At 43.7% G+C, this 101147-nt stretch overlaps 1 protein-coding gene and 1 long non-coding RNA gene across 4 annotated transcripts; one reads left to right on the forward strand and one right to left on the reverse strand.

Moving 5' to 3' along the window:
• The first annotated feature begins 10689 nt into the window (after positions 1–10689).
• On the forward strand, positions 10690–87259 carry MGLL (monoglyceride lipase). Of its 3 annotated transcripts, none has more exons than XM_067544281.1 (8): positions 10690–10786; positions 12868–13006; positions 34367–34473; positions 65974–66110; positions 68212–68322; positions 72293–72382; positions 80307–80522; positions 83053–87259. In XM_067544281.1, the coding sequence occupies exons 2-8, from the start codon at positions 12882–12884 to the stop codon at positions 83176–83178; spliced, it is 912 nt and encodes a 303-aa protein (XP_067400382.1). In that variant the 5' UTR covers positions 10690–10786; positions 12868–12881; the 3' UTR covers positions 83179–87259. The 3 variants fall into 3 exon arrangements, with proteins under 3 accessions (XP_067400382.1, XP_067400381.1, XP_067400380.1); XM_067544280.1 differs by lacking the exon at positions 10690–10786 and adding an exon at positions 10863–11407; XM_067544279.1 differs by lacking the exon at positions 10690–10786 and adding an exon at positions 11555–12317.
• LOC137150517 (uncharacterized) lies at positions 61737–63526 on the reverse strand. The gene is made up of 2 exons (XR_010918996.1): positions 62888–63526; positions 61737–61791 (listed from the first exon to the last, which is right to left on the reverse strand). It is a non-coding gene; the product is annotated as an uncharacterized lncRNA (long non-coding RNA).
• Positions 87260–101147: the final 13888 nt, after the last annotated feature.

The raw sequence follows: 101147 nt of genomic DNA on the forward strand, positions 1-101147 counted from the left end.
ACAGTGGCAGCAATATCTAGTTAATTCTGCTTAATCATTGTTGCTGAATGTTGATACTAGAACAGGGAGAAACTGAGGCAATGTACAATGTACAGCAGCCTGAAAATCTGGGGCAATGTAAAATATATTTAAATATGATCAAAATGAACAGTATAAGGAATACTACAATTAATTCATTATTCATGTTCATATTTAAAGTCAGTCAAACCATCTATTTATGAATTTACCTGAAGGTGCCACAGAATTTCCAGTTTTCTGCAGAAACCTTACTGCAGAAATTAGGTCCAGCTTGCCACAGAGTATACAGTGTCCTGTATAAAAGTGTATTATGATATTCATTATTTAAGTAAAGAATAACCAACCGAAGCAAATGAATTACTGACTTCAAAACCACAAAAATCCTGTTTTTATGCATATGCTCCTAGTAATAATAAAGAATTAACTCAGAATATATATGGTACACAGAATAGTTTCTAAATAAAAAGCTGATAAAATGCACTGCACTCCAGAATTGTACTGAGCACTTCATTCAGCCATTGTGTTATTGCTACTTTGAAGGATCAAAAGAGAAGGGCTTTGCAGTACATAAACTGGTGAAGTTCCAATACAAATATTTTTGCTCTTCAGCAGAAGTTGGTTTAAAAGAAGTTCTCTGTGAAAGATACAGGATGGCCCTCACGCATGTTGAGATGTGGCATACGGTCACAAAGTGTTCAACTCAAACCCTTGGAGAGGAAAAAATTCAGATGCAATTAAATAAACCAAAACAGGAAGATAGTGTTAAAACTTTGGGCTAATATCTGCACACGTGTGTCCTCATATGATACCAAGAAATGCTGGGCATCCTCAAAATATTTTCAAACGTCTTAAATCCTGCAAACACTGCCTGCTGGGCCTGGTGCTTACTACTAGGAGTATAGTGGTAGTAAATGTTTGCAGGATCTAGCTCATAAAGTATGCAGTGTCTACAGATCTTCAAGATATAGTGCCAGGTTTTTTTTTCTTAGAAAGTCTAATTTGCAGGTAGTATTAATTCGTAGACAGGGCCCCATGTTCACAGAGATCACAAAATTTTCCATGGAAGTTGGCATGTTACCAGACTGCCATGGAATTCCCTGTTTTGGCCATGGACTCTGCCATTTTGCTGAAGCCAGCTGCCCAACATTTTGCTCTTTCTGCCTGCCAGGAGCTGGCTGCAGCAGTTTTCAGTATCTCTGCTGCTTGCCTGGTAAGGGGGAGTGTATTACACAAGCAGCATATCCTCAGCGTTGGCAACCCCGAAAAAAAATCATGAGTCAAGCCCCCCAAAATCATGAGCCTGGCTAAAATTCATGAGATTTTTTTTTTTAATTAAGTTTTTATTTGCCTTCTGATTTCCAAGCCTTTAAGGTGCACTGGAGTGACCCTTTTCAAACTTTTCTCTTAAACCATAAGGGCTAGAAACTTTACTTTAAAAAAAAGGAAAAAGAAAACTGAGATTCTCTCCTAGTTAAATGATTCCAGGAGTTCAGACTTCAAGAAGAACACCAAATATCACAAGACTCGCACTGGTGAGAGTTAGATTCTCTTGCATTGTACTCTTCTGCCCTGTTGCCCATAATTGGGGGAGACAGACAGTAGGACAGCAGCTCTCTTGGCTCATCAGGACCACCCTTCCCTACCTTTGAAGGTGTATGCTGTGGCTGGGGGGAAACATGGCAGTCAGGGCTAAGTACATGAGTTGCAGGCCCCAGGCAGAAATCTCGCCCACCAGGATGCAAAGTGTGTGGCAGGCAGGGAGTTCTGAGCTGGGTTGTGGAAGGGGAGGGGGTGTTGACTCAGACACACCATCACTGCATCGGCTACACTCGAGTCACATCTCAAATGTTAGCCCCACAACCATTAAAGCTAGAAGTTTACTTTGTTTTTTAAATGAAAGCTTAGATTCTCATTTAATCACATGACTCTGGGAGCTGGGGCCCTAGCCATAGGTTTATGGTACCTATGGATTAATCAGGCCTGGAAAATGTGTGTGTTGCTAAGGACCCCTCATACACTTGCATCCTAGGGAGGACTGAGTTCTGCCCAGTGCCCCCAGCTCATCATCTCAGACCCCCATCTGCTGCAACACTCCTTCTGGTGCCCTGCTCAATCCCCTCAACCCTGCCAGCCTGGAAGGGATGGAGCTTTATTCAGCTGCCACGTACTCCTGCTGGCAGCGGGGGGCTGTCTCTACAGGAACCCTAAACATCCAGCCTGTAGGAAATAACCTTCCCCCTTATCCTAGGTTTCCATAAAAATGTTATTGCACCTCTAGAGTGGATTCAGCAAATCAACAAATGAAACTGATTCTCATTGCCATAGAATTGAAGGTTTCCTGCCCCAGAATTGATGAGTACCTATTGAATAATTTAGGTCCATTATGCCTTGGAGAGCAAAGGGCCCTATCCATGGGATTCCAGTATGAATCCACATGGATGTGTGCCACCCCTCTGGCAACTGCAGATACTCTGCCTTTGCTAGAAGAGTAATCAGAGATTATATTCAAGATCCGATATTAATTGCTGGCGTTCTTTGAGCTCACAGATACTGTAATACTAGATGTTGTTACTGGCAAACACCGCTAATTAACAAATCAGCTCGTTAAAGGAGGCAACAGAGGTCTAGAGAGGTTTAATATCTGTCTTATTTGAAAGCCCGTCTAAAAGGCATCATGATAAGATTTCTGGTAACACAACTGTGTATTGTTTTACAGCTGAGTACTGTCAGTCCAATATGGGAAATGTACTGTGCTTGTGAGAGGTGCTCCATCTTGTATTTGACTTCAACATTCCTTGGTTAAAATTCCCCTCTCTCAAAGGATATCTCCAGATTAATTATCACTTGTACTAAGGCAGTGTTGAAAGAATGTCAATGACTGCATTTCCCAGCACTAGAAACTATGCAGTAGATTGTAATGAACCCAGAACATTTTTGGCACTAAATAAATACGAATGAATAATTTGGGGCCATTACTGCAAACACTCACTATTGAGAGCAGTGCTTACTACCAAAAGTTGTTCCATTTAGATCCGTGGGACCAAGGTACAGTGCCTACCACAACGGGTCCCTGACCTAGTTGGCCTCTAGGCCCTACTGCAATATAAAATTATTAAATAATAATAATCTCACTAGAAAGCATGTATCTGGTAGTAAGTGTTGCTGGATCAGGCTCTAACACAGTATCCGACACCATCAAAGCAGCATATCTGAATGTTCCCTGGTTGTTCTGTACCATGATGCTTACTTTTCCTCTTACACCAGCATCACAATTCCTTTGTCTTCAGTAGCATCTCTCCTGATTCACAATGGTGTAAATACAAGGAGACTCAAGCCCCCGTTAAATCACTAATGCAGCTGTTTTGCTGAACCAGCTTCCTAGCTGGGAATGTATCCAGTCAGCTGTGGACAACAAAACCCAATAATAGAGATTTTAAAGATTTCAGACTTGTTTTAATGTTACAGAGTTACTTTTCCTACAAAATCTGTTATGCAGATGTTAGGAAGTAATTACTGCATATAAATCAAAAAAAATTCACATCTTACACTGCCACATATTGGCATGTGTAAGTGGATTAAGCAAAGAAACCAGATATGAATGTGAGAAAACCTAGAGAGATGTCTGATTATATTTCCACTGCTGGAATTCACACACATTTTTATAGGTAAGAAATAACACATGGCAAGTTATCCAGCTATACTAGATACTAGTGATCCATAAATATGTGGTGAGGACCAAAGCCATAAGTAAGTTTTCTTTTTAGACACACAAGAATGGCTGGTAATTGTACTCACAATTCTTTGCCTAAAAGAAAAGCTAAATTTAATTCTGACAAAAATGAGTGCAACTTCCATCCACCTCAAAGGGAGTTTCAATTAATGTGGTTGATAGTGACAAAAATTTGTATTATTAGAGCATGTATGTTTTTCATACTGAAGGATCTCAAAGCACATTAGAAACTAAATGGACTAAATCATTTACATATTTATGCATAAATGGAACTACTCACTGGAATGAAGTTCCACATGGTTGCCTGATTTGGCCCTGCTTACAAGAGTTTTTTCACTCTTACTATTATTATTACTGCTGAAATGCATCCACCCCTGGGATGGAAAGTAGCAGCTATGTAATAGCAGGCAGTAACAAAACCCAAAAGATCAGCACAGAAAATGAAACTCCAGGAAGAATTTTAGGCAGCTGTGGCAGGGTGCATTTTCCAGAGCACCCCCTCACGATATGGGGTGGCCCTATAGGCAACTCATCCTCAGTTCCTCATAAGTCCCACAGCCTGAAGCACTTAAAACAACACTCCCCTTCCTCAGGGGATGGGACAGGACATGGATGACTAATTTCCTGAGTCTTTACAATCAGTTGCTGTTGGCCCTCTGGGCCCAAACCCTCCCCTCTGGTCAAAGGGGGTCCCACAGTCCCCTTTCATAGGGCTACGTCTTGCTTCTTCCTGGCTAAGGGGTCCTTAAAGCCCTCCTCTGTGGGTCTGTAGCGTCCACACATCCCTCCTCCATGGGGTGGTGCTCTGCTTCTGGCCAGTTTCTTTAAATCACCCTCATCCAGTTCCACCTGAACTGGCAACAAACAGAACACAAAATAAAACCTTCCTAACAAAGCCCCTTCTGTCCAGGCATCTCTGCCGGGGCGCAATCTTCCCGTCTTCCACTATGGTTTGGAGGCCAAGTCTCACCACCTCAGTCTTTCTCCCTTGGATTTGGAGGGATTAGCAGCCTTTTCCCTTCTAGTGTCTTACTATTGTGAGAGAAGAGGGAAGGAAGCAGTTTATATGCTGCCCTCCTTTCCAGGGCTCTCCATGATTGGCTGAGAGAGAGGGGAGCTTTGCCCTATCCTTCACTACAAGGGTCCTGGTCCTGGACCTTCAAAGGAACAGTAGAGCGGGTTTTCCCCCAAACACTCATTATTTCTCTAGAAATGCTTCTTCTCTCCCAGTATCTGCCTCTGACATTTCTTAGTGCCTTGTGTACATCAGAACTCATACACAGGGCCATGCCTTGGAACAGGGATTAGCTGGCCCTTAGTCCCTGTTACCTTTAAAGGGACAGATCGCCCTGTTACATCACTCAAACTGTATTTTGACCAGGACACTGTAGCTATCATCTCTGTGCTTCTAACATCTCTACGCTTCCGAAGAGTGTTGTGACAGGGTCACAACATTCATTTTATGTATGATCCAAAAGATGGAGTCTCATTTTGTTGTGCATAACCACAGATAAAATGAGAATATGGGTGAAATTTATTCCGGTACATAGAATATTGTGATACGATGAAACAATCACTGGACTAGTAGCCTTGAGACTTGATTCTGTTCCCAGCTTGCTTCTGACATTAAGAAATTACCTCACTGCTCTGTGCCTCAGTTTCTGTTTTAAATAGAGATAATGACATATTTTCCTTTTTAAAGCACTTTGAGATCCACTTATAAGGGCTATATAAGAGCAAAGTGTTTGAAAAAGGCCATATACAACACTGAAGCCCACTAAATAAATTCCATATCAGCAATTATGATCCTATAAATGTTTATGGGCCTATAAAAGGCAGTACCACAGAATCAGCCTTTCAACACTTAAAAATTACACACCAGCAAGGATGCTTAACGTTTCATGTACAAATTACAGTATAAAACAACATGGGTGCCACTTTGAAAACTGCTATGAAAGCACCAGGGTTGGGTGCATTTTAAAAGCCACAGCAATATTTGTCCAAAAAAAGAAGAAAAAGAAGCAGAAGCTTTAACATTTGGGTTGCTAAGGCAGAAACAAACACCACAAGACACATTTTTGCCCTTACGGGGATTCATCAAGGTTGTGCTGTGCAGCTGTTGTCTTAGTAAAAGAAAGTATCGGCCCCTGACTGGAAGAAACCGAAACATAATTATGTTATGATGAGCTGGGAAACATGCAAAGAAAAATTGGAATGCAAAACATGATGGATGATGCTTTGTCAATTGGCAAAGCAGCAAGAGAATCAGGCTGCACAATAATACCTCTTCTTCAGTCAGTGCTTCCAATTTGGCTACCAAAATAAAGCACCACTCCATCCACCACAGAATTACCATGTCTTCTTGTTATATTATTTAGTTCTGATACAATTATGCCAGTTTTGGAAAGTGGATTATGTAGCCATCATCAGTAATAAAACTGAGAAAGGAATAGACAGGCACTTTTGAAATACAAGGCTATACAAAGAGATACAAGAGAATTTACCACGTTATCATATGCTTATTTTTATGCATTTTAAAGTTCAAAGATCAGAGAGTTTTCCTTTAAGGCATCTTTTGATAACATATTATATAGTGAAAAACTCCTGTTTCTTCTGTTTTGATTGACATCTTATCAACACTAATATGGCTATATGAAATCACATCAGAGAAACATAGGAAATACCATCCCAGAACAGATCTGTTAAGCTGTCTATCCCGATAATGGCGGGGATAAGGATTTCCCTCCAAGTGCTTTAGTAGTAACATTGCAATTCACTTTCACAATGTGAGTGAATCATGCAGGACAAACAGGCTAATTATATAACAGGAAGCTTCTGTTTAGAAACAAATATTGGTAGCAACGACAAAAAGGGAAATACTAAAAAAGCACATGACAAAGGAAGGTTGATAAAATATAGTCTTCAAAATGTCCACATGAGCCCTGGATAAACAGAAGCTATTACTGTGCCCTCTAGTGCACAAGGACTGCAGTATTTACCTCCTGCAACCTCTGAGCATAATCTCATGATGATACTTGTCTACATGGAGAAATTGACTGGCGTACCTATGGCAAAATAAAATATTCCACAATAGCTATTCTGGAATATCTCCCTGTGTTGACACTCAATTCCAGAATAAAAGTGACTATTGCAGGATAATTACTCCTCCTGCAATTCATTTTTATTCTAGGACAGAGTGTCCACATAGGGAAGTTATTCTGGAATAACTAAATTATATGGGAATAGTTATTCTGGAATAGCTGGTCAATATCTGTCACGTAGACAAGGCTTTGGGGCGGATTTTTAGCCTTTAGCTTTGTCTGTCTTTGAAGGGTGTGTGTTTCATGTTTTCTGTATGCACAACGCCTGTGTATCTCATTGTGAATATTCTTCTGTGGGTTTTAACATTTATTGCTTCTTTCGTTAAAAGAACCAGCTCTCAAATTAGAACAATATGTAGGAGGGGGGTCACCTTTTCAACATCAATGAAAAAGATTGAAACTTATACTCAAACAGTGTGTTTTTAAACATCAGATTTTTTAAAAGTAAGTGTAATTTAGGAGACTTCGGGCCAGATCCTGCTCACCTTACTGACACAAGTGGCCCTGTTTGAAGACAGAGGCTATGTCTACACTACAAGCACCACAACAGCAGCCCTGCAGCTATACTGCAGTAGTGCTTGTGGTGTAGGCATCGACAGACAGGGCTTTTCCATCGATATAGTTAAACCAACACTCAAAAAGGCAGCAGTTAGGTTGACAGAAGAATTCTTCCGTCAAGCTAGCTGCATCTCCACTATGGAGGTCAACCTAATAAGTGTAGACCAGGTCAGACTTTTGTTGCTGGCTTCAATGGGAGCAAGATCGGACCTCTGACAAACAGAATCTCTATTCTCCTCCAAATAAGTAGGGACTCTTCTGAACATTAATCAGGTTCTTTCACGTAATGAGGTTACTTTGCACTCATATCCAAGGGTCTTAAACTGATTTAAAGATTAAATATTATTATTCCCATTGGGATACAAATAGAGAAACAAAGTGACTTGCCTAAACTCGGGCAGTAAGTCAATGGAAGAACCTGGAAATAGGTTTTCAGATTCCCTGGTCTTTGCACTAAATCCTCCTTCTAAAATAACTTTCAATTGGTGCATGGGCCCAAAGGATAGCAGGCCAGTGCAGAGCTAGTCAGTCGTTTTTCTGCCATCTTTAAGCATGAATTTGATCAACAGGGAGATTATCATTTATTATTTTCTTCTTCAACCCAGTTTGCAGGGCACCAAGTCCTACTTTTTTCATGAATGTGGCAAGGAGTTAAAATAAATATTTTAGGGTCAAAGGAAAGCAACTCATCCCAACCCCCTTGCCTCTCTCTGTATGTCTTTCTTATCATCTAATACCAAAAGGCAAGCTAAAATAAAAACACAAAAGAAGTGAAGCCTGGTGACTTAACTCTGGATAGGGAAGAATAAAGAATTGGCCAAAGAAAGCAGCAAAACCAAAATAATTATTGCAAATTGATTGCAGTTTCTACTTTGTCTTCTTTGCTTTTCTCTTGCATTTTAATTTTTCTTCATGCTTCTTCTCTTCTTGTTCCCCATGTGCACTCTTAGCTTACTCTTTCTGTTGCTCTTCCATCTGCTATCTGTATATTGTAACCTATGGCATATCTCATCTTTATGGTTGATTCTTTCATATACAGATATTTCTTAGTTATGTTCTAATTCTGCTTCCTGAGATCCAATTTTCATCAATCATCATCAGTGAAGCTGGCTGTTTTATGATCCTATTCAGCAGAATTGCAAATGGTTTAGCAAAATCTCCATATAAATCCACTTCTCAAATCAAACTACTCTTGTGCAATTAACAAGGATGTTATAGTCAACTAGAACAGAAGGATCTTAAAAAAATCTCTTCACCCGCGCATCCGAACAGGAAATAATCCATTAAAAAGTCATTCTGCGACTGCAAGTCTAATGGGAGAGAGAATCTTATGTCCTTCTCTGATCCACCTTCACTCTCCTTGTCTTCCCTGTATTTCTTCCTCCATCCACCCTTCTCTCCCTCCTTCTCTTTCAGACCTTCCATCCCCTTCCCTCCATTATCCATTCCTCATCTATATGTGATGTTTTTGTCTTTCCAATGCTGGATTCTTTTTCTGCCCTTTGTCCTATTTTAGGCCAAATGCATCTCTGTATACTCATTTGTACAACTGGAGTCTATGGGGCTGCTTGCTTCCTGATAGACAGCAGGGTTTGGCCTTTAGTACACTAAACAACTTTTCTAGATGCACACCGTAAATCCGAGCTGTTATCAAGTTAGTGTAAAGGTGTTAGTGAGCCTAGTTCTCTTTTTATTAGAATTTTATTTTGCTTAAAATGTATTTCCAAATTACGCATCACTTCATAGACTAGAGAAAGCAAACGATGTCACCATCTGGCAATCACTTGCACTCTCACAGCTCCCTTTGTCTTCTCACTGGAGACTAGTCTGCAATAATTGCTGACCTGGACCCTTATATATTGTGTTGCTCTCAAACAGGTGGATCCCTCAGTCCCAATCCATGCAATTTTCCCAGGAATAATTTTCTTACTCAGGACTCAGAGGTAAAGAATAGTAAGATGCTGCTTATGAATTTATACAATTACGTTACAAGACAGGTGTTTCTACAAAAGGGAATTATCCCCAAATGCCCCCGGAGGGCCTGATCTTACATGCCTTGCACATCCAGAGTTCCCAGTGAGGTAGTGGGAACTTGGGGGCATGCAAGGAATGTAGGTTTGGGCCCATAGTGCTGTTGAACTGAATGTCAGCTGATTAGATTGCTTCACCTGCTACTGAAGTGGAATGCAATCGCTGCTTAACAACACACAGCAACACTAGTAGAGTAAGTGAGTTAGTAAATCACATGCAATTTGAACGTACTGTTTTCCAGGCTCTGGGAAGGCCCCGCCTCACCTGGAATACCGAATCCTGCTCATTATAAATGCCCATGGATGGATTTCCATACATCAGCGTTTCTGGAAATATATAATTTTGTTTTTGCAGTTTGTAACAAAAATCTCCATTAAGGGGTTTAATATAAATGACAATAAGATAAAAATGTGCTTTTGATTTCCTCTTTAATATGGATATTGTTTGGCTGAGGGGATTGTTGTATTAGTAGTTGTTGCTGATATTTTTCTTTGCTTCCCTCAGCCTTTGTTCCCAGTCTGGGATTTATCTGGGCATGTTGCCTGGTTTTTTAAAAAAATTATTCTTTATAGCTGCTTTTTCTTAAGATGCCAGGAGGCTCTTGGCCATAGATAAGCATCCAGAAATGAAAGATTAAATGATGAAGCATAAAATCCCTGAGTTTGCACTCTTGTGGTAGGCAATACATAAAGTATTCTATAAATACTAAGCAGAGAGTTTTGACAGCATTAGAACTGAAGAATCAAGCTCTTAAATTCAGTACCTGGACATTTGCCTTTAAACCTGGGAGGTGATTTGCACACAAGAGAAATTAGTTTTTGACGGTTTTCGTGAGCATTTGTTATATACCCTAAATCAGGTTATAATTACAGATGAGCTAAGGAGGCAGTGTTGGGATACTGATCTGGACTATGGGCAATATCCAGGCTCTTGAGTTTGGACTGAGTGGCTCCAAAAACGTTGAGAGCATTCAACCCAACATGGCAGAAGTCTCACAGGAAACCAACCCCCGCACATCTGAACCAGCCCAACAAACTGGGCCTCTTCTAGTTTGGGATCAGACTAGATCCAGAGCCACAGGGCTGGGATCCAAGCTGAGGCATTACAAAAGGGGGGTAGGAGGCATTCTCTCATTTCTCTTCGGCTTGCAGTGTCCAACCCATCGCATGTCTGTCTGCCTATCCAGGCCAGGCCCATAGCTCTGGGGTCAACGCACCCTGGAGCCTGCTTCTCAGCTAGTGTCATGGCTCCGAGACGCTGCCCCCTGGGCAGGCAGCACGAAGAGGCTGCGGTGACATTATTCTGAACTGGGGAGACCTTACAGCGGGGCTTGGATTTTAGTGCCAAGGTACCAGAGAGGGGATGGGGGGAGCCGGGGATACACGGTGTCCGGGAGCCGCCTCTGTCAGGGGATTTCCCAGGGATTGACTAGAGCCGCTGTTATTTATTATTTAGCGAAGGCAAGGCGGTAGGAGACGCGGGCTGCCCGGCCGCCTGGATACACGCCCCTGACTCAAGCGCTGCACCCAGGCAGGGATCCTGAGCCAAGCTCCTGCCCTGGGTCTCTCACGCCCACTGGGGCCTGGCTGCAGCTGCTGCCGCTGCGGGGGTATTTGATTGCCTGCGTGGCCCCCCGTGCACGGGGCAGAGCGACCTGCCCTGGGCCACGATCCGGCTCGTCTCCCTGCCCAGCAGGCAGCGGCTGCTGCTGCTCCTCCACCCTCCTCTCCGCGCCGGCCCCAGTGCGCCTGCCCTCCTGGGCCCCTGCCAGCCGGGATTTCCTCGGCGGAACCGCGCGGCTGTAGGATGATGAAGTGCTGAGCGGCCGCCGCACTCCCCGGAGCCGCCGCGGCTGTGCGCCTGGAGCGGGGCGGAGGCAGCGAGCGGCTCCCGGGGCCGCTGACTCCACGGGCCGCGCAGCCAGCAGCCGCCGCTACCGCCAGGAGCACGCTGCGCTTCCCAGCACCTGGTAACGTCCCTGTAGCAGCCCCCGACCCTCGCCGTCCACGTGCCGCGAGCCAGGGCTGGATGGCTCGCGCAGAGCCTCTCGCCTGCCCTGCCCTGCCCTGCCCTGCCCTAGCCTGCCAGCCAGGGGCGGCTGTTGCATTTGAAACCAGAGCTCCTTGTTGCATGTTAAACCCAGGGGGATCTTTTTTTTTTTTTTGCCCGTGAAACCCTGGCTCTCTTTGGCATTGGGAGCCTGGGACCCTTGGTTGCAGATTAAACGGCTCCGAGTTCTTCCTCGCCCCGGCCTCGCTAGGAGAGAGAGAGGCTGGCGAAGTTGGGTTTTTACAGGCGCTGACTTTGCAGCAGGAAGCTCAGTGGAGAGCCCCACGTCCCCCCCTTCCCTCCCCCGCGTGTCCTTTAACAGCAAGTGACAGGAAGGAAGTAAAGTTTGCGAGCAACCTGCAGCACCAGTAACTTTCTGTTCAAGTCTCCCACTGCCACAGCTGCGTGTGTTCAAGGTGCCTTTGATGTGTAGTGCAGCAGCTTCTGAAAAGTGGACTGCAGATTTCCCATCCACATCACCTCCCCTCCCACCGCCACCTCAGCCCACACACGCGATTTGTTTAAGAAAAGTGATGAAATGAACAAGAAGCGATGAATTACGGGCGAGTTTCCCTAAAGAGATTGGAAAAGAGGAGCGAGCTCGGGAGAGCTGATCGCAGCCGGCACAGAGCACAGACGCTTGCAAAGGGAAGAGATCTCTCTCATCCTTTTTGCAACAGAAAGGAATTAATCCTGGGCTGGGATGCTGAATGTTTGGCTGGGTGTTAATGTGTCTTAGCGGCGATATGCAAAAGGCTTTATCTGATTGTATTTGACTTGCAATGCCGGCTTCTCTCTGGGATGCAAACCCTTGCACAGGATGAAAACAGGTTTGCTGCGAATCCTCCTGTAGGTTTTCTTTTTCAGATGGCAGAAAGGATCATAACAACAACACTGTGCTGGGCACCTCATTATTGTGCTCCCTTCGCTGTTCTTTGGAGATGTTAAGAGAGATGAATATTTTATGCAGCTGTCTCCTTGTATCCATAGTGGTGCTTTACAATCTGCACTTGATTGCAGCTAAATATTCTTTTTAAGAGCCGTTTCCCAAACGATGTAAAATAAACACAGATGGGAGAAGGGGAAAAAAAGCTGTAATGAAGCAGTGTTGTTGGCCTGTTATTCCCACCCACCCCCCTTTAATAATGTGAACATTTTCTCAAAAAAGAAAAAAAAAAAGTGAGTCTTCTGTCTCAGAGCAGTTGCAAGAAGCAGATGAGATTGAGCTCAATTTCGTGGCTCTTTGGTGGGGTGGGAGAAACATTTCCATCAGTGACAGTTGCCTTATTGACTTTCTTGAATGTGTGTATTAAACCCCTCTGCCAGTATCTTTCCTGCTCCTCTTTAAAGTTATGTCCTATTTCTTCCAACATCTTATAGGTCATTCTTCTAGAATGCCCGAGGAAAGTTCCCCAAGACGGAGTCCTCAGAATATCCCTTATCAGGACCTTCCTCATATGGTCAATGCAGATGGACAATATCTTTTCTGCAGATATTGGAAACCAGCAGCACCTCCAAGGTGAGCACTTTCAAATGATGCATCTTTCCTCAATAAATAAGACTCCATTAATGTACCTTAATTATTATTTATAATTTATACAGCATCATAAGTGTGCGTGGTGCTTTACAGAACAAATAAAAAGGCATATCCCTGCCTCAGAGAGCTTCCATTGTATAGGTTAGGTCCTCCACCCTCTTACTCACCCAAGTAGGCCTTACTGTTTGCATGAATGAGGACTACTTACTTGAATAATGTTTTGCAAGATTTGGACTTACTTTAATTTCATGCTCAGTTGAACAGAGGGACATTTCAGTAGCCTTGGAAATATCATATGTATGATGCATTTAATCAATAGTAGATATTTTAAATAGATATTACCAACTTTCAGAGATGTGTGAAATACACAGGCTTTCCTTGCCAGTCTTTGTCATTATTTTTAGTATTAATAAATCAAACATTAGAGGTCTGATTCAGCTGTAACAGCAGTGCTATAAATCCCAATGCAATGGACAGGTTTTTACACACTATATGTAATTTACTTCTTACTACATTTATAGTTGGCAAATTACTTGGCTTGATCTTCCACTTGAAATTGGCTGTGGTTTCAAAGCTGAACTCAGTGATGGGATATGGACAAATAATCAGTTAAAGAAATTTAAGTAAACCCTTTCTTATTCATAATCTTTTACTGTAAAGGCTTCTGAGTTAGGTTATGTGCTTTTAAAATCATGAATATGGTGTTGTGGTAAAAAATTACTTGTGTATTTCTCTAATTATTTATGATCTCACTTCTACCTGCCAGTCACTGTTATAAGAGGCTGGCTTGACATGTATGGATGCTAGGGCTATATAGAGAGCTACATATGAAAATGCATCTGTTGTTCTATTGTTTGTCTTTCCTGCCAAGCAAACAGGATAAGCCCTGTTTATTTTTACATTACAGGGATAGAAATCATTGGTGGGAAATGGCTGCCCAGGGAACAGTGGGAAGTTAAACTTTTCTGCTCCAATTGTCCAACTCCTTTGTCACATTTCAGTTTCAGAATCAATCAGTGCGCCTTGCTGAGTAATAAAACCGTGGCTGGGATTACCTAGCCTTCTGCTTCAGTTCCCATAACCATTACCAAGCCACAGATGACACAAACACTCCTGAAGTGGGAAAACAGGGTTAGCTGTCCTCAAAGCAACATTCACTGTTATTCTGTCACCGAACAGGTGAACTTTTAGGGCCTGATCCAAAGCCCATTAAAGTAAATCGGATTGATGTCAAGAGGTTTAGGATCAGGCTCTAGCACAACAGTCTTGGCTTAAAATCACCTGGTCCAGACAGCAATTTAGGCAGTTCCTTCTAACCCCAGTGTCTTCCAAACACCAGGAGGAAACTTTTTGGCATTGGTTTATACACAGTTCTGGCATCAGCCTAAAGATTTCCTCTACAGAACAAATTCAGTAGCAAAACAAGCTTCTTCTGTGAAACCAGCCTGTCACATATTATAATGCTAATTACTCATTAACTGCCCACAGTGTTCTTCACTCCCTTGTGAAACTGCATTCTCTTTTCATGTTTAATTTCTTAGAAAATTAGTGGGGAGCAGATGAGTCTTTGATCAAGAAATGAAAGGATGATGAAGTGGAAGTTAAAACCTGGTGGTTAATTCCTTGCACTAGCTTATCTTTTCAGGGCGCTGTGCACCAAGCAGTTAATTGAAAGTGAGGGTGCCCTAGTTTTGTGACACAAAGTAAACAGGATCAGTGCTGCTCATTTACAAGTGCTTCTTCAGTGTGTGTGTGTGGCAGGGGTGTGTGCTTATTTTTAGCTTTTGCTGTATTGTGTGTGTATGAGAAAGAGTGTAAGTAACTGAATAACAATTTAGTGCCTGGATGCTACTGTTATGAATGCTCTTAAAATGTTTAGATAGAAAGAAAAATAGAAAATACATTTCTCTGTCTCTTCAAAAGTATCCCAGAGTTTCCTCTTTTATATGCAGAAGCTCAGTCACTTTCATCTAACTTTACACATTCAATGAAAATGAGCTAGGGAGACCTCAGGGAAGGTTTGTGGGCCTATTATGAATGGATTCTGTTTCAAATACTGATGAGTGCAATTATTGCAATTATTATTTTAGCAACTATAAATGTAGAGTTATTCAACTGCTGATTTACTCTGGGAATCATAATATTAATATGTGCTGCTGTAATGCTCAAACAACAGAATCTTTATTTGATCAAATCTCAGCTAAGGGCTTTAGAGAGCTGCAGATGTCCAAAGGTTACATTGACTTGGGTTCCATTGGTAGAAAATTTATTATCGTTGGTCCCCTCCAAGGGGAAAGAAAAAGGAAATTTGCCAAAGGTAAAATAAAAAAAAAAATCCATTAACCTGGGGCTATGCTCTAAATGATGGCTAGATACCTCTGAGAACAGGGCCAGGTGACAGCTACTACCCCTTCCTATGTGCCCATCTTTTACTCCTAGAAAGCAGCATGTTACGGTGGATAACAGCTGCAGTGGAATGAAGCGTTGCAGCTTTTTGTCAAATGATTTGTCAGGAAAATGGGACATTTATGGGACGTTTTGCTTAGTGTATAGAAATATGTAGGGCCTGGTCCTGTCTGGCACTGAGCACCCTCAGCTCCCATTGGCCCATACTGGTGCGCAGGGAATCTATGTAACAAATGAACATGAGGAATCTCAAAGGCCAAGGATATAGAGAATGACCCCACCTCCTCCCTCACTATGAGATCTCCAGTCAGGTCTGTTGTTTTGTTGAGAAGAGAGATTTAGGTAGTTACCTCATATGAAGCTGCCAGGCAAAGGCACTCTGATGTCACAGTAATGGGTATGGGATAGATAGATTTGATAATAATGAAGTGAGGGAAGGGAGATGGCAGCATTTTCCTCTCACTTTTTTAGGGTTGGGTGTATTTCAAATGGGAGAGCTCTGGAGTAGATGTTTTGTTATGCTTCTCTCTCTGTGTAAACAGCAGTGCAGGTGCATTCCAGTAACACCTGTAAGTTGTTCAACTTGTTGAACCTGTTTTGTTGTAAATGAAGCTGTAGCATTGAAAATGTGATTAAGAGGCCAAGTTAACGTGTATGGAAATGTGGGGAAATGGGCAGGGACATTATATTTAGAAATTCTGTAGAGTATTCTATTATATGAAAAGTATTTTTATCATTTAAAACATTGTCTCTTCTACAGTTTTGTTAATTCAGAGATTTGATTCAGGTAAACTCCATGGAGTTCAGGTCACACAGCGTGTCCACTTATTCTCCCAAGATAGTCATTGTGATATTTTACACACACCCCACCCCACCCCAATGTTAGTATTCCATTTGTGAGAATGCTCAACAGTATTTGCCAGTAATTTAGTTCCACATGAGTCTAGATAAGACTCTCCTTAAGGCTACAGGCTGGGGGGGAGGAAGTTGGGAGGGAATCTTTCTAGCAGACTGAATTTGCAGGGACATGCTAGTATGGTTTAAAAAAATGAGTCATTAGTCATAGCAAGACAATAAGCATATCTTGTGTAGCATGACAATGGTTAAACCTTTGGCATCAGGTGCTAACCAATGCATTGAAAGCTGTAACTCAGCTGCGGCAGAGCAAGTTCAAGACAGTTCAGCAGTGTTTGGCATATCAGCTAGTCATTAATACCAGAACAGATTCACTTCTGCCTACATTCAGCACATCATGCAACTAAGGGAATCTTAAAAAGTAGTCCTTACAGTAAAAAACCAACAACATAACATTGTTAAGTCCCTGACTGGCTGTTTTAGCAGAAATGAAGCCACGGGGTTAAGAAACCAATGTTCTGTTCCCAACATTCACAGATGTGTGACCTTGAGCAAAGCCCATAAGCTGTGACTTTCAAAAGCATCTCCAGGTTTTGGATACCATCGTGTTGTGCGCGCAAACATGAGACAACTTGGGCTTTCAAAAGTTCTGAGTACCAGTAGTTCCCATTGACTTCAGATGGAGATACGGGTGCTCAACACTTCTAAAAAAAATCAGCTCTTGTGCTTGTCAGGCCAGGCACCCAAAGCCTGAGACACCCTAAGTTAGAGGACACTTTTGAAAATGTGAATCTTGTACTTCTCAATGCCTCTGGCTGTCTCCCCATTTAAACTGCTGCAGCTGCACCACTGTAGTATTTCAGTGTAGACACTCACTGTGGGAGGAGTTCTCTCGGCTCTGTAGTTAATCCACCTTCCTGAGAGGCAGAAGCTAGATCAAAGGAAGATTTTTTTTCCGCCAACCTAGCGCTGTCTACACTAGGGGTTAGGTGAACCCTAACCCTAACGATGTCATTCAGGAGTGTGGATTTTTCACTCCCCTGAGTGATGTAGCTGGGTCCATTTAACTTTTTAGTGTAGACCTGGCCTCAGACTCCACATCAGTAAAATGGAAATATTAATCTGTCTAGCTATCTAGTTGCTTATGTGGCCCTTTGTGAAGTGCCTTCAGATCGACAGCTAAAAAAAGTTAAATTACTATTAAAATAATATTTAAAAAAACCCAGCAGAACTATTTTTGCATTTAATGTTTCTATCGCTTTTATCCTTTGTAAAATCCCTTTAATTCTTTCTAGCTCAACAGCACCAAAGGATCAACTCAATGATAAAATAAATCCCTTTCTCTCTTGGGCCTTGCTCCTGTGGTGTAGAAATCCAAGCAGGTTTTATTTTGAATGGAGCCTTAAATCATTACATATTGCTTGCTGATTTGGGCACTTCATTATCAGAATTTCTATAGCAGTTCCAGAGAAACAGCACAGCTCACAGCACGGCCAAATAATACAGTTTAATGAAACTTTCAGACACTTACAAAATGAATAAATAAGCAACAAACCAAAGGAAAAGAAATAAAAGGAACAATGTGACAGAGTGGATAGACCCCACACTGATGAGGAAGGTCCCAGAGAAGCTCTGTGCGTGGCGGTAGCCTTTCCTCTTCAGCCTTTTCAATCATGTATTGCTCATTTCCAAATTTGCATTGTGTTTGCCATGTCCTTTGGAGTGCACAGTTTTCCAGTGATGCCGTTTGAGCTGCATGGGGTGGCGGTGATCTTTCAGAGATTAATGGATCGGGTGCTTCTTTCATATGGGCGATACGCTGCAGCTTATTTGGATGATGTAGTCATATATAGCTCAGACTGGGACAGCTATCTCCACCATGTTACCATGGCACTTGCAGTTGATTGCCATCGCAGGCCTGATCACCAACCCAGTTAAGTGCAAATTTGGAAATAAAAAAAACATGTATATGGGATGTACAGTGGGAGGCGGACATCTATGCCCACTTGCAGACAAGGTGCAGGCTTTGACCAACTACTCAATACCCATGACCAAAAAGCAAGTTAGACAATTTTTAGGGGTGGCTGAATACTTCAGATGCTTTGTCCCTAATTTTACCACCATTGCAGCCCCGCTTATGTACATGACAAGAGACAAGAAACCACAGAAAGTGCTTCAGTCAGACAATTGTGAAATGACCTTTAAAGTGTTGAAAGAGACTGTGTGTCATGATCCGGTGCTCTTCAACCCAGACTTCTCTAAGGAATTGATACTTCAGACAGATGCATCGGACGGGGGACTTGGGACGGTGCTCTCCCAGTCCTTTGAGGGAGAGTAACTCCCCATACTGTATTTAAGTCAAAAGCTATTTCCACAGGAAAGGGCCTTCTCTGTAATAGAAAAGGAAGCTGGGGCCCTGAAGTGGGCCATAGATGCTTTAAACCAGCGGTTCTCAACCTTTTTTTCTCCAAGTTCCACATGGGGGGAACAATGCCCTCCGCAGAAACCCTGCCGCCGTTTGCCCCTTTTCAGGGGGGGGGATTCGCGGCGGCGGGGGGGGTTCGGTGGTTTTAAACTGTTACCTAGTAGGGAACCCCTTTTTGCTGAGTACATATTATGAACCCCGCCGATGGCTACACACGAGGTAGGACACTAATGTGAGACTCACGCATTGGAACCTCTACAACCGTACCCAATTCCAGGAGCTTCACTGGGCAGGCAACGCTCAGAGTAATGCCCGTTTCTCTTCTCAGAGCGCAGACGCTACAATGGGCAAGGAAGGCATGCCCACCAGAGAAGGCGACGTGCCTGTCGTTTGGAGGGGGAGCGTATCTGACTGTGTGTCACCACGCTAATGAGCAAGGCATCAGAAAGGCTGGGGAGGGAGCTAGCCCTGTCTCTCCCGCCCTGTCAGTCAGGTAGGATAGGGAAGAGGCCTTTAAAAAGGAGGAAATTGCAGACAGCTAAATGGAAAGATCACCCTGAGCAGGCAATGGGTGGAGCTATTCCTGAAGCCACAGGGGGAACTTGCATCCAAGAAAGAGATCTCCACCCCCACCCCACAGGGAATGCAGCAAACTCCCAGGGTTCACCTGATATAGTGAGCCCAATTCAGCTACCCAGCCAGAAGGGCTCCTAGAAAACCACTATGCAGACAGTCCTGATAGTAAGAAGGCACTGCTGACCTTTTCTCCCTTTGCATTGGCTCCAGGAAGAAGTTATTTTTGGGTGTGTTGGAACATTTATTTTCCTTTTGCTCCCCCATTGGAACAGACATAAGAAGGCCCTGCAAAGGGCAGGGTCCCCCTTGCAAGGACTGAGAAACTGAGGCCTGAATGTAGGCCACCCAGTATAGATACATGGGCATAGCCAGGGTCTCCTACATCTGGGAGAAAAACCGAAGGGGACTTTTTAAAAAACAGATTCCTCTTATTTACAATGGCAGAGTTTTCTGTTAGAAGTCAGGTAACAACCAGCTAAGTTAGAGCATTAAATACCTTTGTTTTGCCCTTTGCTTCTTAAAGGAGGTGGTAACTTGACTGCTAAAGACGTCCAAACAGGTCACCTGCCTAAAAAGCTACTTCTGGTCATTCACTTTGGAGAAGTGTTCTGTTTCTACAGACGGGGTGGGGAAAGAGAAACTCAACTAAGCAAAAATATGGCCAAATTCATCCCTGGTGGTATAAGCTGGTGGACGTCAGTGCAGTTACATTTGGGATGAACTCAATTCACCTTATCGTATGTCAGTGGTTTTCAACCTGTGGTCAGGGTCCGCAGACTATATCTAAGATTTCCAGAGAAGTCTGCACCTCCATTCAAAATTTTTATGGTCCTGCAAATGCAAAAAGGTTGAAAACCACTGTCATGCATCATATGCAGTACACAGAGGAAGGTGCATATTTTTGCTTAAAGATTAACACTTTCAAATCAACACTCAAGGCTTTATACACTGTAGCACTGTGTTGCCTATATTTCTAAATGCTTCCCTCTTCTATATGTCAACCATTTATGCTTCTCCTTAATGCTAATGCTTTCTTGCACCATGGTGAATGCCTTAGCTGGAAATGGGACATCCTTTTATGATTTTTCTTTTTTCATTTTCAAGGGAAAAAAAATAAACCAGCTTCAAATACGAGGGACCCTTTGACAGGCAGAAGGGCTGCTTCTATTCTTGCTGTAGATGTTTCCAACAGCCTTTATTAGTAGGATGATTTTTACCAGTTACCACAAGAATATTCCACATAAACAAATCTGTCTTTGTTTTGCAATGGGACCCAAGAAAAAAGGCAAACAAGCTGCTTCATGAATAGCAGCTGTTATTATCCTGCCTGTGTCTTTGGGATAACTGCACGAGTAGGGTCAGTTTCTGAGCCCAGGAATGCAACACTCTTGAATGCAAAATGAAAGCAGTGCACCATTGTGGATACCTGTATGAGAGCAGAAGCTGCTTTTAGGAGTGCCCCATGATGAATTTTGTAGAGATGGGATTCTAAACTGGCTCTTAGGTAACTGAAATGAAAGCAGAATTATTTTAGCTACCCAGGTGCCTCTAGACTGACAAATTCTTGGAATCTGGCTCCTCGGCCTTGTGAAGATTGATGGGGAGGAAGGACAAGAAGGGAAGAAGGATGATTATGTAGCTGAGTTGCAGGACATGGAATCAGGAGCCTTGAGTTCTGTTCCTGGTTCTGCCACTGATTTACAGCTAAATCTTTCTTCCCTCACTCATGCAAATAGTTCATTTCCTGCTAAAGGGATTACTAGTCCTGGAGTGGTGTTTGACTCTTAGAGTACGTCTACACTATCAAAAAAAAGTGTTCTTAACTCAGACTGAACTAGTAGTGGTGAAGACAAGATAACCGGAGTTATCAGCTTGAGTTCAAGATTATAGCAGCCTGGTTTGAATTCAGGCTGCAAAGCTAACTTGCTGTATCTTCACTGTTATTTTAACGTGGGTTAGCTAACCCGATTTAAGACTACATCTTTTTTTTTTTTGCAGTGTAGAAGATATCCTTAAGACTTACCTGTACACTAAAATTGCAGTGCTTCAACTATACCATATATAAGTGGCACAGTCCCCCCTACTGTGAACATGGTTATACCAGTATAAATGTGTTTATACCATTATAGCTTATTCCTGTACAGGAAGGGTAACAAGGCACCTTTATTCCAGTAAAACTTCATCCACATTAGGGCTTGTACTGATATAACTATATCAGTAAAAAATCACACACACCCCAACTGATAGTTATACTGGTATAGACCAGGCCTTACTGTGCAACCACCAAGTCACTTAGCACCTGATCCTGTAGTCCCTCACTGACGCAGGGAGTCCTGGTGAAAACAATGAAACTGTTGTTATTATTATTGTTAGAAATTGCTGATAGTGCTCATAAAAATAATATATTTGTTTTCTTAGGACCTTTATACATTGCGTGGTCCTATACTTCACAAGTACTCCATTACAATGAAAGAGACTCCTTACTTAATGTAAGTGTCAGAGAACCAGGCCCTTAGCTCTTTAAGCAGGGACTGTGTCTTCATACATGTTTGTATAACACCTCACGCAGTGATTGTGGTCTCTGGACACTACCATAAAAAAAAAAATGATGAAGGCACGAAAGCTCAGAGGCTGAAAAGACAAAACAATCAATATAAAATAACACAGTCAAAACAGTGATTAGCTGTATCTTAACACAATGTATGATACTGTAAGTTAGTTTTTTGCAAGGACCTTCCATGATCAATGGTTTACACGACTGGGCCTTTAATCGCTCCATGCCTTAGTTTCCTCATCTATGAAATGGGTGTAATAAGGCTTAACAGTGTTGTAAGGCTAAATTCATTGTAAAGTGAGCTGATGTCCTTAGATGGAAGGTGTTGGAGAAGAAGCAAAAAATATTACTTAGCCTTCCCTGAAGTTGTCTTGTTCCTGGTGTCCTGGGGAGAGTCTACCTTTCAGTGTGTGTACTCTACCTTTCAGCTAGGGACTTGTCTACACTTACAGCACTGCAGCTGTGCAGCTGCACCAGTGCACCGTGGCACCTAATGAAGATGCTATCTACGCCAATGGGAGAGCTTCTCCCATTGACATTGTTAATCCACCTCCCCAAGAGGCTGTAGCTATGTTGAGAAGGAGATGTCCTACTGTCAACATTGTGCTGCCTACACTGGGAGTTAGGTCAGTATAACTGCGTTGCTCAGGGATGTGGAAAATTCTAACCCTGAGCAATCTAGTTATACCAACATAAATTGGTAGTGTAGACCAAGCCTAGGAATAAATTCCCCGGTAGTGGTCAGACGAAGAAGAGAAAGAAGGTGAACAGAATTTTAAGGATGGTGAGATGGGCAAGAACCCATGCGTAATCTGGGGACTTCAAACACTCATAAGGAATAAATCAATATAGTAATTGTGTATAGATTGTACCAGCCAGATAGATAAAGAGAAGGCTCAGTAAACAAACGACACAGTTTACAAGGAAGAAAGATTAGCAATCTCTTTTCAGGAAACTCACTGACCTAAGTTGAACAAGAGGCTACTGTGTATTATCTTCCTCTTTCCTGTTCAGGCTTGAGTCTAAGTGGGTGAAAAAGACTGTCCTATCTGAGAATAAAAAGAAGATTTAATTTGATGTGTCTGTCAGCTCTTTAGCACGGCAGCTATACAGATGGGCTTTTTTTTTTTTTTTTTTTTTTTTAAGTTTCTACCTTTGTTATTCAATGCCACTTCAGTGAGGTTTCAAACTCACTTGTCAAACTGCAGATCTGTGGTGGCTTAATTTGCTGCACTAAAGGAGTGAGAAGTGATGAGGAAGCAGTAAGTAATTAAGCTCTTCTAGAGATAGCATCTAGCTGACTTAGTGGTGAAGCTGTCCTTTTTTAAATCTGACACGAAAGCTATTTTACAATATTTGGAATATTAACACTGTCTTATGAGCTTCATTTATAATCTCATTTCATTAAAAGGATATTCAGAAGGTCAGCATTTAAACCATCATTCAGGCCGACTATAAGGTATTTTAGCAAGGGAAACCCTAAACTTAAAAATACCTTCTATTGTAAACACGTACACTTCCCTTTCTATATTACTAATAACACCATAGATGATCCAAACAGAAAGAATTGTAAAAATCCAGTTTACCATTCATTGTGGCCCAGTGGACAAGGCATTGGACTGGAACTCCAGGGACCTAGGGTGAAATCCTGGTCCTACAGAAGCCAATAGCAAAACTCCCATTGACTTTAGCGGGGCCAAGATTTCACCTCTAGATTTTATTTCGAGCTCTGCCACTTGCCTACTGTGTGACCATGGGAAAGGCATTTCTCTTCTTGTGCTTCACTTTATCCAGCTGCAAAATGGGGATAACATACTTGTCTCTTTTGTAAAACGCTGTGAGTTCTGTGGATGAAAAGCACTATATGGGAGCTAGCTGTTATTATTATTTATGCTAGTTATTTACTAGTTGCATTTCTCCCAGATAGGGAAATAGAAATCAATGAAGAGTTTCATTTTTGTTTTTCCCCAGTTTCACTTTCAGGTTCTTGCTGCAGTGGTTAGGGAATGCTTATTTGCTTAAAAACTACAGTTTCTGCTGGATTTTTTCTTTTATTTATTTAATAGGAACATGTCTATCATTCTTAAGTTTTGTCATTTCTGGCATATCCCTTTATTTGGGTTTCCCACCTTTTGGAGTTTGCATCATCACTTAGGGATACAAATTCCCTGTTACATCAGGAAGGATAGTCATGTCACCCAGAGTGGTGAAGTCATATAAAACAGCCTCACATTATAATGCAACATTAAGACTTCATAACATTTTGCCAGCCCCAAATCATTTTCAGATTGAGAAAAGTGTCCTGCTTGCCAGACATGGATAGAACAATTCTGTAATGCTGGAGACAGATGGCAATCCTTTGGCCCTTCCACACCTGGTACGAGGCACACTCCCCGAGCGCTATCCCATATACTAGTTATGACATCTTGGCATGCGGGCAGTCCAAAGGAATGCTGCTTCCTTTCTCCACAGCACAGATGCTGGAGCAGAGAGCCCAGCAGCAATGGGGTTAACAATCGTAGTATTTTGATTGTTTGATTGCCATAGTTTTTAAAATGTGCAAAAAGCTGCAATATTTCTCAGTTTCTAATGAAAGAATGCACATAAAACACAGCATTCCCTCAGCAGAATAACAGCTTGCTGTTTAAATAAGTGTTGTTATTTCTGCTTTGCTGTAGGTGTGCATGTACTGTATGTTTTGGTTCAGTGATTGCCAGATACTGTAAATGAGTATTGATTTCCCTTTCTATTTAAAGCCATACTGCAGTAAATGCATCCCACATGCATTTAGCTTTGCTTGCATGTGCGCTAAGTAATTGCAACTTAGGGTTTGTCTGCACCGGGTTGCTTCCCCATCATTGCTATCACTAGCGTTAGTTCTACCAATGGAGATCGAATGTGGACAGGGCTCCATTCAGCTGCTGATGTTTTGAGCACTGTATCTAACCCTGGAGAAAGCGAATCTACAAGATCCGTGCTGAAAATGCCAGTGGCAACTGGTTCCTTGTCTGCCTTAGTGTTGCCATTGCGCCCACCGGTAGAGCTGAAGCGGTGTTAGCAATGGTGGAAATGTTTAAAGGGAACAAGTCTACTGTAGCTAGACTCTTAGCTAGCTAGCTAGATAGCTGTGACCAAGGAATAATGTGGAGCTAGATTTATGTAGCAGTAGAGAAAAGTATGTAAACTCTTGTTAACTGTAAATCAGCTGTAGCTGGACTTCTGTAATGTCTAGTGTGCCAGTAATACAAGCTCTTGTATATCCAAAGCATGGAAAATGACTCAGCTCTTAAAGCACATGTTCTAGTAATCACGGACTTAACAGGATTATCGGATGTCACATTTAACTGTTCGCACGCAACATTCTCCTCCTGCCTCTGGTTTGTGACAGACATAGAGTACTCAATTAATTGGAACATGCTCAGACCTTTGGCACATGCTTTGCTGATGACTTTACCAGTTCCCCAATGGAGTGGTTCTTAATATTGATTTTGACGTAGCTTGTAAAGTACCCTTTCTCTGCAAAGATTCTCTCTATAGATGGCCAGTGTTGACGTGCCATGCTGGGATAGGCTGAGAGAGAATTACTCATTTGAAAGGAATGTACTTAATCTCTAGGTGTTTTAAAACTACATAACTGCCTTATATTTAAGAAATAAATCAATCCTCCAAGTTCAGTCTCCAAAGCATATGGGGATTCCAAGACCATTCCCTACTGTCTCTTTGAAATCAGTCCAGGAGACACTGACTACGTGGGGATTTGTATTACCCTGGAAATCTCTAGTTTATAAAAAGTCAATTATCCGCCTTGCTTGAAGATAAGAGATGAAGATTTCTGTAGCCAGAGAGGACTGCAGACCAAGTTGGATTGGAAGGATAAATGTGAGGATGGATAATTGAGCCTATGCAGGAAATAATCTTTTTGCACATGATGATAGAAGTTGCCTAGTTACAAACTGTACTGTTTGGTCTAAGTATTATAGTGAAGTACATTTATATGTTCTACTTCAAACCATTGCCACTGGGTGGGAATTGTGTAATCCTGCTTTATGGAAAAAAATAGATACAGACACTATTGAAGTTCACAGGGGACAAAAACCCAAAGTTCTTACTTGCTCATTACTCATTCAGAACTCAGTGGGAAATCTTGCCTGAGTAAGAACTGCAGAAATGACCATAGCACATCCCCTTGTCCCACTCACTACGGTGACAATGAGCTGCCTCAGCCTCTTGCTGCACATGTGCATTTCAGGCTCATTGGCGCATGAGGCACATACCATTCTAGAAAGCTATACTTCCCTGTAATAGCTTTGTCAGTATTGCTTCACCAAAAGGTTGGTGGATGTCAGTCACTAGCTGAGATAAATGACAAGCAACTGGGATCATGTGCTTGGAGCCCCAGCTGTGCGCAAATTTTTTTTGAAGACTCTGTTGGTTTTGTAAAATGCTGTTTTCTTCAGTGGGCTACGTCTCGGAAACTCCTTGCTCGGGTGTCCCAAAGTTTGGGCCGCTAGCCCTACACAAGGCTCCCTGCAAGGCACAGAAAATTAAAAAAAAAATACAAGTGCATGTTAGAGCACTTAGAAAAGTCAACTTTTAAACAGAAACCACTGCTCAACCTTAACTGTAGCGGCGCAATAGCCCCTCTATACTTAAGCATTTGGCCCAGAATAAAAGCACGTCTTACCAAGCACTCCAGAATAATTCACCAAGCACATTACCAAGCATTTACAAATTACCAAGTGCTTGACAGAAATTAACCGTTGGAATGCCTTCCCGAGGGTTGTGGTGCGTTCTCCGTTGTTTGTAGTCTTTAAATTAAGATTGTATGTCTTTCTAAAACATATGTTTTAGCTCAATCAGAAGTTCTGGGTTTGATGCAGGAATTACTTGATATAATTATATGACCTGTCTTATAGGGGAGGTCAGACTGAATGATCAAAATGGTTCCTTCTCATCTTGAATATACGGTAGGACAGTGGCTCTCAATCTTTCCAGACCACTGTACCCCTTTCAGGAGTCGGATTTGTCTGGCATACCCCCAAGTTTCATCTCACTGAAAAACTACTTGTTCACAAAATCAGACATAAAAATAAAAGTGTCACAGCACACTAGTATTGAAAACTTGCTTACTTTCTCATTTTCATCATATCATTATCAAATAAATCAATTGAAATATAAATATTGCACTTACATTTTAGCATATGGTATATAGAGCAGTATAAACCAGTCATTGTCTGTATGAAATATTAGTTTGTACTGACTTTGCTAGTGCTTTTGATGTAGCCTGTTGTAAAACTAGGCAACTATCTAGATGAGTTGATGTGCCCCCTGGAAGACCTCTGCATGCCCCTGGGTGCCCCGCGTTGAGACCCACTGAAGTAAGACACAATCCTGCATTGGCTGGGGTTGGAAGTGAACAAGAGGAGCCCGTCTCCTAATCAACCTCTTTTGGTTCCTGCATGAGCAACTGTAGTGTCTAGTGCACTCACGCGTGGCTGTGTTGGTTTTGCAGAGCTATGGGCTAATGGGAGCAAAAAGGAGTAAAAACGTATTGAGGCAGAAGAGTCAGTAGATATGGCTCTGAATACCGCCAGGCAGCAGATTGGCTGAATAAGAAGGGGTCATTTTTACACAGTCACTTTTCAGAACAGACCCACACTTTTAAACAGCAAAGCTTTTTGTCTGGTTATTAAATCAACGGGTTTCAATACTGAATTTGATTGTCAAAAAACGAGAATAGCCTTAAATATTAGTGGTTTCTTGGAATAAGGCTCCTAGCCCTTTAATTGCAGCTTTCTCATGCCCTGAAAACTCAGCCTCTTTAATTGCACTATTCTTACTACTTCCTGGGCATCTGCTCAGCTGGCACCCAATGAATTTTGATTGTAAGAATGAACCACTCACAAAACTGACCTGCTGAACTGCAAGTTCTGTCCTTTCAGAAACCCTACAAAGCTGGGTACAGGCCTCTTAGAAGACGGAAGAAGGGTTGTGTCAGTAACCTTCTAGCAACTCTACTTCTTACGCATTGCATGGGACAGCTGTTAGCCAGCTCTCACATTAGTCCTGTTCCATGGCATTGTGGCCCTGCAGCTACCTTTCATCCATAGCAACCTTGCTTTAAGTGAAAATTAATGTGGTATCAATGTGATAGAAAGTTGCTTGTCATATTGCCTGTCAGTTGGACTTATGCTCCTAAATCCCGTAGGCACTTTTGAAAATTTCCCTCTGCATCTTAATACTAGTGAAGTTCAGATCTGGATTTTGTTAGAAATAACCAAACAGGTTGTCCCGGGGGTGGATTGGGGAGACAGAACCCTTTATTGCCTGCTCATTCCACCTTGACGCCACGAGTGAGCAACGAGGGGGTTACTTTACAATTCTTTTATTCATAACAGTATGTAAATGTATACATTTTCAGCAACTCCCCATAGATTCTTATTTGGTTACATTGACACCTATAAAATGAATATTAACAACTACATAATGAATATCATTATACCCGCCCTTGTTTGTTGTTTACAGGATTACCATACAGATGTCAGGCACATTACCTTGAAACCTATACATTTTACACTAACATTCTTTGAAGTAAAGGCATGCCAGAGGAGAAGGAAACTAGAATTCATACCAATTAGTAAAAACAAGGTTTGCCCATGCCTTGACCCCGTTCCCTGTAACTTAGGCCTGACCATTTGTCTGGCTTTTAGCTCTTTACTCTCCTACAGATTTTACGGGTTGGGCCTATCTTTTACACTTTGTACACATCTATAGCATTTTCCATCTGAGGCTCTCAGAGTGCTCCATAGATGTTAATGCATTGATCCTTATTGTACTGCTCGGAGATAGGCAAGTACATGACCCCCATTTTACACCCTGAAAGAGGGAGGCTTTGGCACACAGAGATGAATTGACCCGCTCAGGGTCACGCAAATCTGTAGCAGAGCAAAGAGTAAAACCCAGTACAAGACTGAATCCAGTCTTGTTTGTAAACAACCAGATCCTGATGGGGAGAGATGGTTTAGTCGTACTGGAACAGAGAGTTCATGTTAACCTACTTCCTCATCGTGTATGAGCTAGGCTTACATTTGTGCATTTAGAAATAGGATCCCTGATTCTCCTTTCAGTTATTCCAGTGGGTGAGACGAAGGACTAACCCCATTGCCGTCAGTAGAACAACAGCAACATAAAACTGGTGTGAGGAGACTCAAGCCCAAAGTCGTAAAATTCTGTCTAGCCTGTCTGCATTTCCCAAGTGACCATCAGTCTGCCAGATTTGGGGCAACAGACCCTGCAGTCAGTTCTTCTGGGGCAGATCCCACCACCTTGGTAGAGAAATGGTGGAAGGGGGAGTTGGGGAAGATTCTGTGATGGGATCTTTGTGACTCCTTGTTCGCGGTTTACCATGGGATGGGATAGAATGGGAAGGTTAGGCCCAGGAATATTACTTTACAACGCCATGTAATTCACCTCTGACTTTAGACCAGTGTCTCCTAGAAGGTAATATCCTTTCAACAAAACATCTGGTATTAAAATGTTACCTTGCCCAGAGCTGTGTGGAATCCCTCTACTCATTCAGCTACAGTGTCCAGAGAATCCTTCCACCAACCTGAAGCTTGCTTCAGTCCTTTGCATTTGTTAGCAGATCAGTTGCGAGCTATGCACATTGACGTTTCACATTTTCAAAAGGCCCGATAAATCAGACATTCCAAGCTGTTTCTCTGCCTTGCTTCATGCTGGCTCTAGATGGATTCCGGTGGTGCCTTTTGTATGGAAATCTATCTGTGCTGTGCAATTCTGTCTCAGCTCTATTGATTTATAATGACAACATTATCTGGTATCTCTGAGTACCAATGTTATTCTACTCTGGTGGTCATGTTTGCTATAAAATCTCATCCTAACACTATGTAGGTGAAGGTATTGTTGCAGTCTTGGGATCCAATAAGAGATTAGATCTGCAAACCCTTACTCATATACCTAGTCCTGTGGAAGACAGAGAAACTGCTCATATATGTATAACAGTTGTGGAATTGGGCCCGAAATTTCTATCATGCCAGGTACTATAAGTGATCGTAATACTATAACAGTAGATCAATAAAGAAAAATCTCAGTCTCTGTTTAATCTGTTTAGCTCTCTGCAGCCTGCAGATTTACATATGTCCAATTAACTATTCACTTGTTTGGTAGTCCAGGAAATGGCATTACTGTAAGGTTTCATATGGATGAGTTTTAACTGTCCTTTTTACTTCTAAGAGGCAGGCTGATGCCAACTCTGAGGGGGTTTATAAAACGGCTGAAGAAGTAAAACTAAATCTAATACTTTCTTTCAGTAATTTTCCAGAACACCAGATAACTCTCAGCTTTCTGCTAACTGATTTTTTATTTCTTTAGGGGATTTAATTTCAAAGTTTTCATACAGCAAATGTCAGCTAATCTGTTTTAAAGTCATTCTGGTTATAGTGACAACATATCTGATCTATATAAAAAAGATATATGTCCAGCATGGAATAACATGCCATAAGCTTAAGTCAGATGGGCCCTGATTCAGGAAAGCATTTATGCATATACTGCAGACCATCATTATTCAGGACTGAATTTAATTATGTGCTTAACTTTAATCATGTGCTTAATAAGTCCTAGGAACTTGAATGGGGCTTAGGCAGGTTGCTAAAGTTAAACATGTGGTTAAGTGCTGCCCTGAGTACAAATGCTTTCCTGAATTGGGGCCTTGGCTTTTGTTTTACTGTGATAATATAAACAGAGGGGTGAAATTTTTCTTCAGATCACTGATCCAGTTTCAGGGCTTAGAGACTTTTTCTGGTCCTAAAACAATGTGAGCAGGTCCCACTAAAGTGCCTCTAGCCCTGGCTGGTCACGAGATAACAGACCTTGCAATCACATCATTCTTCTTACAGTCTTGCTTCCCCCCGCCCAAACCTAGTTCATAATTGTAGTGGTCTCTATCTTGATAAATAAAATGCAAGAAAGTATATCTTGTGGCCCAGAATGACTTGAATCCCAATTTTCTAATGGTATGAAACATTTGTTTCTAGTCTTGATGGAGGGTGGCGATCACAAGACACCAGCCCTTAAAACAATGCCTTTCCTCTCAGTGTTTCCTTGGCACAGATCCAGTTCCCTGCCAGCTGCTCCTCTCTGGCCCAGGGATCATAGTGTCCTAGGCTTCCGACCAGTGTAAATTAAATCTCTGGCTACAAGTAGGAAATAACACATTACAGGATATATAGTTATAATGGTAAGTATACAAGTGTTCAAAGCGTTGAGAGCTGAGACCTACTTTTGCTGTGACGGCTCCAAAAATATGACAAACATTCATTTATATATTTTTAAAAATTCTTTACCATACATGCACTAGCTTTCTCTGAGTGATGGCATAATCTTACCATTACCACACCTAATGACCCTGATTCAACAAGGTACTTTGCACGTTTGTAGTTTCATTGATTTCATTGGGCCTATATCCATGCTTACAGTTAGGTACCAGCTTAGGTACCTTGCTGAACTAAGGCCAAAATGATGTTTTGTCACAAAGTTTAGCAACTATGGATCCTGCATCCAGAGTCATTTGAAGCATCCAGGGCTCCACAAACATTCCTCTGGATGAGCTCATGGAGTCTATGAAATTAACATGGTTCAGGCATAACTCAGTCTTCCCCAGAAAAGCATTTCAAGCTGTGAACACTGGCTTCTACCCGAACTGTGTCAGTTCCAAAAAGTCTTGCCAGCAGAATTACAACAATTGGAGATGAAGGAACATGCTAAGACCAATTTCCTATGAGGCCAACCCTACAATCATTGTTTGAGCTTGTCAGATCTGTGGACGCTGCAGTCCTAAAGCCTGCAGTGTATCTGTATTAACTTGAAATGACACCAAAAAAAAGAACATTAAGACACAAATTGAAAATAGTTTCCTATTTGCTTTACTATATTTCTTCCTTTTCATAAGCATTATGATAGGAGGGAGTGCACTATCATCCCAGAGCAAAGGCGGTTGTTAAAATGTTTACATACGGTCAAAAACTCCCATCAGTTGATCAGATCGTTTAGTTTTAATTCACACCAGCTCACGAGTAAGAATATGTGTACCACAGACTCATTCTACTGGCTGCATATATGGCGTAGCACTCATACACAAGCAAAGAAGCAGGATCTGAACATCTGCATTAGTACTCCCGAGTTTGCTTCAGAATTCTCCCCCGCCCCACACCGCTTGTTCTGAAGGCTTAAGATCTCTTAGCCTTTTCTAAGGAAAATGTTAGGTCAAGGCTTTACTACAGTACTACAGGTCATTTTGGAACCTCTATTGTGGCTTATTAAATGCTCTCTAACACTGTGGGCTAGGGATACTACATTTCCTGATCTTGTCATTACTGATTAGCAGTAATCAAATGTCAGAGTAACCTTCTGTAGCTGTTAGAGAATCTACTCTTTGCTTACTGAAGCATGTCTGGTTTGAATGGATGGTCCGTTAAGTTGCCTAGTATTAATAATTATTTTTCAGTCAGTGTTAATCAAAGAAATGGGGCAGTAATTACTACAGCATCTAGCATTTTCTCTCACTTTAAATATAACTAGGATGAAAGCATTTACTTTGTGTGAATACATCTTTTACAGGTGTATCAAAAACCCTCGTGAAAACAGGATTGACAATTTAACTAAATGTAAATTGTTGTTACCATGTATTATTAGTTCATCTTGGTATTTTTTTAAATATACTGAGTACCTTGAAGGAACAGCCTCTGGTCACTAGAGTGGTTACAGGTGTTCTGTCGACAGATTACACCTTTAAATGAACAAGGCAGATTAGGGACACTACAATTTAATGGGGGTGGGGAGGAAATAAGATCTGTTAAACAGAGCAAAACTTCTGGAGTTTCACTTGGCCATTAAAGGTCTAGAAAACATGACCTATGAGGCAAAACTGAAAGAACTGGGTTTGTTTAGCCTGGAGAAGAGAAGAGAGAGGGGACATGATAACCACTTTCAAGTACATAAAAGGTTGTTACAAGGAGGAGGGAGAAAAATTGTTCTTCTTGGCCTCTGAGGACAGGATAAGAAGCAATGGGCTTAAACTGCAGCAAGGGCGGTTTAGGTTGGACATTAGGAAAAACATCCTAACTGTCAGGGTGGTTAATCACTGGAATAAATTGCTTAAGGAGGTTGAGGAATTGCCATCATTGGAGATTTTTAAGAGCAGGTTAGACAAACACTTGTCAGGGATGGTCTAGACCAGTGGTTCTTAACCTTTCCAAACTAATGTACCCCTGAAGCCTGAGTCCCACCCCCACGGGGCTGAGGCATGTAACTTAGTTTCATGGCGCCCCTGTGGCTCCAGGCAATTGCCTTTCTTGCCACCCCCAATACCAGCTCTGCGACCCCTCTAAACCCCCAGGTTGAGAAACACTGGTCTAGACATTACTTAGTCTTGCCATGAGTGCAGGGGACTGGACTAGATGACCAATCGAGGTCCCTTCCAGCCCTACGATTCTATGATTGATTCAGTAATTATTTTTATAACAAAACCAACATTCTTCTTAAATGTTAAAGACACAGGGAAATTTAATTTAATTTGAACCATCGTTTTCATTATTTGATGACATTCTGCTGAAAGTGTAAGAAATTTTATATAATGTGAGTCCTTAGTGGATGAGCATTTGTATAGTGTCTTTCACATAGAAGGAGCCTAGAGTGGTTTGCACTCTGTGAGCCTAATGTTGCTGTAACTATTTAGGAATCACTGGACTCATCAATGTAATGCAGCTATTTCTGGGTTGAAATTGGAAATGGGTAAAAACATTGGAGTTGGAATCAAGTTCAGCATTCCCCAAACTTTGACTCAGGTCCTGGGTTCTAGTTTGCATCCATATTTTTGTTGAAATCTGGTAACCTTTGAACAGTGAGTGCAGCAATGTTAGACAACATTTTAAGTCAGAAAGAGAATAATAATAATATATAATAATAATTATAATATAATAATAATAATTAATAATAATATATCTGGGTGAAACTACAGGCAGAAGTCCTAACCTTCATATCATTGCAGTCCATGGCAACACTTCCATTGGTTACCACAGGAGCAAAATCCAGTCCAGAATGTAATTAGCCTGATAAAGGAGAGTTACACAGACCCACCTACAGTACTGACCTGTAGCTTCCCATTGTGGCAGCCTCATCTTGAGCCAGGTGGAAAAGCACAGTACATCCATCCAGTATGCAGGTGGCTCCCCTCTAGTCAAAGGCCTGCCACCATCAAGCCACGTGTTAGGAGTTTGTTTGAGGTTATTTTCCTTCTCATATGCTCCTACGTCTTTAGGGACAATCTGCTCCCTTCCTCAGCATGACACCATCAGTTAAACTCCACTCCAGCCCCTCATTTACTTGGCTTGAATGTGTTGACATCTGAGCTGCTTGTTGATGAAATGATGATGCTGTTTTTACCCACAGCTCTGGTGCCTTTGTCGGCTGATTTCCAAGTTAATGATTTATACCTTGATGCTCCATGTAGGGCCCTGCTGTTTATCGCTCATGGCGCTGGGGAACACTGCGGCCGCTATGATGACTTAGCCCAGATGCTGACAGGACTTAACTTGTTTGTATTTGCTCATGACCATGGTGAGTATTATAAAAGAAACAGCATGTGATGTATAGCGGATCAGGGCCTCAGCAAGGGGAATGGCGTTAAAACTGTTCAGCAGTGAGAAAAAAGAAAGTAAATTAATGATAGACCGGAATAAAGGGGAAAGGATGGATTAATGCATTGTGTAGTACTGTCTGTCTAATCTATCCTATCAAATGGCCACACAGGTTCCTTGGGTTTTCCTCAGCATTGTCGTTATGGAGCTCCCCTTTACACTATTTTTATCCACTCCTTATGGGATTGTCACTGTTGCATCTTAACCCTGGTTCTGGTGAGGACTTTTATCCCTCCTTCCTAGGGTCACCATAGCTGCTGTCCTGAATCACCCCAAAACTGAAATAGTAGTGTGCCTTTCACACTGTCACTGAACCTGAAGGCCTTGTCTCAGGACACAAACAGACAAAGGGGTGAAGAGTGACCTCTCTTAGCAATACCCAGGTCTCCGGAAAGGCCATGAATTGAGAGAGCCCAATAATATTTTGAATGATTTACTTCTTGGTTCTTCAGCAGTCCCTTCCTGCCTTTTCCTTCACTCACAGCTTGCCATTCTCCTGCCCCTTTAAGCGTTTGTTTTGTTTTTATTATTGTATATATCTGCTTCTGCAACAAGTGGGTAGAAACTAGCAAAATAAATAAATGTGATTGGTCAGGGCAGTGGATGAGAGGTGAGGCCAAATTCAGAGGTGGATGTCAGGTGAAGTTGTATGAACCTATGCTGATGTAACTCAGGCCTGATCTGTACCTAACATTTAGGATGCCCTAGTTACGTCACTCAGAGCTGTGAAAAATCCACAGTGTAGGCACTGCTAGGTGGACAGAAGAATTCTTCCATGGGCCTAGTTACCGACTCTTGCGGAGGCGGATTTACACCCCTTCCATCACTGTAGCAAGTGTCTATGTGCTACAGCAGCGTAACTGCAGCAGCACTTGTAGTGTAGACATACCCTCAGACTTTCATGCTGCCAGATCCTGCTCTCGTTACAGCAGTGTAATTGCAGGATAACGCCACTGAAATTCTTTCAGTGAAACTGCAACCAGTGGAGTTACTTGGGCTTTCTTGGCTGAAATCAAGATCATAATTTGGCCTGTAGTCCCCACTTCCCGTCCACACACACACTTACTGACATGTAAATTACACCACTGTACACATTACTTCTGATTGTAGCCCGAGGTCTCTCACCAGTCTGAACACTTCAGAGTTTAGGGAATTTGAAATCCAGCTCAGGTCCTCAAAAACAATGGCAAAACCTTAGTGAGACCCTACAGCCACATTCTCTTTTTAGATATGCACTTGAGACTCCCACTGATTTCCAGCACTGGGATAGAATCATAAAAGATGAGGGTTGGAAGGGACCTCAGGAGGTCATCTAGTCCAACCCCCTGCTCAAAACAGGACCAACTCCAACTAAGAGCATCTAAGAGCAAAAATCAGCCCTAGGTTTCCTCAGGATAGAGATAGTCAGGTAGTCAATTTAATTGTCATATTTGTACAAAGCTGTGATTATATGAAGAGTGAATGAAACACCACATACAGGGTTGGCTTTAACAACAGGCAAACAGGCAGTTGGCCAGGACAGAAGAATCTTTCCTGTCAGTATGGGTGTATTTCTCCTTTTACTTATACAATTTTACCAACACTCTAGAACCATTCATTTCAATAAACTTCCTTTTGATTTACACCTGCATAAATGAGGCTAGTAAGGCTTATGTATGTAATTATCTCAGTGAAAGGTGTTTCTTTTTCTCAGGTGGCATAAAGTTGAGGAGAAAAATCATATAGCGTGTGGAGCAGACCCCCTGGTGTATGCCAGGCTGCTTCTGTAGCCACCCAGATTTCTGTTAGTATTCCACGAAGGAGCTATGCAGAATTTTAGCACGCACCAGCACACCTAAGCAATTCATTTGAATGCCAGAGCTCTGAAGATCTGGACACTGTGGGGCTGTTATTGCTTTTTTACTTTAGTTCTTTACTCTCCTCACAAGAAAACTTTTAACAAGACCTAAGTAGCAGAAATAATATTTAAAGGGACAGACATAGAAACAGCAACAAGACACAGCGCTTTATACTGTCAATTTAATAGAGAGAGAAAGCTCCTTTTCAGTCTCGAGATGTGGCAATCTGCCAGGAGTTATTGCACTATATAAAAAGAGGCATATTCGCTCTGTCGCCTTGAATATCTATTATGTTAGAGAACAGCAAATATTCTTTTATTAACAGAACAATTTCTTCCTTTCTTTCTTTTTTAAACCTTCTTTGAATAACAGTATCCAAATTAGAGCATCGTTATTGACTTTGCAATGGTAAAGATACCCAGCTCACTAACTGTTCTGAGAGAGAGAGAGACGGTGGGTGAGATAATATCTTTTAATGGACCAACTTCTGTTGGTGAAAGAGACAAGCTTTCAAACTACACAGAGCTCTTCAGAATACTAAACCCAGAAACTTTGAAATAACATTTCCCATCCATAACAAACAGATTTATCACATAAAGGACCACAAAAGCCAGACATTGGAGACAATGTAGAAAACCTTTCTATATTACAAAGGAACTCTTCATTTTTCTTTGTCCTTTTCCTTCAGAAGAGCCCTGTGTAGCTCAAGAGCTTTGTCTCTTTCACCAACAGACGTTGGTCCAATAAACGATATTACCTTACCTACCTTGTCTCTTTAATATCCTGTGACCAACATGCCAAAACACTGCAAATGACTGTTACGAGTCAGGTTATATTATCTGGGCATATATCTCTAGTGGATGTTTCCAACTGCAGTAACAGACTGCTTTAAATTATAAAAATTTGCCCGTATTGGAAAATCTCCCCAAAGTGGAGAAACTTAATGCCACAGGAAAGCTTAACTCTCTGTTGCATCTCCAGAAATAGTCAGTCAAACATTGCTTTGTTTTGTGTTGAGCCCATGATAAACCAGGAGAACATCTGGCAGAGGAAAAATGAAGAGTTCCTTTGTAATATAGAATGGTTTTCTACTTTGTTTCCAGTGTCTGGCTTCTGTGGTCCTTTATGTGATAAACCTGTTTGTTATGGATGGAAAATGATATTTCAAAGTGTCTGGATTTACTCAGGGTATCTCAACATGGGGTGGAGTGAAGGTTGTTTGGATGACCTTGCTATTCATTTCCATATGTTCATAACATTTGGGTTTCTTTGACATTTAACCTCAACTCTGAATTTCCTGACTTTATAGTGGTTGGGTTTTTTGGTTGGTTTCGTTTTTTAATACCTGCAACATTCTTGTAAGGTTTTTAATCCTTACATTATTGATTTGTGTTCTCAACCTTCCCTCTCACTTCATGCAGTTATTTTCCAAGTATTTTAAAGTTTTCTATGTTGCCTTCAGTTTAATTTCAAAAGAGGAAACCTATATTTTTGTGCAGTTCTGATGACAGTAAAAAAAAAAAAAAAAGAGAGAGAGAGAATATGTCTACATTGGTTGCCCTGGAAGGTCTTTGATGTATTGGTGAAACATTGAGGAATCAGCAACAAATTTATGTTGGAGGTTCTGCCAAGTTCCAGTGATGTTATGTTTTCTATGGATTGGGGAGATTGCTGCCTCTTTCGGAGACAGAATTTAGATAGGATATGATAGCCTTAGGGATCCATGAAGCCAAGAGCCAAAGAAAATGAAACAGAAGGATAGATAATTTGTCTTCATTTTCTCATGCAAAGCACTTTAATTTATTAAAGTGTTCCATCCACCCTCAATACAGTCCCCATCCTCTTTTGTCTGTTGTGCTGAGCTTTATATTTACTTTGGTTGCGTTACATGACCACAAGCCCAAAGGACCATTCTTTCACTTTTATAGATGGGTATCAACTAATAGTAGTTACTAAAGTGTTTACATTTTTGTACATAGAAACAGAATTTTGTATTTACTTATCTCTTATGCCTTTGCAGTACATGTTGCAATATTTTTTTCCTTTTACATGGACTTGCTAGTGCTCCTTATGACAGTAATGTAAGTAGCTGTCATTGGGAGGAAGAATAAAATAATCTGCCTCCCCCTTCTTTCTTCTCCCCCCCCCCCCCCCAATCCCACTACATGGAGGTTCCTAGCCATTCAATTTGCTTAAATACAATGCCACTGTCGAGTCCTTAGTGCTCTTCCTCTGTGCAGGTATATTCAGCGCTCCCATAAAGCGTTCCCTTTCCGGTTCGCAGAATGTGCAAAGATCTCCCAGTCTTTCACCTTGCTTTGAAATTTACAAGGCCGCCAGGTGAATTTCACGCTCTAAATTATCTGTAATGTCAGATCAGAATGAAGGGAAAGATGTTGCTCTTGTAGTTTATTTCGATTCTTTAGATGTTCCTAATTGAAGAAGTTTTCTGTCTCAACCCTGCTGCTACTTTGTGTGTGGTGTGTTTTTGTGGTGAGTTAGAAGAGTCCCCTCAGACCGAGATCCACTAATGCTTGTGCGTTCCATTCATTTTCCCACCAGATTCCATACTTAATGAAGCCCTTATTTGAAAAAGAAGAAAACAGCTGGAGTTGTAGATTTCAAAATGCATCAAATGTTTGGGATTTTTCAGCAGGGTCACTATTTTGTTCTTGCAACTGTTAAAAGACCATTGTTGGTGAGAACAGAAGTCTTCTATTTATTCATAGCACTGGGAAGGCTTGATCCACAAGGAAAGGTTAAAAGGACTACATATGTACAGGCTGGGGGAAAAATGATTGAGTGTCAGCGTTAATAAAAGCAAGAATTAGGGTAGTTCTGCATGTGAGAAGTAACAGCTCGTGTTATAAAAGGAAAGGAAATGTCTGGCTAGCAACATTCCCTAATAATATGGTCAATCAGACTCTAGTACAGACCCCAAAGGGGAGGGTGGAGGAAGCCCTGGCAGGAGTTATTTAGAGTTGGTTTCAACAAAGCGCTTATAATGTTCTGCAAGGAACAATCTTGCTGTGGTTGTGGGTGAGCCCTAATGGTCTATTGTGTCTCTGATTTCTGCCACTCGAAAACTGCTCTGTGGAGTAAAAACAATGCTGGCTTCTCAAATTGCCATGAGGAATAATGAATGGCCCTCCTAGTTCCAATATCCTTCTGATAGTAGCTACTACGAGATTTTTCATAGGAGGCTGTATTAATTCCAGAATGTTATTTGGTCATTGATGGAGAAATTTCTTTGCGATCCCAGCTGGAGGATAGCCTGGGCCCGCAAGTGTTAGGATTTATGGTGCCTGGTGATTTTATTCTCCACAGCACATCATGGAGGACAACATTGGCAGGGGGCCAAGAGAGGGGCACAAGGTCTACAATTATGCAAATTAAGTGGTCTTAACACCATGCACAAGTGGTATCAAAGGGCTGCAGACCCTGTCTCCTGATCTCAGGTTGCATTTCCCCACTATCCCCACATATTTCATCTGCATACAGTCCCATCACTCTAGCTATATACAAGTGAAGTTAATTTCACACCTAAGTATCTTTCTTTTAATAACTGATGATTGGAGTCTGGAGGGTCTGCACCTCTCCAGAGTCACAAAACTCATTCTCCTTTGTCAAACAGTGTCTATTGCTGAGTCATTTTCTCCTAACTCTTTCTTTGAGTTGCTGTCTGCATAGTCCAGTAAGGGAAAAGTCTTCAGAGCTTCAGGTTAGACTTTGCAGTACAGTCCCTATAGGGAGAAATAATCTTTATTCTTCAAATTACCTAGACTTGACCTATCTCTAAATCTTTTATGATCCCTGGATCTTTTGGGTTAGAAGGGGTTGCTAATGGGCTATTAGTCCAGCCCCCTGGATCAAGGCAGGATGGATTTATGAAGCAATAAATGTAAATCATAGCTCTCATAGCTATAAGAATTAGAGTAGAGAGCTTATGACCAAAGCAATAGTAACTGGAATATTTCCTCAGCCACGAAAGCTATTAGACAGATAATATTTTGATGTTAATTATTCTATGAGAGCCATGCAGGTCTCCCTGGAATTTACCACTGCATCTCATCCATCCCACTCCTTGTAAATAAAGGAAAGACAATCACAAACATTGCTGCGCTCTTGAGAGGGAGGCAATGTTGTCTACTGGCTAGGGTATGGGATAGGTAGTCAAGACTCCACGGTTTCATTCCAATTCTGCAACTGGTTCACAGTGCATGTCTAACTTCCTTCAGCCTCACTTTCCCCATCTGTAAGCTGAAGATAACAATACTGACCTGCCTAATGGGGGGCGTTGTGGGTGATATTTAACGTATGTAAAGCACTTAGAAATCCTGAGATGAAAGGTAAACATGCAAAACATTATTGTTGCGTGTCTCTAGACTAAATATTACCATAGATCATGCCATTTATGTTTTGGAGAGCTAGAAACAAAGGGTCTCTCGGTAATAATCCGTAGACCAAAATCCCCTGCCATTCGCTAACTCTCAGTTATGGGAACTTGAGGAAGGAAAGCTCTGAAACCCCCTAAAACTTGGCTAAAAAAAGAGCTAAGGGAGAAATCTTGCCTAGCATGCGGCAAAACCAGCAGCTCCACCCATGGTCACTTCCTATCCCATCCAATAGGGTTCAGATGCAGTGTAGAATCCCTATCAAGCAGATCTTGTAGCTGCCAGGGCAAGTGCACAAATCCCTTCCCCAGCCACGAGCAGCTCCGCAACTCAGCTGACTATTGGATTCCTCCCTCATCTGCCTGTGTAGACTCTCTGGCTCTAGCCAAGTGACTGAGGATGGAGGGAGGGTGAGGATTTGGCTCTAAATGATTTTGATTATTTAAATATTAATTTTAAAAGTCTCAACTTTAAAGTAGAGAACTGAGCATGTCGAAGGTGTAAGAATGTCCTTTTCTCAGGACATAGTATTAGCAGCTGACAAAACTGAAAAAAAAAATTAACCAAAGATGATTTTGAAAGCCCATTGCCTACAGCTGATGAGCTCCAGTCAGAGTGAAACCAGTCACGCCTATCTCCAGCTGCTCTGGTAAGTGGGGAACTGGTCCTGCAGCACTGTCACTCTGAGCAGAGGCGGCAGCTTGATAAGAAAACACAGGGTAGTTCTAGTTTATCCTGCTAGATCTAAACTTACCATGAGCGTGACAAGCCTTTTCTCTTAAGTCCAGACTTTTGACTGGACAGTATATTCTTCCTCGTTTCCTCTTTTAAATTGCTGAGTATCTTGTGCACTGTTACTTACCCTGTTTCACCTCAAGGGTGGCTGCATCTCACTGGTGAAAGAAGTGGACCCTCTACATCCCTTACAATAGGGTGGAATTTAATTTTATATTTAAAATGCCAACACCACCTAATGAGTAAATGGCAAAGGCATTTAATCTCTGTGCCTCAGTGAACGCCTCAGTGAAAGTCGTGTGGGGGTTATTAATTAATATTTATAACATTTGACATCCTTTCACATAGGCTTTCTTCTATGTGCAAAGCATGAGCTCACATCCCCCCAGCACAATTTAGAATGGGCTTTTGGGGTACATTCAGCAACTTCGTACAAATAGAATTATTTTTAAAAAGCAGAGATGGTCCCACACAGCCCTCAGATGTCGTGAGAGTTTCAACCTTTGCGCCACGTTTCACTTTGCCCAAATGAGGGCCACATTGGCAGTTTGTCAGGAATCCAAGGCCACACCAAGGGCTCAATTCCCTTTGACTTCAGCACCTTTTATTTGAATGAAATGGAGCATGTAGCAGCCACCCTCCTCTTTATTCCAACGGTTCAGCTCATAGAGCCTACAGGTCCCAGCATGCAGTGCCCTATCTTTTGGAGCTGGAGGTAGCCTCTGAATGTTGCACTTTGTTTAAAGAGGAGGTCATCTGCATGCCACGTGCTAGACCTGCTTAGCCAGCTTCTTCTGGAGTACAGTCATCTCCATAGTTAATCTGTCTTTTAGCATGAGCCGTGTATAAAATCTCAGTATGACCTAGCAGACTCATATAATGCAAATTCCCTGCCTGTGTAGGATTGAGTCCTACAGTGTATTTTACAGTGCTTCCTCTTGAAGAAAGTTACTGTAAACCAGAAAGAAAGCACATGATGAGTCATGAAAGCAAATACCTACAGTGTTTCTCATTCTGGAAGAGACCACATATTAATACCGAGAAATGCACATGTGGTTTTTATTTTTGAGTCAAGCCCTTGTGAAGTAAGATGCAACAACATTGTCATACCAGGAAGTGGTTGGACTAGACTGAACTAAAAGTAGAGAGACGATGAGACAGCATCCAGCTGACAGTGCTGCTGGCATAAGCTGCAGTGTGGAATGCTCACCTTAAAGCGTTCAGATTTGGCGTGTGGGCATGAATTTACTCAGCATGTTTCACCCCTCCATTACTTTAGGGAGTGAAGTGAGGATCAACTCTGTCTCCTGTCCAGCTGTTAAACACAGGGAGTTGGATTCTCCTCTCACACTGGTGTAAAACTTAGGATCGCTCCATGGACTTCAGTGTAGTTACTCCAGAATTACACAGATGTAAATGAAAGGAGAATCAGTTCCAGGGACTGTTTTTCAGTCCAGGAAAATGTGAAATTGCACACCAAGGTTGCATGTAGCGTTACCACAAATTCACATGCAATCAAAGGGGCTGAACATGCCCATTCAATATGTCAATTAAACATTAACATGTTTTAAAAAACCAGGAACAAATTTAGACATCCTGTCAGGTCTGGCTGGCCCAATAGCTAACTTACTCTCAATAATGCACAGAGGGAGAAGTGCCACTGGGCTGTTCTGTGAGCTAATGTGTTTTCTCAACGGCGGCTCACTGGACTTAATCACCTTGCTGTTGGCACTCACACAAGGATGGCCCAGTGCTATAACACCAGGCACTGGTTAAAAAGGGGAAACAACAGCAGAAGAAACAAAGCACAATCCTTTCCCCAGAGAGCCCCTGGCTGCTAGCTAACTTCCAGACCACACTTCTCAACCTGTCATTGCATCAGTAAGGGGAACACTGTGTGACAAAGATTCAGAACACCAAAACATTCATGCAGGAAACTCAAAGGGATTCCATCTTTCCATGTAAATAACTTCCTTTAACCTCAGTCCCTGATTCTTTATATCGGAGGTGAATAACTCAATCATAAGAGTAAGGGGATACCAAATTTGTGTGGAACACAGGACTAAAATGAGAGAAATTTGTGAGGTGTGGTCCAGAGGGGAACTTGGGCCAAAGGGGAGAGACCACTGTGAGACTCAGGTAGGCTCGCGCCGACCAGGGGTAAGCAAAATAAAAGGGAAATAAACTGTCTTAACTTAAAGCCAGTAGTGAGGATTACAGTTAAAGGCACATACGTTTCTGTGGTCTTCATGCCTTCTGGTCAAGGAATCTAGGAATCTCCTAGCCCTGTTACCTCCTTTCCCTAACACGCTTCCTTCTCATTTATGGAACTGCTTTGCTGAACCAGGTGGGCGTCCTCTCTTTCTTGCTGGGGGGAAACACCCTGCTCAGGTCCCTTGGGAGGGGAGGCAGTTAACTCCATCTTTGCCTGACTTAGCCTGTGGGTACATACATCCCCGCACAGTTCTCTTATACCAGACTCAGGCAGGTCATGATTCTCAGAGCCAGGGGCCAAGCCTGAAAAAGCACAGAAGCTCCATTCCCTGCTATTATATCCACGCGTGTAGTCTGGAATTCTCAGCTTGTTGAGCAGATTGTCTGGAGGAACTGCCATGACACCACTCATCATGCTCCTAATCCTCAAGTGGAGATTTGCAGGTTACAAAACAGAGCACTTGACAGCAGCAAAGGATGCTTGATTTTCTTTTCCAGTGGTTGATTTAATAGGCTTTTAAGCAAAGGATTGTTATAATGCAGCCTTCTCCCCTCCCCTGAATTGCAATACTACCTTGAGAGTGATAAAATGCAAAGGCTAGATTCTGATCCCAGTTACTGTGGTGTAAATCCCAAGTTACTCCAATGAAGTTACTGAGCCCAAGTCAACCTCTGTTACACAGGCTTTACACCAGTTTACACCATTGACTTCAGTAGACTTGAGATCAGATTCCAAGTCCAAATATGGGACTGTCAGGTATGAAAATACACTGGCCATGACTCTCCTCTCATATACAAAAGTATGAATTAGGTGAAACCTACCCTGAAGACATTGCAGATGCACCTGGGCAAACTCCTGTAAGTGAGAGGAGAATCAGTCCCATTTAATTTTACAAGTTGTTGATTCAGGGAACCTCACCCATGTCGGCTCAAAGAGCTGTGCAAATTCTACAGTGTTGTGTTCTGTAGGTATCCCTTCAAGATGTAAGTCAATTCCCATAGCAAGTGCCAACTTCCGTGTTCATGTACACTAGTGCATATCCAGAATAAACTCCACGGAAGTATCACAGAGGGTAGATTTTGGTCCATAATTTGTACATGTTCCGTATTTTACCAGTAGCAAAGTACAGTTGACAGCCCCTTGTCATGACGTTTTCAACAGCTCCCTCCCCTCCCCAAAATAAAACTGAACTGCTCGCTTCAGGAATTCATCTGCATGCTAGATTGTTGAAGATGGAAAGACAAGAGCCAGATGTTTTTGTTACTGGAGCTGCAGATGATGGAACAGATGATTTAACATCACTAATAATGTCTGTTTCCTAAGTTACTGTGTAGATATCAGGTTGGCTATAAATATAATTCAAAAGGCTGGTGTGAATCAGTGTACCTGCACTGACTCAAATGCAACTACACCCATTTACAGCAGCTAAAGATTTGATGTAAGGGTTTATTCAGAAGGACCTGTATCTTCAGACTAAAAAAAGGAAAGAAAAAGTCATAGGGCAGATGTGGCATGTGTCCTGCGTAGATTTGCAGATCATTCCAACAGCTGGCAATGGGCACTTCCAAATTATATCTGAATGTTTTGGGGTGTGTGTAAGGAAATGAACCTCTTAAAAATAGTCCTTGGCTGTATCTATGATCATGCCACATCCATTTTCAAGGAGCTATTTTGAACTTGATTTCTTATCCCCTTGGATTGTGGTATGGAAAGAAAAACGTGTGTGTGATTTCACCTTTACAGGGATGATTTTTTCCATAGCAACAGCATTTCATTAACTTGATCAACTGACTGGTTTTCCTATTGTTCACTTGTCAGACGTGTATAATTTGAAAGGATGTGTTTTATGAGGCAATTGCAGGTGACTCCTCCCATGTAAATGTATCTTTACACAGATGTTCAGTTTGTCATTTTAGCAGGGGTAAAAGTGGCGGTGCTAGTTCCTTCTTTGTGTGTTGCTGGATATCGCTTGCAGGGCACTGAGTACCTTGAAATCCCTTGGTGGTTACTGGGAGTTGAGGAAAATCTGAGCGCTTTTTGATCAGCTCCCCCCAACAGCAAACTGAGAAACGGAATTATTAGAAAATCTGATGTTCAAAAAGGATCCATGTGTACTCTGTTATTCAGCACAGACACTGGGAAGGGAAGGGCTGCTCTATGAAGCAAAGCTTCCCCATTGATTATATAGGCTGCTTTGCTTTTTCATCTCAGTTATGTTTTTATGCTTATTGTACCCAACGCTGGAAACTAACAGGTAAAACTGTAGGTTTTTCTACAGCTGAACTGAACAAACCACCACACTAAGGGAAGGAGTGTCAGGGAGGGAACCATGTGTCAGAGAAAAATGGAAAACATTTTAGATTTCTTTAATTAACCAAAAAACTCAAACCCCTGCCCTTCCTGCTCCTCAGATTCCAAAACAGGATAAATAACTAACAGCCATAGTGGGAACCTGAGAATCTCACTACCCTTTAGCTTGCTAGTAAGCTCCATGCTTTGGAATTTGTGCAAAAATGTAGCAGTCTCACTCCACAGCAAGGATTTAACAGGTGAGTAGTATGATAAGACTTCATTGTTTTTTGCTAAATACATTACAGTACATTAGTGCCTTATGAAGTGTTATCAGCTGATGAAAATGAAGGCCCCAGTCCTGTATTTGGATCCATGCAGACAGAGTTTCAAGCCCCCGCAACAACTCTGCTGACTTCAGACAGGTTCTCTTCTCAGACATAATGGTCCTCCCACACAGATCCGATTGCAGGGTGGGGACCTGAGCTGCAATTGTCAAAATAAACTAACTCAAGCACCCTTTGTGTTGCAGTAGCTTTGGGATCTATTTTTATTGTTTAGTGACTTGCTTATTCACAGAATACCACACATAGCTATAGGGTTCCCAGTCCTGAGTCAAATAAGTGAGTTTCTTCTGTAAATAGCAACCCAGAACTGATTTTCTATAAATAGGGACATCTGTTAATTGTCATGAGAGCTTTTGGAGGGTCACTTATCAGTTCAGATTTGCTCCCAAATTGTTTTTTTTTTGGTTTTGTTTTGTTTTTTAAACAAACTTCTACAAACCCTAAAACCAATAGAAATATTTTCATATTTTGAAAAACTGGAGACAGTTATTTTAAAATAATTAAATATTCCCCAGCAGCATCTGCAAGCCAAGCACTGCACTTTGACCTCAGTTTACCCCAACGTGACCGACAATAAGCAAAAGTGAAATTCTTCCATTTTATAATCAAAAATTAATTCTTTTAAAAATAATCCTGGGTGTTGCTAGTAACACAGAGGACATTCATTTTGTTACAATGTCTAGTTTTTAATTTCCTTTCCATTACTCATTTACTTATGAATGTTAAGAAACAGAAACACCCTTTATTTGTTTTTTAAAATATACTCATTATTCCTTGGATGAACTCAGGCTTTTGGTTTAGATTTTCATCACAGCTGTGAAAGGGTAGAGGGTGCATTCTAGGCACAGCCCAGGGCAAAGACACCAAGAGGTATTCTTCTTCAGAGGGGCTGGCAGCGTGCCCTCTCCAAGCTCCCCAGCTCACAGGAGGACTGCAGGCTTGCCACTACACCTGTTTATGGTGTGCAATCTGTGCACTTGCACTTCTTTTTCCTGCCAATGTGTGGGGGTCAGCCTGCTCAGCTTCTAATATGGCCCCTGTTACTATGGTACCTGAGCACCTCAGAGTTTTTTATGTATTTATCCTCACAACACTCTATGAGGCCGTGCAGGGCTATCCCCGTTGTACAGATGGGGAATGGAGGCACTGGGAGACTGTGATTTACCCAAGGCCACACAGAAAATCTGTGGCAGAGCCATTACTTGAACCTGTGTTTCCTGACTCCCAGAATGCCCTACCCTCTCTCTTCCCCATGTAGGGCACCATGTGTCACCTAGGGCGTAGAAAAAGAGCAGTCCCTGCACTCCACCAGTCACAGGAATTGCAAATCTGCCTGACCCTTATGCAGACCACAGAAGTGGTAGGAATGCTCTTTGCACTATTCCCCAAGTACCAAGCACTGTGTACGTCCTAGGCAGCATCTGACTCTGATTGTTTGTCACTCTCCATGCGTGGATTTTTGTACACACAGCTGTAAAAATCCAGGCCCAAATACTAAGGGTCACACTAGTAAACAATGCACATACACTGCAGATGTTTGTAGTACCAAGTGCCTTGAGGCAAATTCTGCTCTCTTTTATAGAATGGTAATGCCCATGTCGCCATTAGAGTTACTCTGGTCTTATACATGATGAACAAAAGCAGAAATTGGCTTCTCCGTTTGAATGTTTCACTTACAGGTGAGATGGACAATTCTTTCTCACCCTGTCCCTCCATCATATCTTGTCCCAAACTTGTCCCAAAAATGTAGAAGAAATAAAAAGAAATACAGCCTCACGCAGCTTACAGTACTCACTGCTGCATGCCGTTAGTCAATTACCAGCCTGTGGAGGACTAGTTCTGAACATTAATAATATTGCGAGGATTGAAGCTGATAGCCAGATAGATCAGGAAGGAATTGTTCTGCTCTGCACATCTTCGCATAGGCAGCGGGTGCATTATGGATGAGGGTTTTTTGCTTACCTCTGAATCATTATGTTTGGGACGATGCTGGACTCACTGAACCCAGACCCAGGATAACAAAATTTATTTTCCCCTGTGCTCTTAAAAAAATAAATACACTTAATTTTCAAAGGGCCAATTTCTGCCACCCACTTACGTCAGGTTGGAGTGTAGCCATACAGTTCAGCTTGAGTAGGGGGCAGCCTCTACTTGCACTGCCTGAAGAGCAGGGCAGGAACAAGATTGGGGCTGTGAGACTTGCAGTCTGATCCGTGCTTGTTGCCCTTGCTCCAGGAGAAAGGAATTTGCACCACCCTTTTACTGGTGCAGATTACTTTCCCCCACTGTGTCAGCTCAGCTGTGCTGGTCAGAGAGAAGGAAGGAGCCTGGGCTCTGCAGTATCCTTGCCTCCTCTGCCTGCCCACCTGAGTGGGAGGGGGATAGCAACCCGGTGATGGCTGTGTGGCATACACAGGGAGTAAGAAGCCTCCTTATGCTCTTTTAATCCCCACCTCAAGTGTGCAGCTATGCTCACCGTCAAGCCAATTGATGAGTGGTTTATACCATAAGTAGCCTTGCTAAAAGATGGGTTGCTTGCAGCGTAATGTACTACACACCATGAGTGAGGGTGGCTGAATTGGGCTCTTTAGGGATCATGTGGGGAGCTTGTACTTTCACGGCCAGGATGGATGAAGGGCACAGATGCACATAACCCTTTAGGAAGCACCACACGTCGCCAGTAGGTACTGAAGAAGTAGTAGGATCCATCTTTGAGCTTAAATTTGATAATTTCATTTATGACTCTGTTAGTGTTTATAAAGAAAGGTTTGGGTGGTTTGTATTTGATTCACCTAAGTAGGATTGTTGCTGTCCTAGGAATTGAAATCCTGACCCTACTGAATTCAATGGGAATTTTACCTTTGTCTGCAGTAGGGCCAGGATTTGAGGATTTAAGGTCTATTTTGTTAATTTAAGAAAATATATGGGACCATTTTTTTTAAAATACAGAAAAATTCCTTTAACCTAGTTGACAGAGGTGCACCAATCGCTTTGAGAAACCAGGTTCAGTTTATTTTAAAAGTCAGTCTGATGATTTGGGAGAGTGATTTCAGCTTCCTGAAATTTTTTTTAAAAATCTAATCATCTTTTAAAGCTTTTGACGTATGGGCATCTTCATTTGTGAACCACTTAGTGAAATTGAACAGAGCACATGGTTAGCATCTGGCACGCTTTCTAACCTCCTGCAAGTTTCCAGCATCTCAGCAACATTCTTTCTAGCCTTGTACCTCCCTGTTCTATAGAACAAGAAAGTGGGATTGCAAAAGAAAAACGTTTGATCTCACAGCCAGTGGCCAGATGTGATAAATTTCATTTGAAGGTTTATGCTGCCCCCATTATGAAACCTCCCACCAGATCAGCTGTGAGGCTGCCAGTTCTGAAGGTGGATTTTGTGAAGTGGAAACCTGTTCGTGACATACTGGAATGAGAACTCACCAACTCATTTCACAAAGACCACCAGTCAATCAACCATCACATCACAAAATTTTCTGGTGAGTGCCACGCTGGGCCAGATCCAGTCCAGACGCTGAGGTGAAAAGCTTCATAATACATTACTAGTCCTCTCAGCTGCAGAAGTAGCCTTATCCAAAGTCTATTGCAGTGAATGGAAAGAGTCCCTTCACTGGGCTTTGGCTCAGGCCCACAATGCTATTATAGCTAAGTATAAGAAGAGGAGCAATGTCAGTGGCCACAGAAGTCTATTACATGGAATACTTCCCTCCAGTGGCCTACAACATATCATGTATGATTCAGATTGGTGTTAATTACGGTTATAATTCATTATAGTAGATAGGGCACAAAGCTGGGAGTCCGGAGACCTGGGTTCTCCTCTTAGCCCCACCACAGATTCACTCTGAATGAAGTGCTTTTGCCCCAAGTCTCATCTTGCTGTGTCTAAGTTTCCCCATCTGTAAAATGAGGAAAATGATACCATCCCATCTTTGTAAAGAGCTCAGAGATCTATAGATGAAAAGCCCCAAGTAAGTGCTACAGATATGAATGACTCTTCAAAAACCTTAAAACAAGATATGGTCCCTGCCATGAGTAGTTTACTGCCTAGGATAAATGAAATACAGATATTTAAAGGAGGAGGCAAGAATCACAGTAAAACGTTTAAGAGCGTTACTCACACAGCATCTCAGAACATCTAAACTCTAAAGGTTTGATTTTAAAATAATGTAAGCATGCAACTGTGTGGAAAATGTGTAAGCAAGTGCATATGTACCCTGTGTGTGCAATTATCCAGATTACATGCCCGCATCAGGTAATTGCATGTACAAATATTGGTGCGAAGTGCAGTTGGTTATTTACCTGCACGACTACCCAGTTTGAGCATATAATTGCACCTGCATGCCCAGTTGTTGCAAGCCAGACACCAAAGTTATTCTGTGTTTTATTTAAAATTTGTGCTTTAGACCTTGCTTTCTTGCTCCCATCTTCAGCTTTCTTTCTCCTAGGTTAAAATAACCATCATCAACAGTGGGTGTCAGAGGGCAGGATTTCTCAGTGTGTTAAACAGATGTCAAAGAGATGTGCCAACCCATGGCACGAAGGTGTTAATTTCTCAAAAGACTATCTGCTGATTCAATTCATAGGGAAAAGCTGTTGTGCCAACAGCATCTCTAATGCTGTGATTTGTTCAGCGTTTGGCAGCAGTTTGCAATTTGAAAATCCATGTTCAGCCTGGAAAAAAAATTGCTGAATTGTAGATGATACAAAGACTCACGTTACCAGCTGAGATCCCTTAAAACTGACAGTCTTTAAACTGCATTTATTTTCCAGAGCTGCATAAAAGAGCTTTGGGAAGCCCTGGCATCTTATATAATACTAAGGTACAATGGGCCAAGAGCCTCAGCTGTGCCAAGTTTATGCTCAGTACAGCTCTGGGGAGAGAGGAAGAAGGTGGCTCTACGCCACCTTTCCAGTTCCCAGATTTGGGGCCATGGGGGGACTAAAACAGCTTCTGGTGTAACTTAAAGCATCCTGAGGGCTGTTCTAAATTGGAGTGGCTGAAGCAGTTCCACTGGGACCACTGTGACCCCCCCATCTCCCACCGTCACATGCCTTTTCCCACAGCTGGTACCCACCCTACTCTGGTGCAGAGAGATCAGCAAGCTGAGGATCCCCCGTTTTATGGTTGGTTTAAGGTCTTGTTGCATAGCTCTGGTAATGCTAAAGAGCAACATACAGGACTCTGATCTTTGATTGTTCAGTAGCAGTAAATGTGGGTTTTCATGGTGCATTAAAGTAGCACTTTTTTCAGGTGGATGGTCTACAACAAACTAACTCTTGGTGGATGAACTTATAAAATACATTTTTGCAATGCCCTGCAGCAATTTTCATTTGAAAAAGCATAACATTTATTTACTAGTTCTTAAACACCAATGCGTAAGACACAGAAGATACATCCCAAAAAAATCTTACTGGCAAAACAGAATGTACTAGGAGCCCTTGTTCTATATAAGAGCGTGTGTTTATTTTTAAAAAATAAATAGCATGGGTGAATGACAGCTTTTGTACTGATGTGGGTTCATGTTGGGTGGTCTTCATGGAAGGAGAATATTTTGAAGTGGGTTTGAAAGAAGGCCCCTGAGATATTTGCATAGGGAAGGAGTTCCATGCAGGCAAGGCAACATGGATGAAGTTATTAAATGTGACTATGTCCTGCTTTCTGTCTCTTCTCAGTGCCTATTCTGAAACTTTAGTAAAGAAGAGTCAGGACTGTCTTTCCAGAGAAATTGATTTGCATGTTTTCTCAGTCAAAAATCTTTGAGGCCCACATCTGGAGTATGTAAATAGAATGCAGAGGGCCTTGCAATGGGTTGGGCACAGCTCTCCCCTCAGATCAAAAGGTGGAGCATTAACTCACAACTCTGTTCGAAGAGGAACAAACAAATGGGTTATACAAAACTCTCAGGCAGGGTGAACGAAACCATCTTTAATCAAACAGAAGAGTGAGAAATGAATGGCTTTTGTCCGGTTAAATAAGCAGTCATTTAGGACTTAATAGCAGGTGCATGTCAGAGAGCAGATCCACACACCCACAATACCTGGGAAATAAAGGCGTGGCAATCATGAAGCATAGCGCACAGCTCCACTACAACTCTATTTTTACAGAGAAAACCCTGGTGTTTTGAGTTAGCACCTCAGCTGTTTTTCAAGCATATTTGTTTGGATTTTAACCGACGAGTTAATGCAGGTAGATTTGTTTTCTCCTTATTTTTAAATAGGAAAAAAAAACATGCACCCAGTTGTGTTGCGTGTGGTTCTAAACAAGCAAAACCACATGTCCTTTGTGCATTTTTTCAGGTGCTTTTCTGGCAATCTTTCTAGACTAAAAATAGCAATAAAATGTTGTTGGCTGCTACAGACATGTTATTTTCTCTTCCTGTGGGTGTGAAACGCTCACTCCCATTAATGGAGTCTTAACTCATGCTTGGAAAACAGAATATATAGGCCCTCTCTCTGTTCATAAGAGAGCTGCAGCATGGGGGCCAAATTCTGAATTGTTGTACCAGTATGAAGCCAGAGTAACTCCAATAAAATCAATGGCGTTTTTCTGCATAACCGAGTAGAAACTGGGCCTTGTCTTGGGGGATGACGGGGTTCCATTGAAGGTCACCCCTTTGCTGCAGTCACAACATCTAATGGTAAGTGTTCTCAGAGCCTCCCTGTCCTTCAGGGCAGCAAGGCCTAGCGGCAAGTTTCCAAGGCAGTAGCACCATACACCAACAATTCATACCTGTGGCAGCTAGTAACAATAGCCCCAGCAGTAGCATCTAGTGTCAGCAACCCCACGCTGTACCACCTGGTACCGACAGTCCAAGGCAGTAGCGCCTCAGGGTAGGTGTGGGGAGGGTAGGGAAACCCAGGTCCACCCTACTCTCCTGGGTTCCCACCCAGGGCCCTGGGAAACCAGTTACCCTGTGATGCTGTGTTCAGATCTCCATGTCACACAACATGTTCCCATGGCTGCTTCCTACCCTTAAGCCTGCCTCAGGCAGCAGCAGCAACTCATCCTCCCCTTTGCTCCCCATGGTCCATTACTTCTCCACAACACAGTCAAGGACAGGGTCTCTGGTCTCAGCAATCTGGAATCTCAGTGGTTCTTCCATAGGCGCCTGCAGTGCACATCTGATCTCATCCTCAAGGAGTCCAGATGGACCTTCACAGCTTCCTTTTATATACTCCCTCCACTTGGTGCATGCCCAGCAAGGGGGCGTGGCCTCTTGGGTTCAAAGTAACTGGTTAACCCCTGCCTGCCCAGTGCAGGGTTGGTACACCCCATCACAGTCTTGTGTCATCTCAAAGTTCCCAGGGCGATAAGACTTTGGAGACAAACTCTGATATTAGACAATGTCACCTTCCTTCCCTGGAGGCAATGATACACTGTTCAGTGAAGAGGGATAAATCTTAGTGCATTTCTGCTGATGCAACAGAGAAAAATTGTTACAGGGCTTTTAGCACAACCACTTAGTGCCTGGATATATAGCCCCGTAGAGACACCTTACTGCTTGCATTGCTGATTATAGATCTTACAGTTATATAGAGATTTTCTTCTTGAGGAACGAAATATAGGCTAGGAATCCCTTCACCCACTACTGAAATGCAGCTTCTTCTGGGGTGGAACTCAACAGTTATTTAACTACTCGCAGCAACATTACATAACAGTTTAGGATGACTGATCACAGTTAACCAATAGATTAGGGCATCCATTCCTGTCAGCCTGTTGTCCTAATATGTGTGAAGGGAGTAGGTTCAGTGCTGGCCTGAGAGACTGCATTTCAAAAATAGCTAAATAAAAAACTGCATCTCTCTTGGATGTGGAGAGATATATTGGAAGGAGAGAGCACATCTGCCATGATTGTTGTAGTTATCCTCTGTGGAAAAGTCATCAGTTCCACTCTCCTCACTCTCTTAGACACACACACACACACACACACACCCCTTCATAAGCCATTTAAAATCAGTGCAAAGATTTTGCAGTGAACATCTGAAAGGCAGGGCTAGTGCTAGGGACTAGCTAGCTGAAAGCTGCTTTTCACACCACCATTGCATCCTCCATATTACAGTGCATTGCAGGAGTTAGTTTTAGTATTTCCAGTTCATCTGTAATTCTGTTGTTTGCAAGTGAACTCTGCAAAGAACCTGTTAACTTTACAACATGCTCACTTTGAAGATTCGCTGTGGGATTATCAATATAACTTTCCAAGAATGTCTTTTAAGAAAACATGATTCAGGGCCAAATCCAGCCTTACTTTAAGGAAGGGCAATTCTGCTGAATTCAAAAGAGCCATGCCTGCTTATATCAGAGCTGAATTTGGTCCTTAACATTGACAAAAATTCTGAACTACAGTTTACCTTGCTGGACTAGCTGTTGGAATTAATGGCTATTCTAATATACCAGATCATTTTGTTTATCATCTTCAGAGCACAGAAAAGACTTTAAATGGCTTCACAGGAGGAGGAGTTTTCAGATCCCGAGCACTAAGACACAAATAATTTTAGCCTAGAAAATTGCCCGTTTCCAATTTTTTTTTTTTTGCCAAGGCAACAAATAATAATGTATGTGTGTGCATGCTCTAGTCTAAAAATATCCTGGCTCTGCAAATGTGTGTCTGATGTGGAAGGAGAAGGCTCTCAGTGTACTGCAGTATTTATGTGAGGAAGGAGACAAAAATACATCCTGTAAATGCTGAAAGAAAATGGATCAGCCTGATCTTATAGGGAAAAGCCCAGTATTATAGAGGCTAGATGGGACACATCTGGTATGCTATATGCAGTTTACAGGCAGGATACACATGGTGTGTACTGTACAGAGGATGAGAGGGATATTCCTACTGGATACCATATCTCTCCTTCTATGTTCTTACAACATGCCCATCGATATAGTATCTGAGAGCACATATATACTTGCTATGTATGTGCAGCTAGTAGGCTTTATCTAGTGTGTTCTGTGCAGACATAGTTCACTAAAAATGGGCTTTGAGAAACATTTCAGAACTAGAGCATTCAAAATACTAGGAAGGAAGGATGATCCAGTGGTTAGGGTACTAGCCTGGCACATGGAAGACCTGTGTTCAGTTCCCTTCTCTGCCACAGACATTCTGCATGACCTTGAGCAAGTCGCTTAGCCTCTCTGTGCCTGGGTTCCCTACCTGTACAATGGGGATAATAGCACTGACCTATCTCATGTTGTAAGGATAAACACATTAAAGATTGTGAGGTGATCAAATACTAGGCTAATGAGAGACATTTAATTACCTAGGCAGACACTGCTGCATATATTGTAGGAAACAGTCCTGTCTTGATTTTTGGAAGGTGGATGGAGAACAAGTTCACTTTGTGTATGTTGCTAAGAGACGGTTTCTAGTGTGTGGACGCTTGTTTTGTGTCTACATATATTTCTGGTGAAGTCGGAGGTGCTTCCTGTGTGTTTGTTCTATGAGTGGAACACTTGCTTTGTGTGTTATGAAGGATACAGAACAGTCTCTTGACTTTTCCAGATGTTGATTGTCCTGCTTTGATGTTTCTTCCTGTTGCTTTACTTGCTTGTGTCTGAATGACAGATTAGGTGTGCTGCTTGTTAAACGAATAATGAAAACAGCATCAGGAGCTTTGAAATCCAGTATGTTTAATTAATGAGCTTTGCTCACTTCATAAAAAGTATGAACTTGATTCATTTTTAAATAGTGTTTTCTACTCAGTAGTGTACTATTCTGATGTAATTTCAAATGTTTACTAGTAGATTTGTGTTTTTTGCACTTAAACCTTAAAAAGATAGGAAATCACCCAGTCCTTGCAACCTGTCTGATTTTGTCTTTGCATTTTCTCACCCACATCCACTACCTACATGCCTCCTCCTGCTTCCGTACAAAATGTGCAGCTTTAACTCTGATCACATTTCATAATGACTTATTATTCCTATTTCCGTGGCACCTAAGAGCCCCAGTCAGAGTCCAGGTCTCCACCGTGCTAGGTGCTGCACAAGCAGAAGGACAGCCAATGCCCTGACAAGTTTACAATCTAAGCACAAATTGTCTAAATACAGACATCAGCTACTAAAAAAACAAAACACTCCTTCATAGTTCCTTATTACATCACCTAAATAATTCAATTCCTTGGACTTCCAAAATTAACAAACACTTATGCAAACTATTTCCACTGCTTTTGACAGTTATCCAGCATGACTCACTCAGTGTAATCATCAGCTAAAAATCTACACACTAACCATCAACTTCAGTACAAAACCAGTTCAACACTGAACAACTGGAACACCTCAATTTCTAACCACTCCACCTGGTCACAGTTGAAAGTCACTGTTTAGTGTAGAGGCGGAGGGAGGACCCTTATTTTATGGGTTGTGGCTGTGGACAAGGTAACGTAGAGAAGAGAAAAATAATGGGTGTAGGTTGCAAGAGATGGGTGTGGACTTTACAACTGATTTCATGGCTTTTTGATGGTTGTGCTATGCACTTAAGCAACTGTGGAGAAGGAAGAAGTTGTGTGTTTTTTTCATAATTATCATATGCATTTCAGTTTCTGTTTGGTATTAGCCTGTCTGACTGCAGGAGTTAAGTCCAAGAAGGCTCTTAAGGAGAAAGCAAACAGGAAATAAAACAATGGCAAAGATAAGGCAACAAATGGGTGGGAGGACGCTTTTAATTGGGGAACACCCCTTCCTGGCTCCCACCAGGCTAGCATAATTTACTCCTCCCAAGGCTGAAAGCCTAGGATGAGAGGGGCTCCTAAACCTTAAAGATGCTGGCCTAGGGAGGAAGGAGGACTGGATGGCCTGTCAGCAGCAGTGGCTAGAGATGAGACTCTGACAGAGAGAACAACACAGAAGCTGCAGACAGGCCAGTCTGTTTCACTCATCCCAGCGATGGAAGTATCAGGGCTGAGGGAAACTTTCAAAAGCTTGAAAGGCCAAGATTAAGATGTGGGACTGTAGGTAATACCCATGCATCTAGATCTTCCTTGTTTTTACCCTTTTCTCTGTGTGCCATGTACCTTTAGTGAATAAATCATGTTTTGTTTTGAAGCTGTTTTAGAGTCAATTTAATCAGCTGCTGCTCACATGTGCCCAGAGGAAACCGCTTATGTGTGCCAAACCTAACTGGGTCTGTCAGGGAAATGCAGTTGGTAAACAGAGGGGGCTGCTGGGCAGAGATCCAGTCTAAGAGTGTTGGACCACATGGCTCCACCTAGAGTGAGGTGCAGGACACCAGGCCTGTCACCTGAGGGGTGCACGTGAGAGAGCCTGAAAGGGGAAGCTCACCCAGTAGCTGGCTTTTAACAATGCTTTTTATTTGCGGGAAATCTAATAAGGATAATGTGCTGCTAACCCCCGGGATTTGGATATTCATCCGCTAGATTGCCTGGTAAGAAAAATGCCTCCCTGCTGTTCCTCTGGGCTCCCATGTGGGTTTATTGATCAGAGAGGCAGTGGGATAACCAACGAGTCTTATAGTTGGAACTTGGTTTGAGTGCTAATGAAACTCCCTCCTTTGCACTACGCTGCTCAGAGTGATGGCAGGGTCCTGGGTAACGGACCTGCTGCCACTTCTTATTTCATGAAGCCATAAAACTGCCCTTTCTATCCTCCAAAAGGCTCTGATAGGAATTGAAAAGGAGCTTTCCAGCCGCATGCCAGCTTATTAAGTCAGCCACTGCTGCCTTGAATCTAATTTCTGCCTTGCTGAAGGCCTCTTGTGGCATAATTAAGTATCCCTTATGCGTGTATTCAGCTTTATGAGAGACGCTCTTGACTATGTGGATGATGACAGAGTTTTCACCTTTAATTACCTTTAGAAATCTCTGGCTCCAAGCTTCTTTCTTAGTGCCATTTGGATTTAATATTTATTTATGGTCAGAGTGGGGAGCTGAGGTCTGGCTAGAGGCAAAGCACTGTTTGGGCTGCTAAAATATGATCTTCTCCCTCATCTGTTAATGGCTTCCCTTTTGAACTGTAGGAGCCATAAGCCTAGAAGTTAGAGAAAGTCTAGTGGTAAGCTGTGGCCTAGAACACAAGTAAAAAGAGACACTTATCTCCTTATCCTTTCCCATTACTTTACTACCAGTTGGATTAGGGGGATGTCTGCACTGGAACTGGGGGTGTAGTTTCCAGCTCAAGTAGGTGTTCTTGCGCTAGCTCTCTTTCTAGCGCACTAGAAGGATCAGAGTGTAGCTGCAGCAGCGTGATCAGCAGGATGGGCGAGCCACCCCCAGTAAGTTCCTGTCTGAAACCTTTGATACACAGTAGGGGCTGCTAGCCCCTCCCATCACTCGCATTGCCATGGCTACACTTGTATTGAAAGCGGACTGGCTCAGTATGTCTCCTCAAGCTGGAAATTACACCTTCCAGCTCCAGTGTAGGCACTCCCTTGGGGACAGAGTTCCACAGTTCAGTCAGGAGCCCTGTGATAATATCCTGCTCACTAGTCACTAAGCAGCCTTTTGTCTTAAGTAAAAATGGATCCAGGCCAGCCTTCCAGACCTGACCTCTACTGAACTTTGGATCCAGATTCAAGCACCGCATCTCAGCTCCTCTCTAGGCTGAAGGTTTTTCACGCCATGCTTCCCAGTGTCATGGTTTTTCGGTGGTAAACTGGGAGTGAAGGCAAAAAGGGCATAATATGGCCAGAACTTCTGATCTCACTCACACCACTACAAATCTGGAGTGACTCCACTAAGTCAATGGATTTACATCAGCATAACTGAGATCAGTATCTGTCCCTGCATTTTCCCAGACCACCTAATCCTCCTGCAGTGAAATGTTCTCGATGAAGCTTTGAAAAGCAATTCACTAAAAACCAGTGTTGGCTGCTGCCTTTGTCTTAGAAGGCTTGATTTACAAGGAAGGATTAAAAAAAATAAATATGTATATCTTGTAAGTTATATGCAACGTGAGGCATGATAAAAGTCTGCAAATATTTGAGGGGTTTAAGCACAGAGAGGTACCACTTAGGAATGCCTAAAGGAGATAACAAGAGAAATAGGATGAAGTTATGATAGTGGGATCCATTGGGCTGTGAAATAATCTCCCAAGGGAAGTAGTGGAAGCTTCATCATGTGAAACATTTAAAACTAAAGACAAATCTAGCAGCTGTTCGATACACAACAACCCTGCATGGACAGGGAGCTGGTCTGGAAGACCTAGTGGGATTTTTCCATCACTAATTTACGTGAGTCCCGCAGGATTGGAACCTGCCTTCCCCCAGGAAGGTATCATTTTGTGGTGTGGTGAAGAAACCAGGTTGTAAAAAGCACCAACACATCGCCTAATTCTCTTTATTCCTGTCTAAGTTTGAAATTGAAGCTACTGGCACCTTTTATAAAAAACCTTTCAAAGGACCTAGTCTCTGGCAGCCTCTCTCTAAATCTTGACTTTGATGAAGTTTAAACAGAGCTCACCGACCATTTAATACCTCTGTGAACTGTAACAGAGGCCCTAGGACCTGGGAGAGGTGAAGAGCAGATTCTACCCTGATATCCTCTGTAGCTAATGCCCTGCTGATCTAATTTACTGTATTTAAAGGTCTGATTTTCAGCTGTGCTGAGAACCTGCAGCTCCCATTGGCTTTAGAGAGAAGGCATCCTCCTATATGTTAATCACCCCCAGGCTGTCACCAGCAGGAGCTTCAGGTGAAGCACATAGCCTGGACATCATTGTGAGCTATAGGCTAGTTCGGTGATTCCACCACAGGCCTGTGCAAGTTCCTTGAGTTCACTCACCATGCAGGGTCAAGTTCCATTCAGCCTTTATTCAATGGGTAAAGTTGTTCTGGGCATTTTTGCCCAGCAAGCTTGCCAAGGTGTCAAGTCTCCTAAAGAGTGTGAAGTAATAGCAGCTCGCAAGGCCTTGCTGAATTCACTTTGCAGTCTTTTTCAGGGGCAAGGCTCCATCACACCAGAGATCTGGGGTCGAAGCAGGCAGGGCACTTGCTGGATGTGCGAGCAAGCAGAACTGCACCCATAGCTGTAACGCACGCAGGATGAACACTCCCGAAAATCCTCGCTTATCTGGCAGTACCTATCTCTCCATACCTCCAAATACTCCTTATTCCACCCTGCCCTACCTTTCAGCAAGACTAGTCAACAATTTCCCTTCTGCAAAAATGTGTAACGATGCAGAATCCATACCCCACATAATAGTTGAGTCTCCTGAGGGCTGTGATACTTTGGTCTAGTTTTGGTTGTTGGGTTTAGTGCGCAGGAGCTGGTGGCCTGTGATGTGCAGGAGGTCAGATGACCTGGTGGTCCTTTCTGACCCTAAACTCCATGACAATGACTCGTGGATGAAACATATGTACCCAAGTCACCCATTCAGACATGGCTCCTCTTGCTGGTCTGGTTTTGGTATAAAGTATAGTTATAATCTGAACAGACTAGGTTAGGGAACAATTCTGCTCTGGCCACAGGGGAAGATAAAATGACCTAATACTTATTTTCCTTTTCTAATATCAGTGGGCCAAATCCCTGCAATCCTCATTCAGTCTTTACTCAGGCAAAGCACACAACATTTTGCAATGGTGTTTTTGCTGGAGTAAAGAAGGCAGTATTAGACCCTGTGATTCTAGGAATAACAATTTTAAAAAAGAATAGGGGTCTGATTTATTTAAAAAAAACATGTGCATGCAGCTGTACACTGAGTTTGTGCACTCAGTTACAGCCATTGCATGGTCATTTATCTGGCTAGTTGCAGATGTGAAGACTCCATTTGCATCTGCAAGGGTAGTAGTGGAGTGGACAAATTACACACAATCAGGTACGCATGGTTTGGAAAATCAGGCCCATATTGTGGAATCTGTGTAGTGATTACAGTCTCTTCCATTTTTGGCCCCTTCAGTTGAGCATCTTGAAAGGCTTGTCATTAAACTGGCTGTCTCTGTGCATTAGATAAAAGTTCTGAGCAAGGTGGTTTACTGGATGGTGTATGTTGATATTTCTTGCCTCAAAAACGAGCTGCCCAAGTCACAGGACTTCAGAGCTTGTGGCATTTCTGTGACCCACTATTGTGTCCTTATTTTTTGCACATCACTTGCTTAGTTTCATCCCCCAGATGAAAAAGATGTAGCTTTTTTCTCTGCCAACTTTCATGAAACTAGCTTTTTAGAACCATTAAGCTAGATTCATCCCTTGAGTGACCCCATTGTAGATTTGGGGTTACATCAGGGATGCATTTGGCCCCTTTACTCTCTCACAAACTCTTCCAAAGTCTGTAAAATTTGAAGGAAAAATAGCAGCAGTCTTTACTGTATTGGTGTTTGGTTGTGCCGCCTCCTTTTCTTTAGCTCAGTTCTCCTCTCTTGCCCTGAGCAGCTGTCAGCTGGGAGATTCTAACTTTTAATGGACTTGTTACCTTTCAGAGCAGGTTTGGTTTCTTAGGGAGGAAAAGATAAAAGTGCAGTGACTGCTCTGTTAAAATAAAATGAAGGAAAGAAAAGACTATCTTAATTTGATTTACGTGACACTGCTGGATCAGCAATAATAGTATCAATGCCAAAAATAAAATATATTGTAACGGGGGGAGCCTTTTCTCCCTTTATTGCACATGCATCACTCCTGTCACATGCAGAGGAAAATCCCCCTCAGCTGTTGTTTTATGAGATCTGACAGCAGGACACTAGTCTAGTGGATAAAAACAGGGGACAGGGAATCAAAAACTCCTGGGTTGTAGTCTCAAGTCTTCCATTAAATTGCTGTGCCAGCTTGCAGAAGTCACTGAAACGCCCCCTGCCTTCTTACTACCTATCTGTAAAACTGGAGATAGGGACACTGCTCTGTGTTCTGAGGGTTAATTCCTTAATGTCTGCAAATTGCTGAGATTTCTTTGGATTTAAAGCTACCATTTCAGTGCAAATTGTTATTACTTCATATGCATCAGTAAACAAAATGCCATGCACGCTACTGCAGGTGTACGTATTTACCATTTGTAGAGGTGAAGATTCTCAAAGACAGGAATGCCAACGGAGTGTCTAACTTCCACTGAAAGCCATTGGGAGATAGATACCTAACTGCCTTTTGCGTAGTTGAAAATCTCCATAGGGAGTAGTGGCCAGTTAGGCCCTGTCTCCACGACAGCAGCACAGCTACGGTGCCATGCTGTCCTATAGCATCAAAGCCTAGACACTTCCTACATCAATGGAAGGGGTTTTTCTATTGATGCAGCTGATCTATCTCTGTGAGAGGCGGTAGCTAGATTGACGGTAGCTTCTGGTTGACCTAGCTGCATCCACACTATTTGATAGGTCCATCTAAGTACGGCACTCAGGGCACAAGGTTTTTCACGCTCCTGAGTGACGTAGCTAAATCAATCTAACGTTTAAGTGTAGATCAGGACTTAGGCCAGGCCTACACCAGAAAAGTTTGCCAGCATAGCGATACAGGTATATCTAGACTGGCAAACCCTCTTAGTATAGGCACATCTTATACCAAAAAAGGGCTTGTGTTGGTATAGCTTATACTAGTTCCCAAGTGAAATAAACTGTACTAATATAAGAGAGAGACTCACTGGGCATGGCATAGCAGGCTCTTCAACTGTTGCACCTCCTGTAGACAGCCAACCTGGCCCTGCAGTCCCTCCAGCCAGTTCACATTTAGTCCCAACCCTTCCAGAGCAGAATCCCACAGAACAATAATCCAGGCCTGACATTGGGTTTGGTGGTTGTTACATCAGGGCTTACATGCTGCTTTCCTCATGGCTGCTAGGGGAGCCCAGGCCCTCCCTCTCCTCTGAGTTCCACTCCAAGGACCATGAAGCAAACAGCTAACATCCACTCCTTCAGACTCATTGCAGACTCAGCCTGTCTCTCAGCCCTTTCCCCCAAGCCTCTACATGGGCTCACACCTCTCCTTCACAGACCTTCACTCCTCCCCAGGCTCAGCAGAGGTCTTTGCAATTCCTGCACTGAACACTGCCTCCCAGGACTTCCACCTGGAAGCCTGGCTCCTGACTGCTTCTCCCAAAGTCCTCTGTGCATCTGGGTCTTTTTTCCCCTGAAACCCAACCCCTAGAGTTTTCCTTGCCTGGGGGTCTTGCTCCTTTGGCAAGGCTCACACCACAAAAGATCACTTCACCCCTGTAGGTGCCTAGTATCCCTCCCAACCCTTTTGCTAAAGCACCTTCCTTGAGACAGATTCCAAGGCCTACTCTCTCCCTCAGCCTATTGCCTTGAAGGCCTTCCTTTATTAGTTACCATGGCTCCTCGCAGGTGGGACTCATCTTTAATTAAAGCACCCCACTCCATCACAGCTAGGCCTAATCTTAAATTGGGCCAGGCCCATCCTCCAGGGGTAACTGAGTGCACTAACTGCTCCCTCCCTTTACAATCGACAGCAGCTCTTTTTATGCTAGCAGAACAGCATCTGCACTACTCACACTCCAAACCAACATTACTGCAAAGGCAAAAGTTTCTCATGTAGACCTGGCCTAAGTGTGGCACCAGCTGCAAGGAACTTTCCAACCACAGAATAAAAGATAGATCCTGCCATGAATCACATACAGTCTTAAGGGGGGAAAAAATCTACCACATATAATAAAGAGGGTATCCTCTGCAGGTCTGAGCCTGCAAAACCCACCAAGCACAGTGCTTCCTGCTCTTAACCCCAGTGAAGTCAGGGGGCTACAGTAGCCACGTAAGTGCTTTCCTGAATTAGAGACCAGGGCATTAAACACTACAATCAACAGTGTGTTTGCGGATTCAGCCCATGCACTGGCAACGTACTAGTGTATTACAAATGACACGTTACCGGTATATTCCAGTACCATTTGTAGAGACAGTAGCAGGCATTTAGCATATTTCTCCAAAAGTATCTTCCATATTTCAATGGACTGAGAACAGCTTTAATGACCAATAAATATTAAAATAAATGCAGGAGAGATGCAGAATTTAATCTTTTGTGGAAATAAAGCCATATATAGCGGTAGTGATGAGATTTATTTTAAACTGATATTTTTAAGAAAAAAATATGGAAGCTGAGCAAGTGCCTTTCCCAACCTGCTCTACAAACACAAGTCCACACACTGTGTGGAATCCAAACTCATCCTCTTCTGCCTAGTATTTGATTTTAAACACAGAAATTAACAAGATAATATAAAGTGTTGCTCACACCTTCTCCCTAGGCTTGGCTACTCCTAGGATTCCTCCTGCTGGCTTATTCAGCCCACACCTTAGATCCTCTCTTTCTAGATAACCTCCTCTCCACTCGCTTATATCACTGAGTCAATAGGGCCCACTTAGCATTTCCCAGCAGTATCAACACTTGTGAACAGTGTGGGTGTTACAGGCAGAGATGGTCAGCCTGTAATATGGAGCCAGTAATTTTTGTTTCCCCCAAATCGCCTTAAATGACAAACTATGTTGAATAGAAACAGCAAGGCTCTTTTTTTTGAAAAAATAATTATGTTCATTATATAGATCACACAAAGTGTGTGGCTGTGATAATCATCATACACACACTATTCTTTCCACAAAGTGGGGTCTATGTTTCAAACCTTTACATGCTATAAATTGACTTTGGCCTGTGCTTATGGATGTCATTAATCCCTCCCCTACTAAAGATACCATTGTTTCCATAGTAACTAGAGTACTTCAAAGAGGAAAAAAAAGCAGAGGAGACTAAAAACTGATCAAAAACAAGACAAATCCTGTGTGTAGCATAAATAGATTTTCTGTCAGGATGGGATGCTGGGGGTTTGCATTACCGCTTGTTTAGGAGGAGAGCACTCTCCATGCTTGTGACTCTACGGTAAACTGACATTTGAGCTCAGATGTCCATTGGTGAAGGCTAGTGCACTAACTCATTGCCTCACAACAGTAGAAGGAGAGGACAGTGCAGGTCTCTCCAAATATAGTAACTGTTTCTGGAACAGATGTGACCAAATCAAAGACCAGAGACCCAAAACCCCCAGAATTTGGGAAAGTTCGTACCCAAGTCTGAATTTTACCGGAGACTTGCTATGGCTACACTAGTCTAATCCAATATCTAGAATCATCTGTCTCTCTAGGTATTTATATTGCACCCCTCACTATGGTGTCTAATTGCCTATTTCTTAACGTCCACAAACTCTGGGCAACTTCAGATCAGGATCAAACTCTGAACTTGGCAGCTACTTTCTGTCTCTACAATAGGCTAGTCCAAAACCCCAGAACTGAACACTCCCTAAACTTCAGAATAGTGAGAGATTAGATCTGAATTCTGTAAGTCAGGCCTATATCTAGTTAGGGGGAGCCAATGTGTGTATGAAGAATTATAAACCCTCTTAGACAAGACACAGGCAGCCATAAGCTTGCTTTGCTGTCCTGTATATTGTATTGCGTATTTCTATGGGACATTCATGTTATCCATTGTGAGGTATGGGGAGGGAAGCTGTGTGGGACTAGATTTCTGCAATGAGCAGTGTGTGTGTGTGTGTGTGTGTGTGAGAGAGAGAGAGAGAGAGAGAGAGAGAGAGAGACCATTGCTGGCCTACCTGCCTGTCTGTCTAATGTGTTTCTGATGCACCCATATCTGGAGTTTCTACATGCTAAGTAAATTGTTAATATTGCTCTGTGTGATGTAGCGGCATTGTTTTCCTTCCCTCTCCACCCCCCACAGTTGGCCATGGGCAGAGTGAAGGTGATCGCATGGTCGTGTCCGATTTCCATGTTTTCGTCAGAGACAGCTTGCAGCACATTGAACTTATGAAGAAGGATCACCCAGACCTCCCAGTTTTCATCCTGGGGCATTCCATGGTAAGCATGCTACACCGTATATCTCAATACTAATCATTACATCCACCACAGCATTATGGCTTCCATTCTGGGGGATGGGAATCACACAATTTACCATAGGAAAAACAAAAGTAACATACAAGCTTTCCCCCACTGCCTCACCCCTAGAGGCACCCTCTCCTCTAGAGGGGACTTACGGTGGCCAGGTGACTAGTTCTCAACTGGAAAGTCCGGTCGAAAAGGGGATCTGACAGCATCCGGTCAGATCTACTAACCGGACACTAAAAGTTTGGTTACTGTGGGCAGGGGAGGTAGGGAGGTACCAGGTGATCACCTGCAACAGCCCCTACTCAGCAGGGGCCGCCTCCTACCCACATTGGGAGTCTGCAGCCCCTGGCGCTGCAGGCGAGTCCCTGCCGACCCGGGCAGGGAGAAAATCAATGAGCGATGGGGATGGGGGAAGAGGAGCAAATGGGGGTGGGGCCTCAGAGGAAGAGACGGGACAGGGGAGGTTCTGGCACACCTGCTGGAGTGTCCGGTTTTTTAATATTACGAAGTTGAGGCCCATTCAGTCCTTGGCCTTTCTGTTGAGATCAGGATGCTAATTAGTGCCATTTGCAATGATGGGCTAATTCGTGATGTTCCCCCCTACCAGCCCACTAGGAACTGGATTGAGTCCCACCAACTCCTTCCTCATGGGGCACTGAACAATTGTCAGATGGTAACTTCTTTCCTTCACCAACAACTAGGCTTGTATTAGAACCGGTAACCAGGAGGGTTATACACTCTGGCCTTGTGAGTGGATTGGGAATAAAACATGGTAACACACTGTAGCCTCACTCAGTTACACAACTGTACTGGAAAATTTTCAAGTTTCAAGGATTAGGGATGAAAAGCAAAAGAAGGATTGCTTTTGTGAGCGGATTTTGAATTTGATTCTGACAGTATGGGCCAAATCCTGTGTGTTTGGTCAGGTAATATTCCTATGGGTGTCACAGTGATTTTCCCCGGGGTATAAAAAAAATGAATAAGCACTTCAGGATTTAACCCTGTGTTCAGATAAACAAGAATTCTGATCTAAAGCGCATGGCATGCTTTTAAGTGTTCACTGTGCTCTAAGCCTCTGTAACAAGGAGCTAATTGCCAAGTACCAAGCCAAATAAGGTCACTGAGATTCTTTTTGCTGCTGCTCCATTTAAACAAGCCAGTGGTTCTTTAGCAGCATGTAAGTTCACCAAGCATTTTCCTTGACAACTAATCCTCTGTGATCTTTACTGAGCAAGTGAGCCAAGCACCCCTGCGTCCTACAATTCTCACACAGTTTCTGCAGGAGTCTTGCCAACACTTGGCTTGAAACGACATAGGATTGTGCCACTGTTTAACTTGCAGCCCATGCATCAGTCCCTGATTGCAGAACTCTATGAGCTGTTTACTCGTGGGGCAGGGGGAAGGACATTTTCAAGGGGATTATTTTGAGCCTACAGTAATTATCCAAGCTTTTATGGTTTCCATTCCCAGGTGACAATTCTTTGTTACCCATGGATACCAGTATAACTCAGAAATAGTGGGCACAAGCTCCTGCCTGCCTTTTGGCTACCTTTGTGTCCCACTCATCCCCACAACTTCTGTCATGCAGCACTTCTCTGGTCCAGTCCACCATGTCCCCACCTTCTCTTCCTTCAAGTCTCATATGAAATTCATACTACTTGCAAGGGACCTCAACTTTGTAGTCCTCTCCACAGAGGCCTGTTCAAGCCGTGAACCTGGAAACACTTTGTGCACGTGAATAATCCAGTTAAATTCATGGGACAGCTCATGCGCATATAGTTAAGCACATGCATAAGAGTGTGCAGGACTGAAGACTAGATTACTGAAAATATCCCAACCCCCAAAAGCCACCCTCTCAAAAAAAAAAAAAACCCCAACCAAATCTATCCCTTTGCTTGCACAAAGTGTCTAGCCAATTGTAAGCTTCCTGGGGCAGAGGACTTTGTTTTGTACCTGCCAGTATAGTGCCCGTATAGTAGGTCACTGCCGGTATAGTACATCACTGTGCTGTACAAATAGTAAAGAATGGTCATCTGTATTGGTGCTCAGGCTACCTCTCCCTTTTGTATTGCAGGGAGGAGCCATCTCCATCCTAACTGCCTGCGAGAGACCAAACGAGTTTTCAGGCATGGTGTTAATTTCTCCTTTAGTTGTAGCAAGCCCAGAGGCAGCGACGCCTATCAAGGTAATAGCAATGGGTTTAAGAAACAAAAAAGTAAAGAGAGGGACAACATGGTTCTTCTTGTGATCTTCTTTAAAGAAGCGAGTATGAAAAGAATCCTGTCTGTAGCTGCAGGCCTTCTACCTAGATTCCCATCCTCTGCATCACATGGGATCCGGCCATCACCTTCTTCCTCCACCAGCCCCCGTTTCTAAGCAAAAGCTGTTTATTCAAAAAGGAAAATGAATTGTGGCCTCTGGCTCAGGAACATTTTTTTTATTAGTTCAAATCAGAAAAGGAAAGAGTGATTTAAAAATCTAGATGGTTACATTTTTCCTGTGCTGGAAGGGGGCGAGTCTGTAATCAGAACAGAGCATGCAGAGGCAAATGACTGGAGGCCTGATCCTACGAGGCACTATGTACCCTCAGCACCCAATGAAGTCAGTGAGAAAGGAGGGCTCTGGCTCCCCACTGGACACACAGCAGCTTGCACAATAAGACTCTAAACCTCTAGATGGAAACAAAGAAAAACAATCAGGTAATTTGTCCGCTTTTCTCAGGAAGGGCTGAAAGTCAGTAGCTTTAACACTGGTGCTTATATCCCCCTTGAGCTGTTGTAATTACTTATAGTGCCCCAGCCTGCTCCCTGATGACAGAGCAGGGGCCATCAAATTCATCCTCTCCACGGCAAGAAGACTTGAACTTGGCCTAGGTAAATGATGATCAGGGGGAACATGATAAGCGGTCCAGATCCCAGTCACTGCTGCCTTAGATCACAGCGTAACCAGCCACAAGCATGTTAGAGGAGGGGCACAGAACAGCACTGCACCGATGTTTCTGGCTGTGGAGGGCAGTCAGGAAGAACACCTCAAGGGGTGCTGGGGGAGCACATGCAGGAGTGGCAGCCACGACGCTTTTTAAAATAATGCAGCCTGTGTTATCCCAATGCCCCCTGACTCCCTGACACAGAGAATGAAAGCACCCGACTACTTATTGAATAAATGCACTAAGGAGAAAAGGGCGCCTATCATCTTCTCCCCTTCTTGTTCACCTACGTCAGAGCAGCTGGAATTTGGCCCTGTGTTTTCAAGCATGTGCAGGATGTAAATAGCAAGGAGGCAAGGGATTATTTCTGGTGGCACAAAGAAGTGGAACAAAGGGGACTTGTATAGAAGTATGAAAAAGAAAAATGGAAGATGAATAACAGGAAGCAGGTCCCTACTAAGCCCTGGAATTTGTTTGTGTCCAAAGGGAACTGGGAGAGGCTGCATTGCTTGAAACATTTATAACTGGATGAAACAAACCCCTAGAAAATGTTCTGTAAGGAACAATCCTATGCCAACCTTCCAGGTGGTAGATTAGATGGGACCCAAGGAGATTTTTCCATCTCTAACTTGTATGACCTGTGTTAGAATCCTCTAGATCCACTTGGCCTTTACTGACCAAGGCCTTTTACTTTCCTTTGTGGCTAGACATCAGCTGGTCCCAATAAACTTCTTGTTACAGCTTCTCTGATCACTCAGGTCTTATTTTCACACAATAAAGTTGCACTGGTTTGCTTAACTTTAACTAAATCTATTTTAAAACCAGTTTAGTTGAACTGGGATAAAACCCTGTGTAGACACTCTTATTTTGGTTTCAGAGTGATTTATTTCACTTTATCTTAAACCTGTTCCTAATCAAATTTAAGATAAATCAATATAAGACCAGTATGTACTAGTTTAGGAGTTCCCACAAAGCCTTTTGCACCAGGTTAACTAAATCAATTTTAAATCACAGTTCTAGTGAAAAACCCATACAGGTTGTGTAGCAAGCCCTCAGACTCAAGACACCTTTTCCATCCCAATCTGGGATCTCTCTTTTACAGACTGGGGTGAACAAAGATTAGATTGAATGTTTTGCCATTCCTGAATGGATGTTTTGTCCCAGACCAAAACTGCCTGATTACGGTCTTCTCCATTTTATGGAGTTTGGCTTGCCAACTGCTCCCTAAATAATCCATACTGCTTCAAACCAGTTAGGAGATAAAATCTTCAACTATCAAATGTAGTGAGGTTGTTTAACAACACAGTCTTTTTAATTAAAAGCCCATTGTGTTATAGACCATCTCCATGGCCCTCACAAAAATCAATGATGCCATATTGGAACCTTTTGACCCTGGACGCTCAGGTTTATAACATGAAAGATTATTTTTCCAGTGGCAATGACCTTGGCTCTTAGAACCATTGAGCTGTAAGATGTATTGACTGATGCCCCTACACTAAATTTACAAGGGCAATGTGGCTTTTCACATACATCTGAAATTCCTTATGAGTACAGTGTCAGAGTACCTCCTTATCACATCAGTCAGTCACTTGGACCATAATATTAGTTATAGCTAGGCATAAGTAATATTTGCATCTATGCACACACAGAGGATATGGGTGTGTGCATGCACAAACAACACACAAGGCCTGATTCTTCTCGAATGCCGTTGTAAATCAGGAGTAACTCCACTGAAGTCGCTGATCTGCACCAGTGTAAAACTGAGGTGCCTGAGATCAGAACCATGCCCACACTATTTCTTCAGTGGTTTGTTGCTATTGACTCAAGTTGGATATGGCTCCAGAAATGTGGGAAAGCTTTGAGAACATGTCCAAGCACGTGCTAAAGGTTAGGTAACCACAAGGGTGTGGAGCCATAAGAAGAAGTTAGCCTCATTAGAGTAGTAGGTGGTCACATGTGGGAAAATTCAAATTTACTCTCTCTTTGCAAGACTCCCATCATCTATACTGGAATCGTTGAAGGTACACACACACACACTAAAAAAACAACAAAAAAACCCACAATCCAAAGCAGATAATAACAATGTGTGTAAATTAACCAAGGCCAGAGAAAACTAGGTAGGAAGCTTATCTGAAATTATGAGCTTGTATTTATACCCTTGGGGACAAATTCATTCTTGGTGCAACTTCATTGACCTCAGTGGAGCTGAATTTGGCTTGTGGGGTTTAAGTACCAATGGGGAATTCAGTGTACAAGGTGAAATGTCCCCCCCAGGTATGGGGTTTCCTTGATATTTACTATGAGCCTTCATTGCTTGCTATTTTTGGAGAACTCTAATTTCAGTCTTGTAATTTTCCTTTATATAGTATCTTTGATACAAGAGCATCAGATAATCCTATGTAATGGATTACAGCCTATGCTTACAAAGACAAGCAGAGCATGCAGATTACAATTAATCTTGGAGGTGGTATCTGTGGATACAGGAGGACAGTACAAAGGCCAGTTACACATCGTCCTCTTGTCTAAGTGGTGACCACTTAATTAGAAGACAGTTATCAAAAATCTGAGAAGAATCTTGCATTGGGGGGGGGGGGCCTGTAGAATGTTATTGAAATAAAGGATGTTCTTTCTGATGATAGCACTTTCAAGATCAGGCTGCTGAACGCTTTTGTGTTTGATTCCCAGGAGACAAGCGAGCAATAGATTTCCTTAGTCAATGCATGCACATTTTACTGTTGTTTATTTTCAGACTCCCTGGAGAATGTGCTATCAAAAAGAGTACAGCCTAGGCAACTACTGTAAATTGCACAGAATATTACTTAAGTGCTGCACTCTGAAATCAGAACTGAGTGACAGTAGGAAAGGGCAGCAGCAGGGACAACACCACCAGCTCCATAAAAACAATGAAAACTGCTTTCTCTTAGCAAGCTGCTTAAGCCAGGCCTTTCTCAAATTGACTTGCTCTCTCATCTGCAGTGGGAAGAAATGCAGAGCATAGAGGAGCCTTGATGTCAAGACAGTTGTGAATATTTCATATTATTGCACCCGTTCTTGTAATTGATGCCGGTGGATGTCCACATTCATTTATTTTGGGACAGTTTTTTAAATATAGGGCCAGATCTCTAGCTGGTGTCAATCAGCCAGTTCACACCAGCTGTATTACAAATATCTGGCTCATGTATTTCTTCTCTTTGCTGCCCAGCTAATTTATTTCATTCATTTTCCACAGGTTTTTGCAGCTAAAGTGCTCAACTTTGTTCTACCAAACTTGTCACTGGGAGCTATAGACCCAAACATGGTTTCCCGGAACAAAAAGGAGGTGAGGATGTTAATATTATTTTAAGTCATTGGAACGGTGGTACATAGCCCCAGTAATGGGGCTAAACACCTCGAGCCAAATTCTTTGCTGGTGGAAATGGGTGAAATGCCATTACAGTCAATATCTGTGCCCATTTACACCAACAGAAAACTTGGCTCCTAATTGGACTAGTCCAGTTCGGAACCATTCAGTCACCAGTTCAGTGCACTCTGCATCCGTGTCCTGTTCTGGGCAAGCAATCTAAGATATGGCTGTGTGATGATTATTATGGCAAAAAAAAAAAAATGGGACCCATAATTCATCACCAAGTGCAGCTCCAATAGCAGCAGCAATGGTAGAAGCTGTAGTTTAGACAGGGTTCAGATACTTTGAAGACCATGTTGTCTAGGTCTGTTCTTCACACTGATACAGTAGCAGAAACACTTGAGTCCCATCTGCACTTACTATGAATTGTATTGTATTCAGGTAGTGGCCAGGAACTCCAGCGATAAAGCAGGAATCCATTTTGCTAGGTGCTGCAAAAACACAACCAAAAAATGGTTCAGGCCCCATAGTCTAACCAGTGTAACTAACTAATTAGAGCTTCCACCATTGTGAATTGTAGGCTCCCATTCTTGCCAGTGTAGACAAAGCTTGTGGGAGCTGGTTGTTGTGTGGAAAAGCAACGCCCATTGTCTTGTTTACCGACAGTCCCAGTAATAAGGGCGGCAGCCTGTTTCAGCAATCACTGGTAAAACCAGATCGATGTCTTGGCAACTGCTGCATCAGCACAACAACAACTAAAAAGGCTCCCACACCTTTCAGTAGAAATCAGCCACGTGTAAACTTAGGTTTGCATTTGCACTGCTGGGGGCATGGTGGGGAGGGAGGTGAATGAAACAGCTGTGTCTCGGAAGGGATCACAAAATCACAAATTTTAGTTCATTTCTAAGATCAACTGAAATGACAGCAGATGACACCCAAGGTTCTCTAAAAAGTAGGTGCGCTTTGTAAGTGAATGCTCACTCCTGAGGCAGCTCACATGCCCCAAGGCACGCTGTAATTTTTCAGGCCTCTGACTGGCTAGATGAGCTGGATTCTTATTTTAAATAGACGCTAATGAATTCCCCAGCTGTGGGTGGGTGGGCGGCTCCCTGCCCACGCTGACATCAGAATGCAGGCTGATGAGATAAGGTGCAAACAGGATGCTAATACATGTATAAATACAGTACACTTCACCTTTTTCTGTACATTCAACTTGCCGAATTGCCTGTTAGGTAAATTGGACAGACTTGTCCTGTGCATAAACCCCATGGACTCCTGGGTTCTGTTCCTGGCTCTGACACAGATGTTCTGGTCAAGTGACTTAGTCCCTTTGTGCCTCAGTTTCCTTGTCTGTAAAAAGGGATCAATAATTCACTGGGTTAAAAACATGAATAATTGAAAAGCCCTTTGAGGTTTTTTTCAGCTAGAGAAGAGAGAATTAGATAAAGTAAATGCAGCGATTCCATGCTACTGGACACGGTATAAGAACCAACATAGAAAGCATTAGTATACACCCACTTGTTAATATATATATCCTCAGATATTTTGGTGAGCCTCATAATAACAAAGATGAACAAAACATGCATAGAGTAATAAGGTCAGTTCCATTCAAGTTATAGAAACACCATCCTACTCTGTAGCGTTCCATCCTACAGAAGGTGTTACCAATAATTCTTTGTGAAAGCAACAACAGAGTAGAGAAAAGATACAATAAAATCACATGACAGAAGAATTATATTCCTGGGTAGTAAAGGATAAGTGATACCAGGTTTATACAAGAAAAAGGTCTATTAAAGCCACAGCCTACATATTAGGAGGCAGTGTTCCCTAGCTGTTACAGCAGGGAATCCTGGGTTTTCCTGCCTGGTTCTGCCACTGACTTGTTATGTGAGTGACCACTTAAACTCACTCTGCCTAAATATATCCATCTATTAAATGGTTGTAAAAATACCTACCGTGAAGGAGTATGTCCTCAGATGGAAGATGCTAATAACATGCTAAATATTGTTATAGGGTGTGAGCTCTGATCTGAGCACATCCCAGCTTTACTGTTGCCCCTCATTTGGAGGGGTTTTACCCAGGTGTTTCAGAGAAGGCTGCAAGACTGACACTCAGAAGTGTCTATGGTAACTTGCGGGTACAGGCCACCATAAGAATAATTGTGTTTTCCTTTTTCCTACTACTTACTCATGTGGGCTTTTACTGTGAGGCTCACTGCTGGGGTTGGCAAAGGGATCTCCAGCGTCAGGCTCTTCCTCTTGGTTTTGGCTTCTCCTGCTGTCTCTTCCTTTTCTGTGCTGTGGCAATCATTGGGAGATTGGAGCTGTCATGGGATTGGCCCACCTCATTACTGGATTAGATCATTGGCCCATTTTGTTCAATATCTTGCCTCCTGCAATATTGGATCAGATCATCGGCCCACCTAATGAGGACCTGTCTCCAAAACAGTTGCTTTCACAACCAGCCAACACCCTGTTTCCCAGCACTTTGGTGTGCACTACTATTCAACTCCCATAGTGCAAACTCCGAGGCAAGGCAGATGAAGCTCTAAACTCAAGATTTGCAGCTTCTGAGCACACAGTGTGCTGGAAACATCCATTATTTACATGACCAACTTTCTCTTTGCTATAAATATCTTTGGGAAGTCCTCCAAGAATTCCCTGACTTGTTTGTCTTCACAGTAGACTGGCCTTCTGATGTAGGGACTGAAATGTACCTGGTGGAGTGAAGATGTTTGTTTGATCTAGTTCTTTATCAAATGCAAGGAAAACAAGTGGTGTGAGAGATAACCCAGAATCTACCACCATCAGTATTTGTTACAGGCCTGCTTGCGCTCCTGTTGAAATCAGTGGAAAGATCCCCATTTCAGTGGGTGTTGGATCAGGCCACAACTGCCTGGCAGTGTGCCTAGCACTGTGCAAGACACAAAGGGAAGATGTAGCCCCTGCCCAGAAGATGAGCTTAAAGTCTAAATAGATGGGCAACACCAAATGCACCAGGAGACCTGGTGGATGGTTCAGTCTTAAAGAGAACCTTAAAAAAAATAGTTGGCCATTGTGATGGATTCAACAGACCCCACATCAGGCCAGAGCAGGAAAAGATCAATGGACTGAGCCTGCTCCAAGTATTTAGACCAGACCCACCATGCAGACACAGTCCAAGGTGTCGATCCCTGAAAGAGGGCCCTCTCTAGCCCAGAACTAAAAATGAAGGAAGAATAGGAAACAGAGGAAGGAGGCAGAGGTGAGCCAGGGTTTCCTGGACAAATGGAGGGCATAGACATGAGAGTGGGAGAAGGCACAGAGGAAGAAGATGAACCAGGATTCATTGGCCAAGTGAAGGTGGGCAAGGGTGGAGAAACGCAAGCAGAGGTGCAGGTGGACAGAGCGATGCAGAGCCTGGAATGTCGCCCAGTTTCTCTTAACCCTCTCTATGACGAATCCTCAGCAGTGTCAGCACAACCAACAGTGTAGATGACATTTCTTTAAACCTCATCCCTTCCCCCTTTATGAGCTGCCCTACTTTACCTTCTTTTGAAGGTGGAGGATAAAGCCCCCTCCCTTTCTTTCACCAAGACGTACCCTGCGCACTGCAGTCTCCCCATACACAGATCATTAACTTTCTGATAAGGATTGTTTTTGTCCCTCTCACAGTGTCGATCATCCCGCCTATCTACACAAAAGATTTGTCTGCTGTTCAGTAGCTAAAAATTCCTTGTTGTTTAGGGGGGAAAAGAAGAAAGAAACCCATTAGGCCATCTCTTGGCATTTATGGCGTTATATGGGGGCGGGGAAGGGGGCAGCTCATATGAATTCATCTACATTATTTTACTCCATGGGAAGGGAACGTCTGTCAATCCAGCCACCCACCCTTCTTGATTTTTTTCCCGGAGTCCTTCATCTGTTGCTTTCAGTTAAAAAAAATAAAACAAAACAAACTCAAATCTGTGTTGCCTTAGTGCAGTACTGTGACACAGCGCCGAACAAATAACTCCCAGATTAGGCTGCAGCCAGTTGCTAAGTAGCCAGAGGAACCCTGTGCTTTTGTTTAAATTGCAGATGAAAAGTCAATGGGGTTGGGTGCAAATGTCAGGTTACACCCAGCTGCTAAAGTGAGAGTTGACAAAATTAGATGCACTGGGGTGTTCCAGAAGCCAAAGTGTAACTTTTTCCATGAGCACGTTCACAGAAGGGCAGTTCCTTCTCAGGAAAGGCAGCCTCTGAGGATTTAGACAGCTTACAGAACAGGAAAGATATTTAAAGCCAGCAGGGCTGCATCTCATGAAAGTATAGTCCCACTGAAAAGGCTGTCTAGCTGTAGGGAATGCAGATGAGGTCGGAGTTATCTGCAGCAACGAAGGTGCAGCCTCAGAGCTATTTTAGAGAAGGCTTCCAACCCCTGAAGAGTCTATGTGGATACAGACAGAGGGCTGGATGTTGGCAGCTGCTCAGCATCTTCAACTCCTATTGTCTTCTCTGGGAGTCGAGGGTGCTCACCACCTCCTAGGATCAGGTCCGGACATCTCAGTCTCAGCCAGTATATCAGCTTCCCTGTGAGTTCTTGCAAACCTTTCCCAGGGGCTGGGTCTCAAACCCTCAGGGAGGGTGTGTCATTGGGATGAGGGGAGCCTTACTGCATTTGTCTCCCCTCCAATAACTGCCCCTCACTTTGGACTAGTCCACCATGCCCATAACTTGAATTTCCAGTAACGGGGATTATGGACGTGTCTCAGCAGGGGAAATAGATCCTTTGATAGCTCCAGCAGAGTATGTGGTTTGAAAGAAGTTTAAGTGAATCCAGAGAAGAAACCAGACTGCACCAGCATGGTCAGGGAGAGGGTCCCATGTTACCAGTAAAGTCACATGGATGTTGGGTGCTGTTAGTTAATACGCCTAGTTTTCAATATGTTTTATCCAATCAGAGGGTCACTTCTTGAGTGGAGAAGACCAGAGACAACATTCACAAGTAAATGGGCGGGGAGCTAACTGTCCGACAGATTCGCTCTCAGTGCCTATAGTCCATCAGGGCAGTTGCAGTGTGGGCCACTCGTCAGTTCCTGGGGCTGAGCTCTCCAAGTTCTGCAGCATGAATGTCTCAGTGGCAGGACCATTCCTATGAAGTCTGCTCCCTGCAATGGTCTGCCAGAGCCCAAGTTTGGTGAGCTCCAGGGCTCACAGTAAGACTTCTCCCTCTGGCCAAGTCTGTAATCGCCCTCTGGACCATCAGCATGGCAGAGGAGGAGGGGTCTTCATAGGCTGTTCATTTGGCAAGAACTCTGCTTTTCCTTTCTTTCCCTTAGCTATCGCCCTGCTAGGATAATCTACGGAATCAGACTCAGTCAATAAATGAGTAAAGGAGATGCTCTTGAGTTGGATGCTGATGGCAGATACTCTCCTGCACTTGGAGCCAGCAGAGCAGAGGGTATTCTGTAGCCAGTTACAGCTCCCTGATTCTCTGCCCCAGCCCTGGCTAAGATTAGAGCAGCCTGTGGGATACTCTAATGTGTGCCAGCTGGCTGTGCTCCTCTAAGGACCACCCACCAGTTGGGGATTGCTGTAGTGCATCGTGTCCTAGCCATTCTCTGTCCACCTGTCCCAATGCATCTCTTGTGCTAGGAATGGTGGGGAGAGAATCTGCCTCTACATCCACTCGGGACTCCTGCCAGATGGGCGGCATCCACAACGGAGAGTTTCCATTCCCTTCGTGCCACCTGAGCCTGTCCAAAAGAGCAGATTGGGGCAGAGTGCAATGGGCACATTTTTAAACATTTCTTCAGATAGAATGACTGTCTTGGTTAGTTACTGACTTTAAAAGGGGGCGTGTCAGCTGCTAAAGAATTAATTTTGCGTCGGTGCCCAATGAACTGTTACCATAGGCAGGGCGGGGGTGGGGAGAGGGGGGGGGGCGGTTTGCCCACTTTTGAATGGTCTCTGCTGCCCTACAGTCGTAGTTTCCACACTTTGTCTTAAAGCAATCCATCAACTGCTTTTTGTGCAACCCGCCATTACATAGCTGCACCCTCCACCCTGCCACCACACCCTTAACCCTGGCCTGGTGGAGAAAGGAGGGGAACCCCAGGTACAAAGAGGGTGTTCAAAAGCAAGCATGGCCCACACAGACAGTTCTTTCCCCACAAAGCTGGGTGCAAGTCCCTACTCAGAGCCCTACAACCCAGTGCACACGTTGGTAGCGCCGCTCAGGTTTGGCCTGGCTGCCCTTCCGTCAGGGCGCTGCAATCCTATGCACTAGGTTACAACGCCTGGAGTGGGGAGCCATGGCCTGCCCCACAGGACAGGAGCTACCGCTGTGGGGTGAGAGCAGGGCAACCTGGCTTTCGAACACCATCGGCTCCCACTGGGGGTTCCCCTTCTCACTGAGCCCGGAGAAGTGTATATTTGCCTGGGGCACAGGCCCAGTGATTGGATAATCCAGCCCTGGACCCATCTAGACACTTCCTGCGACCCACTGGTGGGTCAGGACCCACTGCCTGGGAAACACTGCCATAGAACACAAACATTAGGCTTCCTTCAGCTAACCTAAAAATGATGATTTTTTAAAACCGCATCAGAGTTTAGAGGAATTGGAAGCAGTGCCTATAATCGAAATGCTCTGGCAAAGCCTGAGATGGTAGAGCCTGCGTAGGCTGCCAACGCTCATTTCTCCGTATACAGCATACAAATATTTACTGTAGATTTGCCTGATGCAGTAAAAACTACCCATTCGTAGCTCCCAGACCCTGTGCTGATTAGTCCAGTGCACCATTTCCAGCATGCTCATTGCTCCATAGCCAGCCTGCAAGATAAGGGTAAAAACTGGCAAGTGAAATGTGTGTTTTTGGGGTTTGGGTTTTTTTTTTGCCTAATGGCACTTTATATCAGGTTAAATTAAGGAAAACTTTGCTCAATCAGGAGCTCAAGGCCCACACCTGGTGTTGTATGAAATATGCAGATTGAAGCTCCCTTCATCTCTAATACAGAGGGGTGGCCCATAGAGACTACAGGCCCCAACATGCAATGCTCCAGCTTGACCAGAGTGGCCTCCATAGGGGCTCAAAAAAGCATGATTTGCCAAGACCTTTGCAAGCACCATCTCCACACATATGCTTAACACCAACACAGAGCGTCTCATTTTAGTAGCGCTTTACAAGCAGGAGGTAATCAATACCTACAACCCTCCTGCAAGACAGGTAAATATCTTTATCCCCATTTTGCAGATGGGGAAACTGAGGCAGGGTGCGGTGAAGTGACTCATGCAGGGCCATTCAGCCCCAAAGACAGAACTGGTACTCAGGAATTGCTTATATGAATATCATCTTTGTAATAAGGCAGAATGAAAAACTGTCTACAGGGGAAAAAAAGGCTGCCACCTTTGAGTGGTAGGAGGGCATGGCAGAGCATGAGTAAGTGCAGAAAGGTGGTCCCCTGGGCAAAGTCATTGACTGACACTGTTTATTTGTCTGCCCCAGTGTTTTTGGCTCATGAACATTTTTCAGAGGCATAAGAGAGGGGTTTGGAGTAGCCCGCTTTCCAGTTGCACGAGAGGTGATGGGTACCAGCTGTCAACTGGGGTTACCATCTAAGGCAGTAGGCAGTAGGCAGACCACAAGCCAAATACAGACCACCAGATGCTTTTGAACGGACACTGAAATATTTTTATTTACTTATTATTATAATCTTTTTTATTATTATTTTCTCTGGAGTCTGGACCTTGATTATACCTTGACCAAGAAATTTGGATCTTGACAAAAAATAATTGGCTACCCTGAGCTAGGGTGAAATAGCACAGTAGCCCAGAGAGGGTGGGAAATCGTTAGCCTAGCCGGGAACATCACACATGAAGTGCTCTGCCTTGTATTTTCAGAATGGACTATTGCCAGCAATGATCTTTTTTCTTCCAATAGGTTGAATCTTACACCTCAGACCCCCTGGTCTACCATGGGGGCATGAAGGTCTCCTTTGTCATCCAGCTGATGAATGCCATTGCCAAAATAGAGCGATCCCTGCCTAAATTGACTCTTCCAGTCCTGGTGCTACATGGTTCGCCCGACAAGCTCTGTGATATCAAAGGTTCCTACTTACTGATGGACGCTGTGCAGAGTCAGGACAAAACACTCAAGGTCACCTTGCTTCTTTTATTTGAAGGATGTTATGTTGTGCATATCAGCCTTTGCTTTGCTCAGTGTAGGCTCAAGAATTTGACTGGGTCACCGTCAGAGCAGGTGTCAGGTGCTGTTGAGAGAGTGTGGAGTGCGGGAAAGTGTCAGATCTAGGAGGTGCTGATCACCCTCAACTTCTCTGGAGGGTCAAAGGAGTTGAAGGAATTTGGCACGTTCCAGGACTGGGCTCCTAACCAGGTAACCCAGTGCCCCCAAACTCTGTGACCATGCAGGCTACTTTTATGCCAACCCCTCCTCACACCTCACTACATAAAGGTAGAGAGAGAACTTTCCAACCCGCAGATGAACAAAAGCCATTCCACATCTGCTCATTTGGAGAGAGCACAGAGCTGATTAACCAATTGTTAGCACATGAATGAGTTTGAAAGGGAGACGGGGAGACCAAGCAAAAGCTTTTGTCATCAGAAAAATAACTGTCTATACTGGGCCTCAAAAGAGTGAAATTACACCACGGATTGTGGGAACGCCTCCCCCTGCGTTTACACGCCAAGGGTGTGATTAATAGTTCCTGCCGCTCATTGGGTTGCAAGCTTGATATGCTACAGTTGGCTCACTGGATGCATGGCCTGGCAAGGCGGGTGTGAGGCTCTGCGGGAACAGTTGTATCCATTGCTTAAGTGCATGAAAGCAGCCCTTGCAAGAGACTTGTGCTTCTCAGCATATACATTGTACGGGGGTGAAAATAAGAGCACTAATGGGGCTGCATGGCTTTGACTCCCTTACTAGAGGGCAGTAGAATGTTCTGCCTGGCTAGGGTGGGTCTAGGTTTGATGACATCTCCAGAGTTTGCGTTATTAAACTCCACTTGCAACAGAGGGTATGGAGCAGCATAGGGCACTCTGCTGTTGAAGCTCTTCTACTGTGGATAAATAATGAAAAAGTGATTGGAGCAGGGGGACTGGAGCCTGGGTCTCCCACCTGCTAGGTGGGTGCCATCATCATTGGACTGCAGAGTTATTCTCACTCTCTCTTTCTTTCTTGACCAATGACTATTTAAGTATTTATCCACACTGGGACAATCACTGGGCCAGAGAAAGAGAGGGGAGGGGGGACTGACTCTGAGGTCCAGTGGTTAGGTCACCCACCTGGCAGGATTGGGTCCTGCACATGACTTGGGTGGCCAACCACCTACTTTCCCCCAGTTAGTGAATCGCTCTGGGGCTTAGGCAGAAGCTAAGTGTCCAGGTGCCTAGAGTGAGACAGCAGTGCACATGCCCAGAGGCCAAAACCTAGGCAACTTGGACCTGAAAATTTAAGTGCAAAATGGGTTTAGGTGTTGTGATGAAGTGGGAATGTTCTGAATGTTTTCTCTGAATACTGTGTGTGTGCCTCAGTTTCCCCTATGTATTATTCAAGTATCCAGGTGGAGGGGTAAGGGTGTGCGAGTGTTGCAGAGACCAGCAAGTGTGGCCGACTCTAGCTGCCTGTGCACGGATAATGTCCGGCCCATCCTCTGCAAAGAACCAGGAAGTTTTGGAGAGAGGGGGAGGTCAGATGACCTCCTTGCTCAGGAAAAAGGACAAAGGCAAGGGGAGGGGCAGAGGCATATCTGAGGCTGGGGAGCTGGAAGCGAGTCAGTCCCCGTTTTGGGAGATCCCGGGGGCAGAGCCCAAGGATGGGGCTCGGGTCCCCCTTAAGATGGACTTCGCTGTAACTTCCTGATTTCTGTGCTAACAAGGTCCGTTCTACGCTGTGTTCCTGTTGACTAATAAGCCCTGCTGTTTCCAAGCTGGCTGAGAATCACTCCTGACTGTGAGGTGGGGTGTGTGGCTCCTTTGGAGGCATGTAAGGCTTCCCCAGGCATTCCATCCAGGGGGACTCCCTGGGGGAGCGCATGGCGGAACAGGAGTGCTGAACGCTCTGAAATCAGACCAGGAAGTGGTTGCACCGTTGATAGTTTGCCCTAAGGGGAGACACGCTATACCACAGTTCTGACTGGCTTCATTAAGAGCGGCTCCAGAGCACCGTGCCTGTAACTCCGTGACAGGTGTCTAAGTACTTCTGTGGCTCTGGACCCTGGAGTCTGGTTTTCAAAGGTGATGAGACTCACCACTCCCGCTGAAGTCAGTCAGTGCTTCCGGTGCTCAGCATTGCTGAAGAAAGGTGTCTCAAAGCAGGAACCCAATATCAGAGGCCATTTTTGAACGTGCAGCCATATGTCACATTCCCCTGGTGGTGTGAGTCTCCCACGTACTGAGAGAGAGTGGACAGAACTGAAGGAGCTGAAGGAATTATGACTGCAACACCACAAGCCTGAGCAGGGAGGACAGGTGTGGAACCTGGGCGATCGCCTTAGCTCCCTTTTGGAAAATGACTAAATCTCAAGTTGGTGGCGTCCCTTAATTTTCATAATTCACTCTATCTAAGAAAGACAGAAAGACCAATGAGACGTGTACAGGCCATGTCAGGATTGCTGCTTTGTTCTTGGAGGTTGTGTCTTAGTTAACCTGTGTTCTTTCTCTGATTGCAGGTGTATGAGGAGGCTTACCATGCTCTCCATAAAGAGCTGCCTGAGGTCAGCACTGCTGTGTTTAAGGAAATACTAACCTGGATTGGTCAGAAGGTCTCAGCAGCTGGAGGACCCAGCCACACTTAAGAACAGCCACTTTGTTACCTTCTATGGTCAGGGGGATCTTCTGGGGATGGAAGTTTTTGTTTGTTTTTTTAAAAGTTTCTCTGCAAAAGATTTAAAGTTAGAGGGCCTCCTAGGATATTTTGCTATGACTAGACGTTCCTGTCACCTAGGAGGAAGACACCCTCAATCATTTAAAGAGGCCATTGCCCTAGAACAGGAAAGGGGGGTTATGGCAGTGGAAGAAGGCATTGAAAACTTTCCAGGTTGGTTATTGTACTACCAGGCTCCCATTCAAAAAAAGGCCCCTTCTGCCCCCCATGTTCTTTGTTTTCTCTGGAATTCCTGATGTGCCAAGGCTGTTTTTATACTGCAATAATCTTTGGAATGTTTGGTAGGTCTGCATCTCTCATTTCATTCACTTTCTAACCCTGCGGAGTACGGTCCCCTTCCTGCTCCCGCAGTTGTAGAACACACTGTCTAAGAAATCTTTACACTAGAGGGAGTTAACAAGAGAGCTTGCGGGGGTGGGAGAGGAAGACTCATGCCATGCTTGAAGGGGAAAAGCTAATTTTCTAGGTCAAACCAATCTGAAGCAACCTCTCTTGGCACATGAGGCCTGAAGGGTAGGGACCAAGCATGGGCTTGCACTCTAGAAAGACATGTTGTTTAACAGCTGTGTAACTCCCAGCACCAGAGTTCACAGAGAAGGACTAATGTAGAATAAGATACTTAAAACTTACTAAGCACACTTGAACCGTGCTACTTCCAGATACCAAATCCTTTCCCTTTTGCAAGATGAGCTACTCTGTAAATATTCCTAGAGGCGGCTTTTTTTTTTTTTTTAATTACTTGCGCTACTGATACTAAAAATGTAAAGTCAAAGTTTTATTTAAGAGGAAATATTAATATATGACGTGTATCTAAGCAGCTCAGAGAGCTGTGAGTGAGGAAAGGAACAGAGCCTGAAGAAGGAGTTAACTGTCCTCACCCCTGCACTCCGCTAGCAGTGGCAAGGGGAGAGTTGTCCTCCCCATGGTCCATTCCTCTCATCACTGCTCTACAGTAATCATTTGTCCTTTTCCCTCGTCAGCTGGAGAGGGCCAGAAATGCTCATCAAGCTCAGAACATCTGGTGAAGGGACGGGCCAGTGAGCTGGCTGATGTTTACTCCCACAGTCTATTATTTACTGAGAGCCTTATAATGTTATTAGGGTCCCCTGCAAGCCTTTCCAATTCTATGAAATGGTCATTTCCTGGGGGATTCTCCCAGACTTGGCTGCTTTGGCTCAGCTGGGTTGCAATGATGAGTCTCACACTTGCTCCTGAGAGTTAGGGGGTCAGTTAAAAGCAGAACACAGAGCATGCTGGGTAGTCAAACATCTGCATCTGAATATTGGGGCTACATAGAACCAGTTATACAGAAGGATATTGATGAACCCACCACCAGGACGGCTGTCACCAGAACGTTTGCAAAGCCAGCAGGTTCTAATACTGATTGGAAGCTACAGATCAAATGTCAGAGCTGACGGGTCTTTCATACCAGCGAGGCTAGAGGCAGACTCCTAGGAGAACTTCCCATGTGAAAACTCACTCACATGGCAAGTGAGCTTGCATCAAACTGCTAGCCTTGCCTCTAGCAGCTGTGTTACAGCTTGTCTACATGGGGAAAGTGTCTGCCAGAACTATACTGTTCTGGTTACACCAGTATACGTTCCCGCTGTGGACATATGCTTCCAAAATAAGAGCGTCCACACAGTTATCCCAGTGGCCACTCTCACATCTGTTCTGCTGGTATAGTTATACCAGGATCGCTTTGCTAGGAAATGTCCTATGCAGACAAGCCCTTAGTAACAGGCCTCTTCTGCCCATGTGCAGAAGGGAGTTTAGCTTTTTCCTCCCACTCCCATAGGCGCTCCAACAACACTGACTCCATCAGAGGGCTGCTGGGGATGGGGGGAGCATTTCACCACAGAGGAATAACAAACATCCTCTGTGGCCCCCATCTTAGAGGGGCAGGTGTCCTACACAGGCATGTCACAGCCGCTGGAGCGCTCACAGTTCCTCGCTGCTCCCTTTCAACACTGCCCTGGAGGAGAGTAGGGCTGCAGAATTCCCGTCATGACAGTTTGCTGCTGTCTCAGGGGCTTGTAAGGCAATGCACCAGTATGACCCTAATATTTCACTTCACCCTGAAACCAGTCCTGGTAGGACACAAGAAAGACAACCTTGTGCAATAACAATGAACAGCAGAGTGACTTTCATTAGCTTGGACCTGTGCTCTAATGAGGGTGTGAGAAGTTAATGGAAGCCATCCTTTGTGCTTGCCACTGTGTAGTGCATCTAATCAGAAATGCTGCTCTTTGCACATGGGCTCTGGCATTTCTACAGCTGTGGCTGCCTGGCTGCAATCTGAGCCACCATTGTAGAGCGCAGCAATTCAGCTGGACTTAAATTTGAAACCTTGTTCCAGCCATTACAATCAACTGCTACCACCAACACGTGTAACCCCCTTACGGTGGCTTTTGGGTAGCAGCAGAAGGTAATGGTTGTGCATTGCATGCTCAGGCGCTTCCACTGAGCTGCCTTTTTTCCAACATTTTTCTCCTAAGTGTGGCTTCCCCCCTTACCCGTGAGCTGGGGAGAGATGTGAGCATAGAGACCTGACAGTGAGGGGAGACCCTACCGACCGCTTAGGCCTGGACCATGCATCAGGTAGATGTACTCATACAGTGAGGGGTGCTAGGACACCGTGGGGTAGTACTAGAAGTGGTTTATAAATGAACAAGAGCGATGTGATTGGATTCTGGCTGTGACTTTCAAAAGCACGCAGTCAGTGTTGGTCTGAGGCTGCAATGGGAGTTTTACCATTGACTTAAAGTGGAGCAGAACTGGTTGAGTGCTGAACGCTTTGGGGGGGGGAGAATCCCAAATGAACAAGCACTTAAAAAAACCCTAACCCTACAGACTGATAATCACAGCCCTGCTGCTCCCTGTAGCCAGTTCGTAGCCACGGGAAGGCCTAGGCTCAGTGCCTTTGATCAAATTTGTTCATTAGCCTGAGTGATATTGGCTGTTCCTCCTGAGCTTGGAAGCAATATAAAAGATGAAAATGAGGGTGAGAAAAAGAAAACCTGTCCTTCTGTCCAGTTCAGGTCAGACGGGAGGGCGGGGGCAGCTGTGTTTGAAAATACAAAGTGTTCAGATGACAACGGGCACAGCTGAGTTTGCTGCTACTGTCAGACAATTTTCTGAAGCACTCCCTTGTGGGAAATTGGGCTTTGGGAGGACCCAGCTGAGAAATTGAGGGCCAGTTTCCAACCGAGACTTTATGAGATATCTGAGCTCATTGTTTAATATAAAAACAGATCCTCAGCAGGTGTAAATCAGAGTTTGATAGAGACTCCAACATCCAGGTGTAAATCAGCATAGCTTTAGTGAGGTCAGTTGAGCTACACGGATTACAGCTGTTGGGGATTTGCCCAACATCTAAACTCTTGTTGCTATACTAGATCCACTGCCAAAGGTCCAAACTGGCTTAGACTGATACATTAGACTGACGCTGACCACGTCCTACCGGAAATCCCTTCTTGAGCAGTTTCATTAGCAGCAGGCAGATCTGCCGCCAGGGGAAATGTAATTACAACCTTTATTTTTCAAACACCATGGACACTGTAAGGGGAGCGCTATTGGCCTTATGAATTACCAGATTGCTCTGCTGTGACAAGCGGGGACAGTTTCCCTCTGAGAATAGAGCGCATTTATGTCAGAGCAATAGTAGTCTGTAACTACTGTATATATCACCACCTGTACCAAGCATAGCATCAAAATGCCATATGCACAATGTGTAATCCACACAGTTTTCTATTTAGCCTACTCTTTTTATATTGGTCACCCTAGCGCACTCTCAACATAAACCTGTAGAGATCACTTATTTTTCCAAATAATTTCTGAGCCTGTCTCTGTCATTCCATTGTGCTCCAGTTCAGTACAATATATACCCATATGCATACATGTATTTTCAGTGGGAAAAATGTGTACAAGTTTAGAATTCTTAAAGGCATACAATGTATATTGCAACTAATAATAAAGTTATGTTTTCTGAATGTGGTGTACTTGGAAGCATTGCTTTCTGCGGTCATCAGATTTTATTGAAAGAACAGTAGAAAGAAGGGGGGTTATTAAAACATTCTCCAGCTTTGAAGGGAAAACAGCTGAGCCATAGATATTGCTAAATTGCAGTGTAGCAATGTTGCAGGTGCAGCCTCACTACCTGTCAAACTTCAATGCAAAGGCTTGTTTACATTTGAGGTGGGAAGATCTGCACCAGTGAGCTGTACCACAGCAATTCTAGACTAGGGCCTGGTCTACATCTAAAACTTAGATTGACCTAGCTACGTTGCTCAGGGGTGTTAAATTCATGACTGTGAAAGGAATAGTAGGTCAGCCTAAACCCCAGTATAGGCACCACTAATGTGACCATCAACCTAGCTATCACCTCTCAGGAGGGCGGATTTACTACTGAGAGACAGAAAAACCCCTTCTATTGCTGTGGTAGGTGTCATTGCTGCAGTGGTGCCACTGTAGCACGGACATACCCTCAGATTTGCATCAGAGAAGCTACATGGATGCAAAGAATCTACTTATGAACAAGCCCTGAGCTCTCTGAGACGGGGCCTGTCCTTTTGTTACATTTTTGCACAATCCCTAGCACCATGGGGACTGGATCCTGAGTGGGCCCCTAGGATGACCAGATATCCTGATTGTATAGGGATAGTCCCAATACTTGGGGTTTTGTCTTACGTAGGTGCCTATTACCCCTCCCCCACCCCAATTTTTCACACTTGCTGTCTGGTCACCCTAGTGTCGCTGCCACGACTGTGAAACAGATAACTTGCCCTGGCACCGTCGCTGCACAGCGCCTGCTGTAACCCACGCTTGAAGGGACTGGCCAGCTTTCCCTACAGGCCAATTTTCAAGGGTTTATCAAAAGCTTTCAAATGTTATTGGGCCTGAAATTTACCAGACTAGTTTTTAACTCCACCGGAGACATTATTCCACAAATAGCGAAAGTGACACAGAATGGCTGGTACCGTTACAGTCGCAGAAATATTTTAAAACTGTCTTTGGCCACAGCTGCAACTCAGAAGCAGGCTTTGGGGCCTGGGGCATTCGCCTTTTAAATGAAGTTTAGGAGGCTGGTAGTGCCCATGGCCGGTTGTGTTTGTTTACATTCCAAACACCTTCCCTAGCTACTTGAGTGCTAGGCCCCCACTCCTGCAGCTGGCTCTGCCCGTGCAAACCTGCTGTGCCAGGCGAAGCTTGCTGAAGTCGCTGGGGCTCTATACATGCCAAGAGATCCAGCCACATGAAGCGAGCTGTAGGATCAGGCCCTACACACATCGCTGCACAGCAGTGGGCAGAGGGTGGGTTATGGCTAAGAACACAAGAAATATTTTCCTCTCACGCCTGAGCCCCCCCCTTACAAACAGTGCTAGAGGATATTCGTCCCTGGTCAGCAGGGAGTCGTTGAGGTGTAAGAGGCTTCCATGCGAGTCCCCCCCCCCACAGCCAACTGCGTGGGACTCGCTTTACAAACATGCTTGCTACATATTAGTACTGCTGCACCCGTAGGAAGGGAAGTGCTGAATCCTCACTACCAGAATGCAAGGCTCTGGCTTGAGAAGTCTAACCATTTCAGAGCAGATGTGTGACCTGGGACAGGTCAGTTAATATTTATGGGCCTCAGTCCCCTATCTGTTAAATCAGGATTCTGCCCCTCTGTTTCCCTGGCCTCTTTGTCAGTTCTGATGAGATGGCCAGCTCTTCAGGGCAAAGACTATGGCTTACTGAGTATCCGTCCGGCACCAAGGGCACAGAGGCCCAGTCAAGATCTGGCCCATAGGCATGTCTAGAACACAACAAAATAATTATAGACCCTCACATTTAAAATGGCCAAGTTATTAAGATGTGCAGCACTGTCCTGACATTCAAGAGAAGCATTCAGATCCTGACAGTTTCACAAAGCAGAAGCAGGGCTAGATCCTGAGCTGGTATCAATCAGTGTAGCGCCATTGCTGACTGAGACTAGAGGAGGACCCATTGTAGGCAATTAAGCAAATCACATGCATGTTAGTGTTTGAGGTCACGTTCAGAAGTGTGTAAGAGATCAGACTAGACATGAGGCTAGTAGGAGCGAGCACCCTTTAATACATACTGGAAGAGAAATTCACCCATAAAATGCTATAAGATGGGAAGATAAGTGCATTAGGCTCAGGGAGTTTAAAGGCAAATGCTTCTTCCTGAATACTTCATGTAAGGCCTTGAAAGGAGGATAAAAGGGAAACGGCTGCTAGCTAATGGGAGATGACCAAAGGGAAAGTAACATGTAGACTCAGCAAGAGTCAGGTAAAAGCCTGCTTCCTTTTATCTTTGTGAGGAGCTAAATATAGTACTTCGCCACTGCCTCCCCCTCCAAGTCAGGGACCAACACTGCACACAGATTTGGAGATTCTGACCATCTAGGAGGGCAGGGCATTAGCATTCCTGGTTATTGAAGCAATAATATATGGCGTAAGCCTTTGCTTTTATACCCACAGCCCTGGGGTGTGCTGTGTGTGGCAGAGTGCCTGCCAGTCAGCTTTCCTGTGAAACTGTCCTGCCTGTTTCCAAAACACATTTATGAAAAAAATGTCTGCGCCCCAGGAGGTCCAGTGGTCAGGTCAGAGCGCGTTAGGAGACCTAACTTTTGTTCCCAGCTCTGTCCTGACTTGTGATCTTGGTCAAGACCCATCACCTCTTTGTCTCCTTTTCCCTACTAGAAGAAGGAGAATAGTGATGCTGACCTAGCTTGACAAAGTACATGAAGATGCTCAGCTGGAAGGTGGCGTAAGCACTAAGTGGCATTATTGCACATTCAGGAGCTGGGACACCAAGTCAGTTGCTTCTTGACACAAAGCTCAACAATCAAAGTCACCCAACATTTATTCCCATCTAGTGGATTTAGTCAGATCCTAGCTAACAGAAGTCTGTTCGCAAACCCCAGTTTCCTGGAGCCTAGGGGAAAATCAATCCTTTATTGATGCATTCAGTTGCAACCAGATGTGAGCAGGAGGACCGGAGAATAATTCAGAGTCCTGACATCACGCATCTCTGGCCCTCACAGCGTGCACTTGGAGAAGACATACAACTGTTGAACAAAGCCCTCTGAAACCAGCTGGGAAGTATCAGAATCACAAACTAAACTCTACCTGCATGAGCTTCTTACCATCAGTGAAACCCTGCTCCTTCCCTAAAGTTGTCACTATACTTTTTCTTCACCTGGTGTATTTTCCCCATCAAAGCAACACAGCACATACTAGGACCCCTCTGATTTGTCACAGCTTGGGCATAAAAGAGTAATTAGCTGACAAATGCGCAGTGGGGAAAAGCTGCTTTTCAACTGCAGTGACCAGAGAGGCACTTGTAGCAGTGACCTCAGCTGCAAGGGTTTGCAGTTTTGCATGCTAGAGTTGGGCAGCAAAGAAAGATTAAAATCCAAGACTGCTGGCGTCAACAGACTCTCACTTCACTCAGTAGCCCATGTGTGCTAAATGCACTGACTGACCAACATAAGAGGAAGCGCCTCATTCATTTAAGGGGAGAGGAGTTATGGGCTGGCTAGGAAACATCTTGAAAATGAGACCAAGTTCAGGGCTTCAGCATCTCAACCAAATCTGCTGGGACAATAGTGGCCAGGCATCAAAGCTGGGCTCAGAACACACAGAACAAGGGCACAGTGAGATCCTTTTGGTTGTGGATTATGTCCAGCAAAGCCCTTTGTTTGGCTAGAAAAAACAAACAAAATCTACCTTTAAAATGCTGTCAGGAACACGGTGTGGTCTCTTGGATGGGTGAAGGCTGGAGGGAGAGACAGTCACATGGGAAAAGAGTTTGGGGAGGAAAGGATTAACCTAATAAAATGTCTGGGCTCTGCAAGACATTCAGAGCCATTTTGTATCTGTCCTTTGCTAGCGAGGCAGCTCCCTGCGTTTCAGTAAAAACCCTTCTCGACCCTACTGTGTGAAGTCACAATACTGGGTTTCACTGAACTGGCCAGGTTCAAAGAGAAGATGCCTTGGGAGGGAGCTAGCCACCATTTTTGATGTGGAGGGGGGACGGCTGCAAAGGAAACATGTTGTGTCTCAAGGCGAATGGTGCACACAGGAGAGCTGTTATGCGATCTCCCCTGGGACAGAGCAGGAAGAGTCCTGACAGGTTCCATTGGGATCCACATTGAGTTGGGTTGATTGACCCTCTAGCTCTGACATCTCAGTGGGACGTGAGGAGGTGAAAACTGAGAACACAGAGAGTTGGCGATTTCCATGATTTCTGGATAGCCACTACATAAAGGACTAGATTGTGACCTTAAACACAGCCCTGAGCAAAGGGAGCACATGAGCTGCACCACATCCAAGGGTAGTGTGAGTCTGAGTCACAACTTCTCTCTTGCTTCCTCTTTACCCCAAGGGGGAGTTAGCCGCAACTGGTTTATGTCAGCATCAAATTACACCCCCTCCCCTTCATGCTGACTAAGTTATGCTGGCCAGAAGTAGCAGGGGTGGTTGGGTCATAGCTTCCCCATCTCTGAGTATGGTTCAGGGAGCAAGGAGGCAGGTTGTGAAGCAGGTCCTGGCAGCCCACACAGGGGTGTAATGTGGTTCTTCCCCTGCTGTGCGAGTGTATAATCCAAGTAACAAGCTCGTTCTCCATGAGAAGCAAATGGACAGATTCTGAAATCTGGTAACGAAGCTTCCAACCCCCTATATAATCAGCCTCACTTAAAAAAACAAACAAACCACAGATAGCCCCCCAAGGCCTGAGTCCATGAGGGGAATCCCTGCAGAGTGAACCAGATTCAGATTTATTACGTTCGTGTAAACTGGAATCATGGCAGGATCCAGATCAGAGAATCCACACCGCCATTTGAAGTAGATACTCTGTGAGTAAGGTCAACTGCACTGTGGTCCTCTGCTGTGATAATCTCCACTGGTGCAGTGTCAGTGTGGGCAGGAAGATTAGTGTAATGGGCACAGTAGCATGAACAGTTCCTACCGGCCCAACCACACACCAGGCACTCCTTAGATGCCTGTCCGGTCAACTTTCCCTACTCCATGCTGCATGTGCTATTGAGTTCAGTTGCATGCTATTTTCTTAGTATCCAGTTCTACCACAGAACTGCCCTGCAATGAACTCTGGTAGCAGCCAGCATGTTTTGAAGGAAATCCTCCTTTGAGTGCCAGCTGGAGGTGTGCAGATGCTGGTGAACATCCAGGACAAGCAGAAGACCCGTTTGAAGCTAGGGAGACCAGATAGCAAGCGTGAAAAATCAGGACAGGGGCTGGGGGGTAATAGGCGCCTATATAAGAAAAAGCTCTGAATATTGGGACTGTCCCTATAAAATCGGGACATCTGGTCACCCTATCGGAAGCTACACTTGGCAAGTTGGCAGGCTGTGGGGTATAACCAGTGGATGAGCATCTTGCTGGAGTAGGTGTCACTTGGTTCAATGAGCATTACTGGGGGGGAAACAAATCAAGGGCAGTGCAAGGACACTGCATGAGCTCTGAGCTCACTGCAGCAAAAAAGAACTGGAGGAGCTGCTCCCTCTTCTGAAATCTTCCAAATCTGCGCAAGAGACAACGTTGTTCTCTACAGAACTCTGAGCTTGCACGCCTGCCCCCCACAAGCGGGCATACGTAGAAGCCACACTCGCCGAGAGAAAAAGTCAGTTCCTCCCCATTGTCCAAGAATTAGAAAGGACAGGAGCAGCCTGTGCATGAAAGAACCTTTTGTGCTTTGCAGTTTTTCCAACAGGCAGGCATGACACCAGCACCACCTGGGGCCGGGCAATCTGTTGCAAGAAATAATTAACCTTAGTTTCCTCCTCCCCCTCCCCCAGCCTTTCCAGGCTGATCACTGAGCGTTTATACTTTTAAAAAGAAATCTAATTTCTCTGGTTACGTTGATGCATGTTTTTCTCTTTAGGTTACTGCAGAGGCGATATAGAGGAGTTGAGTGTTGTGCCACTTGATATGAGACTATAACCCTTTGCACTACTCTAGCACATATCCTCGTACGCACATTAAGCCCTTCACTGAGGTGGGGAATAGGCTTTTCCCCCCCATTTTACTGATGGAACAATTGGATCAGGCCCATGGTCTGTGTCCTGAAGGTGGCATGAGTTCACAGCACCAGATCAGGTCTTGTCCAAAGTCACACCCCACGACTAGAACCCAGATATGCTACAGAGCTCTGCTCTGCCCACTAGACAGACACTTTTTCCTGTCACAGGTGGTTTCTTTGTTCCTGCCTTACCACACCCCACCCAAGCACACCAACCCTCTCCAGCCTATGGGAGCACTACATTACCCATCCCCAAATGGATGCAGAGCATTTGACCATCTACCACGCTTAATATTGCTTTGAAGAGAAGGATTCCCTCAAGTCTTGTGTGGGGCAAGGCGCTGCTCCTGGGCACAGGTGGCAGGGAAGAGAGTTATCAAGAATCAGAGATGCCCGTTAACCCTTTCTTTACATACTGGAGCAGGGTTCTTTTGTCAGAGGAAATGCAAGCAGCTGCCTAATTAGTTTGAAATTAGCTTCAGATTCCAATTACAGGCACAATTCTGTGGTTGTAAACAAATTAGCAGGTTCCCCAAGGTCACTGGCTCCCACTTCCCAAATGAGGTTTTTAAATATCTAGCAGGAATGGAAAAGTACAGACCTTCACCAGTTGACACATGCCCCCCAGCAGGCAAACTCCGCAGGCAAGTTCATTAGCGCAGCTCCAGGCTGCCCACAGGATCCCCAAAGCAGAAAAAGGCAACTCACCGGGATCCTGGGTATACCTAGCCCTGCTGTCCCATGTTCACCACCCAGGCAGTGTGCACTATTGCATACACACACACCACGCAGGGCCTGGCTCTCTCAGCAGGAGAGGTCAGGGGACCGGCCATTGAACAGAGCTTGCCAAAGTTTCCCAGGGCTGCAGTGACAGAGTCACTGCCTACGGACAGCTGTCGGGGGATAGATGAAGTGTTCTCAGTGCAGTTCTTTGCAGGACATCTGTCCACATCACAGAAACCTACCCCCCACAAATGATGCCTTTATTGGCAGCCAAAGCAGCTGGGCCGATGAATGAATGCGTCAGAGAGTAAACAACTGTCTGGTACTGACCAGTGATGGGGGTGTCTCGGCTCTGAGGGAAGCTTGTCCTCATAGGGTCTGTGCTAAACAAACAACTTGCATGCTCCAGGAGGAACCTGCAACTGTGGGGTCTTTTTCTGGTCCCTTGTCCGGTCCATTCACACACCTGGGCCGAGTTCCACTGCCTGGCATCCACTGACTCTGTCGGCACCTCTTGCAGCAGCTGGCATTGTCTGGGGTCTGGATCCCTCATTTTGACCTGTGCCTTGGAGCCCCTTATTGCTTATTTATCCGCCGTGCTCTGTTGGTATCTGGGTTCTGTGGCCCCCTCCCTCACCCCAGGGGCCTTTCATTGCTTTGGTGGGCTCCCCTTACCAGTGCACGTCAAAGAGCCCGGTGCTTTGGAGGAGCGCTACAAACGCACCATTAAAGAGAGAGGGGAGAGAACTCCCCTAACGAGAGTCCAGTTCTATTCCATTTCTCCTGCCACGTCCAGCTATAAACACGCTCACATGCACCTTACTGCCTACTTTAAAAAAACACGAAAACATTCACAGCAGCTTCCAATCCATCACTAAAAAGCATTTTCCTGTTCATGGTGTTCGCTCCCCCATCCCCACTAATTAAAGTCTAAGATCCACCCACAGCTCCCCTGGGATAGAAGAGAAACTGCAGGATGCTAAACTGTGGTCACTTTCCCCTAACGGGCAATTTATTAGAAAACTAAGGCAGCCTGGAGAGTCAGTCAGTCAGGGCTTTCTACAAAGGCTGATTTCTGTAAGTCACACACCCCAGCAATAGGGGTAGTGACAGCATCTGCAGCTCTCACAACATGTTCACTTTGGGGCCCAGAGAACACAGCCGACCCCCAGGAAGTATTATAATATGGCTATGACATTATTGTGTCTTTTGCTTATTAGCTTTTTCCATTCTAAGCATCCAAAGGGTACTGGCATTTTTAAAATTTCCCTGGAACTCCAAGGGTATGTCTTTGTTATTTAGCCTCACAGAGGAAAGAACATAGGAAGGAAAGGTTTAAAAAAAAAAAAGAGAGAGAGAGATAGGGATGCATCCTTTCCCTGCCCCCCTTTATTTACACTGTAAGCCACTCGGAGCAAAGCTTGGTCTCCCCTGTTGTAAAGCAAAGCATGAGACATGGGGAGAGGGGTGACAAGAGACTTACAAAGTAAAGAATGAGAGAAAGGAAGGTCTAGTGATTAGCACACTAGCCTAGTACTTGGGAGACCTGGGTTCAAAGCCCTACTTGGGCAAATCAGCCTCTCTGTGCCTCAGTTCCCCATCTGTAAAATGGGGCTATCTCAGAGGATGCATACATTCATGATTGTGAGGCATTCAGATGCCATGGTCATGAAAGCCATATGAGTACCTAAGATAGGCAGACTGGTGAAAGGTCTGCACAGCCACTACCTTTGAACATGGATGTGGCATTTTAATCTAGAAGATTCACTTAGCATATAAACCAACAACACTATACACCTGGCAAATTGTTACACACACACATGGCATTATTTATAGTATAGTAGAGAGCAATGGAGAGAAAAATACAGCTGTAATTCACACCAAAAGCACTGCCAGAGATGGAAAGTTCAAAAAGGATAAAAGAAGGCAGTGATTCTCAATCAGGGGTATATGTATCTCTGGGGGTACGCAGAGGTCTTCCAGGGGGGACATTAACTCATCTAGATATTTGCCTCATTTTACAACAGGCTACATGAAAAGCACCAGCAAAGTCAGTACAAACTAAAATTTCATTTTATATTCCTCCATATACCATACACTGAAATGTAAGTACAATATCTATATTCCAATTGATTTATTTCATAATTATATGGTAAAAACGAGAAAGTAAGCAATTTTTCAGTAATAATGTGCTGTGACACTTTTGTATTATTAAGTCTGATTTTGTAAGCAAGTAGTTTTTAAGTGAGGTGAAACTTGGGGGTACACAAGACAAATCAGACCCTGAAAGGGGTACAGGAGTCTGGAAAGGTTGAGAACCACTGAAATAGGGGATTCACACATTTATTTTGCTCTCACGTGTGAGGAAGGCAACATGGTCACCTGCGTTGTAATCTCCGAGAAGGGAGAGGTGTCAAGTGGACAGAACACTGGAATAGAGAAGCTGGATTTTAGGCCCTCTTCTTCTCTGAATTTTGCCTCAGTTTCCCTGCCAGCGAAATGGGGATAATGCTTGTTTGCCCTTTGTAAAGTGCATTGAGGTCTGTGAATGAAGAGTGTGATGCTGTCTGGATTAGGGATGACCATTTATAATATTATTTATATTAATATTGCAAAATTAGAACAAATCTTGCAAAACATGCCATGTAAGGTATCATTGGAAAAGTCATGGTTTGCTGAATATGATAAACTCATCTATCTGTGTGTATCATATTTGTATAGTAAGCTATGAATATGTGTGATATTTCTATATCTCAAACTTGTGCTGTGCTACTGGATGACACCCCCAACAGCTTAGCACCAGCACTGGCCAGCCTGATTGAGGACCAATCAGTGATCATCAGCTGCTATACAATGAGCCCAGGAAAAGAAGCCAGGGGCAGAGCTACACTTTATGAGTCATCAGGACATGTAGGAAGAAAGAACATATCTATGGACAGGGGACTCTCTGAGACTTTTCCAGGCCCTGTGCTGTGTGGCTGTGTTTGGGACAAAGGAAGTACAAGTCTCATGGCAAAAAGGATATAAAGACAGCTGCACCGTCTCCATCTGGTCTTCATTCCTGCTTCCTACCTCTGGATCAACTATTCTACATCTGAAGCTGTGAAACAAAGGACCGAGACCCTTCCAGGTACTGGATTTACTCCAGCGGGATCGTACAAGCCTGCAAACTCCAGTATTGCTAAGAATGGGATATATATGGACTTGGAAGTCAGTTGTATGTATCTGATTGCTTTGACCATTTAACATCTCTCATCTTGTTTGTTTCTTTCCTTTTACAATAAACCTTTAGTTTTAGTTACTAAAGAATTGGCTGGCAGTGTGATATTTTGGGGTAAGATCCAAACTGATATTGATCTGGTAATGCGGCTGACCCTTTGGGGATCAGGAAAACATTGTATACAGTTAGCAGAGTTTTAAATAACTCCTCACTTTACTGGACTTAGTTGCAGATTGGGAGCCAGAGACTAAAATGCAATAAAGGGGGCTGGGTATTTCTTTTTGAGGGCTTCCTGATAACCAGTGTGGAGAGTCAAGAGCACTGGTTGTGACTGGTTGGGAAACCTAACTTCAGTGTTCGCTACCACTTTGGGAGAATCAGCTCTCCCTTTTGCAGCCTGCTCTGACCTTGGCATTTTCAGGTGGGCTACAATCGGCATGTAGGGGTCACAAAGAGAACCAAATATTATCTGTCTCAGCCATTAGTAGGCATGCCTGCAGTGGCAGAATCTAAGATTGTCACCAAGAGAGGAAGGATCAGGTTGGATAAAGTGAGAGAGACCCAGACACACACCTGTCATGGTAACAGGGCCGGCAGCACCTTTGACCCTTTTCTGGGTCTCTGAATTCACTCATAGAAACATAGAGGATTAGGGTTGGCAGGGACCTCAGGAGGTCATCTTGTCCAACCCCCTGCTCAAAGCAGGACCAACCCCAACTAAATCATCCCAGCCAAGGATTTGTCAAGCCGGGCCTTAAAAATCTCTAAGGATGGAGATTCCACCACCTCCCTGGGTAACCCATTCCAGTGCTTCACCACCCTCCTAGTGAAAAAGTTATTCCTAATATCCAACCTAGACCTCCCCCACTGTAACTTGAGACCATTGCTTCTAGTTCTGTCATCTGCCACCACTGAGAACAGCCTAGCTCCATCCTCCCTGGAACACCCCTAGTTGAACGCCACTATCAAATCTCCCCTCATTCTTCTCTTCTGCAGACTAAACAAGCCCAGTTCCCTCAGCCTCTCCTCATAAGTCATGTGCTCCAGCCCCCTAATCATTTTTGTTGCCCTCCGCTGGACTCTCTCCAATTTGTCCAAATCCTTCCTGTAGTGGGGGGGCCCAAAACTGGACACACTACTCCAAATGAGCCCTCACCAGTGCCGAATAGAGGGAAATAATCACTTCCCTCAATCTGCTTGCAATGCTCCTACTAATGCAGCCCAATATGCTGTTAGTCTTCTTGGCAATAAGGGCACACTGACTCATATCCAGCTTCTTGTCCACTGTAACCCCCAGGTCCTTTTCTGCAGAACTGCTGCCTAGCCCGTCGGTCCCCAGTCTGTAGCAGTGCATGGGATTCTTCCACCCTAACTCCCTCTGGCATTAGCCTGGTCCCTTTACCTCTCTCAGGGTGTGATACTACAATTCTCCAGCTGTTAGGGTCCTCTAGCCCACCACTCAGTCTGTGGTGCAACCGTGCGTACCCCCCATGTCCAACTGGGTCTGGGACCTAAAAGGCCTTCCTTTGGGAGCAGTGGTGCGTCCAGTGACCAGACAGCTTTCTCAAGCCAAAGTATTATTTAATGTCAACAGTAGGAACAAAGCATACCATAAGAGAAAAAAGATTGTAAGCACAGTAAACTGGCTACACAAATCTCTCTCACCCTAAAGCCCTATTACCCTGGGGTATCTGAGCAGGCAGACTTTGCTGCTTCAGACCCTCCAACAACAATCTAACTCCCCAACTCCCTCTCTAGTGAGGGACTTTAACCGTTTAGTGTCCTTTTGATCTTCTTACTTCCAGCCTTGGCAACAAAAGTCTTGTATCTTTTGCTAGAAGTATTATCTTTTAAAAGACCCTTTCCCTCCCCCATTTGGTGTGAGGTTGCTTATCTGGAGCTATTGTAGTGCCTTTCTGCTTGTTTCTCAACAACCCAGCTATTCAACTAAGCCAACATATGCCAACAGTAAACATTCCAGTAATCCAGTATAGCCATCCAGTAATTATCCCAGTAACCAGGCCACATACAGTGTCTGTAAGTCATTACAGTTCAGTAGCCCCATGCCCTTCATGACTCCTTGGGAAGCAGAGTTTAATTTAGGCATTGGATTAGTTTTCTCTCTCCATGGGACTAAGTCAGGCAGCGGATGCTCTTCAATGATTGGAATGTTTCCAGAAATCCAGATGAAAAAAATTCCTAAGAGATCAATTAAGAGTTTGTATGAATCTCATGATATGCACTAATGTCTAATTAAAGAAAACTTGGCAAAGAAATCTATTTAGCCCTGAAGGTGGTGAACAGTCCAGCTGAGGAAGCATTTATTCCATCTCCCAAGAAAATATCTACAGAAGAGAAGAAAGGGAGAGGGGGAAGACAGTTTGGAGTGAGGACAGAACTGACAGGACAATGGCTAATACTATTCTTTAAATATTTTCAAGTTTTAAGAAAAGTTCCACAAATAAAAGAAAGAAAAACAAGATTCAACCACACAAAGACTATGGACCAAATCCTGCCATCCTGAGTCAAAGTTGTCAGTGGAACTTTTGGCTTACAAGGACAGCAAGACGTGGCTCTATTTCTTTCCACAATTGTTTTTTATTTAAAAAATGGCTTTTCCTCTTAAAAAAAAATGATGAGAACTGCAAAGCTTTTCGAAACCTAAAGAAACATACTGTCTAAGACATCCAGTTAGGAATAGATTACATGCCAGATGCAAAATTTACATTACAAATAGATCATCATTTGAAGAAGTTAGTGCTTCATTCACTTTGGATTACAGGGTTGGTTTTCTCACCAATGGAGACATCAATGGAGCTGCGCCTACATTAACAACACTGAGTTCCAGAGAGAATATCGACTACTCAGAGACATTTTTACCACTGTGTCTTCTAACCCTACTCGAAGCAGGTGTATGTGACACAGTGTTAATGTCACTGGCTGCAGGAACCTAGTCTGCAGCAGTGCTCACACAGCTTTTGCCTGCAGGGCGACACTGCACCGATGGACATTTTTTCCAAGCCCCCTAGCAGAGACAAGACCTTACCCACTAAGTTCTGAGTTCAAAATTCTTACTACTGAGAGCATGATCACCACTTTGCAGCAGAGCAGGGAGGAAATCATTTTCTAAATTTGCTCCTTCCGAAGCAGAACATGATAGCTGTTTAACAGCAGATACCATCACTACAGAGCAAGTGTGCTCAGGGTGTGAGGAATGCTGTACCTACTTGACCCCGTGTGGGGAATTCAGGGACACAGAATATGGTTACCCAAGCTGGAACTTGGCCAGGATATCGGGCTCAACACCCCCATCTCTTGCAAAAAGCATTCTGAAAATCTCCAATGACCACAGGTAGTCAAGATCTTAAGAGCAAGAGCTCGTCTAAAAGACTCTCCTGTCCACATTGTATAGTATTCTCTGTTTCTCAGCAAGTGTTTTTGGGGAGAGGGAAAAGGAAACAATGTCACTGATAAGTTAGAACTACTTGGTAAAGTTCCTTTTAGTACAGGGGCAGTAATCAATTCTAGAGCAGCAGAATGCTGGCACCACTGTTATGGAAGCATTTTTAGTTAAATTAATAGAAATATTGGTCCTTGTGCTGTTCTGTGCCTTGATTATATTAGAATGCTCACTTCTGTAGATGCTGGTTATGGGAGATCAAAGCTGATCTTTCCAGTAAAGGTTAATTTAGCCCAGAAGGTGGTGAACAGTCCAGCTGAGGAAGCATTTACTCCATCTCCCAAGAAAATGTCTATGATACTCCTTCTGAGCAAAGGATTTCCATTCTATGATTATTTTCCTCCCATGCAGAGATTCCTGTGTAGAGACTCTCTCAAAGTTATCAGTGTCACTTGTCATGCAACTCCCTGTCACTAATTATAATTTG

This window comes from Emydura macquarii, unplaced genomic scaffold (genome assembly GCF_026122565.2).
Source record: "Emydura macquarii macquarii isolate MOO-44397 ecotype Brisbane River unplaced genomic scaffold, CSIRO-AGI_Emac_v2 contig_968, whole genome shotgun sequence".
Lineage (NCBI taxonomy): Eukaryota > Metazoa > Chordata > Testudines > Chelidae > Emydura > Emydura macquarii.

Bases quoted from the DNA above. Each gene is read 5' to 3' on its own strand.
- MGLL (XM_067544279.1), top strand. The intron at 72,383-80,306 runs GTGAGGATGTTA...TTCTTCCAATAG, and splicing joins TTTCCCGGAACAAAAAGGAG to GTTGAATCTTACACCTCAGA. The intron at 80,523-83,052 runs GTCACCTTGCTT...CTCTGATTGCAG, and splicing joins GTCAGGACAAAACACTCAAG to GTGTATGAGGAGGCTTACCA.